General features: G+C 45.7%; 4 protein-coding genes across 7 annotated transcripts; 2 read left to right on the top strand and 2 right to left on the bottom strand.

The window, feature by feature from the left end:
- Nucleotides 1–27456: 27456 nt before the first annotated feature.
- Nucleotides 27457–41012, bottom strand: LOC143766747 (uncharacterized). 2 transcript variants are annotated; one of them, XM_077254662.1, is made up of 6 exons: nucleotides 40653–41012; nucleotides 40513–40581; nucleotides 36874–36942; nucleotides 29703–32064; nucleotides 29500–29620; nucleotides 27457–28611 (listed from the first exon to the last, which is right to left on the bottom strand). In XM_077254662.1, the coding sequence occupies exons 1-4, from the start codon at nucleotides 40870–40872 to the stop codon at nucleotides 31712–31714; spliced, it is 711 nt and encodes a 236-aa protein (XP_077110777.1). In that variant the 5' UTR covers nucleotides 40873–41012; the 3' UTR covers nucleotides 27457–28611; nucleotides 29500–29620; nucleotides 29703–31711. The 2 variants fall into 2 exon arrangements, with proteins under 2 accessions (XP_077110777.1, XP_077110775.1); XM_077254660.1 differs by having other exon boundaries at nucleotides 29500–32064.
- Nucleotides 41013–45291: 4279 nt separating this feature from the next.
- Nucleotides 45292–47221, top strand: LOC143766746 (E3 ubiquitin-protein ligase TRIM39-like). Its single transcript, XM_077254659.1, has one exon. It carries the CDS (start codon nucleotides 45365–45367, stop codon nucleotides 46799–46801), a length of 1437 nt encoding a protein of 478 aa, XP_077110774.1. The 5' UTR covers nucleotides 45292–45364; the 3' UTR covers nucleotides 46802–47221.
- Nucleotides 47222–54030: 6809 nt separating this feature from the next.
- LOC143766744 (uncharacterized) lies at nucleotides 54031–68820 on the bottom strand. 3 transcript variants are annotated; one of them, XM_077254655.1, is made up of 8 exons: nucleotides 68712–68820; nucleotides 64195–64251; nucleotides 62033–62537; nucleotides 60290–61105; nucleotides 59506–59619; nucleotides 59248–59295; nucleotides 59032–59173; nucleotides 54031–58939 (listed from the first exon to the last, which is right to left on the bottom strand). In XM_077254655.1, the coding sequence occupies exons 3-8, from the start codon at nucleotides 62534–62536 to the stop codon at nucleotides 58167–58169; spliced, it is 2397 nt and encodes a 798-aa protein (XP_077110770.1). In that variant the 5' UTR covers nucleotide 62537; nucleotides 64195–64251; nucleotides 68712–68820; the 3' UTR covers nucleotides 54031–58166. The 3 variants fall into 3 exon arrangements, with proteins under 3 accessions (XP_077110770.1, XP_077110772.1, XP_077110771.1); XM_077254657.1 differs by having other exon boundaries at nucleotides 62060–62537; XM_077254656.1 differs by having other exon boundaries at nucleotides 68596–68730.
- A 63-nt stretch (nucleotides 68821–68883) lies between these two features.
- LOC143766745 (uncharacterized) lies at nucleotides 68884–143145 on the top strand. Its single transcript, XM_077254658.1, has 6 exons — nucleotides 68884–69055; nucleotides 137967–138731; nucleotides 138813–138926; nucleotides 139783–139842; nucleotides 139922–140069; nucleotides 140277–143145. Exons 2-6 carry the CDS (start codon nucleotides 137976–137978, stop codon nucleotides 141059–141061), a joined length of 1863 nt encoding a protein of 620 aa, XP_077110773.1. The 5' UTR covers nucleotides 68884–69055; nucleotides 137967–137975; the 3' UTR covers nucleotides 141062–143145.
- Nucleotides 143146–144179: the final 1034 nt, after the last annotated feature.

The raw sequence follows: 144179 nt of genomic DNA, 5'->3' as shown, positions 1-144179 counted from the left end.
ATTGTACTGAGGGGACATCATACTGTGTGTGAGGGATTGTACTGAGGGGACATCATACTGTGTGTGAGGGATTGTACTGAGGGGACATCATACTGTGTGTGAGGGGGATTGTACTGAGGGGACATCATACTGTGTGTGAGGGGGATTGTACTGAGGGGACATCATACTGTGTGTGAGGGGACTATACTGAGGGGACATCATACTGTGTGAGGTGGATTGTACTGAGGGGACATCATACTGTGTGAGGGGGATTGTACTGAGGGGACATCATACTGTGTGTGAGGGGGATTGTACTGAGGGGACATCATACTGTGTGAGGGGGATTGTACTGAGGGGACATCATACTGTGTGTAAGGGGGATTGTACTGAGGGGACATCATACTGTGTGTGAGGGATTGTACTGAGGGGACATCATACTGTGTGTGAGGGATTGTACTGAGGGGACATCATACTGTGTGTGAGGGGCATTGTACTGAGGGGACATCATACTGTGTGTGAGGGGGATTGTACTGAGGGGACATCATACTGTGTGTGAGGGGACTGTACTGAGGGGACATACTGTGTGAGGTGGATTGTACTGAGGGGACATCATACTGTGTGAGGGGGATTGTACTGAGGGGACATCATACTGTGTGTGAGGGGGATTATACTAAGGGGACATCATACTGTGTGTGAGGGGGATTGTACTGAGGGGACATTATACTGTGTGTGAGGGATTGTACTGAGGGGACATCATACTGTGTGTGAGGGATTGTACTGAGGGGACATCATACTGTGTGTGAGGGAGATTGTACTGAGGGGACATCATACTGTGTGTGAGGGGGATTGTACTGAGGGAACATCATACCGTGTGTGAGGAGGATTGTACTGAGGAGACATCATACTGTGTGAGGAATGAACTGAGGGGACATCATACCGTGTGTGAGGGAGATTGTACTGAGGGGACATCATACTGTGTGTGAGGGGGATTGTACTGAGGGGACATCATTTTGTGTGTAAGGGGGATTGTACTGAGGGGATATCATACTGTGTGTGAGGAATGTACTGAGGGGACATCATACTGTGTGTGAGGGGGATTGTACTGAGGGGACATCATACTGTGTGAGGAATGTACTGAGGGGACATCATACTGTGTGTGAGGGGGATTGTACTGTGGGGACATCATTCTGTGTGTGAGGGGGATTGTACTGAGGGGACATCATACCGTGTGTGAGGAGGATTGTACTGAGGAGACATCATACTGTGTGAGGGAGATTGTACTGAGGGGACATCATACTGTGTGTCAGGGGGATTGTACTGAGGGGACATCATACTGTGTGTGAGGAGGATTGTACTGAGGGGACATCATACTGTGTGAGGAATGTACTGAGGGGACATCATACCGTGTGTGAGGGGGATTGTACTGTGGGGACATCATTCTGTGTGTGAGGGGGATTGTACTGAGGGGACATCATACCGTGTGTGAGGAGGATTGTACTGAGGAGACATCATACTGTGTGAGGGAGATTGTACTGAGGGGACATCATACTGTGTGTGAGGGGGATTGTACTGAGCGGACATCATACTGTGTGAGGGAGATTGTACTGAGGGGACATCATTCTGTGTGTGAGGGGGATTGTACTGAGGGGACATCATACTGTGTGAGGGAGATTGTACTGAGGGGACATCATACTGTGTGTGAGGGGGATGGTACTGAGCGGACATCATACTGTGTGAGGGAGATTGTACTGAGGGGACATCATACTGTGTGTGAGGGAGATTGTACTGAGTGGACATCATACTGTGAGGGGGATTGTACTGAGGGGACATCATTCTGTGTGTGAGGGGGATTGTACTGAGGGGACATCATACTGTGTGAGGGGGATTGTACTGAGGGGACATCATACTGTGTTTGAGAGGGATTATACTGAGGGGACATCATACTGTGTGTGAGGGGGATTGTACTGAGGGGACATCATACTGTGTGTGAGGGATTGTACTGAGGGGACATCATACTGTGTGTGAGGGATTGTACTGAGGGGACATCATACTGTGTGTGAGGGGGATTGTACTGAGGGGACATCATACTGTGTGTGAGGGGGATTGTACTGAGGGGACATCATACTGTGTGTGAGGGGACTATACTGAGGGGACATCATACTGTGTGAGGTGGATTGTACTGAGGGGACATCATACTGTGTGAGGGGGATTGTACTGAGGGGACATCATACTGTGTGTGAGGGGGATTGTACTGAGGGGACATCATACTGTGTGTGAGGGATTGTACTGAGGGGACATCATACTGTGTGTGAGGGATTGTACTGAGGGGACATCATACTGTGTGTGAGGGGGATTGTACTGAGGGGACATCATACTGTGTGTGAGGGGGATTGAACTGAGGGGACATCATACTGTGTGTGAGGGGACTGTACTGAGGGGACATCATACTGTGTGAGGTGGATTGTACTGAGGGGACATCATACTGTGTGAGGGGGATTGTACTGAGGGGATATCATACTGTGTGTGAGGGCGATTATACTGAGGGGACATCATACTGTGTGTGAGGGGGATTGTACTGAGGGGACATCATACTGTGTGTGAGGGATTGTACTGAGGGGACATCATACTGTGTGTGAGGGATTGTAATGAGGGGACATCATACTGTGTGTGAGGGAGATTGTACTGAGGGGACATCATACTGTGTGTGAGGGGGATTGTACTGAGGGAACATCATACCGTGTGTGAGGAGGATTGTACTGAGGAGACATCATACTGTGTGAGGAATGTACTGAGGGGACATCATACCGTGTGTGAGGGGGATTGTACAGTGGGGACATCATTCTGTGTGTGAGGGGGATTGTACTGAGGGAACATCATACCGTGTGTGAGGGGGATTGTACTGAGGGAACATCATACTGTGTGTGAGGGAGATTGTACTGAGGGGACATCATACTGTGTGAGGGGGATTGTACTGAGGGGACATCATACTGTGTGAGGGGGATTGTACTGAGGGGACATCATACTGTGTGTGAGGGATTGTACTGAGGGGACATCATACTGTGTGTGAGGGATTGTACTGAGGGGACATCATACTGTGTGTGAGGGATTGTACTGAGGGGACATCATACTGCGTGTGAGGGGGATTGTACTGAGGGGACATCATACTGTGTGTGAGGGGCATTGTACTGAGGGGACATCATACTGTGTGTGAGGGGACTGTACTGAGGGGACATCATACTGTGTGAGGTGGATTGTACTGAGGGGACATCATACTGTGTGAGGGGGATTGTACTGAGGGGACATCATACTGTATGTGAGGGGGATTATACTGAGGGGACATCATACTGTGTGTAAGGGGGATTGTACTGAGGGGACATCATACTGTGTGTGAGGGATTGTACTGAGGGGACATCATACTGTGTGTGAGGGATTGTACTGAGGGGACATCATACTGTGTGTGAGGGGGATTGTACTGAGGGGACATCATACTGTGTGTGAGGGGGATTGTACTGAGCGGTCATCATACTGTGTGTGAGGGGACTGTACTGAGGGGACATCATACTGTGTGAGGTGGATTGTACTGAGGGGACATCATACTGTGTGAGGGGGATTGTACTGAGGGGACATCATACTGTGTGTGAGGGGGATTATACTGAGGGGACATCATACTGTGTGTAAGGGGGATTGTACTGAGGGGACATCATACTGTGTGTGAGGGATTGTACTGAGGGGACATCATACTGTGTGTGAGGGATTGTACTGAGGGGACATCATACTGTGTGTGAGGGGGATTGTACTGAGGGGACATCATACTGTGTGTGAGGGGGATTGTACTGAGGGGTCATCATACTGTGTGTGAGGGGACTGCACTGAGGGGACATCATACTGTGTGTGAGGGGGATTGTACTGAGGGGACATCATACTGTGTGAGGGAGATTGTACTGAGGGGACATCATACTGTGTGTGAGGGGGATTGTACTGAGCGGACATCATACTGTGTGAGGGAGATTGTACTGAGGGGACATCATACTGTGTGTGAGGGAGATTGTACTGAGGGGACATCATACTGTGTGAGGGAGATTGTATTGAGGGGACATCATACTGTGAGGGGGATTGTACTGAGGGGACATCATTCTGTGTGTGAGGGGGATTATACTGAGGGGACATCATACTGTGTGTGAGGGGTATTGTACTGAGGGAACATCATACTGTGTGAGGTGGATTGTACTGAGGGGACATTATACTGTGTGAGGGGGATTGTACTGAGGGGACATCATACTGTGTGTGAGGGGGATTATACTGAGGGGACATCATACTGTGTGTGAGGGGGATTGTACTGAGGGGACATCATACTGTGTGTGAGGGATTGTACTGAGGGGACGTCATACTGTGTGAGGAATTGTACTGAGGGGACATCATACTGTGTGTGAGGGGGATTGTACTGAGGGGACATCATACTGTGTGAGGGGGATTGTACTGAGGGGACATCATACTGTGTGTGAGGGGGATTGTACTGAGGGGACATCATACTGTGTGTGAGGGATTGTACTGAGGGGACATCATACTGTGTGTGAGGGAGATTGTACTGAGGGGACATCATACTGTGTGAGGGAAATTGTACTGAGGGGACATCATGCTGTGAGGGGGATTGTACTGAGGGGACATCATTCTGTGTGTGAGGGGGATTGTACTGAGGGGACATCATACTGTGTGTGAGGGGGATTGTACTGAGGGAACATCATACTGTGTGAGGTGGATCGTACTGAGGGGACATCATACTGTGTGAGGGGGATTGTACTGAGGGGACATCATACTGTGTGTGAGGGGGATTATACTGAGGGGACATCATACTGTGTGTGAGGGGGATTGTACTGAGGGGACATCATACTGTGTGTGAGGGATTGCACTGAGGGGACATCATACTGTGTGTGAGGGATTGTACTGAGGGGACATCATACTGTGTGTGAGGGGGATTGTACTGAGGGGAACACATACTGTGTGTGAGGGGGATTGTACTGAGGGGACATCATACTGTGTGTGAGGGGACTGTACTGAGGGAACATCATACTGTGTGTGAGGGGGATTGCACTGAGGGGACATCATACCGTGTGTGAGGGGGATTGTACTGAGTGGACATCATACTGCGTGAGGGGGATTGTACTGAGACATCATACTGTGAGGGGGATTGTACTGAGGGGACATCATACTGTGTGTGAGGGGAATGTACTGAGGGGACATCATACTGTGTGTGAGGGGGATTGTACTGCGGGGACATCATACTGTGTGTGAGGGGGATTGTACTGAGCGGACAATATACTGTGTGTGAGGGGGATTGTACTGAGGGGACATCATACTGTGTGAGGGAGATTGTACTGAGGGGACATCATACTGTGTGTGAGGGAGATTGTACTGAGGGGACATCATACTGTGTGAGGGAGATTGTACTGAGGGGACATCATACTGTGTGTGAGGGGGATTGCACTGAGGGGACATCATACCGTGTGTGAGGGGGATTGTACTGAGTGGACATCATACTGCGTGAGGGGGATTGTACTGAGACATCATACTGTGAGGGGGATTGTACTGAGGGGACATCATACTGTGTGTGAGGGGAATTGCACAGAGGGGACATCATACCGTGTGTGAGGGGGATTGTACTGAGTGGACATCATACTGCGTGAGGGGGATTGTACTGAGACATCATACTGTGAGGGGGATTGTACTGAGGGGACATCATACTGTGTGTGAGGGGAATGTACTGAGGGGACATCATACTGTGTGTGAGGGGGATTGTACTGAGGGGACATCATACTGTGTGTGAGGGGGATTATACTGAGGGGACATCATACTGTGTGTGAGGGGGATTGTATTGAGGGGACATCATACTGTGTGTGAGGGATTGTACTGAGGGGACATCATACCGTGTGTGAGGGGGATTGTACTGAGTGGACATCATACTGCGTGAGGGGGATTGTACTGAGACATCATACTGTGAGGGGGATTGTACTGAGGGGACATCATACTGTGTGTGAGGGGAATTGCACTGAGGGGACATCATACCGTGTGTGAGGGGGATTGTACTGAGTGGACATCATACTGCGTGAGGGGGATTGTACTGAGACATCATACTGTGAGGGGGATTGTACTGAGGGGACATCATACTGTGTGTGAGGGGAATGTACTGAGGGGACATCATACTGTGTGTGAGGGGGATTGTACTGAGGGGACATCATACTGTGTGTGAGGGGGATTATACTGAGGGGACATCATACTGTGTGTGAGGGGGATTGTACTGAGGGGACATCATACTGTGTGTGAGGGATTGTACTGAGGGGACATCATACTGTCTGTGAGGGATTGTACTGAGGGGACATCATACTGTGTGTGAGGGGGATTGTACTGAGGGGAACACATACTGTGTGTGAGGGGGATTGTACTGAGGGGACATCATACTGTGTGTGAGGGGACTGTACTGAGGGAACATCATACTGTGTGTGAGGGGGATTGCACTGAGGGGACATCATACCGTGTGTGAGGGGGATTGTACTGAGTGGACATCATACTGCGTGAGGGGGATTGTACTGAGACATCATACTGTGAGGGGGATTGTACTGAGGGGACATCATACTGTGTGTGAGGGGAATGTACTGAGGGGACATCATACTGTGTGTGAGGGGGATTGTACTGCGGGGACATCATACTGTGTGTGAGGGGGATTGTACTGAGCGGACATCATACTGTGTGTGAGGGGGATTGTACTGAGGGGACATCATACTGTGTGAGGGAGATTGTACTGAGGGGACATCATACTGTGTGTGAGGGAGATTGTACTGAGGGGACATCATACTGTGTGAGGGAGATTGTACTGAGGGGACATCATACTGTGAGGGGGATTGTACTGAGGGGACATCATTCTGTGTGTGAGGGGGATTGTACTGAGGGGACATCATACTGTGTGTGAGGGAGATTGTACTGAGGGAACATCATACTGTGTGAGGTGGATTGTACTGAGGGGACATCATACTGTGTGAGGGGGATTGTACTGAGGGGACATCATACTGTGTGTGAGGGGGATTATACTGAGGGGACATCATACTGTGTGTGAGGGGGATTGTACTGAGGGGACATCATACTGTGTGTGAGGGATTGTACTGTGGGGACATCATACTGTGTGGGGGCAATGTACTGTGGGGAAACCATACTGTGTGTGAGGGGGATTGTACTGAGGGGACATCATACTGTGTGTGAGGAGGATTGTACTGAGGGGACATCATACTGTGTGTGAGGGGGATTGTACTGAGGGGACATCATACCATGTGTTACCATGTGTGGGGAGATTGTACTGTTAGGACATCATACCGTGTGTGAGGGGGATTGTACTTTAGGGGACATCATACCGTGTGTGAGGAGGATTGTACTGTGGGGACATCATACTGTGTGTGAGGGGGCTGGTACTGAGGGGACATCATACTGTGTGTGAGGGGGATTGTACTGAGGGGACATCATACTGTGTGAGGGGGATTGTACTGATGGGACATCATACTGTGTGTGAGGGGGATTGCACTGTGGGGACATCATACCGTGTGTGAAGGGGATTGTACTGAGGGGACATCATACTGTGTGTGAAGGATTGTACTGAGGGGATATCATACCAATATGTGAGGGTGATTGTACTGAGGGGACATCATACTCTGTGTGAGGGGGATTGTACTGTGGGGACATCATACTGTGTGTGAGGAGGATTGTACTGAGGGGACATCATACCGTGTGTGAAGGGGATTGTACTGAGGGGACATCATACCGTGTGTGAGGGGGATTGTACTGAGGGGACATCATACTGTGTGTGAGGGGGATTGTACTGAGGGGACATCATACTGTGTGTGAGGGGGATTGTACTGAGGGGACATCATACTGTGTGTGAGGAGGATTGTACTGCGGGGATATCATACTGTGTGTGAGGGGGATTGTACTGATGGGACATCATACTGTGTGTGAGGGGGACTGCACTGTGGGGACATCATACCGTGTGTGAAGGGGATTGTACTGAGGGGGCATCATACTGTGTGTGAAGGATTGTACTGAGGGGATATCATACCATGTGTGAGGGTGATTGTACTGAGGGGACATCATACTGTGTGTGAGGGGGATTGTACTGAGGGGACATCATACTGTGTGTGAGGGGGATTGTACTGAGGGAACATCATACCGTGTGTGAGGAGGATTGTACTGAGGAGACATCATACTGTGTGAGGAATGTACTGAGGGGACATCATACCGTGTGTGAGGGGGATTGTACTGTGGGGACATCATTCTGTGTGTGAGGGGGAATGTACTGAGGGAACATCATACCGTGTGTGAGGGGGACTGTACTGAGGGAACATCATACTGTGTGTGAGGGAGATTGTACTGAGGGGACATCATACTGTGTGTGAGGGGGATTGTACTGAGGGAACATCATACCGTGTGTGAGGAGGATTGTACTGAGGAGACATCATACTGTGTGTGAGGAATGTACTGAGGGGACATCATACCGTGTGTGAGGGGGATTGTACTGTGGGGACATCATTCTGTGTGTGAGGGGGATTGTACTGAGGGGACATCATACCGTGTGTGAGGAGGATTGTACTGAGGGAACATCATACCGTGTGTGAGGAGGATTGTACTGAGGAGACATCATACTGTGTGAGGAATGTACTGAGGGGACATCATACCGTGTGTGAGGGGGATTGTACTGAGGGGACATCATACTGTGTGAGGGGGATTGTACTGAGGGGACATCATACTGTGTGAGAGGGGGATTATACTGAGGGGACATCATACTGTGTGTGAGGGGGATTGTACTGAGGGGACATCATACTGTGTGTGAGGGATTGTACTGAGGGGACATCATACTGTGTGTGAGGGATTGTACTGAGGGGACATCATACTGTGTGTGAGGGAGATTGTACTGAGGGGACATCATATTGTGTGTGAGGGGGATTGTACTGAGGGAACATCATACCGTTTGTGAGGAGGATTGTACTGAGGAGACATCATACTGTGTGAGGAATGTACTGAGGGGACATCATACCGTGTGTGAGGGGGATTGTACTGTGGGGACATCATTCTGTGTGTGAGGGGGAATGTACTGAGGGAACATCATACCGTGTGTGAGGGGGATTGTACTGAGGGAACATCATACTGTGTGTGAGGGATATTGTACTGAGGGGACATCATACTGTGTGTGAGGGGGATTGTACTGAGGGAACATCATACCGTGTGTGAGGAGGATTGTACTGAGGAGACATCATACTGTGTGTGAGGAATGTACTGAGGGGACATCATACCGTGTGTGAGGGGGATTGTACTGTGGGGACATCATTCTGTGTGTGAGGGGGATTGTACTGAGGGGACATCATACCGTGTGTGAGGAGGATTGTACTGAGGAGACATCATACTGTGTGAGGGAGATTGTACTGAGGGGACATCATACTGTGTGTGAGGGGGATTGTACTGAGGACACATCATACCGTGTGTGAGGAGAATTGTACTGAGGAGACATCATACTGTGTGAGGGAGATTGTACTGAGGGGACATCATACTGTGTGAGGGAGATTGTACTGAGGGGACATCATACTGTGTGTGAGGGAGATTGTACTGAGCGGACATCATACTGTGTGAGGGAGATTGTAATGAGGGGACATCATACTGTGTGTGAGGGAGATTGTACTGAGTGGACATCATACTGTGTGAGGGAGATTGTACTGAGGGGACATCATACTATGAGGGGGATTGTACTGAGGGGACATCATTCTGTGTGTGAGAGGGATTGTACTGAGGGGACATCATACTGTGTGAGGGGGATTGTACTGAGGGGACATCATACTGTGTGTGAGGGGGATTATACTGAGGGGACATCATACTGTGTGTGAGGGATTGTACTGAGGGGACATCATACTGTGTGTGAGGGTTTGTACTGAGGGGACATCATACTGTGTGAGGGGGATTGTACTGAGGGGACATCATACTGTGTGTGAGGGGGATTGTACTGAGGGGACATCATACTGTGTGTGAGGGGACTGTACTGAGGGGACATCATACTGTGTGAGGTGGATTGTACTGAGGGGACATCATACTGTGTGAGGGGGATTGTACTGAGGGGACATCATACTGTGTGTGAGGGGGATTATACTGAGGGGACATCATACTGTGTGTGAGGGGGATTGTACTGAGGGGACATCATACTGTGTGTGAGGGATTGTACTGAGGGGACATCATACTGTGTGTGAGGGATTGTACTGAGGGGACATCATACTGTGTGTGAGGGGGATTGTACTGAGGGGACATCATACTGTGTGTGAGGGGGATTGTACTGAGGGGACATCATACTGTGTGTGAGGCATTGTACTGAGGAGACATCATACTGTGTGTGAGGGATTGTACTGAGGGGACATCATACTGTGTGTGAGGGGGATTGTACTGAGGGGACATCATACTGTGTGTGAGGGGGATTGTACTGAGGGGACATCATACTGTGTGTGAGGGGACTGTACTGAGGGGACATCTGTTATGATTTTCCCAATGGCAGGGAAATCAAAATAACAACGGACTAGCTCTCGGGTGATGGGAACTTAAGTGACCGTGACCTGAACCTGACACGACACTGGAAGTAGCCGGGGAGTGTTTCCTACGATGCCCTAGACACCACGCGCCAGCCGGAGATCTAACTACCCCTATCAGAGGAATATACAGGCCTGCCTTACCTCCAGAGATGAACCCCAAAAGGAGATAGCAGCCCCCCACAGATATTGACGGTGAGTCAAGAGGAAAAGACATACGTAGGATGAACAGCAGATTTAGCACAGTGAGGTCCGCTTACTAGATAGCAGAAGTACAGGAAAGAGTTACTTCACGGTCAACTTCAAAACACTACTCAAAAACACCATCCTGAAATTACTTTAAAACTCCAGTGACAACTCATGCCACTGGAGTGGCAATTTCAGTCCACGAGAGCTTCCAGCTACAGAGAGTCACATTGCAAATAGCTGGACAAAAATAGCATAAACTAGAAACAAAATTCAACTTAGCTGAACAGGATCTTGAGGCAGGAGAATGCAACAGAATGCTACTGATACATTGTTGGCCGGCATCAGACCAGCAGCCAAGCAGCCTTAAATAGGAAACTCCCCTAATGGGTGTCAACAGGTGATCAAGGATAGAAGAAGGCAAATAAGTGGCACTACCATAAAACACCACCGGGGGAGCCCACAAACAGAATTCACAACAGTACCCCCCCCTTAAGGAGGGGGCACCGAACCCTCACCAGAACCACCAGGGCGATCTGGATGAGCACTATGAAATGCACAAACCAAATCAGGAGCATGAACATCAGATGCTGTCACCCAAGAATTATCCTCCTGACCATAGCCTTTCCACTTAACCAGATACTGAAGTTTCCGTCTGGAAACACGGGAGTCCAAGATCTTTTCCACCACATACTCCAACTCACCCTCAACCAGCACAGGAGCAGGAGGATCAGCAGACGGAACAACCGGCACCTCATACCTCCGCAACAATGACCGATGAAAAACATTATGAATAGTAAAAGATGCTGGGAGGTCCAAACGAAAGGACACAGGATTGAGAACCTCCAGAATCCTATAAGGGCCGATAAACCGAGGCTTAAACTTAGGAGACGAGACCTTCATAGGAACAAATCGAGAAGACAACCAAACCAGGTCCCCAACACAAAGACGAGGACCGACACGCCGATGACGATTAGTGAACTGTTGAGTCTTCTCCTGGGACAACTTCAGATTGTCCACAACCTGTCCCCAAATCTGATGCATTCTATCAACCACAGCATCTACTCCAGGACAATCCGAAGACTCCAATTGACCGGACGAAAAGCGAGGGTGAAACCCTGAATTACAAAAAAATGGAGAAACCAAAGTGGCAGAACTGGCCCGATTGTTAAGGGCAAACTCTGCCAATGGCAAAAAATCAAGCCAATCGTCCTGATCAGCGGACACAAAACACCTCAAGTAAGTCTCCAAGGTCTGATTAGTACGCTCAGTCTGGCCATTAGTCTGAGGATGGAATGCAGACGAGAAAGACAAGTCGATGCCCATCCTGGCACAGAACGCCCGCCAAAATCTAGACACAAACTGAGTACCCCTGTCAGACACTATATTCTCAGGAATACCATGCAAACGCACAACATTCTGAAAAAATAGAGGGACCAGCTCAGAGGAGGAGGGCAATTTGGGCAAAGGTACCAAGTGAACCATCTTGGAAAAACGGTCACACACCACCCAGATGACAGACATCCTACGAGAAACAGGAAGGTCAGAAATAAAGTCCATAGAGATGTGCGTCCAAGGCCTCTTAGGAATAGGCAAGGGCAACAACAACCCGCTGGCCCGGGAACAGCAGGGCTTAGCCCGAGCACAAACATCACAAGACTGCACAAAAATACGTACATCTCGAGACAAGGAAGGCCACCAGAAGGACCTAGACACCAGATCCCTGGTGCCAAAAATTCCAGGATGACCTGCCAACGCGGAAGAGTGAACCTCCGAAATAACTCTACTGGTCCAGTCATCAGGGACAAACAGTCTACCAGGCGGACAGCGATCAGGCCTATCCACCTGAAACTCCTGCAAAGAGCGCCGCAGGTCTGGGGAGACAGCTGACAATATCACCCCATCCTTCAGGATGCCAGTAGGTTCAGAATCACCAGGCGAGTCAGGCTCAAAACTCCTAGAGAGGGCATCCGCCCTCACATTCTTAGACCCAGGCAGATATGAAACCACAAAGTTAAATCGAGAGAAAAACAACGACCAGCGCGCCTGTCTAGGATTCAGACGCCTGGCTGACTCAAGATAAATTAGATTTTTGTGGTCAGTCAAGACCACCACCTGGTGTCTAGCACCCTCAAGCCAATGACGCCACTCCTCAAATGCCCACTTCATGGCCAAGAGCTCCCGATTTCCAACATCATAATTTCGCTCAGCGGGCGAAAACTTTCGAGAGAAAAACGCACATGGTCTCATCACTGAGCAGTCAGGACCTTTCTGCGACAAAACTGCACCTGCTCCGATCTCAGAAGCATCTACTTCAACCTGGAACGGGAGCGAAACATCAGGCTGGCGCAACACAGGAGCAGAAGAAAAGCGGCGCTTAAGCTCCCGAAAGGCCTCCACAGCCGCAGAGGACCAATTAGCAACATCAGCACCCTTCTTGGTCAAATCAGTCAAAGGTTTAGCAATGGCAGAAAAACCCGCTATGAATCGGCGATAGAAATTAGCAAATCCCAAGAATTTCTGAAGACTCTTTAGAGAAGTAGGTTGTACCCAATCACAAATAGCCTGAACCTTAACAGGGTCCATCTCCATAGATGAAGGGGAAAAAATATATCCCAAAAAGGAAATTCTCTGAACCCCAAAAATACACTTTGAGCCCTTCACAAATAGAGAATTAGCTCGTAAAACCTGAAAAACTCTCCTGACCTGTTGAACATGAGATTCCCAGTCCTCCGAAAAAATCAAAATATCATCCAAATACACAATCATAAATTTATCCAGATATTCACGGAAAATATCGTGCATAAAGGACTGAAAAACGGAAGGGGCATTCGCGAGACCGAAAGGCATTACCAAATACTCAAAATGGCCTTCAGGCGTATTAAATGCGGTCTTCCACTCATCCCCCTGCTTAATCCGCACCAAATTATACGCACCACGTAGATCGATCTTAGTGAACCACTTCGCCCCCTTTATGCGAGCAAAAAGATCAGTCAGTAAAGGTAACGGGTACTGGTATTTAACTGTAATCTTATTCAGAAGTCGATAGTCGATACAAGGTCTCAATGAACCATCCTTTTTACCCACAAAGAAAAACCCTGCCCCCAGTGGAGACAAAGAGGGGCGAATATGACCCTTTTCCAAAGATTCTCTGATATACTCCCGCATAGCAGTATGTTCAGGTACAGACAAATTAAACAAGCGACCCTTAGGAAATTTACTACCGGGAATCAACTCAATAGCGCAGTCACACTCTCTGTGAGGGGGGAGAGAATCAGTTTTAGGCTCCTGAAAGACATCATAAAAATCTGACAGAAATGCTGGGATCTCAGAGGGAGTAGATGAAGAAATGGGAACCAAAGGTGCATCCCCATGAATCCCCTGACATCCCCAGCTCAGCACAGACATTGATCTCCAGTCCAAGACTGGATTATGAATTTGTAACCATGGTAATCCAAGTACTAATACGTCATGTAGATTATATAACACAAGGAAACGAATAATCTCCTGATGGTCTGGGGAAAGATGCATAGTCACTTGTGTCCAATATTGTGGTTTATTGCTAGCCAAAGGTGTAGAATCAATACCCTTTAAGGGAATAGAAACCTCCAGAGGCTCTAAATCAAACCCACAACACTTGGCAAAGGACCAATCCATGAGACTCAGAGCGGCGCCAGAATCCACATAAGCATCCACAGTAACAGATGATAAAGTACAAATCAATGTCACGGACAAAAGAAATTTAGACTGCAAGGTACCCATAGAAAAAGATTTATCAACCTTTTTATCAACCTTCTTTATGCGTTTAGAGCATGCTGATATAACATGAGCTGGATCTCCACAATAGAAGCACAACCCATTTTTGCGCCTGTAATTCTGTCGTTCGCCTCTAGACAATACACTATCGCATTGCATATGCTCTGGTGCCTTTTCAGAGGTCACCGCCAAATGATGCACAGGTTTTTGCTCAGAAGATACCGCCATATGGTGCACAGGTTTTTGCTCAGAAGATACCGCCATATGGTGCACAGGTTTTTGCTCAAAAGATACCGCCATATGGTGCACAGATTTTTGCTCAGAAGATACCGCCATATGGTGCACAGATTTGCGCTCCCGTAAACGCCGATCAATCTGGATAGCCAATTTCATGGCATCATTCAGACCTGTAGGCACAGGGAACCCCACCATGACATCCTTCACGGCATCAGAGAGACCTTCTCTGAAATTAGCTGCTAGAGCGCACTCATTCCATTTAGTAAGCACCGACCATTTACGAAATTTTTGGCAGTATATCTCAGCTTCATCTTGCCCTTGGGAAAGAGCTATCAAGGCTTTCTCAGCAAAAATCTCTAAATTAGGTTCTTCATAAAGCAACCCCAAAGCCAGAAAAAACGCATCCACATTTAATAACGCAGGATCCCCTGGCGACAATGCAAATGCCCAACTTTGTGGGTCACCCCGCAATAGAGAAATAACAATTTTAACCTGTTGCGCAGGATCACCAGCAGAGTGAGATTTCAGAGACAAAAACAATTTACAATTCTCTCTGAAATTCAAAAAACGGGATCTGTCTCCGGTAAAAAATTCAGGCATAGGGATCTTAGGTTCAGACATTGGAGCACGTATAACAAAATCTTGTAAGTTCTGGACCTTTGTAGCCAGGTTATTCAGACCTGCAACCAAACTCTGTGGATCCATGATTCAAACAGGTGTAACCAAAGCCATTCAGAGATTAAGAGGAGAGGAAAAAAAAAAAGGCTGAAGACTGCAGTTTAAGCAAGGAGTACAAATAAGCACTAAGGTGCACTTTCCAAACACAGAAGGAAAAAAAAAACCTTTTCATATCCTTTCCTGCTTTAGTGCATAGTTTTAACACATGTTGGCCGGCCAAACTGTTATGATTTTCCCAATGGCAGGGAAATCAAAATAACAACGGACTAGCTCTCGGGTGATGGGAACTTAAGTGACCGTGACCTGAACCTGACACGACACTGGAAGTAGCCGGGGAGTGTTTCCTACGATGCCCTAGACACCACGCGCCAGCCGGAGATCTAACTACCCCTATCAGAGGAATATACAGGCCTGCCTTACCTCCAGAGATGACCCCCAAAAGGAGATAGCAGCCCCCCACAGATATTGACGGTGAGTCAAGAGGAAAAGACATACGTAGGATGAACAGCAGATTTAGCACAGTGAGGTCCGCTTACTAGATAGCAAAAGTACAGGAAAGAGTTACTTCACGGTCAACTTCAAAACACTACTCAAAAACACCATCCTGAAATTACTTTAAAACTCCAGTGACAACTCATGCCACTGGAGTGGCAATTTCAGTCCACGAGAGCTTCCAGCTACAGAGAGTCACATTGCAAATAGCTGGACAAAAATAGCATAAACTAGAAACAAAATTCAACTTAGCTGAACAGGATCTTGAGGCAGGAGAATGCAACAGAATGCTACTGATACATTGTTGGCCGGCATCAGACCAGCAGCCAAGCAGCCTTAAATAGGAAACTCCCCTAATGGGTGTCAACAGGTGATCAAGGATAGAAGAAGGCAAATAAGTGGCACTACCATAAAACACCACCGGGGGAGCCCACAAACAGAATTCACAACAGACATCATACTGTGTGAGGTGGATTGTTCTGAGGGGACATCATACTGTGTGAGGGGGATTGTACTGAGGGGACATCATACTGTGTGTGAGGGGGATTATACTGAGGGGACATCATACTGTGTGTGAGGGGGATTGTACTGAGCGGACATCATACTGTGTGAGGGAGATTGTAATGAGGGGACATCATACTGTGTGTGAGGGAGATTGTACTGAGTGGACATCATACTGTGTGAGGGAGATTGTACTGAGGGGACATCATACTATGAGGGGGATTGTACTGAGGGGACATCATTCTGTGTGTGAGGGGGATTGTACTGAGGGGACATCATACTGTGTGAGGGGGATTGTACTGAGGGGACACCATACTGTGTGTGAGGGGGATTATACTGAGGGGACATCATACTGTGTGTGAGGGATTGTACTGAGGGGACATCATACTGTGTGTGAGGGTTTGTACTGAGCGGACATCATACTGTGTGAGGGGGATTGTACTGAGGGGACATCATACTGTGTGTGAGGGGGATTGTACTGAGGGGACATCATACTGTGTGTGAGGGGACTGTACTGAGGGGACATCATACTGTGTGAGGTGGATTGTACTGAGGGGACATCATACTGTGTGAGGGGGATTGTACTGAGGGGACATCATACTGTGTGTGAGGGGGATTATACTGAGGGGACATCATACTGTGTGTGAGGGGGATTGTACTGAGGGGACATCATACTGTGTGTGAGGGATTGTACTGAGGGGACATCATACTGTGTGTGAGGGATTGTACTGAGGGGACATCATACTGTGTGTGAGGGGGATTGTACTGAGGGGACATCATACCGTGTGTGAGGGGGATTGTACTGAGGGGACATCATTCTGTGTGTGAGGGAGATTGTACTGAGGGGACATCATACTGTGTGTGAGGGGGATTGTACTGAGCGGACATCATACTGTGTGAGGGAGATTGTACTGAGGGGACATCATACTGTGTGTGAGGGAGATTGTACTGAGGGGACATCATACTGTGTGAGGGGGATTGTACTGAGGGGACATCATACTGTGTGTGTTATGGGGATTATACTGAGGGGACATCATACTGTGTGTGAGGGGGATTGTACTGAGGGGACATCATACTGTGTGTGAGGGATTGTACTGAGGGGACATCATACTGTGTGTGAGGAATTGTACTGAGGGGACATCATACTGTGTGTGAGGGGGATTGTACTGAGCGGACATCATACTGTGTGAGGGAGATTGTACTGAGGGGACATCATACTGTGTGTGAGGGAGATTGTAATGAGGGGACATCATACTGTGTGAGGGAGATTGTACTGAGGGGACATCATACTGTGAGGGGGATTGTACTGAGGGGACATCATTCTGTGTGTGAGGGAGATTGTACTGAGGGGACATCATACTGTGTGAGGGAGATTGTACTGAGGGGACATCATACTGTGAGGGGGATTGTACTGAGGGGACATCATTCTGTGTGTGAGGGGGATTGTACTGAGGGGACATCATACTGTGTGTGAGGTGGATTGTACTGAGGGGACATCATACTGTGTGAGGGGGATTGTACTGAGGGGACATCATACTGTGTGTGTTATGGGGATTATACTGAGGGGACATCATACTGTGTGTGAGGGGGATTGTACTGAGGGGACATCATACTGTGTGTGAGGGATTGTACTGAGGGGACATCATACTGTGTGTGAGGAATTGTACTGAGGGGACATCATACTGTGTGTGAGGGGGATTGTACTGAGGGGACATCATACTGTGTGTGAGGGGGATTGTACTGAGGGGACATCATACTGTGTGTGAGGGGACTGTACTGAGGGACATCATACTGTGTGTGAGGGGGATTGTACTGAGGGGACATCATACCGTGTGTGAGGGAGATTGTACTGAGGGAACATCATACCGTGTGTGAGAGGAATTGTACTGAGGAGACATCATACTGTGTGAGGGAGATTGTACTGAGGGGACATCATACTGTGTGTGAGGGGGATTGTACTGAGCGGACATCATACTGTGTGTGAGGGGGATTGTACTGAGGGGACATCATACTGTGTGAGGGAGATTGTACTGAGGGGACATCATACTGTGTGTGAGGGAGATTGTACTGAGGGGACATCATACTGTGTGAGGGAGATTGTACTGAGGGGACATCATACTGTGAGGGGGATTGTACTGAGGGGACATCATTCTGTGTGTGAGGGGGATTGTACTGAGGGGACATCATACTGTGTGTGAGGGGGATTGTACTGAGGGAACATCATACTGTGTGAGGTGGATTGTACTGAGGGGACATCATACTGTGTGAGGGGGATTGTACTGAGGGAACATCATACTGTGTGTGAGGGGGATTGTACTGAGGGGACATCATACTGTGTGTGAGGGATTGTACTGAGGGGACATCATACTGTGTGTGAGGGAGATTGTACTGAGGGGACATCATACTGTGTGAGGGAAATTGTACTGAGGGGACATCATGCTGTGAGGGGGATTGTACTGAGGGGACATCATTCTGTGTGTGAGGGGGATTGTACTGAGGGGACATCATACTGTGTGTGAGGGGGATCGTACTGAGGGAACATCATACTGTGTGAGGTGGATCGTACTGAGGGGACATCATACTGTGTGAGGGGGATTGTACTGAGGGGACATCATACTGTGTGTGAGGGGGATTATACTGAGGGGACATCATACTGTGTGTGAGGGGGATTGTACTGAGGGGACATCATACTGTGTGTGAGGGATTGTACTGAGGGGACATCATACTGTGTGTGAGGGATTGTACTGAGGGGACATCATACTGTGTGTGAGGGGGATTGTACTGAGGGGAACACATACTGTGTGTGAGGGGGATTTTACTGAGGGGACATCATACTGTGTGTGAGGGGACTGTACTGAGGGAACATCATACTGTGTGTGAGGGGGATTGCACTGAGGGGACATCATACCGTGTGTGAGGGGGATTGTACTGAGTGGACATCATACTGCGTGAGGGGGATTGTACTGAGACATCATACTGTGAGGGGGATTGTACTGAGGGGACATCATACTGTGTGTGAGGGGAATGTACTGAGGGGACATCATACTGTGTGTGAGGGGGATTGTACTGCGGGGACATCATACTGTGTGTGAGGGGGATTGTACTGAGCGGACATCATACTGTGTGTGAGGGGGATTGTACTGAGGGGACATCATACTGTGTGAGGGAGATTGTACTGAGGGGACATCATACTGTGTGTGAGGGAGATTGTACTGAGGGGACATCATACTGTGTGAGGGAGATTGTACTGAGGGGACATCATACTGTGAGGGGGATTGTACTGAGGGGACATCATTCTGTGTGTGAGGGGGATTGTACTGAGGGGACATCATACTGTGTGTGAGGGAGATTGTACTGAGGGAACATCATACTGTGTGAGGTGGATTGTACTGAGGGGACATCATACTGTGTGAGGGGGATTGTACTGAGGGGACATCATACTGTGTGTGAGGGGGATTATACTGAGGGGACATCATACTGTGTGTGAGGGGGATTGTACTGAGGGGACATCATACTGTGTGTGAGGGATTGTACTGAGAGGACATCATACTGTGTGTGAGGGATTGTACTGAGGGGACATCATACTGTGTGAGGGGGATTGTACTGAGGGGACATCATACTGTGTGTGAGGGGGATTATACTGAGGGGACATCATACCGTGTGTGAGGGGGATTGTACTGAGGGAACATCATACCGTGTGTGAGAGGAATTGTACTGAGGAGACATCATACTGTGTGAGGGAGATTGTACTGAGGGGACATCATACTGTGAGGGGGATTGTACTGAGGGGACATCATTCTGTGTGTGAGGGGGATTGTACTGAGGGGACATCATACTGTGTGTGAGGGGGATTGTACTGAGGGGACATCATACTGTGTGTGAGGGATTGTACTGAGGGGACATCATACTGTGTGTGAGGGATTGTACTGAGGGGACATCATACTGTGTGTGAGGGGGATTGTACTGAGGGGACATCATACTGTGTGTGAGGGGGATTGTACTGAGGGGACATCATACTGTGTGTGAGGGGACTGTACTGAGGGGACATCATACTGTGTGAGGTGGATTGTACTGAGGGGACATCATACTGTGTGAGGGGGATTGTACTGAGGGAACATCATACTGTGTGTGAGGGGGATTGTACTGAGGGGACATCATACTGTGTGTGAGGGATTGTACTGAGGGGACATCATACTGTGTGTGAGGGAGATTGTACTGAGGGGACATCATACTGTGTGAGGGAAATTGTACTGAGGGGACATCATGCTGTGAGGGGGATTGTACTGAGGGGACATCATTCTGTGTGTGAGGGGGATTGTACTGAGGGGACATCATACTGTGTGTGAGGGGGATCGTACTGAGGGAACATCATACTGTGTGAGGTGGATCGTACTGAGGGGACATCATACTGTGTGAGGGGGATTGTACTGAGGGGACATCATACTGTGTGTGAGGGGGATTATACTGAGGGGACATCATACTGTGTGTGAGGGGGATTGTACTGAGGGGACATCATACTGTGTGTGAGGGATTGTACTGAGGGGACATCATACTGTGTGTGAGGGATTGTACTGAGGGGACATCATACTGTGTGTGAGGGGGATTGTACTGAGGGGAACACATACTGTGTGTGAGGGGGATTTTACTGAGGGGACATCATACTGTGTGTGAGGGGACTGTACTGAGGGAACATCATACTGTGTGTGAGGGGGATTGCACTGAGGGGACATCATACCGTGTGTGAGGGGGATTGTACTGAGTGGACATCATACTGCGTGAGGGGGATTGTACTGAGACATCATACTGTGAGGGGGATTGTACTGAGGGGACATCATACTGTGTGTGAGGGGAATGTACTGAGGGGACATCATACTGTGTGTGAGGGGGATTGTACTGCGGGGACATCATACTGTGTGTGAGGGGGATTGTACTGAGACATCATACTGTGAGGGGGATTGTACTGAGGGGACATCATACTGTGTGTGAGGGGAATGTACTGAGGGGACATCATACTGTGTGTGAGGGGGTTTGTACTGAGCGGACATCATACTGTGTGAGGGGGATTGTACTGAGGGGACATCATACTGTGTGTGAGGGGGATTGTACTGAGGGGACATCATACTGTGTGTGAGGGGACTGTACTGAGGGGACATCATACTGTGTGAGGTGGATTGTACTGAGGGGACATCATACTGTGTGAGGGGGATTGTACTGAGGGGACATCATACTGTGTGTGAGGGGGATTATACTGAGGGGACATCATACTGTGTGTGAGGGGGATTGTACTGAGGGGACATCATACTGTGTGTGAGGGATTGTACTGAGGGGACATCATACTGTGTGTGAGGGATTGTACTGAGGGGACATCATACTGTGTGTGAGGGGGATTGTACTGAGGGGACATCATACCGTGTGTGAGGGGGATTGTACTGAGGGGACATCATTCTGTGTGTGAGGGAGATTGTACTGAGGGGACATCATACTGTGTGTGAGGGGGATTGTACTGAGCGGACATCATACTGTGTGAGGGAGATTGTACTGAGGGGACATCATACTGTGTGTGAGGGAGATTGTACTGAGGGGACATCATACTGTGTGAGGGGGATTGTACTGAGGGGACATCATACTGTGTGTGTTATGGGGATTATACTGAGGGGACATCATACTGTGTGTGAGGGAGATTGTACTGAGGGGACATCATACTGTGTGAGGGAGATTGTACTGAGGGGACATCATACTGTGAGGGGGATTGTACTGAGGGGACATCATTCTGTGTGTGAGGGGGATTGTACTGAGGGGACATCATACTGTGTGTGAGGGGGATTGTACTGAGGGAACATCATACTGTGTGAGGTGGATTGTACTGAGGGGACATCATACTGTGTGAGGGGGATTGTACTGAGGGAACATCATACTGTGTGTGAGGGGGATTGTACTGAGGGGACATCATACTGTGTGTGAGGGATTGTACTGAGGGGACATCATACTGTGTGTGAGGGAGATTGTACTGAGGGGACATCATACTGTGTGAGGGAAATTGTACTGAGGGGACATCATGCTGTGAGGGGGATTGTACTGAGGGGACATCATTCTGTGTGTGAGGGGGATTGTACTGAGGGGACATCATACTGTGTGTGAGGGGGATCGTACTGAGGGAACATCATACTGTGTGAGGTGGATCGTACTGAGGGGACATCATACTGTGTGAGGGGGATTGTACTGAGGGGACATCATACTGTGTGTGAGGGGGATTATACTGAGGGGACATCATACTGTGTGTGAGGGGGATTGTACTGAGGGGACATCATACTGTGTGTGAGGGATTGTACTGAGGGGACATCATACTGTGTGTGAGGGATTGTACTGAGGGGACATCATACTGTGTGTGAGGGGGATTGTACTGAGGGGAACACATACTGTGTGTGAGGGGGATTTTACTGAGGGGACATCATACTGTGTGTGAGGGGACTGTACTGAGGGAACATCATACTGTGTGTGAGGGGGATTGCACTGAGGGGACATCATACCGTGTGTGAGGGGGATTGTACTGAGTGGACATCATACTGCGTGAGGGGGATTGTACTGAGACATCATACTGTGAGGGGGATTGTACTGAGGGGACATCATACTGTGTGTGAGGGGAATGTACTGAGGGGACATCATACTGTGTGTGAGGGGGATTGTACTGCGGGGACATCATACTGTGTGTGAGGGGGATTGTACTGAGCGGACATCATACTGTGTGTGAGGGGGATTGTACTGAGGGGACATCATACTGTGTGAGGGAGATTGTACTGAGGGGACATCATACTGTGTGTGAGGGAGATTGTACTGAGGGGACATCATACTGTGTGAGGGAGATTGTACTGAGGGGACATCATACTGTGAGGGGGATTGTACTGAGGGGACATCATTCTGTGTGTGAGGGGGATTGTACTGAGGGGACATCATACTGTGTGTGAGGGAGATTGTACTGAGGGAACATCATACTGTGTGAGGTGGATTGTACTGAGGGGACATCATACTGTGTGAGGGGGATTGTACTGAGGGGACATCATACTGTGTGTGAGGGGGATTATACTGAGGGGACATCATACTGTGTGTGAGGGGGATTGTACTGAGGGGACATCATACTGTGTGTGAGGGATTGTACTGAGAGGACATCATACTGTGTGTGAGGGATTGTACTGAGGGGACATCATACTGTGTGAGGGGGATTGTACTGAGGGGACATCATACTGTGTGTGAGGGGGATTGTACTGAGGGGACATCATACCGTGTGTGAGGGGGATTGTACTGAGGGAACATCATACCGTGTGTGAGAGGAATTGTACTGAGGAGACATCATACTGTGTGAGGGAGATTGTACTGAGGGGACATCATACTGTGAGGGGGATTGTACTGAGGGGACATCATTCTGTGTGTGAGGGGGATTGTACTGAGGGGACATCATACTGTGTGTGAGGGGGATTGTACTGAGGGGACATCATACTGTGTGTGAGGGATTGTACTGAGGGGACATCATACTGTGTGTGAGGGATTGTACTGAGGGGACATCATACTGTGTGTGAGGGGGATTGTACTGAGGGGACATCATACTGTGTGTGAGGGGGATTGTACTGAGGGGACATCATACTGTGTGTGAGGGGACTGTACTGAGGGGACATCATACTGTGTGAGGTGGATTGTACTGAGGGGACATCATACTGTGTGAGGGGGATTGTACTGAGGGGACATCATACTGTGTGTGAGGGGGATTATACTGAGGGGACATCATACTGTGTGTGAGGGGGATTGTACTGAGGGGACATCATACTGTGAGGGATTGTACTGAGGGGACATCATACTGTGTGTGAGTGATTGTACTGAGGGGACATCATACTGTGTGTGAGGGGGATTGTACTGAGGGGACATCATACTGTGTGTGAGGGGGATTGTACTGAGGGGACATCATACTGTGTGTGAGGGGACTACTGAGGGGACATCATACTGTGTGTGAGGGGGATTGTACTGAGGGGACATCATACTGTGTGAGGGAGATTGTACTGAGGGGACATCATACTGTGTGTGAGGGGGATTGTACTGAGCGGACATCATACTGTGTGAGGGAGATTGTACTGAGGGGACATCATACTGTGTGTGAGGGAGATTGTACTGAGGGGACATCATACTGTGTGAGGGAGATTGTACTGAGGGGACATCATACTGTGAGGGGGATTGTACTGAGGGAACATCATTCTGTGTGTGAGGGGGATTGTACTGAGGGGACATCATACTGTGTGAGGTGGATTGTACTGAGGGGACATCATACTGTGTGAGGGGGATTGTACTGAGGGGACATCATACTGTGTGTGAGGGGGATTGTACTGAGGGGACATCATACTGTGTGTGAGGGATTGTACTGAGGGGACATCATACTGTGTGTGAGGGATTGTACTGAGGGGACATCATACTGTGTGAGGGGGATTGTACTGAGGGGACATCATACTGTGTGTGAGGGGGATTGTACTGAGGGGACATCATACTGTGTGTGAGGGGACTGTACTGAGGGGACATCATACTGTGTGTGAGGGGGATTGTACTGAGGGGACATCATACCGTGTGTGAGGGGGATTGTACTGAGGGAACATCATACTGTGTGAGGGAGATTGTACTGAGGGGACATCATACTGTGAGGGGGATTGTACTGAGGGGACATCATTCTGTGTGTGAGGGGGATTGTACTGAGGGGACATCATACTGTGTGTGAGGGGGATTGTACTGAGGGAACATCATACTGTGAGGTGGATTGTACTGAGGGGACATCATACTGTGTGAGGGGGATTGTACTGAGGGGACATCATACTGTGTGTGAGGGGGATTGTACTGAGGGGACATCATACTGTGTGTGAGGGATTGTACTGAGGGAACATCATACTGTGTGTGAGGGATTGTACTGAGGGGACATCATACTGTGTGTGAGGGGGATTGTACTGAGGGGACATCATACTGTGTGTGAGGGGGATTGTACTGAGGGGACATCATACTGTGTGTGAGGGGACTGTACTGAGGGGACATCATACTGTGTGTGAGGGGGATTATACTGAGGGGACATCATACTGTGTGTGAGGGGGATTGTACTGAGGGGACATCATACTGTGTGTGAGGGATTGTACTGAGGGGACATCATACTGTGTGTGAGGGGGATTGTACTGAGGGGACATCATACTGTGTGTGAGGGATTGTACTGAGGGGACATCATACTGTGTGTGAGGGATTGTACTGAGGGGACATCATACTGTGTGTGAGGGGGATTGTACTGAGGGGACATCATACTGTGTGTGAGGGGGATTGTACTGAGGGGACATTTATACTGTGTGTGAGGGGACTGTACTGAGGGGACATCATACTGTGTGTGAGGGGGATTGTACTGAGGGGACATCATACTGCGTGAGGGGGATTGTACTGAGACATCATACTGTGAGGGGGATTGTACTGAGGGGACATCATACTGTGTGTGAGGGGGATTATACTGAGGGGACATCATACTGTGTGTGAGGGGGATTATACTGAGGGGACATCATACTGTGTGTGAGGGGGCTGGTACTGAGGGGACATCATACTGTGTGTGAGGGATTGTACTGAGGAGACATCATACCGTGTGTGAGGGGGATTGTACTGAGGGGACATCATACTGTGTGTGAGGGGGATTGTACTGAGGGGACATCATACTGTGTGTGAGGGGGATTGTACTGAGGGGACATACCGTGTGTGAGGGGGATTGTACTAAGTGGACATCATACTGTGTGAGGGGGATTGTATTGAGACATCATACTGTGAGGGGCATTGTACTGAGGGGACATCATACTGTGTGTGAGGGGAATGTACTGAGGGAACATCATGCTGTGTGAGGGGGATTGTACTGAGGGGACATCATACTGTGTGCGAGGGGGATTGTACTGAGGGGACATCATACTGTGTGAGGGGAATGTACTGAGGGGACATCATACTGTGTGAGGGGAATGTACTGAGGGGACATCATACTGTGTGTGAGGGGAATGTACTGAGGAGACATCATACTGTGTGTGAGGGGAATGTACTGAGGGGACATCATACTGTGTGTGAGGAGGATAGTACTGAGGGGACATCATACTGTGTGTGAGGGGGATTGTACTGAGGGGACATCTTACTGTGTGTGAGGGGGATTGTACTGAGGGGACATCATACTGTGTGTGAGGGGAATGTACTGAGGGGACATCATACTGTGTGAGGGGGATTGTACTGAGGGGACATCATACCGTGTGTGAGGATTGTACTGAGGGGACATCATACTGTGTGTGAGGGGGATTGTACTGTGGGGTCATCATACTGTGTGTGGGATATCGTGGTAGCAGGAAAACATGTGGAAGAACATTATGCAGTGGGGGCTATGAAATGGAAATCATAGTGGGTGAGAACAGTAAGGGGCTTCCGTAGGGTGTAATAAGTGGCCAGCACCCGTCCCTCTCAGCGTCTTTAGAAGTTGCTAGGTCTGGTCTGTGACTGCGCCCATTTGCTGTGATAGCACTTCTGGGGTCCTGTGATTTCTGACTCCCCTGCTCAGGAACATTATTACTCTGTAGGGACACTGGTATCATGTGCAGGGTCACTGGTCTTAGCTGTAATATTAGTAACAGACCCCAGATGGGGAACGTGACGGAGCCGGCGTGGGCTTGTGTGCTGTCAAATACCCGGACTGAAATTCGCGATGCGTCACTGCACCCACTCAGAATTCTTACAACAGCGCATACACTGCACTGATGCCGTCACAGATGGTGCCCCCTATAGAACAAACATATTCTCAAGTGCAGGGTTTTGTGTGTTTTTATTAGGGCTGTGGAGTCGGTGAGCCACAGTTGCGACTCCGACTCCTGGATTTTATCAGGCTCCGACTCCGGCTCTGACTCCGACTCCTTCATAAATAACCAATTCGTAACAATAAATTTACTGTTGTAAAATATTAACATCGTGCTTATTCAGTTTCTCACCCTCATATAAGTAATCAGACCACTTAGAGCAAAAACTATATTTATTAGAATATAGCAAATAACTTTTACAAACTTTTATAAACTCTTGTAAGTAAATATGCAATAAACACTGTTACGCAGTTAATAAGAAGAAATCTATAAATTTGTCCTCAGAAAAAGTATTGCCTCTGTCAGATCCTTCATGGATGCCCTCAAATCTGATCTAATTATTTTGAGAGCAGAGAACAACCTCTCTGCACTAACTTGGGTTGGTGGCAAAGCAGTAACCACTCGGGCAACATCTCTGACAATGTCAGGATACAGAGGAATCGCATGTTGCACTGTTATTTTTGATGAACGGTCACATTTCTCAATTTCTTTTAGTGCACATGAAAAATTCTGCTGAAATGTACTGGCTGTGTTCTTTGATGGGGATGACTCTTCTTCTATGCGGGAACGCTTTGCACTGTCCTTGTGATCCAAATATTTTTCGAAATTAAATTCTTCATCAGTTGATGAGGGTGAAGATGTGGCAGGACGACCAAATTCTTCTTGTTCCTCCTGACTGTTCTGCAACCCTTTCATCCTTACTGCCATTTCAAACAGAGCTTCTTTTCCTTTAGTTAGCTGTTGATCATCTAGAAGAATCCGATGCATTGGGTCTACATAAACAGCTGCCAAAAGAATGTTATTTTGTAATAGCAGCTCCTCTCTCCGTTTCATTGATGAGCAATGCCACTTGCAATTAACCCTCCTCTTTGGGACAGGCGAAACATCAGGTTCTTCCACTCCTTTAAGAAAATACCTGGAGTTAAGTCCTCTGCTTGTAATTTTTTAGTCACTGTAAATGGGTGCTCTAGCAATTTTTCCAGCTCAGTCACCTGATTCCACTGACTTTCATTTAGCGTCAGTTGAGGGTTAGCCATGTCTACAAGAAAGGTTTTCAGTTCAACCAATCATTAAGTAAGTACTGCCCCATCGTGTGGCTTGATCAATAATTGCCCCTTTTCCAGCACGTCTCTTCAAAATTGAGTCAACTTTAGGGGTTCTGGCAACAGTAGCCAATTTTCTCACCTTGCCAATCAGTGCAGCAGCATGTCCTTCTTGCAGACTGTCTCTTATAGCCAGCTGTAGCGTATGCACAACACAGCGCATGTGATCAATGAAAGAACGTATTGACACAGTTTCAACAAGATCATCTAAACTATCATGTTGCTGTTCATCTGAAGCAACTTCAGTTTGCTCCTCAGTTACAATACTGTGTTCCTCTATTTCAAACATTTCTGTGTCTGTGGACCCAGAATGTTCTTCTAGATGCTGGTCGCCATCATTACTCTCATTCATTAGCTTAATAGTACTTATCATATTTGAAGCATTGTCAGTTACGACAGAAAGAACTTGCTCTTTTTTAAGTTCATAGTCTTGCAGAACCTTTTCCACCAAGACCTGGAGAAACTCACTGGTGTGATGAGCTTTGGTGTCTTTTACTGCCAATGTCTTGGTAACTATTTCATTTTTGTCACAAACAAATCGGACATTGATGGCAAAATAGTTCACTCTGTGACGTGTGCAGGCATCCATTTTAAGAAACAGAAAGCGTCCCTTGAGAGTTTTTTTAGTTCTTCCTTTTGTTTAAAAGCTTCTTTGATTACTAATTTTCTAATACTCTCTCTCTCTCCAGAGAAACACCAAGCTTGTGGCCATTTCCCCATTCAGACACATAAAAGCTGGTCGTGAAAATAATGAAATAGGCACACTATCCTTTACAACAAGCTCTATGATCTGTTTTTTTAAATGTATCTATTGTCATTGTCACAGTAACTTTGTCACTGACAAAATATCTTGCAACTGATGGCTGCAAAGTTCTCTGCTCCTTTGTTTGGCTGGAAGAGCTGGGCACTGGTTCATTGGTTTGGATGCAGTCTTTCGCATCCACTGCTTTCAGTACTTCTGGATGAAAGCGCTGTAAATGTCTCTTTAGATTAGAAGCTCTGGTAGGAGCATTTTTTATCTTTGCCTGAATATGCACTGATCTTGGCTTCACAGCATTTGTTTTCGTCTGGATCATTTGTCATACACTGACAGACATAATGTTTTCTATCTTGAGTGACGGTGAAATGTTCAAATACAGCTGATTTAACGTGACGCTTCTTTGACATTCTCAGGTTTTTAATTCTGCATTCACAATCCAAATGACAATTGTTTTTCCTAAAAACAATTGTACAAAATTATTGCCAGGTCGTACAACTGATATAGTGGCCAGTAATACTGTTATTCCTCATGTACTCACAGTTAACTGATGCAAAGTTTGTTGAAAGGATAATACTTCTTACAGTCTTCCTCTTCTGAGTAGCAGCTGTGAGATGCTTGGAAGACGCACACCTAGTAAACATCTAATCTAGAGGAGGAGCTTTACTACTAAGAATTTGCAACACATTTTCACTTTCATACATTGTAAGTAGGGGGGTTGGGGCACCATGAGGTTAACCAAGTATAAGATTAGATAAGGGCAGTGGAGAACAGTGACACACAAGAAGTAATAGATGTCTCTATCTCCAGCAGAACTGCTTATCACTGTTGTTCATAGTTTGATAGAACATATACATTTGAGTAACATTTATAAAATTCATATGAAAGTTCAATTATGAAATATTAATACATTTTTTTAAAGCTGGAGTCAGAGTCGGTACATTTCTACCGACTCCAACCAAAACTAACTCCGACTCCACAGCCCTGGTTTTTATAACTTTCTACAAGATAACGAATAAAAAAAATTCATATGATATTTTGGAAAAAAATAAAAATCCCTCCTGTAGCCTCCGCCCTCGGGTAGTGTTCCCACTAGAGTTACTTCCTGCAAAAAAAACGTATAAATATAATATAAGATTCTGGATGGAGAAGCGAAGATGAAAGCTGCGGCCAGGAGAAGAGCCAAGGGCTGCAGCCAGGAGAGAAAAGCTGTGGCCAAGAGCCGAGCGCTGTGTTCAGGAGAGAAGAGCTGCAGCCAGGAGAGGAGCAGAGGGCTGTGTTCTGGAGAGAAGGTCTGCGGGCAGGAGGCGAGGGCTGCGGCCAGGAGAGGAGCCGAGGGCTGTGTTCTGGAGAGAAGATCTGCGGGCAGGAGGCGAGGGCTGCAACCAGGAGAGGAGCCAAGGGCTGTGTTCGTGAGAGAAGAGCTGCGGTCAGGAGAGGAGCCAAGGGCTGTGTTCAGGAGAGGAGAGCTGCGGCCTGGAGAGGAGCCAAGGGCTGTGTTCAGGAGAGAAGAGCTGCGGCCAGGAGAGGAGCCGAGGAATGTGTTCAGGAGAGAAGAGCTGCGGCCAGGAAAGGAGCCGAGGAATGTGTTCAGGAGAGAAGAGCTGCGGCCAGGAGAGGAGCCGAGGAACGTGTTCAGGAGAGAAGAGCTGCGGCCAGGAAAGGAGCCGAGGGCTGTTTTCAGGAGAGAAGAGCTGCGGCCAGGAGAGGAGCCGAGGAACGTGTTCAGGAGAGAAGAGCCAAGGGCTGTTTTCAGGAGAGAAGAGCTGCGGCCAGGAGAGGAGCCAAGGGCTGTTTTCAGGAGAGAAGAGCTGCGGCCAGGAGAGGAGCCGAGGAATGTGTTCAGGAGAGAAGAGCTGCGGTCAGGAGAGGAGCCAAGGGCTGTGTTCAGGAGAGGAGAGCTGCGGCCTGGAGAGGAGCCAAGGGCTGTGTTCAGGAGAGAAGAGCTGCGGCCAGGAGAGGAGCCGAGGAATGTGTTCAGGAGAGAAGAGCTGCGGCCAGGAAAGGAGCCGAGGAATGTGTTCAGGAGAGAAGAGCTGCGGCCAGGAGAGGAGCCGAGGAACGTGTTCAGGAGAGAAGAGCTGCGGCCAGGAAAGGAGCCGAGGGCTGTTTTCAGGAGAGAAGAGCTGCGGCCAGGAGAGGAGCCGAGGAACGTGTTCAGGAGAGAAGAGCCAAGGGCTGTTTTCAGGAGAGAAGAGCTGCGGCCAGGAGAGGAGCCAAGGGCTGTTTTCAGGAGAGAAGAGATGTGGCCAGGAGAGGAGCCGAAGAATGTGTTCAGGAGAGAAGAGCTGTGGCCAAGAGCCGAGGGCTGTGTTCAGGAGAGAAGAGGTGCGGCCAGGAGAGGAGGTGAGGGCAGCGGCCAGGAGAGGAGCCGTGGACTGTGGACAGGAGAGAATCAGGACACCCCTAGCGCAGGGGTCATCTACCAAATGTACAGAAGTGTCCCCTCCATCCACGCAGGTTCACCAGTCACAGCGTTTAGCAGGCAGCCCTCTGACAGCCGATCCCACATGATCAGTTCCTCCCAGCATGCCATGGGGCAGGTGGCGCTCAGCAGCCATGTTTTCTTTTCCGGTGTGCTCTCAGGCCGGCGGCGGTCTGGAAGGCTCTCCCGCACTCCATGCACTGGTGCAGCGTCTTGTCCAGGTGCTGCGCCTGGTGACTTTCCAGATCGGTTTCTGTGGTGCAGCAGGTGCCGCAGATCTCGCAGCAGAGCATTACCTCCATGTGACGCTCTGCAGACGGCGGGGCTGATCCCAGCTCGCGGTTACAGTTCAGCTTTTCTTTCCGCCTTATTTTTTTTGTCGTCTTCCTTCCGGAAACATCAGGGAGCACAAGAGTCATGGAGGCTTTGTCCTCCCCCGCCGCAGCGAGGCCGCCGCAGTCTGCACCACGGTCCGTACCTGACAAACAAGGACAGCGAGATCATCAGTATCCTGCAGCTCGAGGGTGACCGGAGCAGCCATGGAAGACACACAATTAAAGGGGTTGTCCCACAAACAAATCTGCATTTTAATCAGCAAATCCTCAAAAATTCAGCAGTTTATCAATTGGATGTTTTGAGTATTTTTTTAAACCGTTGATGTGTGGAGAGTCTTTGCTGTGTCCCATGTATCCCGCCGGCCATGTAGAGATGCTGCAGGGTCGTGTACACTGCTTCTGGCGAGGGGGAGTCATCAGTGACCACAGTATACAGGTCATAACAAAGAAGAACCTAGCACTCAACTTGATGCCTTTGAAGTGAGATTTATTGTAGTGGTACACTGTAAACGTTTCGGTCCTACACCTGGACCTTCGTCAGTAACTACATGTGGAACATAACAAAAAGTGAAAAATATAACAAAAATCATAAGAAATAAAAAAACTTTTTACACAACATAGGTATATACATAAATGCTGAGGAGAACATTCTGGCATCCATATCACAGAATAGTCAAATGTATCATAGAAGTATATGCTGAAGTGAGATCCTAAGTATCCAGGCTACAGAGTTCCACTTATTTAAAGGGGTGAGTGTCACCCCCATGTGTTAGAACAGTGAGGAGAGGTACATACCGTACTACAATGTAGAAGAGGGCAAAAAAAGTCAGACGACTCACAGAAACGGCGTCTGCAGAAGTGTAAAAACAGTCCGAGGGGGAGTGGTGAGAAATGCAAAACGGACAGAAGGTATGTGATAAGAGAGGCATGTAAATGAACCATACCTTGTAGCTTATAGCTGAACCATACAGGAGCTGAGCTATGGGTGAGAAATAGAGCGACAGAGGCTGGGTAAGATTACCTCCTCTTAAGTGTGCAGGAAAGGGTGGGCTGTGCGCTATGGAGGACATTACCTGTAAAGACTGTGGCTGGTTGTGGCAGGAGCTGACGCGGAATCCACCGCTGGTCTGCCCATATGGAGTGAGACCGCCGTTACATGGGGAGAGGGCGGGACTAAAGGTGCCTGTGAGCCAATCAGCGGCTAACCTAAGACCGGAAGTGACATCGCTCAGTGTAAGCTGCATAGTGCGGCCGCATGTGGAGCTGTCACTAATGAAAGGCGGAAGTGACGTCCCGTTGTCAGGGAAACTAGGCAAAACACAGTCTCAGGTAGCTGGTGATGGCGGTGCAGCAGCGCTATGGTAAAGGTAGTGAAGTCCTGCAGTAAAAACGCTATGATGAAACATGGAGGAGCAAACTCGTGCACAGTGTTTTTGCAAATCACTGGATTTAGAACCAAAGTGCCCAAAATAGAATGTTGCAGTAGTAGTAGGTGAACAGAATCCTTAGTGGTGGTGGTCCTGTGTTCTATCCTTGTGCCATTAAACGCAGTAGACAGTTGTGAGCAGTGGAATGGTCCGATGTGACAGGCAGAAATGAGATACATGTCAATACAGGCGATTCTAATGGCAAAAAGGAAAACAGAATTAGTAAACAGTAACCACATATTGCAATGGTATATAAATAACACAATGGCTGGAGTCCATGTTAATCTTGTAGGTAGAACCGTATTATGAAACAATCGGCAGGCAGCCTACTACAAAAAGGAGGCTAAATCGTAGTCTCTATTGAGTCCCATCGGGTGAAGAGTCTCTAGAGTATGAATCCAAAATGCCTCCCGTCTTTTCAGACGGGCAACACGGTCCCCACCCCTCCTGAACGGGGGAACATGCTCTATGACCTGAAACCGTAGCTGGGAGACGGTGTGGCCCTGGTTGTGGAAATGGAAGGGGATGGGTAACAATAGATTCTCACGGCGGATCGTCGATTTGTGTTTAGAGACGCGGTCTCTAATTGATTGTGTAGTTTCTCCTACGTATAGGAGTCCACAGGGACACTTAATTAGGTATACCACCCATGATGAGGCACACGTAAAGAAATCTGGGATGCGGTAAGATTTACCGGACCGAGGGTGGTGGAAAGAGGCTCCCTTAAGTACATTGTGACATTGGGCACAGCTCAGGCATGGGAAGGTCCCCATACGTGGGGTCTGCAAAAACCGTTGGCGAGGGGTGGACGTGTCTGATCCAAGGTCTGCCCTGACTAAGGAGTCCCGGAGATTCGGTGGACGTTTAAAACAGGGAAGGAAGGGGTTCTGGAACTCGGGTACTTTCGGGTAACCCTTTGATAGTAAGTGCCAATGTTGGCGTATTGACCTGTGGAGAATATATGAATACGGATGATACGTATGGACAAACGGAATTCGGTTAGACGATCTATTTTGTCGTGAGGTAGGAGGGGCTGTGGCCCTTTCCAGAACTGAGGGTGGGTAACCCCGTTGTGAAAATTTGGTGGCCATTTCTTGGAGGCGAATTGGTTTAAGTTCCGTGTCAGACACAATCCTGGAGACTCTTTGGAATTGTGACTTTGGGACTGAATTCTTAGTAGCCGGAGGATGAAAGCTTGTAAAGTGCAACAAGCTGTTGCGGTCAGTACTCTTTGTATAGAGGTCAGTGGATATCGAGCCATCTGGTTGCACGATGACCAGGGTGTCCAGGAAATTAACCTGTGTATTATTATGGGACATCGTGAAGGAGATACCTGGCCAGGCCGTGTTGAGCCACTCGAAGAACACCGTGAGGGCTTCCAACGAGCCCCCCCATATGCAGAACACGTCATCGATGTATCGTTTCCACATGATGACGTTGTCGCGGAAAAGCGGATGAGGGTAAATCCGACTCTCCTCAAAGTCCGCCATGTAGCAGTTTGCATAGGGGGGCGCTACGTTAGAGCCCATCGCGGTGCCACGGATCTGTAAATAAAAGTCGTCCTGAAACAGAAAATAGTTCCGGGTGAGTATAATGGTGAGTAATTCAGTACAGAACTGTATTCGGTCTGGTGAGAGACCAGATTGGGTCAGGAGTTTTTGAACCGAGTTGATACCCTCTGTGTGAGGGATGGATGTATAAAGATCTTTTACATCCATGGTTACCAATGTGGAATGTTTGGGAATGGGACCTATATCTTTCAGGGTACCGAGGAAGGAACCTGTATCCAAAATGAAAGATCTAGAAGACCTAATCATTGGGGTAAGGATCTTTTCCAAGTAGATGGCCAGTGGGGAAAGAATAGAGTCGGTGGATGCGACTATAGGTCTCCCCGGGGGTTTCTCTAGATTTTTATGAATTTTTGGAATGGTGTAAAACACTGGAGTAATAGGGTGTTGTTTCGTGAGGAAATCCCGTGTTTTAGGGTCCAAGACGCCTAGTTCGATATATTTAGCCAGTGTGTCCGAAATGATTTGCCGGGTAGCAGATTGAGGGTCATGTTGTAACTTAGTGTAAACTGTAAGGTTGTTAAGTTGTTGTCTTATTTCAAGAAGATAGTCAGCTCTATTCATTATTACTAGGGCACCCCCTTTGTCTGCGGGCTTAAATACAAGATTACTGTCGTTTTGCAAGCTCCTTAGAGCTTGTCGTTCAATCGGGGAAAGGTTGGAGGGAAAGAAAAGTTTCCCCTTTCTGATGTCCTCACACAGAGTCTTGAATGACTCTTTAACGAAGCCTATAAAAGACTCCATGGCATGTGAGCCCTGTGGTGGTCTAAAATGGCTCTTAGTATAGAGGCCTAGGTTGCGAGATGACAGAGGGTTGTCAGATGGGGCTGTGGGAGGCTGGATAGAGGGTAGTTCAGGGGGGTTAGTGGAGAAGAACGCCTTAAGTCTCAGGGACCTAAAGAACTTTTGAAGGTCCATCTCAAGGTCAAAAGTATGGCATTGATAGGAGGGACAAAAGGACAAACCCTTCTGTAAGATGTTGTATTCAGCAACCCCCAATAGTCTGTCTGAGATGTTGATCACCAATGGGGTGGTCGTACCTGTGACCTCGTGATTCTCCCCTGAGGTGCGTCTCCTCCTGTGTCCGTGGCCGCGCCTCGTGGCCTTCTTCTCGGGAAGCGGTGTCGTTGGCCTAAAAAACGCGGTGGGAGAGTAGCAGAAGCCCCCGACTGGTTCATTTACATGCCTCTCTTATCACATACCTTCTGTCCGTTTTGCATTTCTCACCACTCCCCCTCGGACTGTTTTTACACTTCTGCAGACGCCGTTTCTGTGAGTCGTCTGACTTTTTTTGCCCTCTTCTACATTGTAGTACGGTATGTACCTCTCCTCACTGTTCTAACACATGGGGGTGACACTCACCCCTTTAAATAAGTGGAACTCTGTAGCCTGGATACTTAGGATCTCACTTCAGCATATACTTCTATGATACATTTGACTATTCTGTGATATGGATGCCAGAATGTTCTCCTCAGCATTTATGTATATACCTATGTTGTGTAAAAAGTTTTTTTATTTCTTATGATTTTTGTTATATTTTTCACTTTTTGTTATGTTCCACATGTAGTTACTGACGAAGGTCCAGGTGTAGGACCGAAACGTTTACAGTGTACCACTACAATAAATCTCACTTCAAAGGCATCAAGTTGAGTGCTAGGTTCTTCTTTGTTATGGCTTAAAAAGGTGTGGGAACCTAACCTTAGCACCACCCCTTCCAGTAGTGCACACGGCTATTTTGTATCACAGTATACAGGTGACACGGGCGGGGGACCCTCCAGCTGATCACCAGGAGCGGAGTACACGACCATGAGCTGCAGCATCTGCACATGCCAAGGCACAGCGCACAGGGAAGGTGAGCAGCAGCTTCATTGCCCCAAAAACACCAGTGAAGGAACTTCTTAGATTACCATCATCTATTGATGAATGGTCCCACTAACATTCTGCACAGATGACTTACCTGAGACTCGTGAGTCCTCCTCGCTCTCCGCACTGACGCTCGCCTCTTCTATTTTTATGTTCTCATTTTCTAGATTAAAAGAGAAAAGGACACAAATAATAGAACAGCACAGGTGAAACTCCAGGAGGGTAGCAGAGTATTAATGCTACACAAACACTCTCTACACCCGAGCACTCTCTGCTCTTGTACCAGGCACCCGAGCGCTCTCCGCTCTCGTACCAGACACCTGCGTGCTCCCTGCTCTCGTACCAGACTCCCGAGCGCTCTCTGCTCTCGTACCAGACACCTGAGCACTCTCTGCTCTCGTACCAGACACTCGGGCGCTCTCTGCTCTCGTACCAGACACCAGAGCGCTCTCTGCTCTCGTACCAGACACTCGAGCGCTCTCCGCTCTCGTACCAGACACTCGAGCGCTCTCCGCTCTCGTACCAGACACTCGAGCGCTCTCCGCTCTCGTACTTGACACACGAGCGCTCTCCGCTCTCGTACCTGACACCCCAGCGCTCTCTGCTCTCGTACCAGACACCCAAGCGCTCTCTGCTCTCGTACCAGACACACGAGTGCTCTCTGCTCTAGTAACAGACACCCGAGCACTCTCTGCCCTTGTACCATACACCCGAGCGCTCCCCGCTCTCGTACCTGACACCTGCGTGCTCCCCGCTCTCGTACCGGACACCTGCATTCTCTCCGCTCTTGTACCTGGCACCTGAATGCTTCACGCTCTCGCACCTGACACCTGCGTGCTCTCCACTCTCATCCCTGACACCTGCGTGCTCTCCACTCTTGTACCTGACACCCGTGTGCTCTCCACTTTCATATCTGACACCCACACGATCTCCCCTCTCGTACCTGACACCTGCGTGCTCTCCGCTCTCGTACCTGACACCTGCGTGCTCTCCGCTCTCGTACCTGACACCTGCGTGCTCTCCGCTCTCGTACCTGACACCTGCGTGCTCTCCGCTCTCGTACCTGACACCTGCGTGCTCTCCGCTCTCGTACCTGACACCTGCGTGCTCTCCGCTCTCGTACCTGACACCTGCGTGCTCTCCGCTCTCGTACCTGACACCTGCGTGCTCTCCGCTCTCGTACCTGACACCTGCGTGCTCTCCGCTCTCGTACCTGACACCTGCGTGCTCTCCGCTCTCGTACCTGACACCTGCGTGCTCTCCGCTCTCGTACCTGACACCTGCGTGCTCTCCGCTCTCGTACCTGACACCTGCGTGCTCTCCGCTCTCGTACCTGACACCTGCGTGCTCTCCGCTCTCGTACCTGACACCTGCGTGCTCTCCGCTCTCGTACCTGACACCTGCGTGCTCTCCGCTCTCGTACCTAACACCTGCGTGCTCTCCGCTCTCGTACCTGAAACCTGCGTGCTCTCCTCTCTCGTACCTGACACCTGCGTGCTCTCTGCTCTCGTACCTGACACCCGTGTGCTCTCCACTTTCATATCTGACACCCACACGATCTCCAGTCTCGTACCTGACACCTGCGTGCTCTCCGCTCTCGTACCTGACACATGCGTGCCCTCCGCTCTCGTACCTGACACCTGCGTGCTCTCCGCTCTCGTACCTGACACCTGCGTGCTCTCCGCTCTCGTACCTGACACCTGCGTGCTCTCCGCTCTCGTACCTGACACCTGCGTGCTCTCCGCTCTCGTACCTGACACCTGCGTGCTCTCCGCTCTCGTACCTGACACCCATGTGCTCTCCGCTCTCGTACCTGACACCTGCGTGCTCTCTGCTCTCGTACCTGACATCTGAGTGCTCCATGCTCTCGTACCTGACACCTGCGTGCTCTCCGCTCTCGTACCTGACACCTGCGTGCTCTCCGCTCTCGTACCTGACACCTGCGTGCTCTCCGCTCTCGTACCTGACACCTGCGTGCTCTCCGCTCTCGTACCTGACACCTGCGTGCTCTCCGCTCTCGTACCTGACACCTGCGTGCTCTCCGCTCTCGTACCTGACACCTGCGTGCTCTCCGCTCTCGTACCTGACACCTGCGTGCTCTCCGCTCTCGTACCTGACACCTGCGTGCTCTCCGCTCTCGTACCTGACACCTGCGTGCTCTCCGCTCTCGTACCTGACACCTGCGTGCTCTCCGCTCTCGTACCTGACACCCATGTGCTCTCCGCTCTCGTACCTGACACCCATGTGCTCTCCGCTCTCGTACCTGACACCCATGTGCTCTCCGCTCTCGTACCTGACATCTGAGTGCTCCATGCTCTCGTACCTGACACCCGTGTGCTCTCCGCTCTCGTACCTGACACCCGTGTGCTCCATGCTCTCGTACCTGACACCCGTGTGCTCTCCGCTCTCGTACCTGACACCTGCATGCTCTCCGATCTTGTACCTGACACCCGTGTGCTCTCCGCTCTCGTACCTGACACCCGTGTGCTCTCCGCTCTCGTACCTGACACCCGTGTGCTCTCCGCTCTCGTACCTGACACCCGTGTGCTCTCCGCTCTCGTACCTGACAACCGTGTGCTCCATGCTCTCGTACCTGACACCCGTGTGCTCTCCGCTCTCTTACCTGACACCTGCATGCTCTCCGTTCTCGTACCTGACACCTGCGTGCTCTCCGCTCTCGTACCTGACACCCATGTGCTCTCCGCTCTCGTACCTGACACCCATGTGCTCTCTGCTCTCGTACCTGACACCTGCGTGCTCTCTGCTCTCGTACCTGACACCTGCGTGCTCTCCGCTCTCGTACCTGACACCTGCGTGCTCTCCGCTCTCGTACCTGACACCTGCGTGCTCTCCGCTCTCGTACCTGACACCTGCGTGCTCTCCGCTCTCGTACCTGACACCTGCGTGCTCTCCGCTCTCGTACCTGACACCTGCGTGCTCTCCGCTCTCGTACCTGACACCTGCGTGCTCTCCGCTCTCGTACCTGACACCCATGTGCTCTCCGCTCTCGTACCTGACACCCATGTGCTCTCCGCTCTCGTACCTGACACCCATGTGCTCTCCGCTCTCGTACCTGACATCTGAGTGCTCCATGCTCTCGTACCTGACACCCGTGTGCTCTCCGCTCTCGTACCTGACACCCGTGTGCTCCATGCTCTCGTACCTGACACCCGTGTGCTCTCCGCTCTCGTACCTGACACCTGCATGCTCTCCGATCTTGTACCTGACACCCGTGTGCTCTCCGCTCTCGTACCTGACACCCGTGTGCTCTCCGCTCTCGTACCTGACACCCGTGTGCTCTCCGCTCTCGTACCTGACAACCGTGTGCTCCATGCTCTCGTACCTGACACCCGTGTGCTCTCCGCTCTCTTACCTGACACCTGCATGCTCTCCGTTCTCGTACCTGACACCTGCGTTCTCTCCGCTCTCTTACCTGACACCCGTGTGCTCTCCGCTCTCGTACCTGACACCTGCGTGCTCTCTGCTCTCGTACCTGACATCTGAGTGCTCCATGCTCTCGTACCTGACACCCGTGTGCTCCATGCTCTCGTACCTGACACCCGTGTGCTCTCCGATCTCGTACCTGACACCTGCGTGCTCTCCGTTCTCTTACCTGACACCCGTGTGCTCTCCGCTCTCGTACCTGACATCTGAGTGCTCCATGCTCTCGTACCTGACACCCGTGTGCTCTCCGCTCTCGTACCTGACACCCACACGATCTCCCCTCTCATACCTGACACCCGCGTGCTCTCCTTCCCGTTGACTCTGACACCATCTGTTGTAATTTTCTGTCCCTGACAACCTGTGGGTAGAAGGACAGTGATGTGAGTAGCCAATCAGCGGCCATCCCTGGAGCAGCGGCGGTCTCCTTACCTCTCCGGAGCTGGCGCGGGGCGGTGGCCATCTTGGTGGGGCGCCCGCTCCGGGGAAGTGTGGAGATGGTGTTGAAGGCCTTCCACTTGTAGACGATCTTTCTCACAGTGGAGTGGTGCAGCTCACACATCTTACTGATGGTTTTGTAGCCTTTCCCAGCCTCGTGAGCCTCCACCACCCTCCTCCGCACATCCTCCGAGAAGTCCTTAGACCGGGGCATGGTTCCCGGCTGCACAGAGAAGAGCAGCACCGGCGGCGTCACCGCCGCTACACGGAGTCCACGGCGCGCAGACTCAGAGCGCTGACAAGAACATCAAAGCTCACCAGTCATGTGACCTGCGCATAAGGCGCTGCGCACACACATGACCGGCGTACACAGGCTCAGAAAAGATTCACCAATCAGTGTCGCCTACGTCACCGGACTGTCACCCAATAGACGGGAACCATAAGCAGAGCGCTAGTTATTGTGTCTCACACTCAGCAGCAGTGTCCTCAGCTAGGCGGCCATCTTGTTGTAGCCGCGCCACAGACTGGGCTTCATCTGTTGCTATGGAAGCAAGGGTGCGCACAGAGACAGAACCGCAGGGTGCGCGCAGAGACAGAACCGCAGGGTGCGCGCAGAGACAGAACCGCAGGGTGCGCGCAGAGACAGAACCGCAGGGTGCGCGCAGAGACAGAACCGCAGGGTGCGCACAGAGACAGAACCGCAGGGTGCGCGCAGAGATATAACCGCAGGGTGCGCGCAGAGACAGAACCGCAGGGTGCGCGCAGAGACAGAACCGCAGGGTGCGCGCAGAGACAGAACCGCAGGGTGCGCGCAGAGACAGAACCGCAGGGTGCGCGCAGAGACAGAACCGCAGGGTGCGCACAGAGACAGAACCGCAGGGTGCGCACAGAGACAGAACCGCAGGGTGCGCACAGAGACAGAACCGCAGGGTGCGCACAGAGACAGAACCGCAGGGTGCGCACAGAGAACCGCAGGGTGCGCACAGAGACAGAACCGCAGGGTGCGCACAGAGACAGAACCGCAGGGTGCGCACAGAGACAGAACCGCAGGGTGCGCACAGAGACAGAACCGCAGGGTGCGCACAGAGGTATAACCGCAGGGTGCGCACAGAGACAGAACCGCAGGGTGCGCACAGAGACAGAACCGCAGGGTGCGCACAGAGACAGAACCGCAGGGTGCGCACAGAGACAGAACCGCAGGGTGCGCACAGAGAACCGCAGGGTGCGCACAGAGACAGAACCGCAGGGTGCGCACAGAGACAGAACCGCAGGGTGCGCACAGAGACAGAACCGCAGGGTGCGCACAGAGACAGAACCGCAGGGTGCGCACAGAGGTATAACCGCAGGGGGCGCACAGAGATATAACCGCAGGGTGCGCACAGAGACAGAACCGCAGGGCGCGCGCAGAGACAGAACCGCAGGGTGCGCACAGAGACAGAACCGCAGGGCGCGCGCAGAGACAGAACCGCAGGGTGCGCACAGAGACAGAACCGCAGGGCGCGCGCAGAGACAGAACCAAAGGGTGCGCACAGAGACAGAACCGCAGGGTGCGCACAGAGATATAACCGCAGGGTGCGCACAGAGACAGAACCGCAGGGTGCGCACAGAGACAGATCCGCAGAATGCGCGCAGAGACAGAACCGCAGGGTGCGCACAGAGACAGAACCGCAGGGTGCGCACAGAGACAGATCCGCAGAATGCGCGCAGAGACAGAACCGCAGGGTGCGCACAGAGACAGAACCGCAGGGCGCGCACAGAGACAGAACCGCAGGGTGCGCACAGAGACAGAACCGCAGGGTGCGCACAGAGACAGATCCGCAGAATGCGCGCAGAGACAGAACCGCAGGGTGCGCACAGAGACAGAACCGCAGGGTGCGCACAGAGACAGAACCGCAGGGTGCGCACAGAGACAGGTAGAGCCCCAGAGCAGAGTTCCCCAGGAACGGCAGCGTCAGGGCAGCTGCAGGGTGTCAAGAAGAGCAGCAAAGAAGGAAAACATCTAGGACAGACACAGACTGACACTCTACAGGAAGCGCAGGGATCGCACCGCAGAGGACGGGGGACGGGGAAGCTCTGGTGAAGACCCTGCAGACTGTCAGGGACATATGCAAAATGGATTCATTGTCCAAAGAAGAGAAGGTAAAGCCTCCCGAGAGCACTCATGTGTGGGAGATTCTCATCCATGGTGGGGGATCACTCACAATGTGCGGGGGCTTTTCATCCATTGAGGGGATCACTCACAATGTGTGGGGGCTTCTCATCCATGGAGGGGTCACTCACAATGTGTGGAGGCTTCTCATCCATGGAGGGGGTCACTCACAATGTGTGGAGGTTTCTCATTCATGGAGGGGATCACTCACAATGTGCAGGGGCTTCACATCCATGGAGGGATCACTCACAATGTGCGGGGGCTTCTCATCCATGGAGGGGTCACTCACAATGTGCGGGGGCTTCTCATCCATGGAGGGGATCACTCACAATGTGCGGGGGCTTCTCATCCATGGAGGGGTCACTCACAATGTGTGGGGGCTTCTCATCCATGGAGGGGTCACTCACAATGTGTGGGGGCTTCTCATCCATGGAGGGGTCACTCACAATGTGCGGGGGCTTCTCATCCATGGAGGGGATCACTCACAATGTGTGGGGGCTTCTCATCCATGGAGGGGTCACTCACAATGTGTGGGGGCTTCTCATCCATGGAGGGGATCACTCACAATGTGCGGGAGATTCTCTTCCATGGAGGGGATCACTCACAATGTGTGGGGACTTCTCATCCATGGAGGGGTCACTCACAATGTGTGGGGGCTTCTCATCCATGGAGGGGATCACTCACAATATGCAGGGGCTTCACATCCATGGTGGGGGATCACTCACAATGTGTGGGGGCTTCTCATCCATGGAGGGGCTCATTCACAATGTGTGGGGGCTTCTCATCCATGGAGGGGATCACTCACAATGTGTGGGGGCTTCTCATCCATGGAGGCGATCACTCACAATGTGCAGGGGCTTCACATCCATGGAGGGATCACTCACAATGTGCGGGGGCTTCACATCCATGGAGGGGGATCACTCACAATGTGCGGGGGCTTCTCATCCATGGAGGAGTCACTCACAATGTGCGGGGGCTTCTCATCCATGGAGGGGATCACTCACAATGTGCGGGGGCTTCTCATCCATGGAGGGGTCACTCACAATGTGTGGGGGCTTCTCATCCATGGAGGGATCACTCACAATGTGCGGGGGCTTCTCATCCATGGAGGGGGATCACTCACAATGTGTGGAGGCTTCTCATCCATGGAGGGGGTCACTCACAATGTGTGGGGGCTTTTCATCCATGGAGGGGATCACTCACAATGTGTGGGGGCTTCACATCCATGGAGGGGTCACTCACAATGTGTGGGGGCTTCTCATCCATGGAGGGGATCACTCACAATATGCAGGGGCTTCACATCCATGGTGGGGGATCACTCACAATGTGTGGGGGCTTCTCATCCATGGAGGGGCTCATTCACAATGTGTGGGGGCTTCTCATCCATGGAGGGGATCACTCACAATGTGTGGGGGCTTCTCATCCATGGAGGCGATCACTCACAATGTGCAGGGGCTTCACATCCATGGAGGGATCACTCACAATGTGCGGGGGCTTCACATCCATGGAGGGGGATCACTCACAATGTGCGGGGGCTTCTCATCCATGGAGGAGTCACTCACAATGTGCGGGGGCTTCTCATCCATGGAGGGGATCACTCACAATGTGCGGGGGCTTCTCATCCATGGAGGGGTCACTCACAATGTGTGAGGGCTTCTTATCCATGGAGGGATCACTCACAATGTGCGGGGGCTTCTCATCCATGGAGGGGGATCACTCACAATGTGTGGAGGCTTCTCATCCATGGAGGGGTCACTCACAATGTGCGGGGGCTTCTCATCCATGGAGGGGATCACTCACAATGTGTGGGGGCTTCACATCCATGGAGGGGGATCACTCACAATGTGTGGGGGCTTCACATCCATGGAGGGATCACTCACAATGTGCGGGGGCTTCACATCCATGGAGCGGGTCACTCACAATGTGCGGGGGCTTCTCATCCATGGAGCGGGTCACTCTCAATGTGCGGGGGCTTCTCATCCATGGAGGGTCACTCACAATGTGTTGGGACTCACTAACTCATTAATTCTTGCGCTATAGTTGGACTGCACATCAGGATTAGAACAGTCATTCTGAGATGAATCTTTGAAGTAAATACACCAGGCTCATCAGGTCTAAGAGCTATACAATTATATATACAGACTGTTTGGTGAAATCTGCTTTCTTTCGCTTTTGAAGCCATCGTGTCAGTAGTGCAAGAGCTAAAGGAGAGAAAAAGAGAAGTGTGCTACATAGCGGATATGACAGCGAACAGACATTTTTACCCGTTACCGGGTCTAGTGAGGCGCGGTGCCATATCACAGGGTCTTCTCTCACAGAACGTTAGGTCCTGGCGCACCAGCTGCTCCACCGGCATGAGCCAAGGACCAGCATGTGGTTCTTTTCTTGCCTCGGGCAGCCGGCCTGACCTCATCCTGAACTACAAGATCTTCCTGTCCTGTAAGGACCAAGCCCACTATTTTTTGCAATGTCCCTTTAAATCTGTCGGTATTTGACAATGGATGAGGAAGTTTCAGACTGAGGAAGCCGCTGACTTTACTTTCTCTTTCCGATAACAATGGCGTCTGCTGATCTGAGAGACGTGCTGAGCTGCTCCATCTGCCAGAACATGTACACGGACCCCGTCACCCTGAGCTGCGGACACAACTTCTGCCGGGACTGCATCAATCACAAACTAGATTCACAAAAGTCCAAAGTTTCCTTCTGTCCTGACTGCGGAGCAGAGTTCAGAGATCGCTCCAAGCTCTGCAAGAACATAGTCCTGGCCAAAGTAATAGATTGTCTCCCGTCTCTTTCAGAAGAGAAGTCTCCGCAACATGTCTTCTCAGAACTCACCATCCACCTGCATCACAGGACATGCTCTGTCCACAACAAGATCCTGGAATATTACTGCTTGGATGATTCCACCGGTGTCTGCATTAGCTGCTTTGTAGCTGGACACCACCAAGGACACAACGTGAATTTCCTGCCTGAAGCCTTGGAAATAAAGAAGAAGCAAAAGCTGGAAAAAGTTCTGATGGCGAGAGAGAAAGCCAACAGAGAAATTCAACATCTCGCGCAATGCAGAATAGGGGTGGAAGACAAAGCAGCAGAGATGGAAAAGAGAGTTAACTCCTTGTTCCGAGACCTCAGGAAGAAGCTGAATCGCTTAGAAATGACAGCTCTGGAGGTTATCTCCAAGCAAGAGAAGAAGGTCCTTCAAAGAATCGAGGACCTGATCAACCACCTCCAAGTCAAGAGGCAAGAATTGTCCAGGAAGATCCGCGACATTGAGGAGATGTGCAAGACGAGCGATCATCTGACCGTCCTACACAAGGACTTCTTACGTGACATAGGGCAAGGAAACATGGAGGACTGGGACCCCGATGAGGTCTACAACGTCAAGGACATTGATGACCATCAGATCTCTTTATTTCTACAAACGGGTTTATCGGACATCAGCGCAGGCACAAACGTGTGGATCCATATGCTGAAGCCTGTAGACTTCCTACTGGACGTGGACACGGTCTCTAACAACGTCACTTTGTCCAGGGACCGGAGAGCAATACAACTCTCGTATGAAGAACACAATCGTCCAGAAATGGCTGAGAGATTTGACCATTTTCAAGCTCTAAGCAGTAGAGTCTTTTCATCAGGACGACACTACTGGGTGGTGGAAATCAGCAAGTCAGGAAATCTGGGGATTGGAGTGTGTTATCCTAGTATAGACAGGAAAGGATATGTGTACATCGGGGAGAACGCGAAGTCCTGGTGCCTCAAATACGTGTCTTACCAGTGGTACGTAGAACATGACAGAAAAGCCACTCTTCTTCCCGACGAGGTCTCCTCCAATAGAATAGGGATCTATCTGGATTACGATGCGGGCCAGCTCTCCTTCTATGATCTCACCGATCCCATCAGGTACTTGACCACCTTGAACACCACCTTCACCGAGCCCCTGCACGCTGCCTTTATGGTAACAGTGGAAGGATATATCAAAATTTTAAGTGACTAGTTCTCACAAAGTAATGAGCACTTCAGACAGTCACTTCTAAAACGAGGGCCCCCAGGTGAGGAATTGGGCCCCCTGGTTGAGTTACATTCCCCCATTGAAATCTGTGGGCTGGGTACATAATATAGGTCAGCACTTTCCACTCCACCAGCACAAAGAACAAGGGGTTATCACAAGGGGCGCCACTGATTCAAAAAGCAAAATGATGGTGTAATAATAATAATAATTTTTATTTATATAGCGCCAGCATATTTCGCAGCACTTTACATTATAGAGGGGCTTTGTACAGACAATAGACATTACAGCATAACAAACACAGATAAAAACAGACACCAGGAGGAGTGAGGGCCCTGCTGCTCGCAAGCTTACAAACTATGAGGAAAAGACGAGACACGAGAGGTGGATGGTAACAATTGCTTTCGTTGTTCGGACCAGCCATGGTGTAAGGCTCGGGTGTTCATGTAAAGCTGCATGAACCAGTTATCAGCCTAAGTATGTAACAGTAGAGACACAGAGGGCTATTAACTGCATAAAGTGTGTGAGAACATGATGCGAGGAACCTGATTATGTTTTTTTTTTTTTTATGATAGGCCACACAGGGATCGTTAGGTTAATGCGTTTAAGCGGTAGGTCAGTCTGAACAAATACGTTTTTAGGACACGCTTAAAACTGTGGGGATTAACCGTATTAACCTTGGTAGTGCATTCTAAAGAATTGGCGAAGCACGTGAAAAGTCTTGGAGATGGGAGGTTCTGATTATTGAGGATGCTAACCTCAGGTCATTAGCGGAGCGGAGGGCACGGGTAGGGTGGTAGACTGAGACCAAGGAGAAGATGTAGGGTGGTGCCGAGCCATGGAGTGCTTTGTGGATGAGGATAATAGTTTTGTGTACTGGATTCTGTAGTGGATGGGTAACCAGTGTAATGACTGGCACAAGGCAGAGGCATCGGTATAAAGATTGGTGAGGAATATGATCCTGGCTGCAGCATTCAGGACAGATTGGAGCGGGGAGAGTTTGGTAAGAGGGAGGCCGATATGTAGAGAGTTACAATAGTCCAGACGAGAATGAATGAGTGAAACAGTAAGAGTTTTTGCAGAGTCGAAAGTCAGAAAAGGGCGAATTCTAGAAATGTTTTTGAGGTGCAGATAAGAAGAGCGAGCCAGTAGGGTTGAGCGACCTTTAGTTTTTTAGGGTCGAGTCGGGTTTTGTGAAACCCGACTGTCTTAAAAGTCGAGTCGAGTGAAATCGGCCGACCACCGTTAAAAGTCGGGTTTCGGCCGAAACACGAAACCCAATGAAGGAATTTATATATATATATTTTTTTTTTTTCCTCCGTCCCAGCACAGAAAATTTCGTATTGCACATTCCAAATCCCTACTGCGCACAAGCGATAACATAACGATAGGCGTTCACTCCCCTAACACCTGTCATCACTCTGCCCACGCTCATTCATTGGCTGAAAAAATGGCGCTAATCGCGTCATACGAAACGCGACTTTCGCGCCATGATCGCGTACCGCATGGCGGACCCCGCACAGGGGTCGGGTCGGGTTTCATGAGACGCCGACTTTGCCAAAAGTCGGCGACTTATGAAAATGAACGACCCGTTTCGCTCAACCCTACGAGCCAGTGATCGGATGTGGGGGGTGAATCATAGAATGGTAGAGTTGGAAGGGACCTCCTGGGTCACCTGGTCTTACCCCCTGCTCAAAGCAGGATTCACTAAATCATCCCAGACAGATGTCTGTCCAGCCTCTGAAGATTTCCATGGAAGGAGAACTCGCCTTCTCTCGTGGCTGCCTGTTCCACTTATTGATCACCCTGTCAAAAAGTTTTTTTCTAATATCTAATCTGTGTCTCCTCGAATTCAGCTTCAACACATTGCTTCTAGTCTTTCCTTGTGCAAATGAGAATAAAGATGATCCTTCTACAATGTGACAGCACTTATATAGGATATTTGTAGACAGCTATTAAGTCTCCTCTCAGTCTTTTTTGCAAGCTAAACATTCCCAGATCCTGTAACCGTTCCTCATAGGACATGGTTTACAGACCAGTCACCATTCTGGTCGCTCTTCTCTGAACTTGCTCCAGTTTGTTGATGTCTTTTTTTAAAATGTGGTGCCCAAAACTGGACACAGTATTCCAGATGAGGACTGACCAAAGAGGAGTAGAGGACAATAATGACTTTGCGTGATCTAGACTGTATGCTTCTGTTAATACATCCCAGAATTGTATTTGCCTTTTTTGCTGCTGCATCACACTGTTGACTCATGTTTAGTCTGTGATCTATTATTGTACCCAAGTCTTTTTTCACATGTGCTGTTGCTTAACCCTATTCCTCCCATTCTGCATATGCTTTTTCATTTTTATTGCCCAGATGTAGTACTTTGCATTTTTCCTGTTAAAAACCATTCTGTTAGTTGCTGCCCACTGCTCCAGTTTATTTATATCTTTTTGAATCCTCTCTCTCTTCTCTAGTATTAGCTATCCCTCCTAGCTTTGTGTCATCAGCAAATTTAATCAGTGTACCCTCAATTTCTTCATCTAAATCATTGATAAAGATGTTGAACAATACAGGGCCCAGGACAGAACCCTGTGGTACCCCACTTGAGACATTCTTCCAACTGTATGTGCAGCCATTTACGACCACTCGTTGGGTCCGATCACTAAGCCAGTTATGAATTCACCTAACAGTTGCCTTGTCCATTCCATACTTAGTCATTTTTTCAATAAGGATGGTGTGAGATACTTTGTCAAATGCTTTGCTGAAGTCAAGATATACTATATCTACAGCATTTCCCTGATCCACCCAGTCAGTGATTCTGTCATAGAAGGAAATTAAGTTAGTCTGACATGACTTATTAGTTACAAACCCATGCGGACTCTGGTTAATCACTTCATTCTTATCCAGGTACTTACATACATGAATGAAAGCTCGGAATCAAGTATGACCCCAAGACAGCGGCCATGTTGATTGGGAGTAATGGTGGAACCACACACGGAAATGGCAATGTCAGGCAACGGTAGGGTAGTAGAGGGAGAACACGAGTTGGTCAGCTTTTGACAGTTTCAGATAGAGGGAGGACATGATGTTAGAGACAGCGGTAAGACAATCACTGGTATTTTCTAAAAAGGCAGGCGTGATATCAGGAGCAGAAGTGTATAATTGGGTGTCTTCAGCATAGAGATGGTACTGGAACCCAAATCTACTGATTGTTTGTCCAATAGGGGCGGAATACAAAGAGGAGTGAGCCTAGGACTGATCCTTGAGGAACCCCAACAGTAAGGGGAAGGTGAGAGGAGGAACCACAAAGGATACAGTGAAAGAGCGGTCGGAGAGATAAGAGGAGAACCAGGAGAGAACGGTGTCCTTGAGGCCAATGGAGCGGAGCATAGTGAGGAGGAGCTGATGATCCACAGTGTCGAATGCTGCGGAGAGATCCAAGAGAATTAGCATGGAGTAGTGACCATTAGATTTAGCTGTTAGTAGGTCATTAGAGACTTTAGTGAGGGCAGTTTCAGTACAGTGTAAAGAGCAGAAACCGGATTGTAGAGGGTCAAGAAGAGAGTTATCTGAGAGATAGCGGGTAAGACGGGAGTGGACCAGGCGTTCGAGTTTAGAGATGAAGGGAAGATTAGAGACAGGTCTATAATTAGCGGCACAGTTTTGGTCGAGGGATGGTTTTGTAAGTAATGGATGTATGATGGCATGCTTAAATGAGAAGGGAAAGATACCGGAAGGGAGAGAAAGGTTGAATACTTTTGTTAGGTGAGTAGAGACTGATGGTGAAAGGGACTGTAGGAGATGTGACGGAATGGGGTCACTGGTGTAATGACTCCATTACCGCACATCTGAAAAGGATTCCTACACAATCTCTTCATTTATGCTATAATGTATTGACAAAAAAAAAACTACTGCATCATTTGTTGTTTTTTTACTCAATTGTTCTGTACTAATGACCCGTCTACCTTACTATTCCAGAAATTCCATCTTCTTCTGGTGAAGTCAATTTTTTTGGCTAATTTGGAGGTCACTTAGGGTCATTGTCTACTGAAAGGTGAAATTCCTGTTTATCTTCAGCTTTTGATGTAAAATTGTCTGATATTTGATCTGTCCATAATCCCCTCCCCGTTGACTAAAGCGCCAGGTGTAGCTGCTGAAAACCATCCCCAGAGCACAATGTTGCTTCCACCATGCCTCACTGTGGGGATGGTGATCTTCTGGTGATGACCAGAGTCCACTTTGCACCTTTCGGAAGTAATGTTCCCCCTCAGTCTCAGCAGACAGAACACGTTTCCTGCTTCTGGCCAACTTGATGGAGGTTTTGGCAGAAATTTTCTTTTTAAGGTAAGGCTTCCATCTTGACCCTGACCCCACAAGCAGGACATATGAAGAATAGGGGAGGTTGTGGTCAGATACAGGACACAGTCTCATAAAACTTATCCTTTAATATGCATACCTAAAAGGAAAAAAAAAAAATAAACTTAATTTAAAATCAATCAGTGGACAATAGTGCTCATGGTTACCAGTGCACTTGAAAAAAATGGCACAATCTCACCCATTTGTCGCCTCTCGATCTTCTGAAGGTTCCTGTGGCCTCAGGATCCGTGAGACTTTTAGACATGGGGAGCAAAAAGTACAAGGGGGGGGGGGGGAGAGGGGACAGGGCCTACTTTCCCTGTCGTGCCCTGTGTAAAAAACTCCCGCCCTCACAAGGGCAGTACCCAAGTATGAGCCTGTTAAAGTGATGCCCTTGACAAGTGTAGCCACCCTGGAAATATGTTTCCCTAACTCTTCCCAACGCGTTTCCTCCCCTGTTCAGGGGGTTCATCAGGGGAAGTTGTCCAGGTTAGAACAGGTATTCTGCAGTGGCAGACATAACCTCCATTAGTAACAGATTCCTCGGTGTGAGGGAGAAAATGGTCTCTATCACACTAAGTCCTGGTTGCCATTATATAGTAATGTGGGTGGTACCCATATCTAGCGTCTGTCATCACTTCCTGTGTAACCAAATAGTCATCCATAACACTCCATTTGATTAATCACATGCGCAAAGAATAAACAGAACGTTTGGGCTATTGTCGCCCCACTCTGCGTGTCTTTTATTCATACTTTAGTTGCTACGTGAGTATATATCGTTAATTATTCACCTGATCGCCGTAGAACCGCGCTCGCACTTCCGGACTTACAGGTACCTTGGTCATGTGACCACAGGTCCTGGTTAACAACCGGTTAGCAACTAATTGTTGTGATTAAAGGCGCATGCGCTACTACTCACAGGTCCTGGCCGGCAAGCAATAGCTGCTGCCAACCGCGCCTGCGCCTCCATACCTTAGTGGATATGTGAATATATATTGTTAATCATTCACCTGATCGCCATAAGGCCGCGCTTGCGCTTCCGGATTTACAGGCACCTTGGTCATGTGACCACAGGTCCTGGTTAACAACTGGTAAGCAACTAATTGTTGTGTCCAACGGCGCATGCGCTACTACTTACAGGTCCTTGCCGGCATGCAATTACTGCTGCCAACCGCGCCTGCGCCTCCCACCGAAGGTCCTGGTTGGTATCAATTATTCATCGCGCGTGCGCACTTGCTTCTAATTGCAGCTGATAGCTGCTTGAGCGCCTTTAGTTAGTACGGTGGGCTTCATCACATACCCCAGATTGCCGATCAGTACCGCCTATTTGACACTACTGCGCATGTGCTCTCTGTACCTGATCTCATTTCTTTTATCCAGTGTTGTTTATGGATTGACTGTACACACTTCCATATAAACAGAGAATTATGACGACACAAGGAGCAGTGTCCATACCACTAGTATATCTTACAGTACCTCCCTACCTTTCGGTATACATATATCTCAATCACTGCCAGGCATTATGGTTCACACCCCATTTATGGGCACTTGCCCTTTATGCAGTGAAATTGAATGCCCCTCTATTCTGTTAGTCCAGCCAGGGCTCAACTCTATGGGTCAATGTTTTGACCTTTCTCAGGGGTCGCCTTCTCTAGCCATGTCTAATATCCCCCTTCTGTACGGACATTCTTCATCGCTGAAATCATAGTCTATGAGGGTAAGGGGAATTTATAAAAGAAACAGCTATAATTCAGCTGTTCATTAAGACCGAGGGGGCACTGGGTATCAAGCCGGTAAATCCATCGGCATTCTCTGTAAGATCATTTTGTCATAGTTGCCACCTCTCAAGGGTGCTCTGACTTGATCGATACCCATGAATCTGATGACTCCACAGTTTCCACCATGGCTCCCATTCAGGTGTTTCGCCAATGGTGTATCCCTGTTATTACGTATGTCCCCCAAATGCTCCCCCACCCTCCGCCTAAATTCTCTGATTTCTGTGAAATCCCTGCAGCTCCTTTAATGTTGCTGTTGACCTCCAGCCCCGATCTTCTTGTCTTTTCATCAATTTCTGAGAGGCATACAGCTCTGGGTAAGATCTCTGTGGTGCCAGATTTCAGCCCCTTCTTGACGACATCCTCACAACGTCCATGGTAGAGCTAATGTCTGGAAATGTTTAAGCACCTTATCCTGACAGCTTTCCACAATGAGATCCATTTGCTGTGTTGTCAACTGTTTATGGTCAGGAAAATCCTAGAGCAGCGACACTTTCTCTGCAGTTAATCAGTTGCTGTAAATGAAGACGGCCAAGCACTGACTTATGTAACATGGGGGAAACGTGATCGGCTGATTCTGGGCTCAACCACAGCCCTTATTATATGAGGGTGCACACACTTATGCAACCACATTAGTGTAGTTTTATTTTCTCTGCAAAATGTAATTTTATGAAGGGTGTGTAGACTTTATATCCATTGTAAATGTGTTGGTCACTATTGTTCACGACCTCTCAGGTTAAGTTCCTACGATGAGATTTTGAGGGAGTCGAGATCGAAATGTTTGCATGCGCCGCCGGAGGCAGCCATTTTCCCCAGAGTCTACTGTATTGAAACCATGGAAGTGCAGGGGGTCCAGGCTTTCACAAAATGTTGGCGGAGCCCCCTCACCGCCAGACACCCCCTTCTACTAGCCTGGGATGGGACTCACAACATCATGGTAGGAACAGAACATACGGGACAAAACTGACCCGACGCAGTGTAGTCTGGACCCGCGGGGTCCACATCTTCCAAATGTCTCCGGCGATATGACATCACTACGCACGACGGGATGCCACACCGCGGCCATGTGTGTGGTGGGGGATACATCAGCCTCCAGACAAGCTCCACATTGCTTTTATTGTAACTTCACATAGGATCGTCCTCTACAACAATAACAGACAGGGCGTGAAGACTTATGTTAACGTCACCTGCTTATATGGCCCCATAAATCAGCCGGTCTGGGAGGGTACAGGCGCACGGACTGATAATAATGGGGCGCCAAGGACATGGAGATCTGACCCAAAACAGGGCTCTGCTTTAGTCAAAGAACAAATGTTAGAAAATAAACATGAGACAGCGATGAGATAACGGGATCCTAAACTAGGAGAACGTTATGGTGTCCCTGACTAGTACTACCTATTCCCCTCCCCATTATCCTGGACAGCACCTTTATATAAAAAGGTAGGAACCTAAACTCACCACTGAATGTGACCAGTCCTGGCCCCGGACCCCACCACCACCACTGAATGTGACCAGTCCTGGCACGGACCCCACCACCACCACTGAATGTGACCAGTCCTGGCCCCGGACCCCACCACCACCACTGAATGTGACCAGTCCTGGCCCCAGACCCCACCAGCATTCACCACTGAATGTGACCAGTCCTGGCCCAGACCCCACCACCACCGAATGTGACCAGTCCTGGCTCTAGACCCCACCACCACTCACCACTGAATGTGACAAGTCCTGGGCCCGAGCCCCACTAGAGACCCCACCACTGAATGTGACCAGTCCTGGCCTAGACCCCACCACCACCACTGAATGTGACCAGTCCTGGCCCTGGACCCCACTAGAGACCCCACCACTGAATGTGACCTGTCCTGGCCCCAGACCCCACCACCATTCACCACTGAATGTGACAAGTCCTGGGCCCGAGCCCCACTAGAGACCCCACCACCGAATGTGACCAGTTCTGGCCCCGGACCCCACCACTGAATGTGACCAGTGATGGCCCCAGACCCCACCAGCATTCACCACTGAATGTGACCAGTCCTGGCCTAGACCCCACCACCACCACTGAATGTGACCAGTCCTGGCCCCAGACCCCACTAGAGACCCCACCACTGAATGTGACCAGTCCTGGCCCCGGACCCCACCACTGACTGTGACCTGTCCTGGCCCCAGACCCCACCAGCATTCACCACTGAATGTGACCAGTACTGGCCTAGACCCCACCACCACCACTGAATGTGACCAGTCCTGGCCCCGGACCCCACTAGAGACCCCACCACTGAATGTGACCTGTCCTGGCCCCAGACCCCACCACCACTCACCACTGAATGTGACAAGTCATGGGCCCGAGCCCCACTAGAGACCCCACCACAGAATGTGACCAGTTCTGGCCCCGGACCCCACTAGAGACCCCACCACTGAATGTGACCAGTCCTGGCCCCAGACCCCACCAGCATTCACCACTGAATGTGACCAGTCCTGGCCTAGACCCCACCACTGAATGTGACCAGTCCTGGCCCCGGACCCCACTAGAGACCCCAACACTGAATGTGACCTGTCCTGGCCCCAGACCCCACCAGCATTCACCACTGAATGTGACCAGTCCTGGCCCGGACCCCACCACTGTATGTGACCAGTCCTGGCTCTAGACCCCACCACCACTCACTACTGAATGTGACCAGTCCTAACCCAGACCCCACCACCACATGTGACCAGTCGTGGCCCAGACTGCACTAGAGACCCCACCATCACTCACCACTGAATGTGACCAGTCCCGTCCCAAACCCCACGAGAGACCCAACCACCACTCACAACTGACTGTGACCGGTCCTGGCCCAAAGCCCACCACCACTGACTACTGAATGTGACCGGAGGTCCAGAGACCCCACTAAGAAATGTAATGAGATAAAGCTGTCCTACAATATGGAGGGAGCAGACAACCCCGCTCCTGCCGGCTGCTATTAGTGGATGCACAGGGGCTGCGGAGACCATGTATGATGGCGGTGGGCCGTGACGCACACATCTGACATTCACCACCACTTGGCCAGATTCAGGGAAACCTTCTCCACTGTCCATGGCTTGGAGATTACTGCTGGGGAGGCGGAGAAAGAGGTCATATGCAAGACAAGTCCATTTTTTAAGATGGTTGTAGAAGTGAGAGGAGCAGCATGTTGGGGGTCCGAGTAGTGACACCCCCACCAGTTGCTAGAGCAGGGGACGTGTCACCGAAGTCTGAAGCCTTTATAGACCATCTCCAACCATCCCATAGAGGTTGAATGCAGGGGTGATGGACACAAGGCCCTGATCTGGCAATGATAACGTACCCCACTAGAGACCCCACCACCACTCACCACTGAATGTAAACTAATAGAGATAACGAAAAAACAATATGATCCAATAAAAATTAAATTTTTTATTAATGATATCAATAAAAAACACTCACAAAGTGCCAATACAATAATACAAACATATCCTACATGTAAGAAAACAGTACAGACAAGATAATACCACCTGTCTTAAAGAATACAAAACCGTTGCAGATCATAGAAAAGAAAAGGACCATACATCCAAATGTATTCGATGCTGTAATGGCAAACCGTATAGAATATGTGAGCATTAAATATTAATATCAAAAACAATTTTCATATAACATGCTATCCATTTCATATAGAATTAACCAGTGGCTGCACTAACAATGCAAACTGACGAAACTGCAGAGGCGATGAAACGCGCGTCGGGGTGTGGGTTTGGACCATCCATCCTGGTTACAACATGACTGCAGGTAATTTATGGCCATACTTATGATGTTTCCAGTAATGTTGTATATCAGCAGGCTCATGTTTACAAGCGGGCGCACATCTGCATTGCAGCATACTTTTATAGATGTGTGCCTGCATAATATCACTGTTAGTGCAACCACTGGTTAATTCTATATGAAATGGAGAGCATATTATATGAAAATTGTTTTTGATATTAATATTTAACGCTCCCATATTCTAGATGGTTTGCCATTAGAGCATCCAATACATTTGGCTGTATGGCCCTTTTCCTTTTTTTTTATGGTCTGCACTTTGTGTTTTTTATATTTGATATCAATAATAAAATTTTATTTTTTATTGGATCATATTGTTCCTTTGTTACCTCTATTAGTTTATGGTCTATATTGAAGGATCGTTACTCAATTCTATGTGAGGTTTAATTCTCTTGGACTTTGTTTTTCACCACTGAATGTGACTGGTCCTGGCCTGGACCCCACTAGCACGGAATGTGACCAGTTCTGGCCCGGATCCCATTAGAGACCCGAACACCACTGAATGTGACCAGTTCTGGCCCGGACCCCACTACCACTGAATGTGACCAGTCCTGGCCTGGACCCCACTAGCACGGAATGTGACCAGTTCTGGCCCGGACACCACTAGAGACCCCACCACCACTGAATGTGACCCGTCCTGGCCCGGACCCCACTACCACTGAATGTGACCAGTCCTGGCCCGGATCCCATTAAGAGACCCGAACACCACTGAATGTGAGCAGTCCTGGCCCAGACCCCAACACCACTGAATGTCCAGAGACCCCACTAAGGAATGTAATGAGATAAAGCCATCCTACAATATGGAGGGAACAGACGGCTCCGGCCGGCTGCCATTAGTGGATGGACAGGGGCTGCGGAGACCATGTATGATGGCGGTGGGCCGTGACGCACACATCTGACATTCACCACTTGTCCATATTCGGGGGAAACCTTCTCCATTGTCCATGTCATGGAGATTACTGCAGGGAAGGAGGTCATAAGCAAGAAAGCCCGTTTCTCACGATGGTTGTAGAAGTGAGAGGAGCAGCATGTTGGGGGTCTGAGTGGTGATACCCCCACCAGATGCTAGAGCAGGGGACGTGTCACAGAAGTCTGAGGCCTTTATAGACCATCTCCAACCATCCCATAGAGGTTGAATGCAGGGGTGATGGACACAAGGCCGTGATCTGGCAATGAACGCGGACATCACTATGCAGTCTCTAAGCTCTGACATTACTCACTGATGCAGACACCCGGAGGGGACGAAAAGGAAGCGTAACAGCCGGGAAGTGCATGCCGCCCTATGGCTTACTGACAAAAAAAAAACCCTCAAAAGTTCAACGAATTAGTCTTATTTTTATCTTGAGAAGCAGCCGGGATCCGGCACGGCGGCACTTGTGGTGAACTGACGCCTATACAATATCGTACAAACAGCGGCCATGTCTCCGGCCCTCAGACCTCTTCATGGTGGAACGCCCATTTGTGTTTCATGAAGTGGGACTTGTGGGCGAAGCGTTTCCCGCACAGGCGGCACATGATGGGCTTCTCGTGGTCGTGGATCTTCTCGTGTTTCGCCAGCTGGGACTTGGTGTCGAAGCGATGGTCGCACTTGCTGCAGGAGATGGTCTTGCCTTTGGTGTGCCTCCTCTGGTGAACCAGCAGACTGCACTTATGGCCGAATTTCCTTCCGCACTGGTCACACTCGAAGGGTTTTTCTCCGGTGTGCGCCCGCTGGTGGATGATGAACTGGGACTTGTAGTCATACTGGATGCCGCAGATGGTGCAGGCGTAGCGTTTCACCGCGTGGTTCTCCGCCCGGTGCTTGATCAACAAGGACTTGGTGACAAACACTTGGCCGCAGTCCTCGCACTCCACGTCTACCTCCTCCACCTCGTAACTCTTTATGTGCTTCTGGGACTTGAGGTGCCTCCTGAAGGCCAGTCTCTTGGGAAAGGTCATGTCGCACTTCTTGCAGTGGTAGATTCGGCTCTTTCCACGGAGTAAATGGTATTTCTTCAGTTTGGAGCCTCCGTTGGGCGCAGCGTCACCGGACGAGCCTGGAAGAATGGAGAAGTCCTCGTCTCCTAGCATCGAGTCCCCGCCATCCTCGTCTTCTGACAGCAGCTCGGACTCGCTGTACTCGCTGACCACCCCGTCCGGCAGCCATTCCGGGGAGTTCGGCTGCTTTGTGGTCTCTTTGGCTTCTTCCTCGCTGCCGGACTCATCTGTAATGGGAGAGAAAAGGGAAGCCATGATTTTTACACATTTATGGTTTTCCAACCACAAGATGGCGTCTGACGTGGTCAGTGGAGCCTACCTGAGTCTGTATCGTCTGCCATTTCTGTGACGGCGTCCTCCTCCTCCACGGACACATCACCGTACAGCTCCCTGTGAGACTTAATATAGTCCCACTCCTCAGTGGAGAAATACATTGCGATGTCGTCACACTTCACCGGTACCTGCCACATAAGAAGTCAGGGTGACCGCTGGCGAGACCACCACGGCACGTACGAGGGGGCACTGTCACACTCACCTCCTTTGGATTGTCCGGGGGGTCCTCGCGATCAGCAAGCAGCCATTTCTATACAAGAGGACACAGATGTTAGTCACAAATGTATCTGTGAACAATCATTACCCTGCAGGAGCGAAAACCCCGAAAACCCACGGACCGCTATAAATGGTTAATGGAGGTGGAAGGTGAACGCGCACAAGTCCTGACATGGACGGAAATCATGGCATACACGTGTCCCGGTCACAGGATGGAGGAGAACACGACCACGGGCAAACTTACGTCTCCGGTCAGAAGGGCCACGATCTCCAGGATCTGATGCAGGAACTTCTGCGTCACCATCTTGGAGGTTTCTTCAATAAACGGAGTGTTCAGCAAATGCTGCATGAGCGAGACCTGAGGAGAGAAGACAGGGCGTCCGTATAGGCTGGGATTACAGGGACGGGTGCAGCGTCCGCATAGGCTGGGATTACAGGGACGGGTGCAGCGTCCGTATAAGCTGGGATTACAGGGACGGAGTGCAGCGTCCGCATAGGCAGGGATTACAGGGACGGAGTGCAGCGTCCGCATAGGCTGAGATTACAGGGACGAGGTGCAGAGTCCGTATAGGCTGGGATTACAGGGATGTGGTGCAGCATCCATATAGTCGTGGCTTATAGTCAGCGGGTGAAGCATCCATATGGCCGTGTATATAGTCGGGGTGCAGCGCCTATATGGCCGTGTATATAGGCAGGGGGTGCAGCATCCATATGGCCGTGTATATAGTCGGGGAGCAGTGTCTATATGGCCGTGTATATAGTCGGGGAGCAGTGTCTATATGGCCGTGTATATAGTCAGGGGGTGAGGCGTCTATATGGTCGTGGCTTATAGTCAGGGGGTGCAGCGTCCATATGGCCTTGTATATAGTCAGGGGGTGCAGCGTCCATATGGCCTTGTACATAGTCAGGGGGTGCAGCGTCCATATGGCCATGTAGATAGTCAGGGGGTGCAGCGTCCATATGGCCGTGTATATAGTCCGGGGGTGCAGCGTCTATAAGCAGGAGGTATAGCAGACACGGAGACCTACCATCACTTCCTCCATTGCAAAGAACAACCTGCTGTCTTTTACGGGGACGTTCCTGGGTAACTGGGAATTGTCTGACGTTGACCCCTGCAGTAAGTCTGACCATTTCTGCTCTTCCGCTTCCTGCGTTGGAGCCACTGTTTGGGTGCCCCCCGTAGTCATGTCTTTTGGTGGGATCGCAGGACCAAACCGATATAGGTAGTCAGGTCTGACGCTCCAGGAGTCATCCCTACGGTTCAGTAAGAACTCGGAGCATTGGACGGCCTTGTCGGACGTGCACGGCCGAGCCTTCAGAGGAGTGAAGAACCTTCCAAACCGCGTGGATGTTGACGCTTCGCGGACAAGAATGGGTCTGGTGAGAAGGCCAATGCTGCGGACCCCCCAGTAGGGGTCAGTGCTGGTGGAGACATGCCTCAGTTTGTGGCTCTTATCGGCGTACACGGTGACGGCTTCTCTGGATCCACCGCAGCTGGGATCGGACTGGAACGGGACCTCCACCTCCTCCTCCTTCACCAGGTTTCTTTGCAGACCAGGAAATATGGTTGGCACAGCGTCAGGTTTGAGCTTCACCTCCGTCCCGCGGATTGTGTAATTAGTGGGGGAAAAGTGATCAGCACACATCCCAAACCTCTCCGAAGGACTCATGTCCAGAACCTGCCGGGCAGCGAGGTCCAGATCACCAAAGTTCTGTCCGGTCTGCCGAAGCCACAGCCGTACCATAGAGAAGTTACTGGGAAACACGTGAACTGCCACGTTAGGGTTCTGGAGCTCCGTGAAGTTCAGGCAGTCTGTGACAATACATCTCAGTGTGACGTCACCCTGCGGAGGAAACACCGCCATCAGAGAAGAGCGTGTACTATACCGACACCGCAGAGCAAGCGACAAACACCGGACACAAGAGAAGACAAGGAAGGAAAGAATACCATGTACAGTATGTCTGCAAGTCACAAACATGGCCGAATGCCGAGCACTGGCGCTGTAATACTGCCGATATGTACAAGAATATAACTACTATAATAGTGCCCCTATGTACAAGAATATAACTACTATAATACTGCCCCTATGTACAAGAATATAACTACTATAATACTGCCCCTATGTACAAGAATATAACTACTATAATACTGCTCCTATGTACAAGAATATAACTACTATAATACTGCCCCCATATACAAGAATATAACTACTATAATACTGCTCCTATGTACAAGAATATAACTACTATAATACTGCCCCTATGTACAAGAATATAACTACTATAATACTGCTCCTATGTACAAGAATATAACTACTATAATACTGCCCCTATGTGCAAGAATATAACTACTATAATACTGCTCCTATGTACAAGAATATAACTACTATAATACTGCTCCTATGTACAAGAATATAACTACTATAATACTGCCCCTATGTACAAGAATATAACTACTATAATACTGCTCCTATGTACAAGAATATAACTACTATAATACTGCTCCTATGTACAAGAATATAACTACTATAATACTGCTCCTATGTACAAGAATATAACTACTATAATACTGCCCCTATGTACAAGAATATAACTACTATAATACTGCCCCCTATGTACAAGAATATAACTACTATAATACAGCCCTCTATGTACAAGAATATAACTACTATAATACTGCTCCTATGTACAAGAATATAACTACTATAATACTGCCCCTATGTACAAGAATATAACTACTATAATACGGCTATTTATGAGTAAGCCCGTACTGGCACTGGAAGTGGTGAGTGACTTGCCGACTGCTCCGGTTCTGGGTGGATGGGACTTGTGGAAGAACTGTGGGAGAACGGCTGCTCGGTCTTCAGTGGCGGGGTGACGCAGGTGTTGGTCCCGCTGGCGGACGGAGTCGGTGATGAAGAGTCGTAGTCGCACTCTTCAGTTTTGATGTGGACTATCCTGGAGTCTAATGTCGGAGAGGAAAGTGAAGGCCGCTGGATTAGCAGTGAGGGGGTCGCATCCTTCTTCAGGACCCTGCGCCCGTCCGCCATCGTGTAGCTCTCCGGGGAGAAGTGGCGAGAACACATCCGGTACAAGGATTTCGATTTGTCATCTAGGATTTTCTGAGAAATTTCCTCCACTTCTTGGAAGTTGAGTCCAGTCTGCAGGAGCCAAGTCTTGATGTGGTCGCTGTTGTCTGGGAATGGATGCAGCGTCACGCCGGGGACATCGCTCCTCCAGGTTATTGGACATTCCCTGACAATACAAGATGTCATCCTGCAAGAAACACAAAAGGCCAAAGCATTGGAGACGGACCATCTGCCACAGGTGACGGGACTCATTCTGCCCCAGCTCCCAGGATCCCTCCATGGGGTCTGTGCACACAACATCTTACTCAAGGGTCTGCTCCGTAACCTACCTAATAAGCACCAAGCTACAAAGAAGGAACGTATTCCGATTAGAAGCCAATCAATAGTTTACTCAATACAAGCTTAAAAAAAAATAGAGGTTCAAGATGTCGCAAAAAAGATGCTTCAAGACAGAAGACGCTGGTTGGGGTTCACACATGTATAAAAGATGTTGTGTGCACAGGTCCAAAGACTGCAAGAAAGAAACGGGGAGGTGAGGCCGACAGGGCTAAGGTGAGGGGTCGGTAAAGAGCAGAACGGACGAGGCCGACAGGGGTAAGGTGAGGGGTCAGTAAAGAGCAGAACGGACGAGGCCGACAGGGCTAAGGTGAGGGGTCAGTACAGAGCAGAACGGCGAGGCCGACAGGGGTAAGGTGAGGGGTCAGTAAAGAGGAGAAGGGACGAGGCTGACAGGGCTAACGTGAGGGGTCGGTAAAGAGCAGAACGGACCAGGCCGACAGGGCTAAGGTGAGGGGTCAGTACAGAGCAGAACGGCGAGGCCGACAGGGCTAAGGTGAGGGGTCAGTAAAGAGCAGAACGGACGAGGCCGACAGGGGTAAGGTGAGGAGTCAGTAAAGAGGAGAAGGGATGAGCCCAGCAGGGGTAAGGGGTCAGTAAAGAGCAGAACGGATGGACGAGGCCGACAGGGGGAAGGTGAGGGGTCAGAGAAGAGGAGAAGGGACGAGGCTGACAGGGGCAAGGTGAGGGGTCAGTAAAGAGGAGAACGGATGGATGAGGCAAGCAGGGGTAAGGTGAGGAGTCAATAAAGAGGAGAAGAGATGAGGCCGGCAGCAGGCAAAGGATCAGTAAAGAGGAGATGGGGCTAGGCCAGCAGGGGTAAGGTGAGAGGTCAGTAAAGAGGAGAACGGATGGACGACGACAGCAGGGGTAAGGGGAGGGGTCAGTAAAGAGAACGGACGGACGAGGCCGGCAGCAGGCAAGAGTAAAAGATGAGGGCTCAGTAAAAAGGAGAAGGAACGAGGCCAGTAGGCGTAAGGTGAGGGGTCAGTAAAGAGGAGAAGGCATGAGCCTGGCAGCAGGCAAGGGTAAAAGTGAGGGGTCAGTAAAGACAAGGGACGAGGCCGGCAGCAGGCAAGGGGTCAGTAAAGAGGAGAAGGCGTGAGCCTGGCAGCAGGCAAGGGTAAAGGTGAGGGGACAGTAAAGAGAAGGAACAAGGCCGGCAGGAGGTAAGGTGAGGGGTCAGTAAAGAGGAGAACGGATGGACGACGACAGCAGGGATAAGGGGAGGGGGTGAGAAAAGAGAACGGACGAGGCCAGCAGCAGGCAAGGGTAAAAGGTGAGGGGTCAGTAAAGAGAATGGACGAGGCCGGCAGGAGGTAAGGTGAGGGGTCAGTAAAGAGAACGGATGGACGACGACAGCAGGGATAAGGGGAGGGGGTGAGGAAAGAGAACGGACGAGGCCAGCAGCAGGCAAGGGTAAAAGGTGAGGGGTCAGTAAAGAGAATGGACGAGGCCGGCAGCAGGCAATGTGAGGGGTCAGTAAACTAGAGAACAGCTGCGCTCACCTTCATAAATGTCAGTGAAATCTACAGATCTGGATCCACAGATGATGCTGCAGAGTCCTGGAAAGAGAAGATTCGGTTACGGTGGCACAAGACCGGCAGAGAATGGCGGCCGTGGCTCCTTATTTATGGAGTCGGCCACGGATCCTGCGCTTCACCATTTCTTTAGTAGGCTACGTTCACATTTGCGTTGTTGGGCGCAGCGTCGTCGATGCATACGTCATGCGCCCCCATCTTTAACATGGGGGGGCACATGGACATGCGCCGGTATGCGTTGTACGGCGTTTTACGACGCATGCATCATATAGACGCACAAGACAGGGCGCAGGGGACGCTACTTGTAGCGTTTTCCCTGCGCTGAAAGTCCCGAACTGTAGGATCTTATGACAACGCATGCGTCACAAAACGCTGCGTTGTGTACATGCATTGTTGGTTGCGTCGCCGACGCCGCGCCCAACAACACAAATGTGAACGTAGCCTAAATCCAGATATCCTGGTGATTCCTGGAGCAGAAGCGCTGGTGTCTGGTGCTGTATGTAAACCCATCATCAAAGCGCCCCATACTGGGGGCGCACAGCGCTGCACCGCGGCCCTCTGCACAGACCACCGACCACCAACCGGCAGAGACCACCAACCGGCAGAGACCACCAACCGGCAGAAAGGAGACAACCAACCGGCAGAAAGGAGACAACCAACCGGCAGAAAGGAGACAACCAACCGGCAGAGACGATCACCAATCAAAAGAAATTGCCGACATCTCATTGTCTGCTGTGGGCATCACATAAAGGGATAAAGACACTGCTGCATTAGTCCTGGCACCCCTATAATACGTATAATGGATGATGACACGGCTGCATTAGTCCTGGCTCCTGTATAATACATATAATGGATGATGACACGGCTGCATTAGTCCTGGCTCCTGTATAATACATATAATGGATGATGACACGGCTGCATTAGTCCTAGCACCCCTATAATACATATAATGGATGATGACACGGCTGCATTAGTCCTGGCACCCCTATAATACGTATAATGGATGATGACACGGCTGCATTAGTCCTGGCTCCTGTATAATACATATAATGGATGATGACACGGCTGCATTAGTCCTAGCACCCCTATAATACATATAATGGATGATGACACGGCTGCATTAGTCCTAGCACCCCTATAATACATATAATGGATGACACGGCTGCATTAGTCCTAGCACCCCTATAATACATATAATGGATGATGACACGGCTGCATTAGTCCTGGCTCCCCTATAATACATATAATGGATGATGACACGGCTGCATTAGTCCTGGCTCCCCTATAATACATAGAATGGATGATGACACGGCTGCATTAGTCCTGGCTCCCCTATAATACATATAATGGATGATGACACGGCTGCATTAGTCCTGGCACCCCTATAATACATATAATGGATGATGACACGGCTGCATTAGTCCTGGCACCCCTATAATACATATAATGGATGATGACACGGCTGCATTAGTCCTGGCACCCCTATAATACATATAATGGATGATGACACGGCTGCATTAGTCCTGGCTCCCCTATAATACATATAATGGATGATGACACGGCTGCATTAGTCCTAGCACCCCTATAATACATATAATGGATGATGACACGGCTGCATTAGTCCTGGTTCCCCTATAATACATATAATGGATGATGACACGGCTGCATTAGTCCTAGCACCCCCCTATAATACATATAATGGATGATGACACGGCTGCATTAGTCCTGACTCCCCTATAATACATATAATGGATGATGACATGGCTGCATTAGTCCTGGCTCCCCTATAATACATAGAATGGATGATGACACGGCTGCATTAGTCCTGACTCCCCTATAATACATATAATGGATGATGACACGGCTGCATTAGTCCTAGCACCCCTATAATACATATAATGGATGATGACACGGCTGCATTAGTCCTGGCTCCCCTATAATACATAGAATGGATGATGACACGGCTGCATTAGTCCTGGCACCCCTATAATACATATGATGGATGATGACACGGCTGCATTAGTCCTGACTCCCCTATAATACATATAATGGATGATGACACGGCTGCATTAGTCCTAGCACCCCTATAATACATATAATGGATGATGACACGGCTGCATTAGTCCTGGCTCCCCTATAATACATAGAATGGATGATGACACGGCTGCATTAGTCCTGGCACCCCTATAATACATATAATGGATGATGACACAGCTGCATTAGTCCTGGCACCCCTATAATACATATAATGGATGATGACACGGCTGCATTAGTCCTGGCTCCCCTATAATACATATAATGGATGATGACACAGCTGCATTAGTCCTGGCACCCCTATAATACATATAATGGATGATGACACGGCTGCATTAGTCCTAGCACCCCTATAATACATATAATGGATGATGACACGGCTGCATTAGTCCTGGCTCCCCTATAATACATAGAATGGATGATGACACGGCTGCATTAGTCCTGGCACCCCTATAATACATATAATGGATGATGACATGGCTGCATTAGCCCTGGCACCTGTATAATACATATAATGGATGATGACACGGCTGCATTAGCCCTGGCACCTGTATAATACATATAATGGATGATGACACGGCTGCATTAGTCCTGGCTCCCCTATAATACATATAATGGATGATGACACGGCTGCATTAGCCCTGGCACCTGTATAATACATATAATGGATGATGACACGGCTGCATTAGCCCTGGCACCCCTATAATACATATAATGGATGATGACACGGCTGCATTAGTCCTGGCACCTGTATAATACATATAATGGATGATGACACGGCTGCATTAGTCCTATCACCTGTATAATACATATAATGGATGATGACACGGCTGCATTAGTCCTGGCACCTGTATAATACATATAATGGATGATGACACAGCTGCATTAGTCCTAGAACCTGTATAATACATATAATGGATGATGACACAGCTGCATTAGTCCTGGCACCTGTATAATACATATAATGGATGATGACACAGCTGCATTAGTCCTGGCACCTGTATAATACATATAATGGATGATGACACAGCTGCATTAGTCCTAGAACCTGTATAATACATATAATGGATGATGACACGGCTGCATTAGTCCTGGCACCTGTATAATACATATAATGGATGATGACACGGCTGCATTAGTCCTAGCACCCCTATAATACATATAATGGATGATGACACGGCTGCATTAGTCCTAGCACCCCTATAATACATATAATGGATGATGACACGGCTGCATTAGTCCTGGCACCCCTATAATACATATAATGGATGATGACACGGCTGCATTAGTCCTGGCACCCCTATAATACATATAATGGATGATGACACGGCTGCATTAGTCCTGGCACCCCTATAATACATATAATGGATGATGACACGGCTGCATTAGTCCTGGCACCCCTATAATACATATAATGGATGATGACACAGCTGCATTAGTCCTAGAACCTGTATAATACATATAATGGATGATGACACGGCTGCATTAGTCCTAGCACCTGTATAATACATATAATGGATGATGACACGGCTGCATTAGTCCTAGCACCCCTATAATACATATAATGGATGATGACACAGCTGCATTAGTCCTAGAACCTGTATAATACATATAATGGATGATGACACGGCTGCATTACTCCTGGCACCCCTATAATACATATAATGGATGATGACACGGCTGCATTACTCCTGGCACCCCTATAATACATATAATGGATGATGACACAGCTGCATTAGTCCTGGCACCTGTATAATACATATAATGGATGATGACACAGCTGCATTAGTCCTAGAACCTGTATAATACATATAATGGATGATGACACAGCTGCATTAGTCCTAGAACCTGTATAATACATATAATGGATGATGACACGGCTGCATTAGTCCTAGCACCCCTATAATACATATAATGGATGATGACACGGCTGCATTAGTCCTAGCACCCCTATAATACATATAATGGATGATGACACGGCTGCATTAGTCCTGGCACCCCTATAATACATATAATGGATGATGACACGGCTGCATTAGTCCTGGCACCCCTATAATACATATAATGGATGATGACACGGCTGCATTAGTCCTGGCTCCCCTATAATACATATAATGGATGATGACACGGCTGCATTAGTCCTGGCACCCCTATAATACATATAATGGATGATGACACGGCTGCATTAGTCCTGGCTCCCCTATAATACATATAATGGATGATGACACGGCTGCATTAGTCCTATCACCTGTATAATACATATAATGGATGATGACACGGCTGCATTAGTCCTATCACCTGTATAATACATATAATGGATGATGCCTTTCTCACATGTAGCACACTGATAGCACCAGGCAGCCATGTTTCCTCCTCACACAGCACAGCCGGCCAATGACCCCGGTCACACCTCCGCCCCCACACTCAGGACTCCGCCGCGGACACGTTACCTGCCCTCAGACACTAACGAGCAGCCAGGACCGAACAACACTCTACACAACTGCTGATTGGCTGCGGCAGCGCCGTGACGTCACCGCGCTCAACCACTAACCGCTAGGACTTGTGGGAAATATGAGGTTTATTTTGCTTATAAGATCCCTGGATGTGATTGGCTGCAGTCAGTGACGTCATTCCGCTTCATGGCGCGTACTATCTGCTGACAGGAGCGCTGAACTACAACTCCCAGAAGTCTACGCACAGATCAGGGAACCTAATGATGACGTAACTCACTACTAACCAATCATCAGGGAGCATCGGTTACAACCGTGTTATTAGTAGCGCGCGTCTCTGAGAGGTGAGTGGCGTCCGGTTGTGATATTCGGTATATCGCGACAGTACGGGCTCCTCTGTATATTATATACTGACAGTACGGGCTCCTCTGTATATTATATACTGACAGTACGGGCTCCTCTGTATATTATATACTGACAGTACGGGCTCCTCTGTATATTATATACTGACAGTACGGGCTCCTCTGTATATTATATACCGACAGTACGGGCTCCTCTGTATATTATATACTGACAGTACGGGCTCCTCTGTATATTATATACTGACAGTACGGGCTCCTCTGTATATTATATACTGACAGTACGGGCTCCTCTGTATATTATATACTGACAGTACGGGCTCCTCTGTATATTATATACTGACAGTACGGGCTCCTCTGTATATTATATACTGACAGTACGGGCTCCTCTGTGTATTATATACTGACAGTACGGCTCCTCTGTATATACTGACAGTACGGGCTTCTCTGTATATTATATACTGACAGTACGGGCTCCTCTGTATATTATATACTGACAGTACGGGCTCCTCTGTATATTATATACTGACAGTACGGGCTCCTCTGTATATTATATACTGACAGTACCGGCTCCTCTGTATATTATATACTGACAGTACGGGCTCCTCTGTATATTATATACTGACAGTACGGGCTCCTCTGTATATTATATACTGACAGTACGGGCTCCTCTGTATATTATATACCGACAGTACAGGCTCCTCTGTATATTATATACTGACAGTACGGGCTCCTCTGTATATTATATACTGACAGTACGGGCTCCTCTGTATATTATATACTGACAGTACGGGCTCCTCTGTATATTATATACTGACAGTACGGGCTCCTCTGTATATTATATACTGACAGTACGGGCTCCTCTGTATATTATATACTGACAGTACGGGCTCCTCTGTATATTATATACTGACAGTACCGGCTCCTCTGTATATTATATACTGACAGTACGGGCTCCTCTGTATATTATATACTGACAGTACGGGCTCCTCTGTATATTATATACTGACAGTACGGGCTCCTCTGTATATTATATACTGACAGTACCGGCTCCTCTGTATATTATATACTGACAGTACCGGCTCCTCTGTATATTATATACTGACAGTACGGGCTCCTCTGTATATTATATACTGACAGTACGGGCTCCTCTGTATATTATATACTGACAGTACGGGCTCCTCTGTATATTATATACAGACAGTACGGGCTCCTCTGTATATTATATACAGACAGTACGGGCTCCTCTGTATATTATATACTGACAGTACGGGCTCCTCTGTATATTATATACTGACAGTACGGGCTCCTCTGTATATTATATACCGACAGTACGGGCTCCTCTGTATATTATATACTGACAGTACCGGCTCCTCTGTATATTATATACTGACAGTACGGGCTCCTCTGTATATTATATACTGACAGTACCGGCTCCTCTGTATATTATATACTGACAGTACGGGCTCCTCTGTATATTATATACCGACAGTACGGGCTCCTCTGTATATACTGACAGTACGGGCTCCTCTGTATATTATATACTGACAGTACGGGCTCCTCTGTATATTATATACTGACAGTACGGGCTCCTCTGTATAGTATATACTGACAGTACGGCTCCTCTGTATATTATATACTGACAGTACGGGCTCCTCTGTATATTATATACTGACAGTACGGGCTCCTCTGTATATTATATACTGACAGTACGGGCTCCTCTGTATATTATATACTGACAGTACGGGCTCCTCTGTATATTATATACTGACAGTACGGGCTCCTCTGTATATTATATACTGACAGTACGGGCTCCTCTGTATATTATATACTGACAGTACGGGCTCCTCTGTATATTATATACTGACAGTACGGGCTCCTCTGTATATTATATACTGACAGTACGGGCTCCTCTGTATATTATATACTGACAGTACGGGCTCCTCTGTATATTATATACTGACAGTACGGGCTCCTCTGTATATTATATACTGTCAGTACGGGCTCCTCTGTATATTATATACTGACAGTACGGGCTCCTCTGTATATTATATCCCGACAGTACGGGCTCCTCTGTATATTATATACTGACAGTACGGCTTCTCTGTATATTATATACTGACAGTACGGGCTCCTCTGTATATAATATACTGACAGTACGGGCTCCTCTGTATATTATATACTGACAGTACGGGCTCCTCTGTATATTATATACTGACAGTACGGGCTCCTCTGTATATTATATCCCGACAGTACGGGCTCCTCTGTATATTATATACTGACAGTACGGGCTCCTCTGTATATTATATACCGACAGTACGGGCTCCTCCTGTATATTATATACTGACAGTACGGGCTCCTCTGTATATTATATACTGACAGTACGGGCTCCTCTGTATATTATATACTGACAGTACGGGCTCCTCTGTATATTATATACTGACAGTACGGGCTCCTCTGTATATTATATACTGACAGTACGGGCTCCTCTGTATATTATATACTGACAGTACGGGCTCCTCTATATATACTGACAGTACGGGCTCCTCTGTATATTATATACTGACAGTACGGGCTCCTCTGTATATTATATACTGACAGTACGGGCTCCTCTGTATATTATATACTGACAGTACGGGCTCCTCTGTATATTATATACTGACAGTACGGGCTCCTCTGTATATTATATACTGACAGTACGGGCTCCTCTGTATATTATATACTGACAGTACGGGCTCCTCTGTATATTATATACCGACAGTACGGGCTCCTCTGTATATTATATACTGACAGTACGGGCTCCTCTGTATATACTGACAGTACGGACTCCTCTGTATATTATATACTGACAGTACCGGCTCCTCTGTATATTATATACTGACAGTACGGGCTCCTCTGTATATTATATCCCGACAGTACGGGCTCCTCTGTATATTATATACTGACAGTACGGGCTCCTCTGTATATTATATACTGACAGTACGGGCTCCTCTGTATATTATATACTGACAGTACGGACTCCTCTGTATATTATATACTGTCAGTACGGGCTCCTCTGTATATACTGACAGTACGGGCTCCTCTGTATGTTATATACTGACAGTACGGGCTCCTCTGTATATTATATACTGACAGTACGGGCTCCTCTGTATATTATATACTGACAGTACCGGCTCCTCTGTATATTATATACTGACAGTACGGGCTCCTCTGTATATTATATACTGACAGTACGGGCTCCTCTGTATATTATATACTGACAGTACGGGCTCCTCTGTATATTATATACTGACAGTACGGGCTCCTCTGTATATTATATACTGACAGTACGGGCTCCTCTGTATATTATATACTGACAGTACGGGCTCCTCTGTATATTATATACTGACAGTACGGATCCTCTGTATATTATATACTGACAGTACGGGCTCCTCTGTATTATATACTGACAGTACCGGCTCCTCTGTATATTATATACTGACAGTACCGGCTCCTCTGTATATTATATACTGACAGTACGGGCTCCTCTGTATATTATATACTGACAGTACGGGCTCCTCTGTATATTATATACCGACAGTACGGGCTCCTCTGTATATTATATACTGACAGTACGGGCTCCTCTGTATATTATATACTGACAGTACGGGCTCCTCTGTATATTATATACTGACAGTACGGCTCCTCTGTATATTATATACTGACAGTACGGGCTCCTCTGTATATTATATACTGACAGTACGGGCTCCTCTGTATATTATATACTGACAGTACGGCTCCTCTGTATATTATATACTGACAGTACGGGCTCCTCTGTATATTATATACTGACAGTACGGGCTCCTCTGTATATTATATACTGACAGTATGGGCTCCTCTGTATATTATATACTGACAGTACCGGCTCCTCTGTATATTATATACTGACAGTACGGGCTCCTCTGTATATTATATACTGACAGTACGGGCTCCTCTGTATATTATATACTGACAGTACGGGCTCCTCTGTATATTATATACTGACAGTACGGGCTCCTCTGTATATACTGACAGTACGGGCTCCTCTGTATATTATATACCGACAGTACGGGCTCCTCTGTATATTATATACTGACAGTACGGGCTCCTCTGTATATTATATACTGACAGTACGGGCTCCTCTGTATATACTGACAGTACGGGCTCCTCTGTATATTATTTACTGACAGTACGGGCTCCTCTGTATATTATATACTGACAGTACGGGCTCCTCTGTATATTATATACTGACAGTACGGGCTCCTCTGTATATTATATACTGACAGTACGGGCTCCTCTGTATATTATATACTGACAGTACGGGCTCCTCTGTATATACTGACAGTACGGGCTCCTCTGTATATTATATACTGACAGTACGGGCTCCTCTGTATATTATATACAGACAGTACGGGCTCCTCTGTATATTATATACTGACAGTACGGGCTCCTCTGTATATTATATACTGACAGTACGCGCTCCTCTGTATATTATATACTGACAGTACGGGCTCCTCTGTATATTATATACTGACAGTACGGGCTCCTCTGTATATTATATACCGACAGTACGGGCTCCTCTGTATATTATATACTGACAGTACGGGCTCCTCTGTATATTATATACTGACAGTACGGGCTCCTCTGTATATTATATACCGACAGTACGGGCTCCTCTGTATATTATATACTGACAGTACGGGCTCCTCTGTATATTATATACCGACAGTACGGGCTCCTCTGTATATTATATACTGACAGTACGGGCTCCTCTGTATATTATATACTGACAGTACGGGCTCCTCTGTATATTATATACTGACAGTACGGGCTCCTCTGTATATTATATACTGACAGTACGGGCTCCTCTGTATATTATATACTGACAGTACGGGCTCCTCTGTATATTATATACTGACAGTACGGGCTCCTCTGTATATTATATACTGACAGTACGGCTCCTCTGTATATTATATACTGACAGTACGGGCTCCTCTGTATATTATATACTGACAGTACGGGCTCCTCTGTATATTATATACTGACAGTACCGGCTCCTCTGTATATTATATACTGACAGTACCGGCTCCTCTGTATATTATATACTGACAGTACGGGCTCCTCTGTATATTATATACTGACAGTACGGGCTCCTCTGTATATTATATACTGACAGTACGGGCTCCTCTGTATATTATATACTGACAGTACGGGCTCCTCTGTATATTATATACTGACAGTACGGGCTCCTCTGTATATTATATACTGACAGTACGGGCTCCTCTGTATATTATATACTGACAGTACGGGCTCCTCTGTATATTATATACTGACAGTACGGCTCCTCTGTATATTATATACTGACAGTACGGGCTCCTCTGTATATTATATACTGACAGTACGGGCTCCTCTGTATATTATATACTGACAGTACCGGCTCCTCTGTATATTATATACTGACAGTACGGGCTCCTCTGTATATTATATACTGACAGTACGGGCTCCTCTGTATATTATATACAGACAGTACGGGCTCCTCTGTATATTATATACTGACAGTACGGGCTCCTCTGTATATTATATACTGACAGTACGGGCTCCTCTGTATATTATATACTGACAGTACGGGCTCCTCTGTATATTATATACTGACAGTACGGGCTCCTCTGTATATTATATACTGACAGTACGGGCTCCTCTGTATATTATATACTGACAGTACGGGCTCCTCTGTATATTATATACTGACAGTACGAGCTCCTCTGTATATTATATACTGACAGTACGGGCTCCTCTGTATATTATATACTGACAGTACGAGCTTCTCTGTATATACTGACAGTACGGGCTCCTCTGTATATTATATACTGACAGTACGGGCTCCTCTGTATATTATTTACTGACAGTACGGGCTCCTCTGTATATTATATACTGACAGTACGGGCTCCTCTGTATATTATATACTGACAGTACGGTCTCCTCTGTATATTATATACTGACAGTACGGGCTCCTCTGTATATTATATACTGACAGTACGGGCTCCTCTGTATATTATATACTGACAGTACGGGCTCCTCTGTATATTATATACTGACAGTACGGGCTCCTCTGTATATTATATACTGACAGTACGGGCTCCTCTGTATATTATATACTGACAGTACGGGCTCCTCTGTATATTATATACTGACAGTACGGGCTCCTCTGTATATTATATACTGACAGTACGGGCTCCTCTGTATATTATATACTGACAGTACGGGCTCCTCTGTATATTATATACCGACAGTACGGGCTCCTCTGTATATTATATACTGACAGTACGGGCTCCTCTGTATATACTGACAGTACGGGCTCCTCTGTATATTATATACTGACAGTACGGGCTCCTCTGTATATTATATACTGACAGTACGGGCTCCTCTGTATATTATATACTGACAGTACGGGCTCCTCTGTATATTATATACTGACAGTACGGGCTCCTCTGTATATTATATACTGACAGTACGGGCTCCTCTGTATATTATATACTGACAGTACGGGCTCCTCTGTATATTATATACTGACAGTACGGGCTCCTCTGTATATACTGACAGTACGGGCTCCTCTGTATATTATATACTGACAGTACGGGCTCCTCTGTATATTATATACTGACAGTACGGGCTCCTCTGTATATTATATACTGACAGTACGGGCTCCTCTGTATATTATATACTGACAGTACGGGCTCCTCTGTATATTATATACTGACAGTACGGGCTCCTCTGTATATTATTTACTGACAGTACGGGCTCCTCTGTATATTATATACTGACAGTACGGGCTCCTCTGTATATTATATACTGACAGTACGGTCTCCTCTGTATATTATATACTGACAGTACGGGCTCCTCTGTATATTATATACTGACAGTACGGCTCCTCTGTATATTATATACTGACAGTACGGGCTCCTCTGTATATTATATACTGACAGTACGGGCTCCTCTGTATATTATATACTGACAGTACGGGCTCCTCTGTATATTATATACTGACAGTACGGGCTCCTCTGTATATTATATACTGACAGTACGGATCCTCTGTATATTATATACTGACAGTACGGGCTCCTCTGTATTATATACTGACAGTACGGGCTCCTCTGTATATTATATACTGACAGTACGGGCTCCTCTGTATATTATATACTGACAGTACGGGCTCCTCTGTATATTATATACTGACAGTACGGGCTCCTCTGTATATTATATACTGACAGTACGGGCTCCTCTGTATATACTGACAGTACGGGCTCCTCTGTATATACTGACAGTACGGGCTCCTCTGTATATTATATACTGACAGTACGGGCTCCTCTGTATATTATATACTGACAGTACGGGCTCCTCTGTATATTATATACTGACAGTACGGGCTCCTCTGTATATTATATACTGACAGTACGGGCTCCTCTGTATATTATATACTGACAGTACGGGCTCCTCTGTATATTATATACTGACAGTACGGGCTCCTCTGTATATTATATACTGACAGTACGGGCTCCTCTGTATATTATATACTGACAGTACGGGCTCCTCTGTATATTATATACTGACAGTACGGGCTCCTCTGTATATTATATACTGACAGTACGGGCTCCTCTGTATATTATATACTGACAGTACCGGCTCCTCTGTATATTATATACAGACAGTACGGGCTCCTCTGTATATTATATACTGACAGTATGGGCTCCTCCTGTATATTATATACTGACAGTACGGGCTCCTCTGTATATTATATACTGACAGTACGGGCTCCTCTATATATTATATACTGACAGTACGGGCTCCTCTATTATATAACGACCGTACGGGCTCCTCTGTATATTATATACTGACAGTACGGGCTCCTCTGTATATTATATACTGACAGTACGGGCTCCTCTGTATATTATATACTGACAGTACGGGCTCCTCTATATTATATACTGACAGTACGGGCTCCTCTGTATATTATATACTGACAGTACGGGCTCCTCTGTATATACTGACAGTACGGACTCCTCTGTATATTATATACCGACAGTACAGGCTCCTCTGTATATACTGACAGTACGGGCTCCTCTGTATATTATATACTGACAGTACGGGCTCCTCTGTATATTATATACTGACAGTACGGGCTCCTCTGTATATTATATACCGACAGTACGGGCTCCTCTATATTATATACTGACAGTACGGGCTCCTCTGTATATTATATACTGACAGTACGGGCTCCTCTGTATATTATATACCGACAGTACGGGCTCCTCTGTATATTATATACTGACAGTACGGACTCCTCTGTATATTATATACTGACAGTACGGGCTCCTCTGTATATTATATACTGACAGTACGGGCTCCTCTGTATATACTGACAGTACGGACTCCTCTGTATATTATATACTGACAGTACGGGCTCCTCTGTATATTATATACTGACAGTACGGGCTCCTCTGTATATTATATACCGACAGTACGGGCTCCTCTATATTATATACTGACAGTACGGGCTCCTCTGTATATTATATACTGACAGTACGGGCTCCTCTGTATATTATATACTGACAGTACGGGCTCCTCTGTATATTATATACTGACAGTACGGGCTCCTCTGTATATACTGACAGTACGGACTCCTCTGTATATTATATACTGACAGTACGGGCTCCTCTGTATATTATATACTGACAGTACGGGCTCCTCTGTATATTATATACCGACAGTACGGGCTCCTCTATATTATATACTGACAGTACGGGCTCCTCTGTATATTATATACTGACAGTACGGGCTCCTCTGTATATTATATACTGACAGTACGGGCTCCTCTGTATATTATATACTGACAGTACGGGCTCCTCTGTATATTATATACCGACAGTACGGGCTCCTCTGTATATTATATACTGACAGTACGGGCTCCTCTGTATATACTGACAGTACGGGCTCCTCTGTATATTATATACTGACAGTACGGGCTCCTCTGTATATTATATACTGACAGTACGGGCTCCTCTGTATATTATATACTGACAGTATGGGCTCCTCCTGTATATTATATACTGACAGTACGGCTCCTCCTGTATATTATATACTGACAGTACGGGCTCCTCTGTATATTATATACTGACAGTACGGGCTCCTCTGTATATTATATACTGACAGTACGGGCTCCTCTGTATATTATATACTGACAGTACGGGCTCCTCTGTATATAATATACTGACAGTACCGGCTCCTCTGTATATTATATACTGACAGTACGGGCTCCTCTGTATATTATATACCGACAGTACGGGCTCCTCTGTATATTATATACTGACAGTACGGGCTCCTCTGTATATTATATACTGACAGTACGGGCTCCTCTGTATATTATATACTGACAGTACGGACTCCTCTGTATATTATATACTGACAGTACGGGCTCCTCTGTATATTATATACTGACAGTACGGGCTCCTCTGTATATTATATACTGACAGTACGGGCTCCTCTGTATATTATATACTGACAGTACGGGCTCCTCTGTATATTATATACTGACAGTACGGGCTCCTCTGTATATTATATACTGACAGTACGGGCTCCTCTGTATATTATATACTGACAGTACGGGCTCCTCTGTATATTATATACTGACAGTACGGGCTCCTCCTGTATATTATATACTGACAGTACGGGCTCCTCTGTATATTATATACTGACAGTACGGGCTCCTCTGTATATTATATACTGACAGTACGGGCTCCTCTGTATATTATATACTGACAGTACGGGCTCCTCTGTATATTATATACCGACAGTACGGGCTCCTCTGTATATTATATACTGACAGTACGGGCTCCTCTGTATATTATATACCGACAGTACGGGCTCCTCTGTATATTATATACTGACAGTACGGGCTCCTCTGTATATTATATACTGACAGTACGGACTCCTCTGTATATTATATACCGACAGTACGGGCTCCTCTGTATATTATATACTGACAGTACGGGCTCCTCTGTATATTATATACTGACAGTACCGGCTCCTCTGTATATTATATACAGACAGTACGGGCTCCTCTGTATATTATATACCGACAGTACGGGCTCCTCTGTATATTATATACTGACAGTACGGGCTCCTCTGTATATTATATACCGACAGTACGGGCTCCTCTGTATATTATATACTGACAGTACGGGCTCCTCTGTATATTATATACTGACAGTACGGACTCCTCTGTATATTATATACCGACAGTACGGGCTCCTCTGTATATTATATACTGACAGTACGGGCTCCTCTGTATATTATATACTGACAGTACCGGCTCCTCTGTATATTATATACAGACAGTACGGGCTCCTCTGTATATTATATACCGACAGTACGGGCTCCTCTGTATATTATATACTGACAGTACGGGCTCCTCTGTATATTATATACTGACAGTACGGGCTCCTCTGTATATACTGACAGTACGGGCTCCTCTGTATATTATATACTGACAGTACGGGCTCCTCTGTATATACTGACAGTACGGTCTCCTCTGTATATTATATACTGACAGTACGGGCTCCTCTGTATATACTGACAGTACGGGCTCCTCTGTATATTATATACTGACAGTACGGGCTCCTCTGTATATTATATACTGACAGTACGGGCTCCTCTGTATATTATATACTGACAGTACGGGCTTCTCTGTATATTATATACTGACAGTACGGGCTCCTCTGTATATTATATACTGACAGTACGGGCTCCTCTGTATATTATATACTGACAGTACGGGCTCCTCTGTATATTATATACTGACAGTACGGGCTCCTCTGTATATTATATACTGACAGTACGGGCTCCTCTGTATATTATATACCGACAGTACGGGCTCCTCTGTATATTATATACTGACAGTACGGGCTCCTCTGTATATTATATACCGACAGTACGGGCTCCTCTGTATATTATATACTGACAGTACGGGCTCCTCTGTATATTATATACTGACAGTACGGCTCCTCTGTATATTATATACCGACAGTACGGGCTCCTCTGTATATTATATACCGACAGTACGGGCTCCTCTGTATATTATATACTGACAGTACGGGCTCCTCTGTATATTATATACCGACAGTACGGGCTCCTCTGTATTATATACCGACAGTACGGGCTCCTCCTGTATATTATATACTGACAGTACGGGCTCCTCTGTATATTATATACTGACAGTACGGGCTCCTCTATATTATATACTGACAGTACGGGCTCCTCTGTATATACTGACAGTACGGGCTCCTCTGTATATACTGACAGTACGGGCTCCTCTGTATATTATATACTGACAGTACGGGCTCCTCTGTATATACTGACAGTACGGGCTCCTCTGTATATACTGACAGTACGGGCTCCTCTGTATATTATATACTGACAGTACGGGCTCCTCTGTATATTATATACTGACAGTACGGGCTCCTCTGTATATACTGACAGTACGGGCTCCTCTGTATATTATATACCGACAGTACGGGCTCCTCTGTATATTATATACTGACAGTACGGGCTCCTCTGTATATAATATACTGACAGTACGGGCTCCTCTGTATATTATATACTGACAGTACGGGCTCCTCTGTATATTATATACTGACAGTACGGGCTCCTCTGTATATTATATACTGACAGTACGGGCTCCTCTGTATATAATATACTGACAGTACGGGCTCCTCTGTATATTATATACAGACAGTACGGGCTCCTCTGTATATTATATACTGACAGTACGGGCTCCTCTGTATATACTGACAGTACGGGCTCCTCTGTATATTATATACTGACAGTACGGGCTCCTCTGTATATTATATACTGACAGTACGGGCTCCTCTGTATATTATATACTGACAGTACGGGCTCCTCTGTATATTATATACTGACAGTACGGGCTCCTCTGTATATTATATACTGACAGTACGGGCTCCTCTGTATATTATATACTGACAGTACGGGCTCCTCTGTATATTATATACTGACAGTACGGGCTCCTCTGTATATTATATACTGACAGTACGGGCTCCTCTGTATATTATATACTGACAGTACGGGCTCCTCCTGTATATTATATACCGACAGTACGGGCTCCTCTGTATATTATATACTGACAGTACGGCTCCTCTGTATATTATATACTGACAGTACGGGCTCCTCTGTATATTATATACCGACAGTACAGGCTCCTCTGTATATTATATACTGACAGTACGGGCTCCTCTGTATATTATATACTGACAGTACGGGCTCCTCTGTATATTATATACTGACAGTACGGGCTCCTCTGTATATTATATACCGACAGTACGGGCTCCTCTGTATATTATATACTGACAGTACGGGCTCCTCTGTATATTATATACTGACAGTACGGGCTCCTCTGTATATTATATACCGACAGTACGGGCTCCTCTGTATATTATATACCGACAGTACGGGCTCCTCTGTATATTATATACTGACAGTACGGGCTCCTCTGTATATTATATACCGACAGTACGGGCTCCTCTGTATATTATATACTGACAGTACGGGCTCCTCTGTATATTATATACTGACAGTACGGCTCCTCCTGTATATTATATACTGACAGTACGGGCTCCTCTGTATATTATATACTGACAGTACGGGCTCCTCTATATATTATATACCGACAGTACGGGCTCCTCTGTATATTATATACCGACAGTACCGGCTCCTCTGTATATTATATACTGACAGTACGGACTCCTCTGTATATTATATACTGACAGTACGGGCTCCTCTGTATATTATATACTGACAGTACGGGCTCCTCTATATATTATATACCGACAGTACCGGCTCCTCTGTATATTATATACTGACAGTACGGGCTCCTCTATATATTATATACTGACAGTACGGGCTCCTCTGTATATTATATACTGACAGTACGGGCTCCTCTGTATATTATATACTGACAGTACGGGCTCCTCTATATATTATATACCGACAGTACGGGCTCCTCTGTATATTATATACTGACAGTACGGGCTCCTCTGTATATTATATACTGACAGTACGGGCTCCTCTGTATATTATATACCGACAGTACGGGCTCCTCTGTATATTATATACCGACAGTACGGGCTCCTCTATATATTATATACTGACAGTACGGGCTCCTCTGTATATTATATACCGACAGTACGGGCTCCTCTGTATATTATATACTGACAGTACGGGCTCCTCTGTATATTATATACTGACAGTACGGGCTCCTCTGTATATTATATACTGACAGTACGGGCTCCTCTGTATATTATATACTGACAGTACGGGCTCCTCTGTATATTATATACCGACAGTACGGGCTCCTCTGTATATTATATACTGACAGTACGGGCTCCTCTGTATATTATATACCGACAGTACGGGCTCCTCTGTATATTATATACTGACAGTACGGGCTCCTCTGTATATTATATACTGACAGTACGGCTCCTCTGTATATTATATACTGACAGTACGGGCTCCTCTGTATATTATATACTGACAGTACGGGCTCCTCTATATATTATATACCGACAGTACGGGCTCCTCTGTATATTATATACCGACAGTACGGGCTCCTCTGTATATTATATACTGACAGTACGGACTCCTCTGTATATTATATACTGACAGTACGGGCTCCTCTGTATATTATATACTGACAGTACGGGCTCCTCTATATATTATATACCGACAGTACCGGCTCCTCTGTATATTATATACTGACAGTACGGGCTCCTCTATATATTATATACTGACAGTACGGGCTCCTCTGTATATTATATACTGACAGTACGGACTCCTCTGTATATTATATACCGACAGTACGGGCTCCTCTGTATATTATATACTGACAGTACGGGCTCCTCTGTATATTATATACTGACAGTACGGGCTCCTCTGTATATTATATACTGACAGTACGGGCTCCTCTGTATATTATATACTGACAGTACGGGCTCCTCTATATTATATACTGACAGTACGGGCTCCTCTGTATATACTGACAGTACGGGCTCCTCTGTATATACTGACAGTACGGGCTCCTCTGTATATTATATACTGACAGTACGGGCTCCTCTGTATATTATATACTGACAGTACGGGCTCCTCTGTATATACTGACAGTACGGGCTCCTCTATATATTATATACTGACAGTACGGGCTCCTCTGTATTATTATATACTGACAGTACGGGCTCCTCTGTATATTATATACCGACAGTACGGACTCCTCTGTATATTATATACTTACAGTACGGGCTCCTCTGTATATTATATACTGACAGTACGGGCTACTCTGTATATTATATACCGACAGTACGGGCTCCTCTGTATATAATATACTGACAGTACGGGCTCCTCTGTATATTATATACTGACAGTACGGGCTCCTCTGTATATTATATACCGACAGTACGGGCTCCTCTGTATATTATATACTGACAGTACGGTCTCCTCTGTATATTATATACTGACAGTACGGTCTCCTCTGTATATTATATACTGACAGTACGGGCTCCTCTATATATTATATACCGACAGTACGGGCTCCTCTGTATATTATATACTGACAGTACGGGCTCCTCTGTATATAATATACTGACAGTACGGGCTCCTCTGTATATTATATACTGACAGTACGGGCTCCTCTGTATATTATATACCGACAGTACGGGCTCCTCTGTATATAATATACTGACAGTACGGGCTCCTCTGTATATTATATACCGACAGTACGGGCTCCTCTATATATTATATACCGACAGTACGGGCTCCTCTGTATATAATATACTGACAGTACGGGCTCCTCTGTATATTATATACTGACAGTACGGGCTCCTCTGTATATTATATACTGACAGTACGGGCTCCTCTGTATATTATATACTGACAGTACGGGCTCCTCTGTATATTATATACTGACAGTACGGACTCCTCTGTATATTATATACTTACAGTACGGGCTCCTCTGTATATTATATACTGACAGTACGGGCTCCTCTGTATATTATATACTGACAGTACGGGCTCCTCTGTATATTATATACTGACAGTACGGGCTCCTCTGTATATACTGACAGTACGGGCTCCTCTGTATATTATATACCGACAGTACGGGCTCCTCTGTATATACCGACAGTACGGGCTCCTCTGTATATTATATACTGACAGTACGGGCTCCTCTGTATATTATATACTGACAGTACGGGTTCCTCTGTATATTATATACTGACAGTACGGGCTCCTCTGTATATTATATACTGACAGTACGGGCTCCTCTGTATATTATATACCGACAGTACGGGCTCCTCTGTATATTATATACTGACAGTACGGGCTCCTCTGTATATTATATACTGACAGTACGGGCTCCTCTGTATATTATATACTGACAGTACGGGCTCCTCTGTATATTATATACTGACAGTACGGGTTCCTCTGTATATTATATACTGACAGTACGGGCTCCTCTGTATATTATATACCGACAGTACGGGCTCCTCTGTATATTATATACTGACAGTACGGGCTCCTCTGTATATTATATACCGACAGTACGGGCTCCTCTGTATATTATATACTGACAGTACGGGCTCCTCTGTATATTATATACTGACAGTACGGGCTCCTCTGTATATTATATACCGACAGTACGGGCTCCTCTGTATATTATATACTGACAGTACGGGCTCCTCTGTATATTATATACTGACAGTACGGGCTCCTCTGTATATTATATACTGACAGTACGGGCTCCTCTGTATATTATATACCGACAGTACGGGCTCCTCTGTATATTATATACAGACAGTACGGGCTCCTCTGTATATTATATACCGACAGTACGGGCTCCTCTGTATATTATATACTGACAGTACGGGCTCCTCTGTATATTATATACCGACAGTACAGGCTCCTCTGTATATTATATACAGACAGTACGGGCTCCTCTGTATATTATATACTGACAGTACGGGCTCCTCTGTATATACTGACAGTACGGGCTCCTCTGTATATTATATACAGACAGTACGGGCTCCTCTGTATATACTGACAGTACGGGCTCCTCTGTATATTATATACTGACAGTACGGGCTCCTCTGTATATTATATACCGACAGTACGGGCTCCTCTGTATATTATATACTGACAGTACGGGCTCCTCTGTATATTATATACTGACAGTACAGGCTCCTCTGTATATACTGACAGTACGGGCTCCTCTGTATATTATATACTGACAGTACGGGCTCCTCTGTATATTATATACTGACAGTACGGGCTCCTCTGTATATTATATACTGACAGTACGGGCTCCTCTGTATATTATATACTGACAGTACGGGCTCCTCTGTATATACTGACAGTACGGGCTCCTCTGTATATTATATACCGACAGTACGGGCTCCTCTGTATATTATATACTGACAGTACGGGCTCCTCTGTATATACTGACAGTACGGCTCCTCTGTATATTATATACCGACAGTACGGGCTCCTCTGTATATTATATACCGACAGTACGGGCTCCTCTGTATATTATATACTGACAGTACGGGCTCCTCTGTATATTATATACCGACAGTACGGGCTCCTCTGTATATTATATACAGACAGTACGGGCTCCTCTGTATATTATATACAGACAGTACGGACTCCTCTGTATATTATATACAGACAGTACGGGCTCCTCTGTATATTATATACTGACAGTACGGACTCCTCTGTATATTATATACTGACAGTACGGGCTCCTCTGTATATTATATACTGACAGTGCGGGTTCCTCTGTATATTATATACTGACAGTACGGGCTCCTCTGTATATTATATACTGACAGTACGGGCTCCTCTGTATATTATATACTGACAGTACGGGCTCCTCTGTATATTATATACCGACAGTACGGGCTCCTCTATATATACTGACAGTACGGGCTCCTCTGTATATTATATACTGACAGTACGGGCTCCTCTGTATATTATATACTGACAGTACGGGCTCCTCTGTATATTATATACCGACAGTACGAGCTCCTCTGTATATTATATACTGACAGTACGGGCTCCTCTGTATATTATATACAGACAGTACGGGCTCCTCTGTATATTATATACTGACAGTACGGGCTCCTCCGTATATTATATACTGACAGTACGGGCTCCTCTGTATATACTGACAGTACGGGCTCCTCTGTATATTATATACTGACAGTACGGGCTCCTCTGTATATTATATACTGACAGTACGGGCTCCTCTGTATATTATATACTGACAGTACGGGCTCCTCTGTATATTATATACTGACAGTACGGGCTCCTCTGTATATTATATACTGACAGTACGGGCTCCTCTGTATATTATATACTGACAGTACGGGCTCCTCTGTATATTATATACTGACAGTACGGGCTCCTCTGTATATACTGACAGTACGGGCTCCTCTGTATATTATATACTGACAGTACGGGCTCCTCTGTATATTATATACTGACAGTACGGGCTCCTCTGTATATTATATACCGACAGTACGGGCTCCTCTGTATATTATATACCGACAGTACGGGCTCCTCTGGATATTATATACTGACAGTACGGGCTCCTCTGTATATTATATACTGACAGTACGGGCTCCTCTGTATATTATATACTGACAGTACGGGCTCCTCTGTATATTATATACTGACAGTACGGGCTCCTCTGTATATTATATACCGACAGTACGGGCTCCTCTGTATATTATATACTGACAGTACGGGCTCCTCTGTATATTATATACTGACAGTACGGGCTCCTCTGTATATTATATACTGACAGTACGGGCTCCTCTGTATATTATATACCGACAGTACGGGCTCCTCTGTATATTATATACTGACAGTACGGGCTCCTCTGTATATTATATACCGACAGTACGGGCTCCTCTGTATATTATATACTGACAGTACGGGCTCCTCTGTATATTATATACCGACAGTACGGGCTCCTCTGTATATTATATACCGACAGTACGGGCTCCTCTGTATATTATATACTGACAGTACGGGCTCCTCTGTATATTATATACAGACAGTACGGGCTCCTCTGTATATTATATACTGACAGTACGGGCTCCTCTGTATATTATATACTGACAGTACGGACTCCTCTGTATATTATATACTGACAGTACGGGCTCCTCTGTATATTATATACTGACAGTACGGGCTCCTCTGTATATTATATACTGACAGTGCGGGCTCCTCTGTATATTATATACTGACAGTACGGGCTCCTCTGTATATTATATACTGACAGAACGGGCTCCTCTGTATATTATATACTGACAGTACGGGCTCCTCTGTATATTATATACTGACAGTACGGGCTCCTCTGTATATTATATACCGACAGTACGGGCTCCTCTGTATATTATATACTGACAGAACGGGCTCCTCTGTATATTATATACTGACAGTACGGGCTCCTCTGTATATTGTATACTGACAGTACGGGCTCCTCTGTATATTATATACTGACAGTACGGGCTCCTCTGTATATTATATACCGACAGTACGGGCTCCTCTGTATATACTGACAGTACGGGCTCCTCTGTATATTATATACTGACAGTACGGGCTCCTCTGTATATTATATACTGACAGTCCGGGCTCCTCTGTATATTATATACTGACAGTACGGGCTCCTCTGTATATTATATACTGACAGTACGGGCTCCTCTGTATATTATATACAGACAGTACGGGCTCCTCTGTATATTATATACTGACAGTACGGGCTCCTCTATATATTATATACCGACAGTACGGGCTCCTCTGTATATTATATACTGACAGTACGGGCTCCTCTGTATATTATATACTGACAGTACGGGCTCCTCTGTATATTATATACTGACAGTACGGGCTCCTCTGTATATTATATACTGACAGTACGGGCTCCTCTGTATATTATATACTGACAGTACGGGCTCCTCTGTATATTATATACTGACAGTACGGGCTCCTCTGTATATTATATACTGACAGTACGGGCTCCTCTGTATATTATATACTGACAGTACGGGCTCCTCTGTATATTATATACTGACAGTACGGGCTCCTCTGTATATTATATACTGACAGTACGGGCTCCTCTGTATATTATATACTGACAGTACGGGCTCCTCTGTATATTATATACTGACAGTACGGGCTCCTCTGTATATTATATACTGACAGTACGGGCTCCTCTGTATATTATATACTGACAGTACGGGCTCCTCTGTATATTATATACTGACAGTACGGGCTCCTCTGTATATTATATACTGACAGTACGGGCTCCTCTGTATATTATATACTGACAGTACGGGCTCCTCTGTATATTATATACTGACAGTACGGGCTCCTCTGTATATTATATACTGACAGTACGGGCTCCTCTGTATATTATATACCGACAGTACGGGCTCCTCTGTATATACTGACAGTACGGGCTCCTCTGTATATACTGACAGTACGGGCTCCTCTGTATATTATATACTGACAGTACGGGCTCCTCTGTATATTATATACTGACAGTACGGGCTCCTCTGTATATTATATACTGACAGTACGGGCTCCTCTGTATATTATATACCGACAGTACGGGCTCCTCTGTATATTATATACTGACAGTACGGGCTCCTCTGTATATTATATACTGACAGTACGGGCTCCTCTGTATATTATATACCGACAGTACGGGCTCCTCTGTATATACTGACAGTACGGGCTCCTCTGTATATACTGACAGTACGGGCTCCTCTGTATATTATATACTGACAGTACGGGCTCCTCTGTATATACTGACAGTACGGGCTCCTCTGTATATTATATACTGACAGTACGGGCTCCTCTGTATATTATATACCGACAGTACGGGCTCCTCTGTATATTATATACTGACAGTACGGGCTCCTCTGTATATACTGACAGTACGGGCTCCTCTGTATATTATATACTGACAGTACGGGCTCCTCTGTATATTATATACTGACAGTACGGGCTCCTCTGTATATTATATACTGACAGTACGGGCTCCTCTGTATATTATATACCGACAGTACGGGCTCCTCTGTATATTATATACCGACAGTACGGGCTCCTCTGTATATTATATACTGACAGTACGGGCTCCTCTGTATATACTGACAGTACGGGCTCCTCTGTATATTATATACTGACAGTACGGGCTCCTCTGTATATTATATACTGACAGTACGGGCTCCTCTGTATATTATATACAGACAGTACGGGCTCCTCTGTATATACTGACAGTACGGGCTCCTCTGTATATTATATACTGACAGTACGGGCTCCTCTGTATATTATATACAGACAGTACGGGCTCCTCTGTATATTATATACCGACAGTACGGGCTCCTCTGTATATTATATACCGACAGTACGGGCTCCTCTGTATATTATATACCGACAGTACGGGCTCCTCTGTATATTATATACCGACAGTGCGGGCTCCTCTGTATATTATATACTGACAGTACGGGCTCCTCTGTATATTATATACTGACAGAACGGGCTCCTCTGTATATTATATACTGACAGTACGGGCTCCTCTGTATATTATATACTGACAGTACGGGCTCCTCTGTATATTATATACCGACAGTACGGGCTCCTCTGTATATTATATACTGACAGAACGGGCTCCTCTGTATATTATATACTGACAGTACCGGCTCCTCTGTATATTATATACTGACAGTACGGGCTCCTCTGTATATTGTATACTGACAGTACGGGCTCCTCTGTATATTATATACTGACAGTACGGGCTCCTCTGTATATTATATACCGACAGTACGGGCTCCTCTGTATATACTGACAGTACGGGCTCCTCTGTATATTATATACTGACAGTACGGGCTCCTCTGTATATTATATACTGACAGTCCGGGCTCCTCTATATATTATATACTGACAGTACGGGCTCCTCTGTATATTATATAGTGACAGTACGGGCTCCTCTGTATATTATATACTGACAGTACGGGCTCCTCTGTATATTATATACCGACAGTACGGGCTCCTCTGTATATTATATACCGACAGTACGGGCTCCTCTGTATATTATATACTGACAGTACGGCTTCTCTGTATATTATATACTGACAGTACGGGCTCCTCTGTATATTATATACAGACAGTACGGGCTCCTCTGTATATTATATACTGACAGTACGGGCTCCTCTGTATATTATATACTGACAGTACGGGCTCCTCTGTATATTATATACTGACAGTACGGGCTCCTCTGTATATTATATACTGACAGTACGGGCTCCTCTGTATATTATATACTGACAGTACGGGCTCCTCTGTATATACTGACAGTACGGGCTCCTCTGTATATACTGACAGTACGGGCTCCTCTGTATATTATATACTGACAGTACGGGCTCCTCTGTATATTATATACTGACAGTACGGGCTCCTCCTGTATATTATATACTGACAGTACGGGCTCCTCTGTATATTATATACTGACAGTACGGCTCCTCTGTATATTATATACTGACAGTACGGGCTCCTCTGTATATTATATACTGACAGTACGGGCTCCTCTGTATATTATATACAGACAGTACGGGCTCCTCTGTATATTATATACTGACAGTACGGGCTCCTCTATATATTATATACCGACAGTACGGGCTCCTCTGTATATTATATACTGACAGTACGGGCTCCTCTGTATATTATATACTGACAGTACGGGCTCCTCTGTATATTATATACTGACAGTACGGGCTCCTCTGTATATTATATACTGACAGTACGGGCTCCTCTGTATATTATATACTGACAGTACGGGCTCCTCTGTATATTATATACTGACAGTACGGGCTCCTCTGTATATTATATACTGACAGTACGGGCTCCTCTGTATATTATATACTGACAGTACGGGCTCCTCTGTATATTATATACTGACAGTACGGGCTCCTCTGTATATTATATACTGACAGTACGGGCTCCTCTGTATATTATATACTGACAGTACGGGCTCCTCTGTATATTATATACTGACAGTACGGGCTCCTCTGTATATTATATACTGACAGTACGGGCTCCTCTGTATATTATATACTGACAGTACGGGCTCCTCTGTATATTATATACTGACAGTACGGGCTCCTCTGTATATTATATACTGACAGTACGGGCTCCTCTGTATATTATATACTGACAGTACGGGCTCCTCTGTATATTATATACTGACAGTACGGGCTCCTCTGTATATTATATACTGACAGTACGGGCTCCTCTGTATATTATATACTGACAGTACGGGCTCCTCTGTATATTATATACCGACAGTACGGGCTCCTCTGTATATACTGACAGTACGGGCTCCTCTGTATATACTGACAGTACGGGCTCCTCTGTATATTATATACTGACAGTACGGGCTCCTCTGTATATTATATACTGACAGTACGGGCTCCTCTGTATATTATATACTGACAGTACGGGCTCCTCTGTATATTATATACCGACAGTACGGGCTCCTCTGTATATTATATACTGACAGTACGGGCTCCTCTGTATATTATATACTGACAGTACGGGCTCCTCTGTATATTATATACCGACAGTACGGGCTCCTCTGTATATACTGACAGTACGGGCTCCTCTGTATATACTGACAGTACGGGCTCCTCTGTATATTATATACTGACAGTACGGGCTCCTCTGTATATACTGACAGTACGGGCTCCTCTGTATATTATATACTGACAGTACGGGCTCCTCTGTATATTATATACCGACAGTACGGGCTCCTCTGTATATTATATACCGACAGTACGGGCTCCTCTGTATATTATATACCGACAGTACGGGCTCCTCTGTATATTATATACTGACAGTACGGGCTCCTCTGTATATACTGACAGTACGGGCTCCTCTGTATATTATATACTGACAGTACGGGCTCCTCTGTATATTATATACTGACAGTACGGGCTCCTCTGTATATTATATACAGACAGTACGGGCTCCTCTGTATATACTGACAGTACGGGCTCCTCTGTATATTATATACTGACAGTACGGGCTCCTCTGTATATTATATACAGACAGTACGGGCTCCTCTGTATATTATATACCGACAGTACGGGCTCCTCTGTATATTATATACCGACAGTACGGGCTCCTCTGTATATTATATACCGACAGTACGGGCTCCTCTGTATATTATATACCGACAGTACGGGCTCCTCTGTATATTATATACTGACAGTACGGGCTCCTCTGTATATTATATACTGACAGTACGGGCTCCTCTGTATATTATATACCGACAGTACGGGCTCCTCTGTATATTATATACTGACAGTACGGGCTCCTCTGTATATTATATACCGACAGTACGGGCTCCTCTGTATATTATATACTGACAGTACGGGCTCCTCTGTATATTATATACCGACAGTACGGGCTCCTCTGTATATTATATACTGACAGTACGGGCTCCTCTGTATATTATATACCGACAGTACGGGCTCCTCTGTATATTATATACTGACAGTACGGGCTCCTCTGTATATTATATACCGACAGTACGGGCTCCTCTGTATATTATATACTGACAGTACGGGCTTCTCTGTATATACTGACAGTACAGGCTCCTCTGTATATTATATACCGACAGTACGGGCTCCTCTGTATATTATATACTGACAGTACGGGCTCCTCTGTATATTATATACCGACAGTACGGGCTCCTCTGTATATTATATACTGACAGTACGGGCTCCTCTGTATATTATATACAGACAGTACGGGCTCCTCTGTATATTATATACTGACAGTACGGGCTCCTCTGTATATTATATACCGACAGTACGGGCTCCTCTATATATTATATACCGACAGTACGGGCTTCTCTGTATATACTGACAGTACAGGCTCCTCTGTATATTATATACTGACAGTACGGGCTCCTCTGTATATTATATACTGACAGTACGGGCTCCTCTGTATATTATATACTGACAGTACGGACTCCTCTGTATATTATATACTGACAGTACGGGCTCCTCTGTATATTATATACTGACAGTACGGGCTCCTCTGTATATACTGACAGTACGGGCTCCTCTGTATATTATATACTGACAGTACGGGCTCCTCCTGTATATTATATACTGACAGTACGGGCTCCTCTGTATATACTGACAGTACGGGCTCCTCTGTATATTATATACTGACAGTACGGGCTCCTCTGTATATTATATACTGACAGTATGGGCTCCTCTGTATATTATATACTGACAGTGCGGGCTCCTCTGTATATTATATACTGACAGTACGGGCTCCTCTGTATATTATATACTGACAGAACGGGCTCCTCTGTATATTATATACTGACAGTACGGGCTCCTCTGTATATTGTATACTGACAGTACGGGCTCCTCTGTATATTATATACTGACAGTACGGGCTCCTCTGTATATTATATACCGACAGTACGGGCTCCTCTGTATATACTGACAGTACGGGCTCCTCTGTATATTATATACTGACAGTACGGGCTCCTCTGTATATTATATACTGACAGTACGGGCTCCTCTATATATTATATACTGACAGTACGGGCTCCTCTGTATATTATATAGTGACAGTACGGGCTCCTCTGTATATTATATACTGACAGTACGGGCTCCTCTGTATATTATATACCGACAGTACGGGCTCCTCTGTATATTATATACCGACAGTACGGCTTCTCTGTATATTATATACTGACAGTACGGGCTCCTCTGTATATTATATACTGACAGTACGGCTTCTCTGTATATTATATACTGACAGTACGGGCTCCTCTGTATATTATATACTGACAGTACGGGCTCCTCTGTATATTATATACTGACAGTACGGGCTCCTCTGTATATTATATACCGACAGTACGGGCTCCTCTGTATATTATATACAGACAGTACGGGCTCCTCTGTATATACTGACAGTACGGGCTCCTCTGTATATTATATACTGACAGTACGGGCTCCTCTGTATATTATATACTGACAGTACGGGCTCCTCTGTATATTATATACTGACAGTACGGGCTCCTCTGTATATTATATACAGACAGTACGGGCTCCTCTGTATATACTGACAGTACGGGCTCCTCTGTATATTATATACTGACAGTACGGGCTCCTCCTGTATATTATATACTGACAGTACGGGCTCCTCTGTATATTATATACTGACAGTACGGCTCCTCTGTATATTATATACTGACAGTACGGGCTCCTCTGTATATTATATACTGACAGTACGGGCTCCTCTGTATATTATATACAGACAGTACGGGCTCCTCTGTATATTATATACTGACAGTACGGGCTCCTCTGTATATTATATACTGACAGTATGGGCTCCTCCTGTATATTATATACTGACAGTACGGGCTCCTCCTGTATATTATATACTGACAGTACGGGCTCCTCTGTATATTATATACTGACAGTACGGGCTCCTCTGTATATTATATACTGACAGTACGGGCTCCTCTGTATATTATATACTGACAGTACGGGCTCCTCTGTATATTATATACTGACAGTACGGGCTCCTCTGTATATTATATACTGACAGTACGGGCTCCTCTGTATATTATATACTGACAGTACGGGCTCCTCTGTATATTATATACTGACAGTACGGGCTCCTCTGTATATTATATACTGACAGTACGAGCTCCTCTGTATATACTGACAGTACGGGCTCCTCTGTATATTATATACTGACAGTACGGGCTCCTCTGTATATTATATACCGACAGTACGGGCTCCTCTGTATATTATATACTTACAGTACGGACTCCTCTGTATATTATATACTGACAGTACGGGCTCCTCTGTATATTATATACTGACAGTACGGGCTCCTCTGTATATTATATACTGACAGTACGGGCTCCTCTGTTTATTATATACCGACAGTACGGGCTCCTCTGTATATTATATACTGACAGTACGGGCTCCTCTGTATATTATATACTGACAGTACGGGCTCCTCTGTATATTATATACTGACAGTACGGGCTCCTCTGTATATTATATACCGACAGTACGGGCTCTCTGTATATTATATACTGACAGTACGGCTCCTCTGTATATTATATACTGACAGTACGGGCTCCTCTGTATATTATATACTGACAGTACGGGCTCCTCTGTATATTATATACTGACAGTACGGGCTCCTCTGTATATTATATACTGACAGTACGGGCTCCTCTGTATATTATATACTGACAGTACAGGCTCCTCTGTATATTATATACTGACAGTACGGGCTCCTCTGTATATACTGACAGTACGGGCTCCTCTGTATATTATATACTGACAGTACGGGCTCCTCTGTATATTATATACTGACAGTACGGGCTCCTCTGTATATTATATACTGACAGTACGGGCTCCTCTGTATATTATATACTGACAGTACGGGCTCCTCTGTATATTATATACTGACAGTACGGGCTCCTCTGTATATTATATACCGACAGTACGGGCTCCTCTGTATATTATATACTGACAGTACGGGCTCCTCTGTATATTATATACTGACAGTACGGGCTCCTCTGTATATTATATACTGACAGTACGGGCTCCTCTGTATATTATATACTGACAGTACGGACTCCTCTGTATATTATATACTGACAGTACGGGCTCCTCTGTATATTATATACTGACAGTACGGGCTCCTCTGTATATTATATACTGACAGTACGGGCTCCTCTGTATATTATATACTGACAGTACGGGCTCCTCTGTATATTATATACCGACAGTACGGGCTCCTCTGTATATTATATACTGACAGTACGGGCTCCTCCTGTATATTATATACCGACAGTACGGGCTCCTCTGTATATTATATACCGACAGTACGGGCTCCTCTGTATATTATATACTGACAGTACGGGCTCCTCTGTATATTATATACTGACAGTACGGGCTCCTCCTGTATATTATATACTGACAGTACGGGCTCCTCTGTATATTATATACTGACAGTACGGGCTCCTCTGTATATACTGACAGTACGGGCTCCTCTGTATATTATATACTGACAGTACGGGCTCCTCCTGTATATTATATACTGACAGTACGGGCTCCTCTGTATATTATATACTGACAGTACGGGCTCCTCTGTATATACTGACAGTACGGGCTCCTCTGTATATACTGACAGTACGGGCTCCTCTGTATATTATATACTGACAGTACAGGCTCCTCTGTATATTATATACTGACAGTACGGGCTCCTCTGTATATTATATACTGACAGTACGGGCTCCTCTGTATATTATATACTGACAGTACGGGCTCCTCTGTATATTATATACTGACAGTACGGGCTCCTCTGTATATTATATACTGACAGTACGGGCTCCTCTGTATATTATATACCGACAGTACGGGCTCCTCTGTATATTATATACAGACAGTACGGGCTCCTCTGTATATTATATACTGACAGTACGGGCTCCTCTGTATATTATATACTGACAGTACGGGCTCCTCTGTATATTATATACTGACAGTACGGGCTCCTCTGTATATTATATACTGACAGTACGGGCTCCTCTGTATATTATATACTGACAGTCCGGGCTCCTCTGTATATTATATACTGACAGTACGGGCTCCTCTGTATATTATATACTGACAGTACGGGCTCCTCTGTATATTATATACTGACAGTACGGGCTCCTCTGTATATTATATACTGACAGTATGGGCTCCTCCTGTATATTATAAACTGACAGTACGGGCTCCTCCTGTATATTATATACTGACAGTACGGGCTCCTCCTGTATATTATATACTGACAGTACGGGCTCCTCTGTATATTATATACTGACAGTACGGGCTCCTCTGTATATTATATACTGACAGTACGGGCTCCTCTGTATATTATATACTGACAGTACGGGCTCCTCTGTATATTATATACTGACAGTACGGGCTCCTCTGTATATTATATACTGACAGTACGGGCTCCTCTGTATATTATATACTGACAGTACGGGCTCCTCTGTATATTATATACTGACAGTACGGGCTCCTCTGTATATTATATACTGACAGTACGGGCTCCTCTGTATATTATATACTGACAGTACGAGCTCCTCTGTATATACTGACAGTACGGGCTCCTCTGTATATTATATACTGACAGTACGGGCTCCTCTGTATATTATATACCGACAGTACGGGCTCCTCTGTATATTATATACTTACAGTACGGACTCCTCTGTATATTATATACTGACAGTACGGGCTCCTCTGTATATTATATACTGACAGTACGGGCTCCTCTGTATATTATATACTGACAGTACGGGCTCCTCTGTTTATTATATACCGACAGTACGGGCTCCTCTGTATATTATATACTGACAGTACGGGCTCCTCTGTATATTATATACTGACAGTACGGGCTCCTCTGTATATTATATACTGACAGTACGGGCTCCTCTGTATATTATATACCGACAGTACGGGCTCTCTGTATATTATATACTGACAGTACGGCTCCTCTGTATATTATATACTGACAGTACGGGCTCCTCTGTATATTATATACTGACAGTACGGGCTCCTCTGTATATTATATACTGACAGTACGGGCTCCTCTGTATATTATATACTGACAGTACGGGCTCCTCTGTATATTATATACTGACAGTACAGGCTCCTCTGTATATTATATACTGACAGTACGGGCTCCTCTGTATATACTGACAGTACGGGCTCCTCTGTATATTATATACTGACAGTACGGGCTCCTCTGTATATTATATACTGACAGTACGGGCTCCTCTGTATATTATATACTGACAGTACGGGCTCCTCTGTATATTATATACTGACAGTACGGGCTCCTCTGTATATTATATACTGACAGTACGGGCTCCTCTGTATATTATATACCGACAGTACGGGCTCCTCTGTATATTATATACTGACAGTACGGGCTCCTCTGTATATTATATACTGACAGTACGGGCTCCTCTGTATATTATATACTGACAGTACGGGCTCCTCTGTATATTATATACTGACAGTACGGACTCCTCTGTATATTATATACTGACAGTACGGGCTCCTCTGTATATTATATACTGACAGTACGGGCTCCTCTGTATATTATATACTGACAGTACGGGCTCCTCTGTATATTATATACTGACAGTACGGGCTCCTCTGTATATTATATACCGACAGTACGGGCTCCTCTGTATATTATATACTGACAGTACGGGCTCCTCCTGTATATTATATACCGACAGTACGGGCTCCTCTGTATATTATATACCGACAGTACGGGCTCCTCTGTATATTATATACTGACAGTACGGGCTCCTCTGTATATTATATACTGACAGTACGGGCTCCTCCTGTATATTATATACTGACAGTACGGGCTCCTCTGTATATTATATACTGACAGTACGGGCTCCTCTGTATATACTGACAGTACGGGCTCCTCTGTATATACTGACAGTACGGGCTCCTCTGTATATTATATACTGACAGTACGGGCTCCTCCTGTATATTATATACTGACAGTACGGGCTCCTCTGTATATTATATACTGACAGTACGGGCTCCTCTGTATATACTGACAGTACGGGCTCCTCTGTATATACTGACAGTACGGGCTCCTCTGTATATTATATACTGACAGTACAGGCTCCTCTGTATATTATATACTGACAGTACGGGCTCCTCTGTATATTATATACTGACAGTACGGGCTCCTCTGTATATTATATACTGACAGTACGGGCTCCTCTGTATATTATATACTGACAGTACGGGCTCCTCTGTATATTATATACTGACAGTACGGGCTCCTCTGTATATTATATACCGACAGTACGGGCTCCTCTGTATATTATATACAGACAGTACGGGCTCCTCTGTATATTATATACTGACAGTACGGGCTCCTCTGTATATTATATACTGACAGTACGGGCTCCTCTGTATATTATATACTGACAGTACGGGCTCCTCTGTATATTATATACTGACAGTACGGGCTCCTCTGTATATTATATACTGACAGTCCGGGCTCCTCTGTATATTATATACTGACAGTACGGGCTCCTCTGTATATTATATACTGACAGTACGGGCTCCTCTGTATATTATATACTGACAGTACGGGCTCCTCTGTATATTATATACTGACAGTACGGGCTCCTCTGTATATACTGACAGTACGGGCTCCTCTGTATATTATATACCGACAGTACGGGCTCCTCCTGTATATTATATACTGACAGTACGGGCTCCTCCTGTATATTATAAACTGACAGTACGGGCTCCTCCTGTATATTATATACTGACAGTACGGGCTCCTCTGTATATTATATACTGACAGTACGGGCTCCTCTGTATATTATATACTGACAGTACGGGCTCCTCTGTATATACTGACAGTATGGGCTCCTCCTGTATATTATATACTGACAGTACGGGCTCCTCCTGTATATTATATACTGACAGTACGGGCTCCTCTGTATATTATATACTGACAGTACGGGCTCTCTGTATATTATATACTGACAGTACGGGCTCCTCTGTATATTATATACTGACAGTATGGGCTCCTCCTGTATATTATAAACTGACAGTACGGGCTCCTCCTGTATATTATATACTGACAGTACGGGCTCCTCTGTATATTATATACTGACAGTACGGGCTCCTCTGTATATTATATACTGACAGTACGGGCTCCTCTGTATATACTGACAGTATGGGCTCCTCCTGTATATTATATACTGACAGTACGGGCTCCTCCTGTATATTATATACTGACAGTACGGGCTCCTCTGTATATTATATACTGACAGTACGGGCTCTCTGTATATTATATACTGACAGTACGGGCTCCTCTGTATATTATATACCGACAGTACGGGCTCCTCTGTATATTATATACTGACAGTACGGGCTCCTCTGTATATTATATACTGACAGTGCGGGCTCCTCTGTATATTATATACTGACAGTACGGGCTCCTCTGTATATTATATACCGACAGTACCGGCTCCTCTGTATATTATATACTGACAGTACGGGCTCCTCTGTATATTATATACTGACAGTGCGGGCTCCTCTATATATTATATACCGACAGTACGGGCTCCTCTGTATATTATATACTGACAGTACGGGCTCCTCTGTATATTATATACTGACAGTACGGGCTCCTCTGTATATTATATACTGACAGTACGGGCTCCTCTGTATATTATATACTGACAGTGCGGGCTCCTCTGTATATTATATACAGACAGTACGGGCTCCTCTGTATATTATATACTGACAGTACGGGCTCCTCTGTATATTATATACTGACAGTACGGGCTCCTCTGTATATACTGACAGTACGGGCTCCTCCTGTATATTATATACTGACAGTACGGGCTCCTCTGTATATTATATACTGACAGTACGGGCTCTCTGTATATTATATACTGACAGTACGGGCTCCTCTGTATATTATATACTGACAGTACGGGCTCCTCTGTATATTATATACCGACAGTACGGGCTCCTCTGTATATTATATACCGACAGTACGGGCTCCTCTGTATATTATATACTGACAGTACGGGCTCCTCTGTATATTATATACTGACAGTACGGGCTCTCTGTATATTATATACCGACAGTACGGGCTCCTCTGTATATTATATACCGACAGTACGGGCTCCTCTGTATATTATATACTGACAGTACGGGCTCCTCTGTATATTATATACTGACAGTACGGGCTCTCTGTATATTATATACTGACAGTACGGGCTCCTCTGTATATTATATACTGACAGTACGGGCTCCTCTGTATATTATATACTGACAGTGCGGGCTCCTCTGTATATTATATACAGACAGTACGGGCTCCTCTGTATATTATATACTGACAGTACGGGCTCCTCTGTATATTATATACTGACAGTACGGGCTCCTCTGTATATACTGACAGTATGGGCTCCTCCTGTATATTATATACTGACAGTACGGGCTCCTCCTGTATATTATATACTGACAGTACGGACTCCTCTGTATATTATATACTGACAGTACGGGCTCCTCTGTATATACTGACAGTACGGGCTCCTCTGTATATTATATACTGACAGTACGGGCTCCTCTGTATATTATATACTGACAGTACGGGCTCCTCTGTATATTATATAGTGACAGTACGGGCTCCTCTGTATATTATATACTGACAGTACGGGCTCCTCTGTATATTATATACCGACAGTACCGGCTCCTCTGTATATTATATACTGACAGTACGGGCTCCTCTATATATTATATACCGACAGTACGGGCTCCTCTGTATATTATATACTGACAGTACGGGCTCCTCTATATATTATATACCGACAGTACCGGCTCCTCTGTATATTATATACTGACAGTACGGGCTCCTCTGTATATTATATACCGACAGTACGGGCTCCTCTGTATATTATATACCGACAGTACGGGCTCCTCTGTATATTATATACCGACAGTACGGGCTCCTCTGTATATTATATACAGACAGTACGGGCTCCTCTGTATATTATATACTGACAGTACGGGCTCCTCTGTTTATTATATACTGACAGTACGGGCTCCTCTGTATATTATATACTGACAGTACGGGCTCCTCTGTATATTGTATACTGACAGTACGGGCTCCTCCTGTATATTATATACTGACAGTACGGGCTCCTCTGTATATTATATACTGACAGTACGGCTCCTCTGTATATTATATACCGACAGTACGGGCTCCTCTGTATATTATATACCGACAGTACGGGCTCCTCTGTATATTATATACTGACAGTACGGGCTCCTCTGTATATTATATACTGACAGTACGGGCTCCTCTGTATATTATATACTGACAGTACGGGCTCCTCTGTATATTATATACTGACAGTACGGGCTCCTCTGTATATTATATACTGACAGTACGGGCTCCTCTGTATATTATATACTGACAGTACGGGCTCCTCTGTATATTATATACTGACAGTACGGGCTCCTCTGTATATTATATACTGACAGTACGGGCTCCTCTGTATATTATATACTGACAGTACGGGCTCCTCTGTATATTATATACTGACAGTACGGGCTCCTCTGTATATACTGACAGTACGGGCTCCTCTGTATATTATATACTGACAGTACGGGCTCCTCTGTATATTATATACAGACAGTACGGGCTCCTCTGTATATTATATACTGACAGTACGGGCTCCTCTGTATATTATATACAGACAGTACGGGCTCCTCTGTATATTATATACTGACAGTACGGGCTCCTCTGTATATTATATACTGACAGTACGGGCTCCTCTGTATATTATATACTGACAGTACGGGCTCCTCTGTATATTATATACTGACAGTACGGGCTCCTCTGTATATTATATACTGACAGTACGGGCTCCTCTGTATATTATATACTGACAGTACGGGCACCTCTGTATATTATATACTGACAGTACGGGCTCCTCTGTATATTATATACTGACAGTACGGGCTCCTCTGTATATACTGACAGTACGGGCTCCTCTGTATATTATATACTGACAGTACGGGCTCCTCCTGTATATTATATACTGACAGTACGGGCTCCTCTGTATATTATATACTGACAGTACGGGCTCCTCTGTATATTATATACTGACAGTACGGGCTCCTCTGTATATTATATACTGACAGTACGGGCTCCTCTGTATATACTGACAGTACGGGCTCCTCTGTATATTATATACTGACAGTACGGGCTCCTCTGTATATAATATACTGACAGTACGGGCTCCTCTGTATATTATATACTGACAGTACCGGCTCCTCTGTATATTATATACTGACAGAACGGGCTCCTCTGTATATTATATACTGACAGTACGGGCTCCTCTGTATATTATATACTGACAGTACGGGCTCCTCTGTATATACCGACAGTACGGGCTTCTCTGTATATTATATACCGACAGTACCGGCTCCTCTGTATATTATATACCGACAGTACCGGCTCCTCTGTATATTATATACTGACAGTACGGGCTCCTCTGTATATTATATACTGACAGTACGGGCTCCTCTGTATATTATATACTGACAGTACGGGCTCCTCTGTATATTATATACCGACAGTACGGGCTCCTCTGTATATTATATACTGACAGTACGGGCTCCTCTGTATATTATATACTGACAGTACGGGCTCCTCTGTATATTATATACTGACAGTACGGGCTCCTCTGTATATTATATACTGACAGTACGGGCTCCTCTGTATATTATATACTGACAGTACGGGCTCCTCTGTATATTATATACCGACAGTACGGGCTCCTCTGTATATTATATACTGACAGTACGGGCTCCTCTGTATATTATATACTGACAGTACGGGCTCCTCTGTATATTATATACCGACAGTACGGGCTCCTCTGTATATACTGACAGTACGGGCTCCTCTGTATATACTGACAGTACGGGCTCCTCTGTATATACTGACAGTACGGGCTCCTCTGTATATTATATACTGACAGTACGGGCTCCTCTGTATATTATATACTGACAGTACGGGCTCCTCTGTATATTATATACTGACAGTACGGGCTCCTCTGTATATTATATACTGACAGTATGGGCTCCTCTGTATATTATATACTGACAGTACGGGCTCCTCTGTATATTATATACTGACAGTACGGGCTCCTCTGTATATTATATACCGACAGTACGGGCTCCTCTGTATATTATATACCGACAGTACGGGCTCCTCTGTATATTATATACTGACAGTACGGGCTCCTCTGTATATTATATACTGACAGTACGGGCTCCTCTGTATATTATATACTGACAGTACGGGCTCCTCTGTATATTATATACTGACAGTACGAGCTTCTCTGTATATACTGACAGTACGGGCTCCTCTGTATATTATATACTGACAGTACGGGCTCCTCTGTATATTATATACTGACAGTACGGGCTCCTCTGTATATTATAGACCGACAGTACGGGCTCCTCTGTATATTATATACTGACAGTACGGGCTCCTCTGTATATTATATACCGACAGTATGGGCTCCTCTGTATATTATATACCGACAGTACGGGCTCCTCTGTATATTATATACTGACAGTACGGGCTCCTCTGTATATTATATACTGACAGTACGGGCTCCTCTGTATATTATATACTGACAGTACGGGCTCCTCTGTATATTATATACTGACAGTACGGGCTCCTCTGTATATTATATACTGACAGTATGGGCTCCTCTGTATATTATATACCGACAGTACGGGCTCCTCTGTATATTATATACTGACAGTACGGGCTCCTCTGTATATACTGACAGTACGGGCTCCTCTGTATATTATATACTGACAGTACGGGCTCCTCTGTATATACTGACAGTATGGGCTCCTCCTGTATATTATATACTGACAGTACGGGCTCCTCTGTATATACTGACAGTACGGGCTCCTCCTGTATATTATATACTGACAGTACGGGCTCCTCTGTATATTATATACTGACAGTACGGGCTCCTCTGTATATTATATACTGACAGTACGGGCTCCTCTGTATATTATATACTGACAGTACGGGCTCCTCTGTATATTATATACTGACAGTACGGGCTCCTCTGTATATTATATACTGACAGTACGGGCTCCTCTGTATATTATATACTGACAGTACGGGCTCCTCTGTATATTATATACTGACAGTACGGGCTCCTCTGTATATTATATACTGACAGTACGGGCTCCTCTGTATATACTGACAGTACGGGCTCCTCTGTATATTATATACTGACAGTACGGCTCCTCTGTATATTATATACCGACAGTACGGGCTCCTCTGTATATTATATACCGACAGTACGGGCTCCTCTGTATATTATATACTGACAGTACGGGCTCCTCTATATTATATACTGACAGTACGGGCTCCTCTGTATATTATATACCGACAGTACGGGCTCCTCTGTATTATATACCGACAGTACGGGCTCCTCCTGTATATTATATACTGACAGTACGGGCTCCTCTGTATATTATATACTGACAGTACGGGCTCCTCTGTATATTATATACTGACAGTACGGGCTCCTCTGTATATTATATACTGACAGTACGGGCTCCTCTATATATTATATACCGACAGTACGGGCTCCTCTGTATATTATATACCGACAGTACGGGCTCCTCTGTATATTATATACTGACAGTACGGGCTCCTCTGTATATTATATACTGACAGTACGGGCTCCTCTGTATATTATATACTGACAGTACGGGCTCCTCCTGTATATTATATACTGACAGTACGGGCTCCTCTATATTATATACTGACAGTACGGGCTCCTCTGTATATACTGACAGTACGGGCTCCTCTGTATATACTGACAGTACAGGCTCCTCTGTATATTATATACTGACAGTATGGGCTCCTCTGTATATTATATACTGACAGTACGGGCTCCTCTGTATATTATATACTGACAGTACGGGCTCCTCTGTATATAATATACTGACAGTACGGGCTCCTCTGTATATTATATACTGACAGTACGGGCTCCTCTGTATATTATATACCGACAGTACGGGCTCCTCTGTATATTATATACTGACAGTACGGGCTCCTCTGTATATTATATACTGACAGTACGGGCTCCTCTGTATATTATATACTGACAGTACGGGCTCCTCTGTATATTATATACTGACAGTACGGGCTCCTCCTGTATATTATATACTGACAGTACGGGCTCCTCTGTATATTATATACTGACAGTACAGGCTCCTCTGTATATTATATACTGACAGTACGGGCTCCTCTGTATATTATATACTGACAGTACGGGCTCCTCTGTATATTATATACTGACAGTACGGGCTCCTCTGTATATTATATACTGACAGTACGGGCTCCTCTGTATATTATATACCGACAGTACGGGCTCCTCTATATATTATATACTGACAGTACGGGCTCCTCTGTATATTATATAGTGACAGTACGGGCTCCTCTGTATATTATATACTGACAGTACGGGCTCCTCTGTATATTATATACCGACAGTACGGGCTCCTCTGTATATTATATACTGACAGTACGGGCTCCTCTGTATATTATATAGTGACAGTACGGGCTCCTCTGTATATTATATACCGACAGTACGGGCTCCTCTGTATATTATATACCGACAGTACGGGCTCCTCTGTATATTATATACCGACAGTACGGGCTCCTCTGTATATTATATACCGACAGTACGGGCTCCTCTGTATATTATATACTGACAGTACGGGCTCCTCTGTATATTATATACCGACAGTACGGGCTCCTCTGTATATTATATACTGACAGTACGGGCTCCTCCTGTATATTATATACTGACAGTACGGGCTCCTCTGTATATTATATACTGACAGTACGGGCTCCTCTGTATATTATATACTGACAGTACGCGCTCCTCTGTATATTATATACTGACAGTACGGGCTCCTCTGTATATTATATACTGACAGTACGGGCTCCTCTGTATATTATATACTGACAGTACGGGCTCCTCTGTATATTATACAGTGACAGTACGGGCTCCTCTGTATATTATATACTGACAGTACGGGCTCCTCTGTATATTATATACTGACAGTACGGGCTCCTCTGTATATTATATAGTGACAGTACGGGCTCCTCTGTATATTATATACTGACAGTACGGGCTCCTCTGTATATTATATAGTGACAGTACGGGCTCCTCTGTATATTATATACTGACAGTACGGGCTCCTCTGTATATTATATACCGACAGTACCGGCTCCTCTGTATATTATATACTGACAGTACGGGCTCCTCTATATATTATATACCGACAGTACGGGCTCCTCTGTATATTATATACTGACAGTACGGGCTCCTCTATATATTATATACCGACAGTACCGGCTCCTCTGTATATTATATACTGACAGTACGGGCTCCTCTATATATTATATACTGACAGTACGGGCTCCTCCTGTATATTATATACTGACAGTACGGGCTCCTCTGTATATTATATACTGACAGTACGGGCTCCTCTATATTATATACTGACAGTACGGGCTCCTCTGTATATACTGACAGTACGGGCTCCTCTGTATATTATATACTGACAGTATGGGCTCCTCTGTATATTATATACTGACAGTACGGGCTCCTCTGTATATTATATACTGACAGTACGGGCTCCTCTGTATATTATATACTGACAGTACAGGCTCCTCTGTATATTATATACCGACAGTACGGGCTCCTCTGTATATTATATACTGACAGTACGGGCTCCTCTGTATATTATATACTGACAGTACGGGCTCCTCTGTATATTATATACTGACAGTACGGGCTCCTCTGTATATTATATACTGACAGTACGGTCTCCTCTGTATATTATATACTGACAGTACGGGCTCCTCTGTATATTATATACTGACAGTACGGGCTCCTCTGTATATTATATACTGACAGTACGGGCTCCTCTGTATATTGTATACTGACAGTACGGGCTCCTCTGTATATTATATACTGACAGTACGGGCTCCTCTGTATATTATATACTGACAGTACGGGCTCCTCTGTATATACTGACAGTACGGGCTCCTCTGTATATTATATACTGACAGTATGGGCTCCTCTGTATATTATATACTGACAGTACGGGCTCCTCTGTATATTATATACTGACAGTACGGGCTCCTCTATATATTATATACCGACAGTACCGGCTCCTCTGTATATTATATACTGACAGTACGGGCTCCTCTGTATATTATATACTGACAGTACGGGCTCCTCTGTATATTATATACTGACAGTACGGGCTTCTCTGTATATTATATACTGACAGTACGGGCTCCTCTGTATATTATATACTGACAGTACGGGCTCCTCTGTATATTATATACCGACAGTACGGGCTCCTCTGTATATTATATACCGACAGTACGGGCTCCTCTGTATATTATATACTGACAGTACGGGCTCCTCTGTATATTATATACTGACAGTACGGGCTCCTCTGTATATTATATACAGACAGTACGGGCTCCTCTGTATATTATATACAGACAGTACGGGCTCCTCTGTATATTATATACTGACAGTACGGGCTCCTCTGTATATTATATACTGACAGTACGGGCTCCTCTGTATATTATATACTGACAGTACGGGCTCCTCTGTATATTATATACTGACAGTACGGGCTCCTCTGTATATTATATACTGACAGTACGGGCTCCTCTGTATATTATATACTGACAGTACGGGCTTCTCTGTATATTATATACTGACAGTACGGGCTCCTCTGTATATTATATACTGACAGTACGGGCTCCTCTGTATATTATATACCGACAGTACGGGCTCCTCTGTATATTATATACCGACAGTACGGGCTCCTCTGTATATTATATACTGACAGTACGGGCTCCTCTGTATATTATATACTGACAGTACGGGCTCCTCTGTATATTATATACCGACAGTACGGGCTCCTCTGTATATAATATACTGACAGTACGGGCTCCTCTGTTTATTATATACTGACAGTACGGGCTCCTCTGTATATTATATACTGACAGTATGGGCTCCTCTGTATATACTGACAGTACGGGCTCCTCTGTATATACTGACAGTACGGGCTCCTCTGTATATTATATACCGACAGTACGGGCTCCTCCTGTATATTATATACTGACAGTACGGGCTCCTCTGTATATTATATACTGACAGTACGGGCTCCTCTGTTTATTATATACTGACAGTACGGGCTCCTCTGTATATTATATACTGACAGAACGGGCTCCTCTGTATATTATATACTGACAGTACGGGCTCCTCTGTATATTATATACTGACAGTACGGGCTCCTCTGTTTATTATATACTGACAGTACGGGCTCCTCTGTATATTATATACTGACAGTACGGGCTCCTCTGTATATACTGACAGTACGGGCTCCTCTGTATATTATATACTGACAGTACGGGCTCCTCTGTTTATTATATACTGACAGTACGGGCTCCTCTGTATATTATATACTGACAGTACGGGCTCCTCTGTATATTATATACTGACAGTGCGGGCTCCTCTGTATATTATATACTGACAGTACGGGCTCCTCTGTATATTATATACTGACAGTACGGGCTCCTCTATATATTATATACTGACAGTACGGGCTCCTCTGTATATTATATACTGACAGTACGGGCTCCTCTGTATATACTGACAGTACGGGCTCCTCTGTATATTATATACCGACAGTACGGGCTCCTCTGTATATTATATACTGACAGTACGGGCTCCTCTGTATATTATATACCGACAGTACGGGCTCCTCTGTATATTATATACTGACAGTACGTGCTCCTCTGTATATTATATACTGACAGTACGGGCTCCTCTGTATATTATATACCGACAGTACGGGCTCCTCTGTATATTATATACTGACAGTACGGGCTCCTCTGTATATTATATACTGACAGTACGGGCTCCTCTGTATATTATATACCGACAGTACGGGCTCCTCTGTATATTATATACTGACAGTACGGGCTCCTCTGTATATTATATACTGACAGTACGGGCTCCTCTGTATATTATATAGTGACAGTACGGGCTCCTCTGTATATTATATACCGACAGTACGGGCTCCTCTGTATATTATATACTGACAGTACGGGCTCCTCTGTATATTATATACTGACAGTACGGGCTCCTCTGTATATACTGACAGTACGGGCTCCTCTGTATATTGTATACTGACAGTACGGGCTCCTCTGTATATTGTATACTGACAGTACGGGCTCCTCTGTATATTATATACTGACAGTACGGGCTCCTCTGTATATTATATACTGACAGTACGGGCTCCTCTGTATATTATATACTGACAGTACGGGCTCCTCTGTATATTATATACTGACAGTACGGGCTCCTCTGTATATTATATACTGACAGTACGGGCTCCTCTGTATATTATATACTGACAGTACGGGCTCCTCTGTATATTATATACTGACAGTACGGGCTCCTCTATATTATATACTGACAGTACGGGCTCCTCTGTATATTATATACCGACAGTACGGGCTCCTCTGTATATTATATACTGACAGTACGGGCTCCTCTGTATATTATATACTGACAGTACGGGCTCCTCTATATTATATACTGACAGTACGGGCTCCTCTGTATATTATATACTGACAGTACGGGCTCCTCTGTATATTATATACTGACAGTACGGGCTCCTCTGTATATTATATACTGACAGTACGGGCTCCTCTGTATATTATATACCGACAGTACGGGCTCCTCTGTATATTATATACTGACAGTACGGGCTCCTCTGTATATACTGACAGTACGGGCTCCTCTGTATATAATATACTGACAGTACGGGCTCCTCTGTATATTATATACTGACAGTACGGGCTCCTCTGTATATAATATACTGACAGTACGGGCTCCTCTGTATATTATATACTGACAGTACGGGCTCCTCTGTATATTATATACTGACAGTACGGGCTCCTCTGTATATTATATACTGACAGTACGGGCTCCTCTGTATATTATATACTGACAGTACGGGCTCCTCTGTATATTATATACCGACAGTACGGGCTCCTCTGTATATTATATACTGACAGTACGGGCTCCTCTGTATATTATATACTGACAGTACGGCTCCTCTGTATATTATATACCGACAGTACGGGCTCCTCTGTATATTATATACCGACAGTACGGGCTCCTCCTGTATATTATATACTGACAGTACGGGCTCCTCTGTATATTATATACTGACAGTACGGGCTCCTCTATATTATATACTGACAGTACGGGCGCCTCTGTATATTATATACTGACAGTACGGGCTCCTCTGTATATTATATACTGACAGTACGGGCTCCTCTGTATATTATATACTGACAGCACGGGCTCCTCTGTATATTATATACTGACAGTACGGGCTCCTCTGTATATTATATACTGACAGATCGGGCTCCTCTGTATATTATATACTGACAGTACGGGCTCCTCTGTATATACTGACAGTACGGGCTCCTCTGTATATTATATACAGACAGTACGGGCTCCTCTGTATATTATATACTGACAGTACGGGCTCCTCTGTATATTATATACTGACAGTACGGGCTCCTCTATATATTATATACTGACAGTACGGGCTCCTCTGTATATTATATACTGACAGTACGGGCTCCTCTGTATATTATATACTGACAGTACGGGCTCCTCTGTATATTATATACTGACAGTACGGGCTCCTCTGTATATTATATACTGACAGTACGGGCTCCTCTGTATATTATATACCGACAGTACAGGCTCCTCTGTATATTATATACTGACAGTACGGGCTCCTCTGTATATTATATACAGACAGTACGGGCTCCTCTGTATATTATATACTGACAGTACGGGCTCCTCTGTATATTATATACTGACAGTACGGGCTCCTCTGTATATTATATACTGACAGTACGGGCTCCTCTGTATATAATATACTGACAGTACGGGCTCCTCTGTATATTATATACTGACAGTACGGGCTCCTCTGTATATTATATACTGACAGTACGGGCTCCTCTGTATATACTGACAGTACGGGCTCCTCCTGTATATTATATACTGACAGTACGGGCTCCTCTGTATATTATATACTGACAGTACGGGCTCCTCTGTATATTATATACTGACAGTACGGGCTCCTCTGTATATTATATACTGACAGTACGGGCTCCTCTGTATATTATATACTGACAGTACGGGCTCCTCTGTATATTATATACTGACAGTACGGGCTCCTCTGTATATTATATACTGACAGTACGGGCTCCTCTGTATATTATATACTGACAGTACGGGCTCCTCTGTATATTATATACCGACAGTACAGGCTCCTCTGTATATTATATACTGACAGTACGGGCTCCTCTGTATATTATATACAGACAGTACGGGCTCCTCTGTATATTATATACTGACAGTACGGGCTCCTCTGTATATTATATACTGACAGTACGGGCTCCTCTGTATATTATATACTGACAGTACGGGCTCCTCTGTATATACTGACAGTACGGGCTCCTCTGTATATTATATACTGACAGTACGGGCTCCTCTGTATATTATATACTGACAGTACGGGCTCCTCTGTATATTATATACTGACAGTACGGCTCCTCTGTATATTATATACTGACAGTACGGGCTCCTCTGTATATTATATACCGACAGTACGGGCTCCTCTGTATATTATATACTGACAGTACGAGCTCCTCTGTATATACTGACAGTACGGGCTCCTCTATATATTATATACTGACAGTACGGGCTCCTCTGTATATTATATACTGACAGTACGGGCTCCTCTGTATATTATATACTGACAGTACGGGCTCCTCTATATTATATACTGACAGTACGGGCTCCTCTGTATATAATATACTGACAGTACGGGCTCCTCTGTATATTATATACTGACAGTACGGGCTCCTCTGTATATTATATACTGACAGTACGGGCTCCTCTGTATATTATATACTGACAGTACGGGCTCCTCTGTATATTATATACTGACAGTATGGGCTCCTCTGTATATTATATACTGACAGTACGGGCTCCTCCTGTATATTATATACTGACAGTACGGGCTCCTCTGTATATTATATACCGACAGTACGGGCTCCTCTATATATTATATACAGACAGTACGGGCTCCTCTGTATATTATATACTGACAGTACCGGCTCCTCTGTATATTATATACCGACAGTACGGGCTCCTCTATATATTATATACTGACAGTACGGGCTCCTCTGTATATTATATACTGACAGTACGGGCTCCTCTGTATATTATATACTGACAGTACGGGCTCCTCTGTATATTATATACTGACAGTACGGGCTCCTCTGTATATTATATACTGACAGTACGGGCTCCTCTGTATATTATATACTGACAGTACGGGCTCCTCTGTATATTATATACCGACAGTACGGACTCCTCTGTATATTATATACTTACAGTACGGGCTCCTCTGTATATTATATACTGACAGTACGGGCTACTCTGTATATTATATACCGACAGTACGGGCTCCTCTGTATATAATATACTGACAGTACGGGCTCCTCTGTATATTATATACTGACAGTACGGGCTCCTCTGTATATTATATACCGACAGTACGGGCTCCTCTGTATATTATATACCGACAGTACGGGCTCCTCTGTATATTATATACTTACAGTACGGGCTCCTCTGTATATTATATACCGACAGTACGGACTCCTCTGTATATTATATACTGACAGTACGGTCTCCTCTGTATATTATATACTGACAGTACGGGCTCCTCTGTATATTATATACTGACAGTACGGGCTCCTCTGTATATTATATACCGACAGTACGGGCTCCTCTATATATTATATACCGACAGTACGGGCTCCTCTGTATATTATATACTGACAGTACGGGCTCCTCTGTATATAATATACTGACAGTACGGGCTCCTCTGTATATTATATACTGACAGTACGGGCTCCTCTGTATATTATATACCGACAGTACGGGCTCCTCTGTATATTATATACTGACAGTACGGGCTCCTCTGTATATTATATACCGACAGTACGGGCTCCTCTATATATTATATACCGACAGTACGGGCTCCTCTGTATATTATATACTGACAGTACGGGCTCCTCTGTATATTATATACTGACAGTACGGGCTCCTCTGTATATTATATACTGACAGTACGGGCTCCTCTGTATATTATATACCGACAGTACGGGCTCCTCTGTATATTATATACTGACAGTACGGGCTCCTCTGTCTATTATATACTGACAGTACGGGCTCCTCTGTATATACTGACAGTACGGGCTCCTCTGTATATTATATACTGACAGTACGGGCTCCTCTATGTTATATACTGACAGTACGGGCTCCTCTGTATATTATATACCGACAGTACGGGCTCCTCTGTATTATATACCGACAGTACGGGCTCCTCTGTATACTATATACTGACAGTACGGGCTCCTCTGTATATTATATACTGACAGTACGGGCTCCTCTGTATATTATATACTGACAGTACGGGCTCCTCTGTATATTATATACAGACAGTACGGGCTCCTCTGTATATTATATACTGACAGTACGGGCTCCTCTGTATATTATATACCGACAGTACGGGCTCCTCTGTATATTATATACTGACAGTACGGGCTCCTCTGTATATTATATACTTACAGTACGGGCTCCTCTGTATATTATATACCGACAGTACGGACTCCTCTGTATATTATATACTGACAGTACGGTCTCCTCTGTATATTATATACTGACAGTACGGGCTCCTCTGTATATTATATACCGACAGTACGGGCTCCTCTGTATATTATATACTGACAGTACGGGCTCCTCTGTATATTATATACTGACAGTACGGGCTCCTCTGTATATTATATCCCGACAGTACGGGCTCCTCTGTATATTATATACCGACAGTACGGGCTCCTCTATATATTATATACCGACAGTACGGGCTCCTCTGTATATTATATACTGACAGTACGGACTCCTCTGTATATACTGACAGTACGGGCTCCTCTGTATATTATATACCGACAGTACGGGCTCCTCTGTATTATATACAGACAGTACGGGCTCCTCTGTATATAATATACTGACAGTACGGGCTCCTCTGTATATTATATACCGACAGTACGGGCTCCTCTGTATATTATATACTGACAGTCCGGGCTCCTCTGTATATTATATACTGACAGTACGGGCTCCTCTGTATATTATATACTGACAGTACGGGCTCCTCTGTATATTATATACTGACAGTACGGGCTCCTCTATATATTATATACCGACAGTACGGGCTCCTCTGTATATAATATACTGACAGTACGGGCTCCTCTGTATATTATATACTGACAGTACGGGCTCCTCTGTATATTATATACTGACAGTACGGGCTCCTCTGTATATTATATACTGACAGTACGGGCTCCTCTGTATATTATATACTGACAGTACGGGCTCCTCTGTATATTATATACTGACAGTACGGGCTCCTCTGTATATTATATACAGACAGTACGGGCTCCTCTGTATATTATATAGTGACAGTACGGGCTCCTCTGTATATTATATACTGACGGTACGGGCTCCTCTATATATTATATACCGACAGTACGGGCTCCTCTGTATATTATATACTGACAGTACGGGCTCCTCTGTATATTATATACTGACAGTACGGGCTCCTCTGTATATTATATACTGACAGTACGGGCTCCTCTGTATATTATATACTTACAGTACGGCTCCTCTGTATATTATATACTGACAGTACGGGCTCCTCTGTATATTATATACTGACAGTACGGGCTCCTCTGTATATTATATACTGACAGTACGGGCTCCTCTGTATATTATATACCGACAGTACGGGCTCCTCTGTATATTATATACTGACAGTACGGGCTCCTCTGTATATTATATACTGACAGTACGGGCTCCTCTGTATATTATATACTGACAGTACGGGCTCCTCTGTATATTATATACTGACAGTACGGGCTCCTCTGTATATTATATACTGACAGTACGGGCTCCTCTATATATTATATACTGACAGTACGGGCTCCTCTGTATATTATATACTGACAGTACGGGCTCCTCTATATATTATATACTGACAGTACGGGCTCCTCTGTATATTATATACTGACAGTACGGGCTCCTCTATATATTATATACTGACAGTACGGGCTCCTCTGTATATTATATACTGACAGTACGGGCTCCTCTGTATATTATATACTGACAGTACGGGCTCCTCTGTATATTATATACTGACAGTACGGGCTCCTCTGTATATTATATACTGACAGTACGGGCTCCTCTGTATATTATATACTGACAGTACGGGCTCCTCTATATTATATACCGACAGTACGGGCTCCTCTGTATATACTGACAGTACGGGCTCCTCTGTATATACTGACAGTACGGGCTCCTCTGTATATTATATACTGACAGTACGGGCTCCTCTGTATATTATATACTGACAGTACGGGCTCCTCTGTATATTATATAGTGACAGTACGGGCTCCTCTGTATATTATATACTGACAGTACGGGCTCCTCTGTATATTATATACCGACAGTACGGGCTCCTCTGTATATTATATACCGACAGTACGGGCTCCTCTGTATATTATATACTGACAGTACAGGCTCCTCTGTATATTATATACTGACAGTACGGGTTCCTCTGTATATTATATACTGACAGTACGGGCTCCTCTGTATATTATATACCGACAGTACGGGCTCCTCTGTATATTATATACCGACAGTACGGGCTCCTCTGTATATTATATACTGACAGTACGGGCTCCTCTGTATATTATATACTGACAGTACGGGCTCCTCTGTATATTATATACTGACAGTACGGGCTCCTCTGTATATTATATACTGACAGTATGGGCTCCTCCTGTATATTATATACTGACAGTACAGGCTCCTCTGTATATTATATACTGACAGTACGGGCTCCTCTATATATTATATACCGACAGTACGGGCTCCTCTGTATATTATATACTGACAGTACGGGCTCCTCTGTATATTATATACCGACAGTACGGGCTCCTCTGTATATACTGACAGTACGGGCTCCTCTGTATATTATATACTGACAGTACCGGCTCCTCTGTATATTATATACCGACAGTACGGGCTCCTCTGTATATACCGACAGTACGGGCTCCTCTGTATATTATATACTGACAGTACGGGCTTCTCTGTATATTATATACTGACAGTACGGGCTTCTCTGTATATTATATACTGACAGTACAGGCTCCTCTGTATATTATATACTGACAGTACGGGTTCCTCTGTATATTATATACTGACAGTACGGGCTCCTCTGTATATTATATACCGACAGTACGGGCTCCTCTGTATATACCGACAGTACGGGCTCCTCTGTATATTATATACTGACAGTACGGGCTCCTCTGTATATTATATACTGACAGTACGGGCTCCTCTGTATATTATATACCGACAGTACGGGCTCCTCTGTATATTATATACTGACAGTACGGGCTCCTCTGTATATTATATACTGACAGTACGGGCTCCTCTGTATATTATATACTGACAGTACGGGCTCCTCTGTATATTATATACTGACAGTACAGGCTCCTCTGTATATACTGACAGTACGGGCTCCTCTGTATATTATATACTGACAGTACGGGCTCCTCTGTATATTATATACTGACAGTACGGGCTCCTCTGTATATTATATACTGACAGTACGGGCTCCTCTGTATATTATATACAGACAGTACGGGCTCCTCTGTATATTATATACAGACAGTACGGGCTCCTCTGTATATTATATACCGACAGTACGGGCTCCTCTGTATATTATATACCGACAGTACGGGCTCCTCTGTATATTATATACCGACAGTACAGGCTCCTCTGTATATTATATACTGACAGTACGGGCTCCTCTGTATATTATATACCGACAGTACGGGCTCCTCTGTATATTATATACAGACAGTACGGGCTCCTCTGTATATTATATACCGACAGTACGGGCTCCTCTGTATATTATATACCGACAGTACGGGCTCCTCTGTATATTATATACCGACAGTACGGGCTCCTCTGTATATTATATACCGACAGTACGGGCTCCTCTGTATACTATATACCGACAGTACGGGCTCCTCTGTATATTATATACCGACAGTACGGGCTCCTCTGTATATTATATACAGACAGTACGGGCTCCTCTGTATATTATATACAGACAGTACGGGCTCCTCTGTATATTATATACTGACAGTACGGGCTCCTCTGTATATTATATACTGACAGTACGGGCTCCTCTGTATATTATATACTGACAGTACGGGCTCCTCTGTATATTATATACTGACAGTACGGGCTCCTCTGTATATTATATACTGACAGTACGGGCTCCTCTGTATATTATATACTGACAGTACGGGCTCCTCTGTATATTATATACTGACAGTACGGGCTCCTCTGTATATACTGACAGTACGGGCTCCTCTGTATATTATATACTGACAGTACGGGCTCCTCTGTATATTATATACCGACAGTACGGGCTCCTCTATATTATATACTGACAGTACGGCTCCTCTGTATATTATATACTGACAGTACGGGCTCCTCTGTATATTATATACTGACAGTACGCGCTCCTCTGTATATTATATACTGACAGTACGGGCTCCTCTGTATATTATATACCGACAGTACGGGCTCCTCTGTATATAATGACAGTACGGGCTCCTCTGTATATTATATACTGACAGTACGGGCTCCTCTGTATATTATATACTGACAGTACGGGCTCCTCTGTATATTATATACCGACAGTACGGGCTCCTCTGTATATTATATACTGACAGTACGGGCTCCTCTGTATATACTGACAGTACGGGCTCCTCTGTATATTATATACTGACAGTACGGGCTCCTCTGTATATTATATACTGACAGTACGGGCTCCTCTGTATATTATATACCGACAGTACGGGCTCCTCTGTATATTATATACCGACAGTACGGGCTCCTCTGTATATTATATACTGACAGTACGGGCTCCTCTGTATATTATATACTGACAGTACGGGCTCCTCTGTATATACTGACAGTACGGGCTCCTCTGTATATTATATACTGACAGTACGGGCTCCTCTGTATATTATATACTGACAATACGGGCTCCTCTGTATATTATATACCGACAGTACGGGCTCCTCTGTATATTATATACCGACAGTACGGGCTCCTCTGTATATTATATACTGACAGTACGGGCTCCTCTGTATATTATATACTGACAGTACGGGCTCCTCTGTATATTATATACTGACAGTACGGGCTCCTCTGTATATTATATACTGACAGTACGGGCTCCTCTATATATTATATACTGACAGTACGGGCTCCTCTGTATATTATATAGTGACAGTACGGGCTCCTCTGTATATTATATACCGACAGTACGGGCTCCTCTGTATATTATATACCGACAGTACGGGCTCCTCTGTATATTATATACCGACAGTACGGCTTCTCTGTATATTATATACTGACAGTACGGGCTCCTCTGTATATTATATACTGACAGTACGGCTCCTCTGTATATTATATACTGACAGTACGGGCTCCTCTGTATATTATATACTGACAGTACGGGCTCCTCTGTATATTATATACTGACAGTACGGGCTCCTCTGTATATTATATACCGACAGTACGGGCTCCTCTGTATATTATATACTGACAGTACGGGCTCCTCTGTATATTATATACTGACAGTACGGGCTCCTCTGTATATTATATACTGACAGTACGGGCTCCTCTGTATATTATATACAGACAGTACGGGCTCCTCTGTATATACTGACAGTACGGGCTCCTCTGTATATTATATACTGACAGTACGGGCTCCTCCTGTATATTATATACTGACAGTACGGGCTCCTCTGTATATTATATACTGACAGTACGGGCTCCTCTGTATATTATATACTGACAGTACGGGCTCCTCTGTATATTATATACTGACAGTACGGGCTCCTCTGTATATTATATACAGACAGTACGGGCTCCTCTGTATATTATATACAGACAGTACGGGCTCCTCTGTATATACTGACAGTACGGGCTCCTCTGTATATTATATACTGACAGTACGGGCTCCTCCTGTATATTATATACTGACAGTACGGGCTCCTCTGTATATTATATACTGACAGTACGGGCTCCTCTGTATATTATATACTGACAGTACGGGCTCCTCTGTATATTATATACTGACAGTACGGGCTCCTCTGTATATTATATACTGACAGTACGGGCTCCTCTGTATATAATATACTGACAGTACGGGCTCCTCTGTATATTATATACTGACAGTATGGGCTCCTCTGTATATTATATACTGACAGTACGGGCTCCTCTGTATATTATATACTGACAGTACGGGCTTCTCTGTATATACTGACAGTACGGGCTCCTCTGTATATACTGACAGTACGGGCTCCTCTGTATATACTGACAGTACGGGCTCCTCTGTATATTATATACTGACAGTACGGGCTCCTCTGTATATTATATACTGACAGTACGGGCTCCTCTGTATATACTGACAGTACGGGCTCCTCTGTATAGTATATACTGACAGTACGGGCTCCTCTGTATATTATATACTGACAGTACGGGCTCCTCTGTATATTATATACTGACAGTACGGCTCCTCTGTATATTATATACTGACAGTACGGGCTCCTCTGTATATTATATACTGACAGTACGGGCTCCTCTGTATATTATATACAGACAGTACGGGCTCCTCTGTATATTATATACTGACAGTACGGGCTCCTCTGTATATTATATACTGACAGTACGGGCTCCTCTGTACATTATATACTGACAGTACGGGCTCCTCTGTATATTATATACTGACAGTACGGGCTCCCCTGTACATTATATACTGACAGTACGGGCTCCTCTGTATATTATATACTGACAGTACGGGCTCCTCTGTATATTATATACAGACAGTACGGGCTCCTCTGTATATTATATACTGACAGTACGGGCTCCTCTGTATATTATATACTGACAGTACGGGCTCCTCTGTATATTATATACTGACAGTACGGGCTCCTCCTGTATATTATATACTGACAGTACGGGCTCCTCTGTATATTATATACCGACAGTACGGGCTCCTCTGTATATTATATACTGACAGTACGGGCTCCTCTGTATATTATATACCGACAGTACGGGCTCCTCTGTATATTATATACTGACAGTACGGGCTCCTCTGTATATTATATACTGACAGTACGGGCTCCTCTGTACATTATATACTGACAGTACGGGCTCCTCTGTATATTATATACTGACAGTACGGGCTCCCCTGTACATTATATACTGACAGTACGGGCTCCTCTGTATATTATATACTGACAGTACGGGCTCCTCTGTATATACTGACAGTACGGGCTCCTCTATATATTATATACCGACAGTACGGGCTCCTCTGTATATTATATACTGACAGTACGGGTTCCTCTGTATATTATATACTGACAGTACGGGCTCCTCTGTATATTATATACTGACAGTACAGGCTCCTCTGTATATTATATACTGACAGTACGGGTTCCTCTGTATATTATATACTGACAGTACGGGCTCCTCTGTATATTATATACCGACAGTACGGGCTCCTCTGTATATACCGACAGTACGGGCTCCTCTGTATATTATATACTGACAGTACGGGCTCCTCTGTATATTATATACTGACAGTACGGGCTCCTCTGTATATTATATACTGACAGTACGGGCTCCTCTGTATATTATATACCGACAGTACGGGCTCCTCTGTATATACCGACAGTACGGGCTCCTCTGTATATTATATACTGACAGTACGGGCTCCTCTGTATATTATATACTGACAGTACGGGCTCCTCTGTATATTATATACCGACAGTACGGGCTCCTCTGTATATTATATACTGACAGTACGGGCTCCTCTGTATATTATATACTGACAGTACGGGCTCCTCTGTATATTATATACTGACAGTACGGGCTCCTCTGTATATTATATACTGACAGTACAGGCTCCTCTGTATATACTGACAGTACGGGCTCCTCTGTATATTATATACTGACAGTACGGGCTCCTCTGTATATTATATACTGACAGTACGGGCTCCTCTGTATATTATATACTGACAGTACGGGCTCCTCTGTATATTATATACAGACAGTACGGGCTCCTCTGTATATTATATACAGACAGTACGGGCTCCTCTGTATATTATATACCGACAGTACGGGCTCCTCTGTATATTATATACCGACAGTACGGGCTCCTCTGTATATTATATACCGACAGTACGGGCTCCTCTGTATATTATATACCGACAGTACGGGCTCCTCTGTATATTATATACCGACAGTACGGGCTCCTCTGTATATTATATACCGACAGTACGGGCTCCTCTGTATATTATATACCGACAGTACGGGCTCCTCTGTATATTATATACCGACAGTACGGGCTCCTCTGTATATTATATACAGACAGTACGGGCTCCTCTGTATATTATATACAGACAGTACGGGCTCCTCTGTATATTATATACTGACAGTACGGGCTCCTCTGTATATTATATACTGACAGTACGGGCTCCTCTGTATATTATATACTGACAGTACGGGCTCCTCTGTATATTATATACTGACAGTACGGGCTCCTCTGTATATTATATACTGACAGTACGGGCTCCTCTGTATATTATATACTGACAGTACGGGCTCCTCTGTATATTATATACTGACAGTACGGGCTCCTCTGTATATTATATACTGACAGTACGGGCTCCTCTGTATATACTGACAGTACGGGCTCCTCTGTATATTATATACTGACAGTACGGGCTCCTCTGTATATTATATACCGACAGTACGGGCTCCTCTGTATATTATATACCGACAGTACGGGCTCCTCTGTATATTATATACCGACAGTACGGGCTCCTCTGTATATACTGACAGTACGGGCTCCTCTGTATATTATATACTGACATTACGGGCTCCTCTGTATATTATATACTGACAGTACGGGCTCCTCTGTATATTATATACTGACAGTACGGGCTCCTCTGTATATTATATACTGACAGTACGGGCTCCTCTGTATATTATATACTGACAGTACGGGCTCCTCTGTATATTATATACTGACAGTACGGGCTCCTCTGTATATTATATACTGACAGTACGGGCTCCTCTGTATATTATATACTGACAGTACAGGCTCCTCTGTATATTATATACTGACAGTACGGGCTCCTCTGTATATTATATACTGACAGTACGGGCTCCTCTGTATATTATATACTGACAGTACGGGCTCCTCTGTATATTATATACCGACAGTACGGGCTCCTCTGTATATTATATACCGACAGTACGGGCTCCTCTATATTATATACTGACAGTACGGCTCCTCTGTATATTATATACTGACAGTACGGGCTCCTCTGTATATTATATACTGACAGTACGCGCTCCTCTGTATATACTGACAGTACGGTCTCCTCTGTATATTATATACCGACAGTACGGGCTCCTCTGTATATTATATACTGACAGTACGGGCTCCTCTGTATATTATATACTGACAGTACGGGCTCCTCTGTATATTATATACCGACAGTACGGGCTCCTCTGTATATAATATACTGACAGTACGGGCTCCTCTGTATATTATATACTGACAGTACGGGCTCCTCTGTATATTATATACCGACAGTACGGGCTCCTCTGTATATACTGACAGTACGGGCTCCTCTGTATATTATATACTGACAGTACGGGCTCCTCTGTATATTATATACTGACAGTACGGGCTCCTCTGTATATTATATACCGACAGTACGGGCTCCTCTGTATATTATATACTGACAGTACGGGCTCCTCTGTATATACTGACAGTACGGGCTCCTCTGTATATTATATACTGACAGTACGGGCTCCTCTGTATATTATATACTGACAGTACGGGCTCCTCTGTATATTATATACCGACAGTACCGGCTCCTCTGTATATTATATACTGACAGTACGGGCTCCTCTGTATATTATATACTGACAGTACGGGCTCCTCTGTATATACTGACAGTACGGGCTCCTCTGTATATTATATACTGACAGTACGGGCTCCTCTATATTATATACTGACAGTACGGGCTCCTCTGTATATTATATACTGACAGTACGGGCTCCTCTGTATATTATATACTGACAGTACGGGCTCCTCTGTATATTATATACTGACAGTACGGGCTCCTCTGTATATTATATACCGACAGTACGGGCTCCTCTGTATATTATATACTGACAGTACGGGCTCCTCTGTATATTATATACTGACAGTACGGGCTCCTCTGTATATTATATACTGACAGTACGGGCTCCTCTGTATATTATATACCGACAGTACGGGCTCCTCTGTATATTATATACCGACAGTACGGGCTCCTCTGTATATTATATACTGACAGTACGGGCTCCTCTGTATATTATATACTGACAGTACGGGCTCCTCTGTATATACTGACAGTACGGGCTCCTCTGTATATTATATACTGACAGTACGGGCTCCTCTGTATATTATATACTGACAGTACGGGCTCCTCTGTATATTATATACTGACAGTACGGGCTCCTCTGTATATTATATACTGACAGTACGGGCTCCTCTGTATATACTGACAGTACGGGCTCCTCTGTATATTATATACTGACAGTACGGGCTCCTCTGTATATTATATACTGACAGTACGGCTCCTCTGTATATTATATACTGACAGTACGGGCTCCTCTGTATATTATATACTGACAGTACAGGCTCCTCTGTATATTATATACTGACAGTACGGGCTCCTCTGTATATTATATACTGACAGTACGGGCTCCTCTGTATATTATATACCGACAGTACGGGCTCCTCTGTATATTATATACCGACAGTACGGGCTCCTCTGTATATTATATACTGACAGTACGGGCTCCTCTGTATATTATATACTGACAGTACGGGCTCCTCTGTATATTATATACCGACAGTACGGACTCCTCTGTATATTATATACTGACAGTACGGGCTCCTCTGTATATTATATACTGACAGTACGGGCTCCTCTGTATATTATATACTGACAGTACGGGCTCCTCTGTATATTATATACTGACAGTACGGGCTCCTCTGTATATTATATACTGACAGTACGGGCTCCTCTATATATTATATACTGACAGTACGGGCTCCTCTGTATATTATATAGTGACAGTACGGGCTCCTCTGTATATTATATACCGACAGTACGGGCTCCTCTGTATATTATATACCGACAGTACGGGCTCCTCTGTATAGTATATACCGACAGTACGGCTTCTCTGTATATTATATACTGACAGTACGGGCTCCTCTGTATATACTGACAGTACGGGCTCCTCTGTATATTATATACTGACAGTACGGGCTCCTCTGTATATTATATACTGACAGTACGGGCTCCTCTGTATATACTGACAGTACGGGCTCCTCTGTATATTATATACTGACAGTACGGGCTCCTCTGTATATTATATACTGACAGTACGGGCTCCTCTGTATATTATATACCGACAGTACGGGCTCCTCTGTATATTATATACTGACAGTACGGGCTCCTCTGTATATTATATACTGACAGTACGGGCTCCTCTGTATATTATATACTGACAGTACGGGCTCCTCTGTATATTATATACCGACAGTACGGGCTCCTCTGTATATTATATACTGACAGTACGGGCTCCTCTGTATATTATATACTGACAGTACGGGCTCCTCTGTATATTATATACTGACAGTACGGGCTCCTCTGTATATTATATACTGACAGTACGGGCTCCTCTGTATATTATATACAGACAGTACGGGCTCCTCTGTATATACTGACAGTACGGGCTCCTCTGTATATTATATACTGACAGTACGGGCTCCTCCTGTATATTATATACTGACAGTACGGGCTCCTCTGTATATTATATACTGACAGTACGGGCTCCTCTGTATATTATATACTGACAGTACGGGCTCCTCTGTATATTATATACTGACAGTACGGGCTCCTCTGTATATACTGACAGTACGGGCTCCTCTGTATATTATATACTGACAGTACGGGCTCCTCTGTATATTATATACTGACAGTACGGGCTCCTCTGTATATTATATACTGACAGTACGGGCTCCTCTGTATATTATATACAGACAGTACGGGCTCCTCTGTATATTATATACTGACAGTACGGGCTCCTCTGTATATTATATACTGACAGTACGGGCTCCTCTGTATATAATATACTGACAGTACGGGCTCCTCTGTATATTATATACTGACAGTATGGGCTCCTCTGTATATTATATACTGACAGTACGGGCTCCTCTGTATATTATATACTGACAGTACGGGCTCCTCTGTATATACTGACAGTATGGGCTCCTCTGTATATTATATACTGACAGTACGGGCTCCTCTGTATATTATATACTGACAGTACGGGCTTCTCTGTATATACTGACAGTACGGGCTCCTCTGTATATACTGACAGTACGGGCTCCTCTGTATATACTGACAGTACGGGCTCCTCTGTATATTATATACTGACAGTACGGGCTCCTCTGTATATTATATACTGACAGTACGGGCTCCTCTGTATATACTGACAGTACGGGCTCCTCTGTATAGTATATACTGACAGTACGGGCTCCTCTGTATATTATATACTGACAGTACGGGCTCCTCTGTATATTATATACTGGCAGTACGGCTCCTCTGTATATTATATACTGACAGTACGGGCTCCTCTGTATATTATATACTGACAGTACGGGCTCCTCTGTATATTATATACAGACAGTACGGGCTCCTCTGTATATTATATACTGACAGTACGGGCTCCTCTGTATATTATATACTGACAGTACGGGCTCCTCTATATATTATATACCGACAGTACGGGCTCCTCTGTATATACTGACAGTACGGGCTCCTCTGTATATTATATACTGACAGTACGGGCTCCTCTGTATATTATATACTGACAGTACGGGCTCCTCTGTATATTATATACTGACAGTACGGGCTCCTCTGTATATTATATACTGACAGTACGAGCTCCTCTGTATATACTGACAGTACGGGCTCCTCTCTATATTATATACTGACAGTACGGGCTCCTCTGTATATTATATACTGACAGTACGGGCTCCTCTGTATATTATATACTGACAGTACGGGCTCCTCTGTATATTATATACTGACAGTACGGGCTCCTCTGTATATACTGACAGTACGGGCTCCTCTCTATATTATATACTGACAGTACGGGCTCCTCTGTATATTATATACTGACAGTACGGGCTCCTCTGTATATTATATACTGACAGTACGGGCTCCTCTGTATATTATATACTGACAGTACGGGCTCCTCTGTATATTATATACTGACAGTACGGGCTCCTCTGTATATTATATACTGACAGTACGGGCTCCTCTGTATATTATATACTGACAGTACGGGCTCCTCTGTATATAATATACTGACAGTACGGGCTCCTCTGTATATTATATACTGACAGTACGGGCTCCTCCTGTATATTATATACTGACAGTACGGGCTCCTCTGTATATTATATACTGACAGTACGGGCTCCTCTGTATATTATATACTGACAGTACGGGCTCCTCTGTATATTATATACTGACAGTACGGGCTCCTCTGTATATTATATACTGACAGTACGGGCTCCTCTGTATATTATATACTGACAGTACGGGCTCCTCTGTATATTATATACTGACAGTACGGGCTCCTCTGTATATTATATACTGACAGTACGGGCTCCTCTGTATATTATATACTGACAGTACGGGCTCCTCTGTATATTATATACTGACAGTACGGGCTCCTCTGTATATTATATACTGACAGTACGGGCTCCTCTGTATATTATATACTGACAGTACGGGCTCCTCTGTATATTATATACTGACAGTACGGGCTCCTCTGTATATTATATACTGACAGTACGGGCTCCTCTGTATATTATATACTGACAGTACGGGCTCCTCTGTATATTATATACCGACAGTACGGGCTCCTCTGTATATACTGACAGTACGGGCTCCTCTGTATATACTGACAGTACGGGCTCCTCTGTATATTATATACTGACAGTACGGGCTCCTCTGTATATTATATACTGACAGTACGGGCTCCTCTGTATATTATATACTGACAGTACGGGCTCCTCTGTATATTATATACTGACAGTACGGGCTCCTCTGTATATTATATACCGACAGTACGGGCTCCTCTGTATATTATATACTGACAGTACGGGCTCCTCTGTATATTATATACTGACAGTACAGGCTCCTCTGTATATTATATACTGACAGTACGGGCTCCTCTGTATATTATATACTGACAGTACGGGCTCCTCTGTATATTATATACTGACAGTACGGGCTCCTCTGTATATTATATACCGACAGTACGGGCTCCTCTGTATATTATATACCGACAGTACGGGCTCCTCTATATTATATACTGACAGTACGGCTCCTCTGTATATTATATACTGACAGTACGGGCTCCTCTGTATATTATATACTGACAGTACGCGCTCCTCTGTATATTATATACTGACAGTACGGGCTCCTCTGTATATTATATACCGACAGTACGGGCTCCTCTGTATATACTGACAGTACGGGCTCCTCTGTATATTATATACTGACAGTACGGGCTCCTCTGTATATTATATACTGACAGTACGGGCTCCTCTGTATATTATATACCGACAGTACGGGCTCCTCTGTATATTATATACTGACAGTACGGGCTCCTCTGTATATACTGACAGTACGGGCTCCTCTGTATATTATATACTGACAGTACGGGCTCCTCTGTATATTATATACTGACAGTACGGGCTCCTCTGTATATTATATACCGACAGTACCGGCTCCTCTGTATATTATATACTGACAGTACGGGCTCCTCTGTATATTATATACTGACAGTACGGGCTCCTCTGTATATACTGACAGTACGGGCTCCTCTGTATATTATATACTGACAGTACGGGCTCCTCTGTATATTATATACTGACAGTACGGGCTCCTCTGTATATTATATACCGACAGTACGGGCTCCTCTGTATATTATATACCGACAGTACGGGCTCCTCTGTATATTATATACTGACAGTACGGGCTCCTCTGTATATTATATACTGACAGTACGGGCTCCTCTGTATATACTGACAGTACGGGCTCCTCTGTATATTATATACTGACAGTACGGGCTCCTCTGTATATTATATACTGACAATACGGGCTCCTCTGTATATTATATACCGACAGTACGGGCTCCTCTGTATATTATATACCGACAGTACGGGCTCCTCTGTATATTATATACTGACAGTACGGGCTCCTCTGTATATTATATACTGACAGTACGGGCTCCTCTGTATATTATATACTGACAGTACGGGCTCCTCTGTATATTATATACTGACAGTACGGGCTCCTCTATATATTATATACTGACAGTACGGGCTCCTCTGTATATTATATAGTGACAGTACGGGCTCCTCTGTATATTATATACCGACAGTACGGGCTCCTCTGTATATTATATACCGACAGTACGGGCTCCTCTGTATATTATATACCGACAGTACGGCTTCTCTGTATATTATATACTGACAGTACGGGCTCCTCTGTATATTATATACTGACAGTACGGCTCCTCTGTATATTATATACTGACAGTACGGGCTCCTCTGTATATTATATACTGACAGTACGGGCTCCTCTGTATATTATATACTGACAGTACGGGCTCCTCTGTATATTATATACCGACAGTACGGGCTCCTCTGTATATTATATACTGACAGTACGGGCTCCTCTGTATATTATATACAGACAGTACGGGCTCCTCTGTATATTATATACAGACAGTACGGGCTCCTCTGTATATACTGACAGTACGGGCTCCTCTGTATATTATATACTGACAGTACGGGCTCCTCCTGTATATTATATACTGACAGTACGGGCTCCTCTGTATATTATATACTGACAGTACGGGCTCCTCTGTATATTATATACTGACAGTACGGGCTCCTCTGTATATTATATACTGACAGTACGGGCTCCTCTGTATATTATATACTGACAGTACGGGCTCCTCTGTATATAATATACTGACAGTACGGGCTCCTCTGTATATTATATACTGACAGTATGGGCTCCTCTGTATATTATATACTGACAGTACGGGCTCCTCTGTATATTATATACTGACAGTACGGGCTTCTCTGTATATACTGACAGTACGGGCTCCTCTGTATATACTGACAGTACGGGCTCCTCTGTATATACTGACAGTACGGGCTCCTCTGTATATTATATACTGACAGTACGGGCTCCTCTGTATATTATATACTGACAGTACGGGCTCCTCTGTATATACTGACAGTACGGGCTCCTCTGTATATTATATACTGACAGTACGGGCTCCTCTGTATATTATATACTGACAGTACGGGCTCCTCTGTATATTATATACAGACAGTACGGGCTCCTCTGTATATTATATACTGACAGTACGGGCTCCTCTGTATATTATATACTGACAGTACGGGCTCCTCTATATATTATATACCGACAGTACGGGCTCCTCTGTATATTATATACTGACAGTACGGGCTCCTCTGTATATTATATACTGACAGTACGGGCTCCTCTGTATATTATATACTGACAGTACGGGCTCCTCTGTATATTATATACTGACAGTACGGGCTCCTCTGTATATTATATACTGACAGTACGGGCTCCTCTGTATATTATATACTGACAGTACGGGCTCCTCTGTATATTATATACTGACAGTACGGGCTCCTCTGTATATTATATACTGACAGTACGGGCTCCTCTGTATATTATATACTGACAGTACGGGCTCCTCTGTATATTATATACTGACAGTACGGGCTCCTCTGTATATTATATACTGACAGTACGGGCTCCTCTGTATATTATATACTGACAGTACGGGCTTCTCTGTATATTATATACTGACAGTACGGGCTCCTCTGTATATTATATACTGACAGTACGGGCTCCTCTGTATATTATATACTGACAGTACGGGCTCCTCTGTATATTATATACCGACAGTACGGGCTCCTCTGTATATACTGACAGTACGGGCTCCTCTGTATATACTGACAGTACGGGCTCCTCTGTATATTATATACTGACAGTACGGGCTCCTCTGTATATTATATACTGACAGTACGGGCTCCTCTGTATATTATATACTGACAGTACGGGCTCCTCTGTATATACTGACAGTACGGGCTCCTCTGTATATTATATACTGACAGTACGGGCTCCTCTGTATATTATATACTGACAGTACGGGCTCCTCTGTATATTATATACTGACAGTGCGGGCTCCTCTGTATATTATATACTGACAGTACGGGCTCCTCCTGTATATTATATACTGACAGTACGGGCTCCTCCTGTATATTATATACTGACAGTACGGGCTCCTCTGTATATTATATACTGACAGTACGGGCTCCTCTGTATATTATATACTGACAGTACGGGCTCCTCTGTATATTATATACCGACAGTACGGGCTCCTCTGTATATTATATACTGACAGTACGGGCTCCTCTGTATATTATATACAGACAGTACGGGCTCCTCTGTATATTATATACTGACAGTACGGGCTCCTCTGTATATACTGACAGTATGGGCTCCTCTGTATATTATATACTGACAGTACGGGCTCCTCCTGTATATTATATACTGACAGTACGGGCTCCTCTGTATATTATATACTGACAGTACGGGCTCTCTGTATATTATATACTGACAGTACGGGCTCCTCTGTATATTATATACTGACAGTACGGGCTCCTCTGTATATTATATACTGACAGTGCGGGCTCCTCTGTATATTATATACAGACAGTACGGGCTCCTCTGTATATTATATACTGACAGTACGGGCTCCTCTGTATATTATATACTGACAGTACGGGCTCCTCTGTATATACTGACAGTATGGGCTCCTCCTGTATATTATATACTGACAGTACGGGCTCCTCCTGTATATTATATACTGACAGTACGGGCTCCTCTGTATATTATATACTGACAGTACGGGCTCTCTGTATATTATATACTGACAGTACGGGCTCCTCTGTATATTATATACTGACAGTACGGGCTCCTCTGTATATTATATACTGACAGTACGGGCTCCTCTGTATATTATATACCGACAGTACGGGCTCCTCTGTATATTATATACCGACAGTACGGGCTCCTCTGTATATTATATACTGACAGTACGGGCTCCTCTGTATATTATATACTGACAGTACGGGCTCCTCTGTATATACTGACAGTACGGGCTCCTCTGTATATTATATACTGACAGTACGGGCTCCTCTGTATATTATATACCGACAGTACGGGCTCCTCTGTATATTATATACCGACAGTACGGGCTCCTCTGTATATTATATACCGACAGTACGGGCTCCTCTGTATATACTGACAGTACGGGCTCCTCTGTATATTATATACTGACAGTACGGGCTCCTCTGTATATTATATACTGACAGTACGGGCTTCTCTGTATATTATATACTGACAGTACGGGCTTCTCTGTATATTATATACTGACAGTACGGGCTCCTCTGTATATTATATACTGACAGTACGGGCTCCTCTGTATATTATATACTGACAGTACGGGCTCCTCTGTATATTATATACTGACAGTACGGGCTCCTCTGTATATTATATGCTGACAGTACGGGCTCCTCTGTATATTATATACTGACAGTACGGGCTCCTCTGTATATTATATACTGACAGTACGGGCTCCTCTGTATATTATATACTGACAGTACGGGCTCCTCTGTATATTATATACTGACAGTACGGGCTCCTCTGTATATTATATACTGACAGTACGGGCTCCTCTGTATATTATATACCGACAGTACGGGCTCCTCTGTATATTATATACTGACAGTACGGGCTTCTCTGTATATTATATACTGACAGTACGGGCTCCTCTGTATATTATATACTGACAGTACGGGCTCCTCTGTATATTATATACTGACAGTACGGGCTCCTCTGTATATTATATACTGACAGTACGGGCTCCTCTGTATATTATATACTGACAGTACCGGCTCCTCTGTATATTATATACTGACAGTACGGGCTCCTCTGTATATTATATACTGACAGTACGGACTCCTCTGTATATTATATACTGACAGTACGGGCTCCTCTGTATATTATATACTGACAGTACGGGCTCCTCTGTATATTATATACTGACAGTACGGGCTCCTCTGTATATTATATACTGACAGTACGGGCTCCTCTGTATATTATATACTGACAGTACGGGCTCCTCTGTATATTATATACTGACAGTACGGGCTCCTCTGTATATTATATACTGACAGTACGGGCTCCTCTGTATATTATATACTGACAGTACGGGCTCCTCTGTATATTATATACTGACAGTACGGGCTCCTCTGTATATTATATACCGACAGTACGGGCTCCTCTGTATATTATATACTGACAGTACGGGCTCCTCTGTATATTATATACTGACAGTACGGGCTCCTCTGTATATTATATACCGACAGTACGGGCTCCTCTGTATATACTGACAGTACGGGCTCCTCTGTATATACTGACAGTACGGGCTCCTCTGTATATACTGACAGTACGGGCTCCTCTGTATATTATATACTGACAGTACGGGCTCCTCTGTATATTATATACTGACAGTACGGGCTCCTCTGTATATTATATACTGACAGTACGGGCTCCTCTGTATATTATATACTGACAGTACGGGCTCCTCTGTATATTATATACTGACAGTATGGGCTCCTCTGTATATTATATACTGACAGTACGGGCTCCTCTGTATATTATATACTGACAGTACGGGCTTCTCTGTATATACTGACAGTACGGGCTCCTCTGTATATTATATACTGACAGTACGGGCTCCTCTGTATATTATATACTGACAGTACGGGCTCCTCTGTATATTATAGACCGACAGTACGGGCTCCTCTGTATATTATATACTGACAGTACGGGCTCCTCTGTATATTATATACTGACAGTACGGGCTTCTCTGTATATTATATACCGACAGTACGGGCTCCTCTGTATATTATATACCGACAGTACGGGCTCCTCTGTATATTATATACTGACAGTACGGGCTCCTCTGTATATTATATACTGACAGTACGGGCTCCTCTGTATATTATATACCGACAGTACGGGCTCCTCTGTATATACTGACAGTACGGGCTCCTCTGTATATTATATACTGACAGTACGGGCTCCTCTGTATATTATATACTGACAGTACGGGCTCCTCTGTATATTATATACTGACAGTACGGGCTCCTCTGTATATTATATACTGAAAGTACGGGCTCCTCTGTATATTATATACCGACAGTACGGGCTCCTCTGTATATTATATACCGACAGTACGGGCTCCTCTGTATATTATATACTGACAGTACGGGCTCCTCCTGTATATTATATACTGACAGTACGGGCTCCTCTGTATATTATATACTGACAGTACGGGCTCCTCTGTATATTATATACTGACAGTACGGGCTCCTCTGTATATTATATAGTGACAGTACGGGCTCCTCTGTATATTATATACTGACAGTACGGGCTCCTCTGTATATTATATACTGACAGTACGGGCTCCTCTGTATATTATATACTGACAGTACGGGCTCCTCTGTATATTATATACTGACAGTACGGGCTCCTCTGTATATACTGACAGTACGGGCTCCTCCTGTATAGTATATACTGACAGTACGGGCTCCTCCTGTATATTATATACTGACAGTACGGGCTCCTCTGTATATTATATACAGACAGTACGGGCTCCTCTGTATATTATATACTGACAGTACGGGCTCCTCTGTATATTATATACTGACAGTACGGGCTCCTCTGTATATTATATACTGACAGTACGGGCTCCTCTGTATATTATATACTGACAGTACGGGCTCCTCTGTATATTATATACTGACAGTACGGGCTCCTCTGTATATTATATACCGACAGTACCGGCTCCTCTGTATATTATATACCGACAGTACGGGCTCCTCTGTATATTATATACCGACAGTACGGCTCCTCCTGTATATTATATACTCAGCTGTAAGGCTCCTCCTGTATATTATACAGACTTGGCGTTAAATGAGGACCCACTGTTGGGCAACCGCCAGGAATAAGTGTCACATATGATGATGCATTGTGTGATGGTGTGATTTGCTATGTGGGTATCGTTTTTCATGGTGTTCTCTTGTAGAAGGAGTTGGTTTCTAATTGATGAATGGCTGTTGCTGCCATCTATCAGCCCCCGCTGTATTGTTTGCCAAAATGCTAATGACATATTGACCTAGCTTCTTGAAACAATGAGCCCCTGAGACCTTCTTCCTCCTGACCTGTGAATGAGGAGGGAGACTTAAAATATCAGGGAGGCGAGACACAGATCAGTCCTGTTTGGAATGATGATGGGTTCACAGCATCTCAGAGAGAAAGAAGAGTATATGGACTATGCTATCCTCTGTCTGCTGGATTGTTGGACTTTTATCCTGTTACTGAACTGCATTCGTGGTCTGGACTATTTTATCCTTTGTGTGGTGGATCGTATATGGACCTTTCGTATTTTTTCCTAAATAATGGTTTTGGAATTGCTTACTATACTCTTGCTCTGTTGATTGTGTGGTATCGGTGAAGAACACCGTGACAACTGGTGGCAAGCAGCGGGATCAACAGAGCATAACCTAATGGAGAACCACCCACAGAGTGAGTACAGAAATGGGACTGTATCCAGTTTACAGGAGAAAGCCAGAGACCTGGACCTGAACTACCAGGGACTGAATAAAGAGGCCTTAATTGACCTACTGGTGGGTGCCAGCCTGGCCACCTCCTCCCATATGTCTGAAGGACGATCACTGGAGACGAGGACCCCCACCCCAAAAAGCCAGTGGGTGGTGTGGTACGAAGAAGAGATGGCGGTTCTGGGCCCAGGCGTCTCTCAGGAGTTCAAGGAGGAGGCTGCCCGCCGGGCACAGCGGAGACAAGAAGCAATGGAGCTTGAAAGAGGGAGTAACGCAATGTGCAGTGTAAACCCAACGATCCGGGAGCCTGTACGGATCACCCGGACAGAGTTTAAGCCATTTGATGAGGTTTTCGGAGATGTGGAGGGGTTCTTCAAGGACTTTGAGCAGCAGTGTGCTGTGATGGAGGTGCCCCACTCTGGCTGGATGCGTTTGTTAGTGGGACTCCTGAACGATAGCCTGGCGGAGGCTTACCGAACCACTGACTCACAGCGGAATCGGGATTATAACATTGTAAAGCAGACTATCCGGGATTACCATGCTATCACCCCAGACTCATATAGGGCAAGTTCCGAGACCTCTCAAGCACTATGGGGGGATCGTTTAGGATGTATGCACATAACATGTCCCAGGCATGTCTGGAAGCAGAAAACGTCTTTACTGTGGAAGATGTTATACAGGCGTTCCTTATAGAACAATTTCTTGCCAACTGACCCACAGAGGTACGGGAATAGGTCCGGGAGTGCACGCCGTGCACCGTCGATAGCGCTGCAGCCCTGGCCGATGAAGCCCTTACTATCCCACCGCTGCCACCAGTTGTCACTGGGTCCTTCTCCGGTACCACATAATCAACAGAGGTAGAGTATAGTAAACAATTCTAAGACCTTTATTTAGGCAAAATACGAAAGGTCCATATATAATCCACCACACTGAGGATTCAATAGTCCAGAACACGAATGCAGTTCAGTAACAGGATAAAAGTCCAACAATCCAGCAGACAGATGATAACATAGTCCATATACTTTTCTTTCCCTCTCATGTGCTGTCTTCACATTATGGTTCCACACAGGACTCATCTGTGTCTCACCTCCACCTTCATATTGGGTAGCACAGAAGATGCCACAATGATTATTCGGGCTTGTCAAAGTGATGGTGGCCGACCCGAGCCGTCAACACGAGAGGAGACTCTGGTAAGCCATCCTCAGTACAGCAGTGATCTTAGGAGGAAATCGTCCACCACCACATACAGTCCTGGTTCCCGGCCTAATGAAGATCATTAAAGAGGACCTAGGTCCATGTCAATAGTGGGAAATTTTTGCTCTTCTCCCCCTCTCTTAGTATTCCTTTTTTGTTTTGCCGTTTTTATAAACTCCACCATGTGTTTCCAGAGACGAGGACACTTTATATTTAGTGCTATATTTTCTGCTCTTTAGCAAGATGGCGTTACTCAATGGGTAATTATGCAGAGCAGTCTATAGACACACCCCGAGGATCCTGTCACAGAGGTCCTCCTCCTTGGAGCCATATGCCGGATTTAAGGAAAACTGCAATAAAACTGAATTCTCAGGTGAACAAAAACGGAGTGAGGGAGCAATTTTAGATAGAATGGTGGAGGTCTGTCTAATATGGTCCATTGCTAGGTTTCTTATGATCAGAGATGTGCCTTTGTATAAACTCTGTCACGTAGAAGGAAATCACTCGCGATGACAATCATTTCCGCTCCCATAAATCTTGAGTATGTATAAGACTTTATGCGTAAATGGAGGGATCGATGAAATAACCTGGTCCTTGTCATTTTTCAGGCAGGAGACATGCCGAAATGTCTTGTGAAGGGCTGTCAACATTCCTCCGGGAGGAAGAGCAGCATCCCCGGAGTGATTCTACACCCGTTTCCCAAAGACTTGGCCCTCATTAAAAAATGGCTCCTGCAGACTAACCAGGACTTCGGGGACCTCAACTTGTTTGCTCAGGGAATTCTGCAAGGACAGATGGGCGTTTCTCGGATCTGTTCTGTCCATTTTGCTCCCGAATGTTACTCTTTAGTTGGCTCAGAAAAGTTCCTTTTGGATGGAGCGATTCCAACCAGATTCCCGGATTTTGATAAACCAGCAACCAAAACAGAGGCTGCCGTCAATCCTGCCTTACAAAACCTTATCCTGCCTAAAGGCTTGTGGGCCAACGACGTCTCTGTGGCTTCCAGTATGGCTCCATGGGGATCGGACATTAAAAGTAGACAAGCCAATATGGCAGCCACCAATACCATGGGTATTGGCAAATCCTCCCATCCCACCAAGTCCCGTGTTAATTTACCAGGCGTCGTGCTGGGCTCTGAGAGGGGCTCATTGCACACTGACACGTCTTCTGGGAAGGTCCACCGAGCCGTCCAGTGGCCGGAATATGAGCATAACGTGAACGGAGAAGCATGGAAAGTTCTGCACGACCATTACTACCGCGTGCCGTCTGGCACCATGTATCAGGACATAAACCGGTACTCGCTCTTGACGGACTACATGTCGGGGTATGGAATTATGAGCTACTCTGGAGAATCTTATTGGGAGAATGAACTGGTGCGTTAGCTTCTGGTTGAGGTTTGGAGATGTTTGGTGCTTTTGCCTTTGTCACCTTCTGCCATGTGTTCTTCCCCGCAGTTCTCAATGTTGCAGTGCGTGGCAAGATTTGTCACGGTGAACCGAAATAACAACATAAAGACGGGAAGAATCCTAAACCAAGCCCTGGATATCATCTCCACGTTGTCTGAGGAGGTGAGCCTTTCTGCATCTTTGAGGGAAAAATTGGAAAAATTTGGGTTTTAAAGGTTTGTGTCGAGAGGTTTTCCCCTCCTATTACTAGAGATGAGTGGATCCTTGTACACAGCCATGGTCCAGGTCAGGGCTAGGCCAATTTCGTGAGCTCCTGAGTTCATTTGCCACCCGAATGTGACGGCTATCAGGTGGTCTTGTCATGAGCTGCGCCTGCGATCCCTGAGGCTAAGGTAATTTGGGCAGCTCCTGTACACGACCAGAGAACACTGACCTGGACCGGGGTTGTGCACAGCCATCTGATCACCCCTACCTAGATAAGTGCTGGATTGCTGAGGACCTTACTGCTACCACCCCTCATTTATTAAATCAGGGGGCCACAGTTCCACTCTGCACATAGAATTAATGGGACCTTTGAATGGAGGGTCTGCCAACCATGCGCCCTTCTGCTCCATACAGTGTCTACAGGCCATTCTTGCATGCTCCAGGGACCCTGTAGTGAAAGTCTGCTGAAGGTCCCCATGGCTGCCATGTTGGAGACCCAACCATAGGCTGGGCTTCATGAGAGACCATGATTTTAGGCGTATGCTTGGCCTCGGTGGGAAGGATGTTGAAGCATATTCATCATGAGCTGTGGACCCTCCGCTGCACGGGAGTCTGTGAGTTCATTGAAACTTCACCCCTCCCACCACTGGAGGCGCTGTTTCTTCACAGTGATGTGAGAATTGTGCTACAAACCTGTGGAAACTGTAGAAGGGCTCCTGGTGCTGTGATTGGAGACTGGATGCATTGGGGTCTGTCGGCGCCCGATAAGTCTCTAGAAATCCCCCATTACTCAGTGTTCACATCTTGTTTTCAGGAATGGGTGATCGTGAACAAGAACTCCATCAGTAAAGGTCTGCAGGAGCTGACTGGAGAGGTGAGCGGTTGTCCGGTTTCATGCTTGATGTCAGACATTCGCTGGCTGTACATATAAAAAGTACCGTTGTGTTTCCCAGTTTCCCGTTAAGTGTGACGATGTGGCGGTATACTTCACGAAGGATGAGTGGAGCTATATAGATCAGCACAAGGCGGACTACCAGGACTTTCTTACTGACAATAACCCAACGACTCACACGTGGGAAGTCCCCGAACACTGGGATTCTGGTAAGAAATGGCGCCATTGTTTGTTGAGACCTTATGGGATTTTCTACAAGGCCTAATATAAACATCCGATCATTCTCTGCTCCTTATGGACCCTATACAAGTGGGGTGGGGTAGCATAGAGCCACATTGTTCTGTAACTGAGGGCCAACGGGGAATTAGAAGATGTGACGAGAGTATAAGACTTTCCTCTGTTTTTGTATTTGTCAGATACCATCACTATGGAGGAGGTGGAGGAGGAAGAGGAGGTGGAGGAGGAAGAAGAAGTGGAGGAATTTGATGAAGAAGAAGAGGGAAAAGAAGTCTTAGAGAAGATTGCCAAAAAGAGAGTGGACTCCTCAGACTGGGAACCAGACAGCGAGGTGGAATCTGAGAGCGACGTGGAATCCGAGGGCGGACACGACAACGGTAAAGAAGACAATAAAAGCCTTGTGAAATTGGAGGAGCAGAAGCTACCTCATCCCTGTGACCAGTGCGAAGAGTCTTTTGCCGACGCCGAAGCTCTGGAGACGCACAAAGTGACCCACGTGGAGAAATGCGAGGACTGCAAGGAGGTATTCAACACTAAAGCCAAACTGATAAAACACCGGGCGGAAAACCACGCCGTGAAACGCTACGCCTGCACCATCTGTGGCATCGAGTACAACTACAAGTCCCAGTTTATCATCCACCAGCGGGCACACACCGGAGAAAAACCCTTCGAGTGTGACCAGTGCGGTGCAAGGTTTGGTTACAAGAGCACTTTACTCATCCACGAGAGGAGACACGCCATGGGAAAACCTATCAAGTGCACGAAATGCGACAAGCGCTTTGACAAAAAATGTGAGATGACCAAACACAAGAAGAAAGTCCACGAGACCAAGAGGACAGTTCCCGAGACAATGAAGAAAAAAGTCGAACAGATGAAAAAGAAATTCAAATGTCGCGTATGCGGGAAGTCATTTGTGAATAAGGCGTTACTTGAGGAGCACCAGTGGGATCGTGATCACGACTGAGGACGTGTTGCATCTCAGAAACTAGACAAGTTTATTTTCCTGTTATTTTTGTTTTTAGGTTCGATGCAAACTGGCCAGGCCAAGGGTGAGGCCACGAGAGAGGCTGCAGCAAGGAAAAGAAATACAAGTGGTGGGATTGTGGGAAGGTGCTTCAACATGGTAGACAGTCGGCACTCCCCATGGGTGAATTTCTCAACAGTGCCTTATTCCAGAAGTCAACAGTCTGCGGTCTCAGGGAGGAAGCACTTATCACATGTAGAAGGTGAAGGCTGCTCCGAGCAAGCGCTTCCCCTGTCCTGTTCACATCATGTTTTAGCCGCACGACGCAACTCCAGGACTTGAAGCTCACAACTGAGCTATTCACTATAATGAGGTAAATGGTGCCACTTTGTGCTCCGCCCGGCCCGTGTGATAAGTGTGTCCATCTAAGAGACATACACACACCTGTAACAGAGGCCAGACGGAGCACAACGTGACTCCATGGCTTGTTATAGTGAGTGGCTCTCTGTCCGCACCCTCTTTTGGGAGTCTTAGATATAGTCACTGCCTAAGTCACAAATGTGTGGCCAAAACAAGATGTGAACAGGCCCTAAGACCAGCAGAAAATTTGTTTGTTGCCTCGATGTATGGCAGCGCTTCCTCCTAGGCTTTGGTGAGCCCTCACCTCTGGGTAATGCAATATTTGGTGGAATTTCTTCCCCCTTTTGTAGGGTTGGAAGCTCTTGGTAAACCTGAGAGCTACGTTTCTAGATATCCAACCGACGAATGTCTACGTCTGTAGATATCCAACCTACGAATGTCCACGTCTGTAGGTATCCAACCTACGAATGTCCACGTCTGTAGATATCCAACCTACGAATGTCCACGTCTGTAGGTATCCAACCTACGAATGTCCACGTCTGTAGATATCCAACCTACGAATGTCCACGTCTCTAGATATCCAACCTATGAATATCCAATGAATGGCATAGCTTTGACCACTTGGCCTTCCTCCATTGAACAAAAATTTGTAGGTCGCTGGTCCAGCAGCAACAGGGGTAGTCATTGCGATCCTCCTCCTACCTGCCGGCATCCCTGCTTTGTAGGTCCGATGCAGCATCATCATTGCGACACGGGTATGTTGTTGGGCCACGAATGTCCACGTCTGTAGATATCCATCCTACGAATGTCCACTTCTGTAGATATCCAACCTACGAATGTCCACGTCTGTAGATATCCAACCTACGAATGTCCACGTCTGTAGATATCCAACCTACGAATGTCCACGTCTGTAGATATCCAACCTACGAATGTCCACGTCTGTAGATATCCAACCTACGAATGTCCACGTCTGTAGATATCCAACCTACGAATGTCCACGTCTGTAGATATCCAACCTACGAATGTCCACGTCTGTAGATATCCAACCTATGAATATCCAATGAATGGCATAGATTTGACCACTTGGCCTCCCTCCATTGAACAAAAATTTGTAGGTCGCTGGTCCAGCAGCAACAGGGGTAGTCACTGCGATCCTCCTCCTACCTGCCAGCATCCCTGCTTTGTAGGTCCGATGCAGCATCTTCATTGCAACACGGGTATGTTGTTGGGCCAGGGGTGTCAGAAGGTAGGACATCCACGGACTTCCCCAAACCTGGGTCTATCATTTTGCACAACACTACACAGACGAGGCAGTAATTTCGTTTACCCAAACGAGAACAGGTGGAACGAACTGTAACCAAAGTCTGGGATTTATGACGGTCAACCAGTTCTGGGTTGGGTCCACTAGATTATTGCCACGTCTGTCAGTATTGCTGCAGTTGAGGCGCTTTTTAGTGCCATCAGGATGTGTATATCATAGAATGAGGAGGGAGCCGTAATAATCAGGATAGTCAGAAGATATCTGGTGAAGGCTCCCATACCGGTGATCATCAGATGGACCATATGGAGACATGACCGCCAGTGGACCTGTATATACATATGAAAGCAGTAGTTTCTTAGCTCTTAGAACTTTTCTTATTGTTCTGTTTTTACCACACGTCGCCACTGGAGAGACGACGTTTTATATGTTTATGTAACTTGGTTAATAAATCTTTATCCTAAGAGCTAGAAATAGGGGGCCATGGTCTGGCTGCTCATCTAGTCCTGCGTTCTCATTTATCAGTGGGGTTGTCCAGAATTAGAAAAAACACATGGCTTTCATCCAAAAACTGCTCCATTCACGTCATTACTAGTGAGCTGCAATACTAGACACAAACCCTAGCAATAATTTTATTCTGGCCATACTCTTCGACAGTGTTACATCAAATTAGATTTAAATTATACAAGGGACTAAGCAAAGGGGATGAGGGATGGGGCTGTAGAACCTGCTCTTCTGGATCTAGGAAGTTCAGCTGCAAGGCTGAAAATGGTCGAACTGAGGAAGTTTCCACAAGGGTCAGGATTGGTAAACTCTGCTGTAGATGTGTGCCATGGACACTAAGACTGGAAGAAGTCTATTAATGGACCATTTACCGTCCCATGAAGCCACCGGTTCCATCTGCGAGGGCCATGTTGACGGTGAATACTACCAGAAAGTCTCAAGTTATAACATGACTCTCTTGTGCTCCATAGCACCCCCCAGAACACCATGGCACCATGAGTTTGCTTCTGAAAATCTGTGGTGGTCAAAGATCAGACTCTGAAGTTTGGTCTCACTTATCTGATAGTCCTACTTGTAAGGGTTTGTATGCTTTTTTCAGGAGCACACCGCTCCTCTTGCTGTTTGCCAGGGAGCGGTGCGTTCCTGAAGATTGATAGTTTGGACCAATACGATGGTCTCACCGCTGGGCTTAGGCTACTTTCACACTAGCGTCGTACGACGAATTGCATCGTTGCGACGTACCGACGCAAGCAGTGAAAGCGCCGCACAACGGGGGCAGCGGATGCTGTTTTTCAATGCATCCGCTTCCCCATTTTGAGGTGCGGGGAGGAGGGGGCGGAGTTCTGGCCGCGCATGAGCGGTCGGAAATGGCGGACACAACGCACCAAAAAACGTTACATGCAACGTTTTTTGGTGGCGATGGTCCGACGCAACACGACGCAAGACGTGTGTCAATGCGTCGCTAATGCAAGTCTATGGAGAAAAAACGCATCCTGC

Source organism: Ranitomeya variabilis, chromosome 4 (assembly GCF_051348905.1).
Source record: "Ranitomeya variabilis isolate aRanVar5 chromosome 4, aRanVar5.hap1, whole genome shotgun sequence".
NCBI classification, from domain to species: Eukaryota; Metazoa; Chordata; class Amphibia; order Anura; family Dendrobatidae; genus Ranitomeya; species Ranitomeya variabilis.
This window is presented reverse-complemented; position numbering and strand designations above follow the sequence as displayed.

Bases quoted from the DNA above. Each gene is read 5' to 3' on its own strand.
- LOC143766747 (XM_077254660.1), bottom strand. From the start codon at position 40,872: ATGCCCCGGTCTAAGGACTTCTCGGAGGATGTGCGGAGGAGGGTGGTG. The intron at 40,582-40,652 runs GTAAGGAGACCG...TTCTACCCACAG, and splicing joins CCCGCGCCAGCTCCGGAGAG to GTTGTCAGGGACAGAAAATT. The intron at 32,065-36,873 runs GTAAGTCATCTG...CTTGTTTGTCAG, and splicing joins GGAGGACTCACGAGTCTCAG to GTACGGACCGTGGTGCAGAC.
- LOC143766746 (XM_077254659.1), top strand. From the start codon at position 45,365: ATGGCGTCTGCTGATCTGAGAGACGTGCTGAGCTGCTCCATCTGCCAG.
- LOC143766744 (XM_077254655.1), bottom strand. From the start codon at position 62,536: ATGACATCTTGTATTGTCAGGGAATGTCCAATAACCTGGAGGAGCGAT. The intron at 61,106-62,032 runs GTACGGGCTTAC...TTTCCTCCGCAG, and splicing joins ACTCACCACTTCCAGTGCCA to GGTGACGTCACACTGAGATG. The intron at 59,174-59,247 runs GTGAGTGTGACA...CTTATGTGGCAG, and splicing joins CCCCGGACAATCCAAAGGAG to GTACCGGTGAAGTGTGACGA.
- LOC143766745 (XM_077254658.1), top strand. From the start codon at position 137,976: ATGCCGAAATGTCTTGTGAAGGGCTGTCAACATTCCTCCGGGAGGAAG. The intron at 138,732-138,812 runs GTGCGTTAGCTT...TCTTCCCCGCAG, and splicing joins CTTATTGGGAGAATGAACTG to TTCTCAATGTTGCAGTGCGT. The intron at 138,927-139,782 runs GTGAGCCTTTCT...TCTTGTTTTCAG, and splicing joins TCTCCACGTTGTCTGAGGAG to GAATGGGTGATCGTGAACAA.